The sequence below is a fragment of the Cnephaeus nilssonii genome, assembly GCF_951640355.1.
Source record: "Cnephaeus nilssonii genome assembly, chromosome: 13".
NCBI lineage: Eukaryota > Metazoa > Chordata > Mammalia > Chiroptera > Vespertilionidae > Cnephaeus > Cnephaeus nilssonii.
In genome coordinates, this window is record NC_137084.1 from 19,071,184 (window position 1) to 19,211,284 (window position 140,101).

The 140,101-nt window shown below is 53.7% G+C and overlaps 6 protein-coding genes across 9 annotated transcripts; 1 reads left to right on the forward strand and 5 right to left on the reverse strand.

Moving 5' to 3' along the window:
- Window positions 1-9,083: 9,083 nt before the first annotated feature.
- On the reverse strand, window positions 9,084-32,493 carry TNKS1BP1 (tankyrase 1 binding protein 1; the record flags this gene model as incomplete). Of its 4 annotated transcripts, none has more annotated exons than XM_079789319.1 (12): window positions 9,084-9,530; window positions 9,991-10,063; window positions 10,307-10,464; window positions 11,106-11,242; window positions 11,336-11,495; window positions 11,765-12,140; window positions 17,980-20,126; window positions 22,353-23,780; window positions 26,201-26,270; window positions 27,690-28,323; window positions 29,349-29,457; window positions 32,367-32,493. In XM_079789319.1, 10 exons carry the CDS (start codon window positions 29,440-29,442, stop codon window positions 10,003-10,005), a joined length of 5,265 nt encoding a protein of 1,754 aa, XP_079645445.1. In that variant the 3' UTR covers window positions 9,084-9,530; window positions 9,991-10,002. The 4 variants fall into 4 exon arrangements, with proteins under 4 accessions (XP_079645445.1, XP_079645446.1, XP_079645444.1 ...); XM_079789320.1 differs by lacking the exon at window positions 32,367-32,493 and adding an exon at window positions 29,774-29,928; XM_079789318.1 differs by lacking the exon at window positions 32,367-32,493 and having other exon boundaries at window positions 11,345-11,495; window positions 29,349-29,463.
- A 979-nt stretch (window positions 32,494-33,472) lies between these two features.
- On the reverse strand, window positions 33,473-43,039 carry SSRP1 (structure specific recognition protein 1). The gene is made up of 17 exons (XM_079788882.1): window positions 42,911-43,039; window positions 42,270-42,408; window positions 41,697-41,882; window positions 40,975-41,080; window positions 40,536-40,726; window positions 40,204-40,434; window positions 39,962-40,065; window positions 39,740-39,868; window positions 39,255-39,476; window positions 38,484-38,556; window positions 37,937-38,075; window positions 37,767-37,812; window positions 35,768-35,897; window positions 35,175-35,345; window positions 34,921-35,009; window positions 34,220-34,406; window positions 33,473-33,952 (listed from the first exon to the last, which is right to left on the reverse strand). Exons 2-17 carry the CDS (start codon window positions 42,321-42,323, stop codon window positions 33,881-33,883), a joined length of 2,130 nt encoding a protein of 709 aa, XP_079645008.1. The 5' UTR covers window positions 42,324-42,408; window positions 42,911-43,039; the 3' UTR covers window positions 33,473-33,880.
- Window positions 43,040-45,160: 2,121 nt separating this feature from the next.
- P2RX3 (purinergic receptor P2X 3) lies at window positions 45,161-68,011 on the forward strand (the record flags this gene model as incomplete). The annotated part of the gene is made up of 12 exons (XM_079788807.1): window positions 45,161-45,279; window positions 52,606-52,741; window positions 53,064-53,135; window positions 53,373-53,436; window positions 53,972-54,065; window positions 54,331-54,408; window positions 54,872-55,013; window positions 55,522-55,658; window positions 66,571-66,664; window positions 66,907-66,972; window positions 67,346-67,423; window positions 67,880-68,011. 12 exons carry the CDS (start codon window positions 45,161-45,163, stop codon window positions 67,991-67,993), a joined length of 1,194 nt encoding a protein of 397 aa, XP_079644933.1. The 3' UTR covers window positions 67,994-68,011.
- A 7,370-nt stretch (window positions 68,012-75,381) lies between these two features.
- On the reverse strand, window positions 75,382-94,023 carry LOC307109358 (proteoglycan 3-like; the record flags this gene model as incomplete). Its single annotated transcript, XM_079788044.1, has 9 exons — window positions 75,382-75,440; window positions 76,144-76,240; window positions 77,040-77,171; window positions 77,914-78,230; window positions 78,646-78,717; window positions 79,104-79,175; window positions 84,857-84,992; window positions 85,667-85,980; window positions 93,963-94,023. 9 exons carry the CDS (start codon window positions 94,021-94,023, stop codon window positions 75,382-75,384), a joined length of 1,260 nt encoding a protein of 419 aa, XP_079644170.1.
- Window positions 94,024-98,411: 4,388 nt separating this feature from the next.
- LOC307109359 (proteoglycan 3-like) lies at window positions 98,412-102,196 on the reverse strand (the record flags this gene model as incomplete). The annotated part of the gene is made up of 5 exons (XM_079788045.1): window positions 102,072-102,196; window positions 101,336-101,652; window positions 100,046-100,168; window positions 99,162-99,255; window positions 98,412-98,470 (listed from the first exon to the last, which is right to left on the reverse strand). The coding sequence occupies exons 1-5, from the start codon at window positions 102,130-102,132 to the stop codon at window positions 98,412-98,414; spliced, it is 654 nt and encodes a 217-aa protein (XP_079644171.1). The 5' UTR covers window positions 102,133-102,196.
- Window positions 102,197-112,476: 10,280 nt separating this feature from the next.
- On the reverse strand, window positions 112,477-137,887 carry SLC43A3 (solute carrier family 43 member 3). Its single transcript, XM_079787212.1, has 13 exons — window positions 137,764-137,887; window positions 136,729-137,099; window positions 135,941-136,070; window positions 127,320-127,366; window positions 123,750-123,826; window positions 123,434-123,526; window positions 120,924-121,063; window positions 119,810-119,904; window positions 118,550-118,723; window positions 118,204-118,323; window positions 115,354-115,540; window positions 114,608-114,731; window positions 112,477-114,060 (listed from the first exon to the last, which is right to left on the reverse strand). The coding sequence occupies exons 2-13, from the start codon at window positions 136,910-136,912 to the stop codon at window positions 113,956-113,958; spliced, it is 1,476 nt and encodes a 491-aa protein (XP_079643338.1). The 5' UTR covers window positions 136,913-137,099; window positions 137,764-137,887; the 3' UTR covers window positions 112,477-113,955.
- Window positions 137,888-140,101: the final 2,214 nt, after the last annotated feature.

Genomic DNA, 140,101 nt, shown 5'->3' on the forward strand with positions numbered 1-140,101 from the left:
CCCAGGGCTCCAGGCACCAGTGTCCCAGCAAACAGGGCCGAAGCTGCCCCACCTTTCGTGCCTCAGCCTGGGACGCCCCACAGCGTCACTCCTCAGCTGCCCCATGGTCAAAGCGGTCACAAGCCCACCCAGATTCAAGGACAGGGGCACCTTGACGGGCGGAGGACTGTGTCGGGGAGGAGCAGGCTCAGGGCACATGTGGAAGAGCCTCTCTCGGGGGCGGGGGGGGGGGCTCCCCCTTTCCTGCAGAATCCACTGGGAGGACCTCTCAGGCTTAACAATGAGCCAAGAAGCCAGACACCACGGAGTGCATGTGGCATGATTCCATTTACCTGACGGCCAAGGACACCCAGCTAATGGATGGTCTGTGTGGTGGCTACCTGGGGGTGGGGCGCAGAGGCGAATGAGGGAGGGAACCCCCTCCCCCGCCCGAGCTCTACTCTGTTCTATATCTGGATCCCAGCGGTGGTTACACAAATGCATCATACTCAGAACTCCATCAAGCGCTGCACTTAAAACCCATGGCCTGGACACACTAGGTCAATAAAGACTTTTTGAATCATCCAGCCGAGCCGCCCACCCCCACCCTGCCCCCCCGCCAGCTGGCCATGCCCTGGGAAAGCAAACCCCGGCTCTCCCCATCCTGGCCGGTGGGTGGATGTGGGGGACTCGGTTCCACCGCCTTTTCTGGCCCTTCCGCCCCCCACTTCCTTCTCAGTTTCAGGATCCTGAAGTCAGTGCCCGAAGGGCCAGGCCCTTAGCAACTTTATTCTGACCCCTCACTTTCTGGGGGAGGAAAGCAGGAAGCAGAGCGCTGGAGGGCCCTCCTGACCCCCAGTGCGGGACGTGGGCACCACTGCGGGGCCCGGTTCCTCAGACACGCAGGGGGCAAAAGCCTTCCCGGCAGAGAGCGCTCCTTTGCCTGCGGGCGGCCGAGAGGTGCACGCTTTAGTGAGGTCTTGTCCAGTCAGGCCCGGCCAGACGGGAGTTTCTGCAAAGCAGGAAGGTTTCCTACTTGGTAAGTGTCTGCACCCCCAGCTGGGCAGGGCTCCCACAGGGCAGGGCAGAAGGCGGTGGGCAGGCCTGAGATCACAGCACTCCCAGGAGTCCCGGAGCCTGGGGACAGGAGACACTTTCACTTTCCATTGCCCTCCCCGCCCCCCGCCCCCCCCCCCCCCCGCCCCAGGCCAGAGCAGGTGCCAGAACCTGTGAGTCCTAACAGGTGAAGCCCCAGTCAAGGCCTTTCCTGATTTGTGCGCCCCGCCCCACATCAGACTGTGACTGTATTTGGAGTAGGGTCTTCAAGAGGTGAGTACGTTAAAATGAGGTCATATGGGTGGGCCCTCCAGTACGCCCAGTGTCTTTATAAAGAGGGGGTTGGAGATTGGGCACCGACGTATGCAGAGGAAGGCCCTCTGAGGACCCAGGGGGAAGGCGGCCATAACCAGCCACAGAGAGGCCTCAGAGGAAACCCACCCTGCTGACACCTTGACCTTGAACTGCCGCCTCCCAGAAAGGTGAGAAAATAAAATCTGTTGTTTAAGCCCCAGTCTGTGGTATTCGTTGTGGCAGCTGGAGTAACTCCCATCACCAGAATGTCACCCATTTTCACACCTGGCCTTTGCCCAAGCTGAGCCCTCACCGCACCGGGGTGCCTTTCCCCCACCCTCTGACCAGCTTCGCCTCCGGGCCTTGCTACCGGGTGGACATTTCCCTTGAAGATCCCGAGTTAGCTGGCTGCTGCAACACTCAGACGCTGTGCCTGTGTGCTGATCTCTGTGATGCCCTGTGTTGGTTTATGTCCTGCAGGGGCCTCCCTCCCCAGACCTGGACCCAGAGGCTGCGCCTGACTCATCTCCACGTCCCAGCATGAGTGACAGATGGCCGGATAAACTGTCTGGCCCCTTGAATTGCATCGAGCAGTCTGCTGAGTGCCTCGGCTTAGCCCTGTCGGGGTCCCTGGCCCGCACACCCCTAGCTTCTCCTTCCGTGCCTCTGTCCTGCCCACTCCAGAAAAGCTAAGAAAGGCTTCAAGGTCCAAAAAATTAGCACTGCCTAAGAGACTGTGTATGCCAAACAGAAGCCCGGGGAAGGCAACACGTAAGCCGAAGATGTGGGTAGTGAGCGATGGCTGCCAGGGGCTGAAATGGCTCCTCCTCGGGTTGGTGAAAGCAGCCCTGACCTGTCTGTGAATCTGAGGGTGTGTGTGCGTGTGTGCGTGCACACGTGCATGTGTGTGTGTGTGTGTGTTGGTGTGTGTGTGTATGTGTGTTGGGGTGTGTGTGTGTGTGCGTGCACACGTGCATATGTGTGTGTGTGTGTTGGGGTGTGTGTGTGTGTGTGTTGGGGGTGTGTGTTGTGTGTGTGTGTTGGTGTGTGTGTATGTGTGTGTGTTGGAGTGTGTGTGTGTGCGTGCACACGTTCATATGTGTGTGTGTTGATGTGTGTGTGTGTGTGTGTGTTGGTGTGTGTGTTGGGGGGGTGTGTTGTGTGTGTGTGTTGGGGTGTGTGTGTGGGTGTGTGTGGTGTGCATGTGTGTGTGTGTTGGGGTGTGGGGGGTGTGTTGGGGTGTGTGTGTGTGTGTTGGGGTGTGGGGGGTGTGTGTTGGGGTGTGGGGGTGTGTGTGTGTTGGGGTGTGTGTGTGTGTTGGGGTGTGTGTGTGTGTTGGGGTGTGTGTGTGTTGGGACAGGGACATGAGTGCATCTGGGGCTGGAAAGGACGCCACACTCACCTGTGTAGGGCAGCGGGTGTAGAGGCGCTGGTACCCTGAGGAGAGCACAGCGTGTGAAGCTCGGACAGACTTGGGGCTTGAAGCGCAGCTCCTTTGCTGCCAGCGGATTAACGAGCTGAACACGGAAGCTCCTGGCCTGTGGTGGGTGCCCTGGGCCCACGGACGCTGTCCTTGCCCGCACATCGGCCTTGCCCAGCGCTGAGCCTGGAGCACGGAAGGCATCCTCTTTAGGGCCAGGCTGGCAGGGGTTAATGAGAGAAAGGCTGGTTGTTTCTGAAAATCAGAAGACTGGATCGATAGCTCTCCAGAGCCAGCATTGATCAGCCAGGGCAAAGGCTGTGTGTGGAGCTGCCAGCCGTTTCTCTGAAACACCCGGAACAGAGCAATCCGGGAAGGCCGGGCCGACGGAAAGGCCCTGGGCACGTCCGTCCTGGGGTCAGCCTCCTCGGGGCACAGGGCTCCCTGCCCCACCCCAGGGTGCCCGAGGATCCGACTCCAATCTCGGGTGTGAGAGCTGGAAGGGACCTGGGCTTCCTCCACTCGGCTCTTCGTCTGAGGCCCATGTTAAGCACTCAGCCTTCTGTGAGCTTGGAGGGGGAAATGTTCAGGAATCTGTGACTGGAACGCATCAACCACGGTGGAATGAGGAGTCCCTAAGTCCTTGTCACTAAGAATAATGACCAGTATCTCCTGTCTCATTGCAGAATTCTCAAAACATTAACATGCCTACCTCAAAACGCTGTGGTGGTTAGACCTACCACTGCGCCTTGTTCAATGCGTTAATAAGTGAACACGCCACAGATGTGTGGGGGTTTTTCTACCCATTTTATTTCACCAGCCTGCCCAAAGGGTCCATGATACAAAAAGGGTTAAAAGCTCCTGTTCGGCTTCAGCACCCAGGGCAGGTGGGGACACTGCGGCCCAGAGCAGGCAGTGCTTTCCCTGGGGGTGATGGGAACGTGAAAAAGAGCATAGTAAACCCGGCTGGTGTGGCTCAATGGTTGAGCATCGAGCCATGAACCAGGAGGTCACAGTTCAATTCCCCATCAGGGCACATGCCCAGGTTGTGGGCTCGATACCCAGTGGGGGGCATGCAGCCAATCACGTTTCTCTCTCATTGATGTTTCTATCCCTCTCCCTACCTCTCTCTAAAACCAATAAAACTACATATTTTTAAAAACAGCAGAGTAATAACAATAATGATAACCCTCATTGACTGCCTACCCTGAGCCCAGCATCATTTTAAGTCATTTCATCTTCCAACAGCCCTAAGAAGAAGATCATGTTACTGTCCCCACTGAACAGCTAACAAAGCTAAGGCGCAGAGATGTGAAGTCACTTACCCAAGGCCACACAGCTCATAAATGCAAGAGCGGACTCACACCTCCGAGCCTGCATGCTGAGCCTCCCTTCTCTGTGACGGCTCTTCACCAGCCCGGGGAAGCACGGTGTAGGGCTGAGCTCTGGGATCACAGAGCGAGGTTTGAATTACAGCTCTGCCACTCGCAAGCCGCGTGAGTCAGGGCGACGCTCTCCACGTCCACAAATCAGATTTCTCACCCACATCACGAGGAGAGCAGCCGCATCTCCACCCCTGGTCTGCGTGGATGCGTAACACCTGGGACACGCTCTGCACAGTGCTGGCATGGAGTCGCTGCTTGATGAAACCAATGGCAATAGGCGCCTGTGTGCTAAAACCTCCAGAAACTACGCAAGTAAGAGTGGCGAGGTTAATACCCAGATCCCAGCTCTTGGCAAGATGCATAGGTGCAAGAAGCAAGTGCCCATGGGATTCTGCTTTCGTTTTCAGGGCGAAGGGGAAAGGCTGAGACCAGAAGCAAATCCATGAGAGTGCCAGTCAGCGACTTCCTTCCAAGGAGGACGGTGCGGAAAGGGGAAAGAGGAACACGACAGAGGAGGCACCTGCCAAGGAGGCGGCGTCCTCGGCCAGCTGACCCAGGTTAAATGAACCGTGAGAAGTCGTACTGATAGCGTGTACCTTTGGTAAAAGAATGGCACTTTACTTCTACCTCCTGAAAACCCCTAACCCCTGCCCAATCACAAGAAAAACATCCGACTCACACTGAAGGACATTCTACAAAATACCAGATCAGTCCTCCCCAAAACTGTCCAAGTCACCAAAAACAAGGAAGGCCAGAGAAAATGTCAGTCTGCAGGAGCCTAAGGAGACGTGATGACTAAATGTAACATGGGATCCTGAATGCGATCCTAGAAAAGGGATGTTAGGCGAAAAAAATAAACGAAGAAATGCGTGACTGAAGTATGGACTGTAATGAGTATTAACGTGTTGCCCAGCCGGTGTGGCCCAGCTGTTGAGTGTAGACCTACTATAGTATGAACCAAGAGGCGATGGTTCGATTCCTGGTCAGGGCACATGCCTGGGTTGCAGGCTTGATCCCCAGTAGGGGGTGTGCAGGAGCAGCCAATCAATGCTTCTCTCTCATCATTGGTGTTTCTCTCTCTCCCTCCCCCTTCCCTTTCCTCTCTGAAATAAATAAAAATATATTAAAAATACCTATATTAACATGTCAATATTGCTCCATGAGTTGTGACAATGTAGCATACTAGGTACGATAGTAACGATAGTCACCTTCATGGCTGTGGGCTTAGGGTAATGCCTCCAACTATTTTTACAACTTTTCTGCACAGCTAAATCTCCTCTAAAATAAAATAAAAAAGTATTCTTTTAAAAACTGTTAGAGTATATCTGAATGGTGAGGTTACCGGCAATTTCTTCCTTTCTTTTTTCTCTAAGAGAACGTTTATTGGGTAAGTTGCAGAGGTAGACGTGGTTCCTAGAATGGGCTCAGGAAACAAGTTATGAAGGTGAAGGAAGGGCCTTGGAGCTTGGGAGTGGGGAAGCCAATGGTAACACGGTGGGGGCGTGGGGGGTGGAGGGAGAGGCACAGATCTGCTCCCTGGAGGGAGAACTGGCCATTTCTTTTCTTTATTTTACTTCCCTGTGTTTTCTAAACGGTCTGTGATGAATATGTTTTGCTTTTGTCTCAGAAAAAAATTTCAACAAACTTTGTTTTAAAAAAAGAAATGCATGAATGGGGTGTCTGGCCCCTTGGAGACCGAGTGCTTATAAATAAAAGTGTAATTGGCGTCGTTCCTTGGGCAGCGGTTAAAACCAACGTTATCATTGCGCTCCCAGGAGGCTCCCGCCACCAGGGCCTGGCACGGGCCCAGGAGTGGGTGGTGTGCTCCGAACCTGCCAGCGCTCTTCCCGGTGGTGGTTGGGGCTCTCCTGGCTGGCAGGGCAGGGGCGGGAGCCAGGGCAGCGGCTGCAGGGCCAACGGGCTTGTCCCAGGTGAGGACACACTGCTGACTCAGCGAGGCCCGGAGGCAAATCAGCCCTAGAAAATCCTGTTCCCCAGCTTCCAGGCCACTGCCGGCCTGCTTCGGCCAGGGGCCTCGGAGTCCAGAAAACCCAACATGGTCCTCTGTTCCCACCACACCAACAAGGGAAAGACCAGACCAGACCGGACCGGACAGGGCCACTTGCTGTGTCCCAGGTTAAGGTCGTTCACCATCATTTAGACTCAAAGGGTTTGTAAAGCAGATGGTGGTCCCCCCTCATCTGCAGTTTCCCTTTCCATGGCAACCAGTCTGAAGAGAATAAATGGAAAATTCCGTAAGTAAACAATGGATAAGCTTTCCGTTGCACGCCACTCTGAGCAGCGTGGTGAAATCTCGCACCGACCTGCTGCATCTCAGGTGCCATGTGAACCACCCCTTCGGACGGTGTCTCCTCGCGGTCTGTGCTCCCCGCTCGTTAGTCACTGAGCCGCCATCCCGGTTGTCACGTGGACTGTCCCGGTGTCGCAGGGCTTGTGCTCAAGTCACCCTGATTTTACTGAATAATGGGCCTGGAGTGCAAGAGTGGTCATCTGGCAATTTGGGTTTGCCAGAGAGGCCATACGTGCTTCCTTAAAGCGAAAGCACCCACCACCGGCACACAACTTGTATTTCAGTATATTGTTACACTTGTCTTATTTTGTTATTATTGTTGTTACTCCCTTACTGTGCCTAATTTGTGAATTAAACTTCTTCACAGGTACGTATGTATAGGAAAAAAACAGCACATATACACCGGGTTTGGTACTACCTGTGGTCTCTGGCATTCACTGGGGTCTTGGAACGTATCCCCTGCGGATAAGTGGGGACTACTGTATTCTATTACTACACTCTTGGAAAGCTGGCGCTCAGAGAGGGTCCCTGAGGGCCACTCCTACACCAGAGCCTGTCTCTAACCCTCTCAGGGACGGGCTGTGAACCCGGCAGATGGCTGGGCCACTGTTGGGGAACAGGATGCTGGAGAAAGTGCTAACGGTGGGCAGCAAACCATCAGACTTCCCACAACACCCCACCACTACCACCCAAATACCAAGGGCCATGGGCAAGGGCCAGCTTGCTATCAGGCTCAACCCACCCCAAACACCAATGCCAGCTTGGGATCGCAGGGAACCTGGGACTGTTCCCTGGGCTCCCTTTGTCTGGTACCCAATTCATACCCGGACGGCCTCTTGGTGAGGGCATCAGAGGCAAGGAATAGGGGAGAGACTGTGGAGTCATTTCTAATTGTAATGGGATTGAGCATTCCCAACAGAAACCCTGGGAAGGGACCCCTCAGTTTTCTAACATGTAGGAATAGGAAAGGTCTGATTCCTTTACAAACAAGTTGAGTTGTCTTCCAAGTGGCCTGTGCACATGTTCTAACCCCTCTTCCTGAGCTCTTTAACTCTTCAGAAACGGCTTTCAAAGCACTTTTGACCAAAATTGGTTAGTTTGCCTGACTGCCCCCAGTATTCCCCAATACAGGCATCCAAGGGACTTTCCCATTTCCAAACCCAAATTCAGGTCCAAAAAACCAAAACCTGCCCCTCTGAGGTCACTCCCAAGAACCCAGGCAGTCTGAGAAATGGCTGCATGATAGGAATCATATGACTTCTCCGGTTTGCTGGTATCCACCTGCCTTTATGTTGCTCTCCTCTCTCCCTGCCTCCCATTCCTCAGACAGAAGGAGAGTGGGACACCCCCACCCACTCACCAGATCTGGCTCTGCCTTCCCTGGAAGGGGGCCCGTCTCTTCTCCCTCCCGGCAGAGCCCAGGCACTGGGACCAGCCCAGGCTCCATTTGCCCCACTAATGAGTCTTAAGTGTTTGGCTTGAGTTCCTGCCAGTGCTACGCCTACAGGGGAGGGTGGTGGGAGAGAACAGAACAAAGCTCGTGCCAGCTCGGCTCTGCTGGGCCCTGGGAAGGCTGGCACAGGGGCTGCATGGCAGACCCACCTAGAGGTGCCCCCGTTTGAAGCCCCCTGCCTTTCTTTCTCCTCCACCTCGGGGGTTTCCCCAAAATGCAGGCTCCTGGCTCACCTACTGCATTGGAATTGTGGGGTGGGCCCAAGAATGTGCATTTTCATAAGCACCCCAGTACTGTGATGCACAGTGAAGGGGAAGAACCCAGAATTACAGAGAGCTAGGCTTAGAGACAGTAGGATGCCAAGAGCCAGGCGCTTGGGTGGGGAAGGCCAGTATCGAAGAGACATCCTAGAATGCATGGGCTGAAAGGCTAAAATGATCCTTTAGAGCAGGGGTCCTCAAACTTTTTAAACAGGGGGCCAGTTCACTGTCCCTCAGACCGTTGGAGGGCCGGACTATAGTTTAAAAAAAACTATGAACAAATTCCTATGCACACTGCACATATCTTATTTTGAAGTAAAAAAAACAAAATGGCAAAAACACCCGCATGTGGCCCGCGGGCCGTAGTTTGAGGACGCCTGCTTTAGAGAAACCAACCCGCTGGTGAGAAGGGTGAATTGTCACCAATATCCAGTTTTCTTTCTCTCTCTGGCCACAGAGCTAAACCACATTTTCCAGTCTCCCCTGTAATTAGCAGGGGTCATGAACTGAATTCTGGCCAGTGGAATGTGGGTCTCCTACAGCATGCTCTCTCCATTGGATGCTGTGCAGGGCTCCAAGGCCTCTGCAGGTATCTGGCTGAGCCACAACAGGGAAGGAGCCTGGGCTCTGAATGACTTTAAGGCAGTGTCCCCACCACCAACCTTCCTGGACTGAGCAGTTTATTTATGGAAAATAAAGCTTTGTATGTTAAGCTACTGAGATTTGGGGGTTGTTTGAATCAGCTACCAGCCTTTTAGAACCAATACACCCATCTCGGGTACACCGAGCCCAGGAGTGCAACAGTAGTGACATGTTCAATAGCAGAGTGAGCTCCTGATGGGTCAGGGCTCGAACCAGCATTTCCCACCGACAGCCTTGGATAGGGATACGGGGGCACCATGACCACATACCACAACTGGGCAGCACCAATTCCAAAAAAACTTTATTGTTTCAAGTGGCAAAATGTTATTGGTCTCTATGGGGCACCTGGCAGGGCAGAGGGAGACCTGGGGTGGGGCTGAGTTCCATCCATTACAAAATCAAAGGCTTTTATAAAAAATGTTATAAATTGGTATCAAAACAAAACCCAAGGGAGGCTGGAGGAGGAAGCAGAAAGGGAGGGGGGTACACGGAGGGAGGACCAGAACCTTGGACCACTAATGACGGAATCCAGGCCGAGAGGGAAGGTGTGGAGGGAAGTTGGAAAGGTGATACAAAGTGCATAAATGTGCCTCCCCAGATGCTCCTCAGACAGAGGCAGAGGGGGACAGAGGCTACAGCCTGGGACATGGGGGGAGAAGGGGCTCCAGCCATCTCCTCGCAGGGACCCCACAGGAACGGGCATTGCTTGGGACTGCCAGATGGGAAGGACCTGCACCGGGAGGGAAGAGAAGAGCTCATGGAGCCGGCCGTGGCGGGAAGAGGAGATGCTTCGGCTTCCTTCCCTGCCCATCGCGGCTCTCCCCACACAGCCTAGTTGTAAGCAAGGTCCCTGGTGAGTGCCCTGGGGTCCCAGACCAGAAGCGCTGGGGAGCACACTCAGCCACAGGGCCCGGGGACCATCCTTGGCCCAGGGAGGAAGGCCGGGATAGAAGCCCTCCTCGTCCATCAAAGGCCAGACAACAACACTTTGTTCTATGGGCAAAACTGAGGGGAAGCGAGGGACCCCCCAAGTCTCTGGAACTGGTTCCGTCTGCCTGTTTTCAGCCTGGCAGAGAAAGGGGAATGGAGAGCACAGGGGAACTTCCCGCATCCTCCAGGGCATTCGCTGCTCACCCCTGAACCCCATTCCCTAACCCCAGCCAGGCCCGAGCCCAGGGACCTGCCCTCACCTCAGTGACTTCTCAGACCTTCTTCTTCTTCAGCTTCAGGGCTTGGAGCCAACTGGGCGATGATCCTTCTGACCTAGAAGGCAGAGGGCAAAGGTCACAAAGCAACCCGAGGAAAGCTGAACAGAACGAGGAGAGGCGGGAATAGAAAACCCCCACCCCAATCAGAAGAGGCAGCCCAGGGCCTGGCTGCAGAGACGGGAACTCTGCCACCCACTTAATACAGTTAATTTGGGGCACGGCGACCTCCTCCCCAGGCTTCGGTTTTCCTCTCCATAGAGTGGGGTTTCAGTCAATGCCCCGAGTTCAGGTCACCCACCCTGAGGATTTCTCTGGCTTCGGAGGTAAGGCGAGGGGCTTCCCCAGCCCTGGGACCTTGCAGGACTTGGAGCGCTGGAACGCGGACTCCTTCTGGCTCGACTTGCTGTCCACCAGCTCCCCCTCCTCAGCCGAGCGGTTCCGGGGGCGCAGCTTGGCCTGAGAGACAAATCCAGTGCAGACAGATGTCAGCGGGACAGGCAAGAGCACTGAGAGAAGCCAGGCAGTCCCCACAGCCAGGCTCAAACCACGCTGCCGTCCTTTTACCCAGATGGGTGGGAAGTCACTTAACGACACACTTCTCTGAGCGGAGATACTGTTGAGTTCAGGCTAACTCAGCTGGACAAAGCCAGGGGTGACGTCCAGCTTTTGTTCTTTGTCCCCTCTGCCTGCAAGGCCTCCCACCAACTCCAATGCATGCCTCAAAGCTAAAAGCAAATGTTACAGGAGGCCTTCCCAATCTACCCTCCTACCCGACAGCACCCCACTGTTATGAAATAACTTCCCTCTTTGAACAGGCCCAGCCCTTATCTGCACCTCCCTGTGACTCCTCCCTGTGACCCCTAAATTTCTCCATTCACTAGAACTATGGACATGGCTGTGTCCCCCACTACTCCACGAGGTTCCTCCTTCCATCACACTTAACACACAGTGAGCGCGGGGTCAGGCAGGGCCCTCATGGAGAGCGGAATGAGAGGAGGAATGGGAAAGAGATGGGGGAACAAATAAATGATGGGGAAAAGAAAGGCTGGATTCAAGGGGCCAGCTAGCGGGGTGTCTGCTGAGTCACTGCATGGTACCTTCAGGGCTGACGGGCTCAGGCCAGGAAAGAGGTTGACTTTCAGCCCCTTGGTGCCCAAGGACATCCGTGTCCTGCGGTTCTGAGGCTCCTCCACCACCTCCTCGTCTGAAGACGGCACCCGAGAAGCTCGTGGCTCTGCAAGGGCCCAAGGAGGGCTCAGCAGAGAGCAACCCCAGGCCCCCACCACCCGGCTCACCCCCACATCGACACAGACATCAAAGAACTCACTGGCCCTACCCGTAGAGTCCTGGAACAGGCGTGCATCCGAGTCTGCCGCCTCTGACAGGCCCAGGGTACCGCCGGGCCGGATGGCCGGGGCCCGGTGCCCACGCTTGCGCCCCAGGTTGGCACGGCTTCGATACACGGCACTGTCAAGGATCTCGGTGTCCTGCTTGGGACAACGGCAACACCACTGCCATCGCCGTCCCGTGGTCCTGCCCCATCCCACATGAGCCCTTCGAAAGCAGCCGCTGTGAGCAGATCCCTGTTCATATGACTCACCCCCCCACTCTTCACCCACCCCCCACTCTGCCTCCTGGATTGAGACGGCTCAGGGCTCTGAGCCGCTGGAGGAGCCCCAGGGACCAGGCTCTGGCTCCACCACCCCCAACCCTCCCCAATAGCCCATCCACTGCCCTGGGCTCACCCTCCACTGACCTCGATGAAGGAGAAGTCCTGACTGGGAGAGCTGGGGGGAGGGCCTTGGGAGGATCGCCGAGGGGGGTGCATCGGACCCTGCTCGCCCAGCCCGGCCCCTGCAGGGCCCCAGGTGCCGTCCACCTCTTCTGTCCGGCTGGCTTCGCCATCGGGCTGGGGCCTCCAGGAGGGCAGACGGTCCCTGCCGGGCTCCAGGGGCTCCCCTCGATCGGCACCTGCCGTGGTTCCTTCCTCTTCCAACAGGGTCCGCAGGCCCGAAGCGGAAGCTGCCGACTCCCTCCGGGCCGCTGCCTTGGAGCTGCTGACGGCCAGCATCTCCTCCAGCAGGCCCTGGGAGGCGGAGGGTGGGGAGCGGGCCAGGCAGCCGCTGCCGGGGCTGCGAAGGAGCCGGGCCAGAGAACAAGGTCACCGTGTGGCCACACCTCCCTCCCCCAAAGCCCCTTCACAGGTTCTGTCTCCCCGCTCCCTCCCGAAGGGCACGGTCAAGACCACACACAACACAGCACAGAAGGGATGAGCCGGGCCAGCCTGGCAGGTTCAGACCCTGGGTCCTCCGCTTCCGGGACTTTGGGCGAGTCCCTTCACCTACAAACGCTTCTAACTTGATCGTGTTGTTGGGGGAATGAAATGAGAACCTGGAGCACGAGTCCACGGCCTGGCACTCAGCGTGGGCCCGATGAACAGCGGCTATTGCTACTCCTGCCACCCATGTGGTCGAAGCTGTCCGAGCGGCCCTCCCAGGGGCACCTGCTTGGGCACACGCTCTCCTTGGGATGAGCCGTGCAGCCTCTTCCGTGCCCCTGCCCATGTCACCCCTCCCTGTGCCCGTCTCACAGAGCATGCCAGGCCCTGCTCCCTCGCCCGCCACAGGGAAAGCTTCCCCCACCACCCCTCCACTCACTCTCCCTGCAGCTTCATTCCTCCGCAGAAGCTGGCCTGCTCCCCTCCCCCAGCCTCCACCCTTCCTCGGCTCTGCAGGCCCAGGGCTCCCCCGGGGCCAGCCCCTGCCCCCGAGGCTGAGGCTTTGTCCCCACTGCCAGGCTGTGAGCAATGCAAGGGCAATGATGAGCCCCTTTTGCCTTTGTTCCCTCCGCCCCTGGCCCGGGGCCTGGTCAGGAGCAGAACTAAGCAAATGTTTGCCGAGTGCAGGCGAAGCTTGCATCTCAATGTAGCTTACGTGTCTTCTGCCTGCTGCTCCCTCAAAACACAGCAAACACATATGCACAGCACACGTGCACTCTCACCACCTCACACAGGAGCTCGTGTGTTGTCCAGCTGCCACCCCCCCACACACAGACACCCCGACCCACTCGCAGCACACCTCAGGCAGGACGGTGTGCACGTCGTCTGTCACTCTTGCCAGCAGAGGCACACCAACATGCACACGCACACACTCACACCATGCACACGCACACGCTCGCACCATGCACAGGCGTGGCAAAAACTGGCGGGAGCCAGGCCATGAGTTCCCCATGGACTGGAGGGGTGGAGAGTGAGGCAGGTGATTCAGTTCCAAGACCGAAGCGGGAGGGCTGGAAAGGACGTGTGTCAGTCTGTCCTTCCACAAGCTGCTGACAGATGGAAATTAAAGCGGTCTGGCGGGGAGGGAGGCGGAGGAGGCCGCCGCAGAAGTGCAGCAGCCTGGATGGGGGCCAAAGCCAGCTCACCCTGCTGCTTCAAATCAGGAGGCTGGGGTGGGGTGGGGGGGTGGCAACAGCACCCCTCCCAGCCTGAGGAGGCCCTGCCCCAAGCTCTCCGGGGTAGGGCAGAGAGCAGGCTGAGGAAGAGCTGAGGGGATGTGAAACAGTGATGGGTGGATGGAAAGATCCACAGGCAGCCCTGGCTGGTGTGGCTCAGTTAGTTGGGCGTCGTCCTGTGCACTGAAAGGTTGCTAGTTCAATTCCTGGTCAGGGCATACGCCTGGGTTGTGGGCTCGATCCCCGGAAGGCAGCCAGTAGATGTTCTGCTCTCACATTGAAGGTTCTCTCCCTCTCCCTTCCTCTCTCTAAAAACGAATCATTTTTAAAAAAAGAAAGACCCACATCCAGAGCGAGACCTGGCCCCACACCAGGTGGGCAGAGGGCAGCCCTGGGGGAGGCCATGGGAGGGAAGGGCGGGGGATGCTGGGGGATGCAGTGGGACCATCCCTGCCGGCCTGTCCAAACCCCAGAGAAGGCAGTGTGCCTGGCATCTCCAGAGAAGCTTCCTTCCTCTTGAGCACCCAGGACACCTATAACCTGAGCCCCTTCCTGGCAGGAAATGGAGACAGGCTGTGCCGAGCACTGCCGCTCCAGGGCACACTTGGGTCCCATTCCCTTATGCCTGTGGCCTTGGCAATGTTACCGACCTACTCTGAGCCTCAGTGTCTTCGTCTGTAAAATGGAGATAACAGAAGTACCTAGACTTTGCTGGGTTTGTTGGCAGAATGTGTGCCCAGCACATAGCTAACATTTGATAAATTTTTAGGATAAGCATCATCATCCTCAACACAGGTTCCTGGCCTCAGAACTTGGCTCATCTTATACCCTCTGTACCCTTTGCCCCAGCGGGATTCTGAGTCTCCTGAGGGCTGGACCCACCCGCACTCCAGGTGCAATCCCGGGAATGGTATGTAGAAGATCTGGAAAAAGCAGCTTCCACTGTTTTAGGCTCCAAGACTCTGAGGAGGTCAGGGCTCGAGCTGGAATGATGTGTGTAAAGGGGAAGCAGCTGGTCTTGACCCAGAGACAGGAAGAGCATGCAGAGAGATGACCCCAAGGCTGGGGCCCAAGGAGCCCACGGTCACAGGCTAGGTGTCCTTGTGGCAGCCACACTGCCTCCCTGGGCCTCAGTTTACCCACCCATGGAGTGAGTGATCTCTGAGGGTTCTCTCAGATTCTAAGAAGAGCCCAAAATAACTGCAGGTTTCCACAGGCGCAGGGGGAGGGGCAGGAGATGACCAGGAGGCCAGAGAGGGGAGGGGGCAATGCACCAGCTCTTGAGGGACCCAGGAGCGCCACTCCCCCCAGGACAAGGTGGCCCTGGACACAGAGGGGGGGCCGAGCAGTCCCAACCGTCTGCCCACCCCACCCCCACCTCCACCCCCACTCCCATCCCCCACCCTGACACCGGTCTTTTCATGTCAGTTTGCCAGGCAGCATTCCAGCCAACGACCGCTGTGCGGGAACCTTTGTCCCACACAGGAATGGTGACAAAAAATGTCCCCAACGGCCTCACTTTATGGACACATCCACCCAAATCTGCAAAACAGGTACAACTGCAGGTAGCAAGCACTTCTCCGGGGCTTACCACGTGCCAGACAGATCTATCCCTTCCCACATGTGAACGCCAACACCCGGTGAGTCCTGGGAGTCAATTTCTCCCACTTCACAGCCGCGGAATCGGAGGCGCTGAGAAGGAACTCACCCAGGGTCACGGAGACGCTAACAGAATCCAGGCCCACACCTGGCAGAGGGGCCCAAGGACTACGCTGAACTACCTTCAAGGACTTCTCATTACCATGGGAACCTCCAGTTTCTCCTTTAAAGAGTAACTTTCCAGAGCGTAGAATTTCTCTAAACCAGCTGCTCAGAGCTCAAGAGGACCTTGGATACTAGTGAAGTTTGGGAAACATTGTGTCAGAACAGTGATTTTTCAACCTTTTTCACCTCATGGCACACATAAACTAATTACTAAAATTTGGCAGCACACCGGAAATATATATTTTGCCAAAAAAAAAAGGTGTAGCCCTGGCCAGTGCTGCCCGGTGGTTAGAGAATCAGTCTGAGCACTAAAGGGTTTCGGTTTCAATTCCCGGTCCAGGGTGTGTACCTACCTGGGTTGCAGGGCCAATCCCCAGGGCAGGTGGGGTGCATGCGGAAGGCAATCTCTGTGTCTCTCTCACATAGATGTTTCTCTCTCTCTCTCTCCTTCCCTCCCTCTCTCTCTTCTACTCTCTTAAAAAGGAACAACAACAATGGGAAAAATATCCTTGGGTGAGGATTAAAAAAACACACACACACACAAAATAGGTCTAATGTTGATTCATTCACACTACACTGGACGGCTATTGTTGTGTTGGCTATTGTCACCTTTTATCTGACAATCTAAAGGGAAAGAGGTCAGTGCCCCTAAAAAGTCAGGCATTGCATGTTTTAAAAATTCCTGCGGTGAAAACTGCCGTTAGAGAAAGGTAAACATGGTTCCTTCTTCTTCAGCTTTAAGGTTTTAGCGGGTGGATACTTGCTAATACACATGCACGCGAAGGCTCCGGGAGGGCCACCGAGTACCCAGCATTTCCCAAACCTGTAACAGCCGCACATTGTGATGGAGACCAAAGCTCAGACAGCTGAGGACTCCCTGCTTCTCTGCCACTAACCTCCTGGTCCCCAGCCCAGTCCCCTCACCAGCTCCCACCAGGCCCGCCTCTCCCTCCATCCTAAACAAAGGGGAAGATATTCCCTCTTTCCCTTCTTAAGAGCCACCCCAACTGGAGGGGAAAGGTGGAGGGTGGTGGGCCCCACTGCTGCGTAGTCTGAGTCCCGAACGCAGTGGCTGCACCTGACGGCATTTAGAGACGTAGGAAAGACACACTCTGACTCTGTGACCTTAACACCCCTATTCTCCTGCAAACTGGAGGGGCAATAATCCCTCCTGCTTCACCTGCAGCTGTGAGGATCAATGAGGTCAGGTGTGCAGCAGGGCCCTGGAGGACTGCAGAGTCCTGAGTCCCCCGAAAAGCAATCAGAGCAACCACAGGCGCCCACATGCTGCCGGCACCAGGAATGCTGAGGCTTCCTGAGTCTCACGTCAGAGAGAGGCTCAGAGATGTCCAGGACCCAGGAGCCCCATCCCCGCAGCCTTCACCTCCTCCCCACGCTCCTCCATCTCCCTCTATAGCCTCAGCCCCCTGGGCATCAGCCTGGCCCCATGCTCTGTCCTTTCCTCTCCCCCTCCTCCTCTTCAGTCCCTAATGCCTTCCCAACCCTTCCAACACCTCCCCCATTCCCTCCCTCTAGACCAGGGGTCCTCAAACTTTTTAAACAGGGGACCAGTTCACTGTCCCTCAGACCGTTGGAGGGCCGGACTACAGTTTAAAAAAAAACTATGAACAAATTCCTATGCACACTGCACATACCTTATTTTGAAGTAAAAAAACAAAACGGCATAAACACCCGCATGTGGCCCAGCAAAAACACCCGCATGTAGCCCAGCAAAAACACCCGCATGTAGCCCGCGGGCCATAGTTTGAGAACGCCTGCTCTAGACCCTTCCTGGTCCCTCCTCCCCCCCTCCCACTACCATCAGCCCCACACCTCCCTTCCCTTCCTACCATGGCTGGTGAGAAGCTCCAGGGTTGGGAAAGGTCAAGCATTCTACTCAGTCAAGACAATGAAACCAAATCTCAGTAGATGGAAATGTTAACAAAGAGATGCAATTTGTTGGGGTGGGGAGCTGGGGGGTGGGGGAGACCTGGATAGAGGAAGGTGAGGAGAGTAGCCAAAGAACATATATGCACAGCCCACGGACACAGACAATAGAGTGGTGAAGGCCAAGGGAGAGGTGGCGGAGCTGGGTGGAGCTGGGCAAAGGAGGGGAGAAGGGGGACATCTGTAACAGTGCCAATAAGATAATTAAAAAAGAGATGCAATGCCTTTTTGCACTCTTTCCAGATGGGAAATCACCTCAGTTGGCTTTAGCACATAAAAGTTCCTGAGACAGACTGTGGCTGGCTCACAAAACTACCAAGGTGTTCCTTGACAAAGTTCTTTTTCAGCCAATCTGCAGGGAGGCCGAGTCCGGTCCCAATGTCCTTTGGGTTCTTAAATTATTGCTTCTTCTGGGCCTTAAAATGGGGCAGACAAGAAGCACCACGTTCCTAACCTCCTGAGAGACAATGTGCCACTGTCCACTCCACTCCCAACCTGGAGTGGCCAAGGCCAAGAAGACAGAGTCTTTCCTATGCCCACGAAAGCACTGTGGTCCCTGGCTCAGGAGCACCTGTGGCTTTAGAGCTGAGAGGCCTGGGGAACAGCCACTGTGCTCAGTGGGAGTCTCCAGAGGTGGGACAGGTACCATCTCCTCCAGCAGCCACAATATGATGTCACCGAGGAAGCCTGAAACATGGGCTGCAAAAGTAGTAACACCTCCAACATCACAGTCACCATTCAGACAGGTTGCAGCTTTTCAGGCATCCGGCACACCTCTCCTCGCACACCGGGATGGTGTTCCCTTACCTGGCTCCAAAGCCCGGGGCTTCTCCCATCTCCATCCCGGGGTCTTCAGAGCAGGTCTCCAAGGAAAGCGAGGAGTCATCTTCGCCCTGGGTCTCCGGTCCACTCATCTCGCCAACCCCCAGCTCCCTGGCCTCCATGGGGTCTGGGTCTCTGGCCTCCTGGCCAGGGCACAACATACCAGTGTCCCTGAGGCCTAGCTCTGGGCACTGGCTAACTTCTCCCACCCCATGCTCCCTGGCTTCACTCGGAGTCCCGGAGACCTCCACATTCCGGAGCCCCAAGTCCTGGGTCCAGTCCATCTGCCCCACTCCACATCCTCGTGGCTCCCGAGAACCTCCAGTCTCTAGGTCACATGGCACCTCCAAATTCCTCAGGCCCAGACTGTCACCCCAGTCCACCTGGCCCACCCCAAGCTCCCTGGAGCTGCTATCTGGCCCCACGGCCATGTTCCTGAGCCCCAGGTCCGGTGTCCAGCTTGCCTGTCCCACCCCACGCTCCCTTGATTTAAGGAAGTCTCCGGCCTCCACACCTGACCAGTTGGTCTGCCCCACGCCACTCTCTCTGGCCTGGCTGTGGCCTTCTGCCTCCCCCACCCCAGCCAAATCTCTGCCCCTCACCCCGACATCAGAAGTCCAGTCCTTCTCCCCAACTCCCATCTCCCTGGGCTCCTCAGAACCCCCAGCCTCCAAATGGCTAGCCAGGTCCACATCTCTCAACCGCAGGTTATCCGACCAGCCGGTCTGTCCCACGGCATCCTCCCTGGCCTCACTCAAGACGCCAGAGCCCACACAACTGGACACTTCCAAGTTCCTGAGGCCCAGCTGGTCGGTCCAGTCCACGGACCCAGGCGAGGTCTTCTCCGGAGACACAAAGTGGCCACCTCCCATCTTGCCGGAAGGACTCAGGCCAGCACTGCCCACTCGGTCATGGCCAATGATCCCAAAATGATGGCTCCTCTCGGTAGCCTCCACGCAGAAGTCACCACTCCAGTCTCGCTGCCCTGGGCTGAAGGCCGCCTCTGGCTGGGAGACCACACCTAGGCTGAAGTCGCCAGCCCAGCCTCGCTGCCCCACTTCCCTGTCTTCCGGGTCGGCATCGCCTGGGCTCTGGTCCCCTGCCTGCTGTCTCCTGTGCAGCCCTCCAACCTCCTGGCTGGCACCGCTGTCCTGCCAGCTACTCTGGGCTCTCGGTCCCAGTGCTCCATCCTGGTTCTGGGGGCTGCTGGGGCTGAACAAGCCCCCCAACTCTCTCTCCTCTGGCTGGCCTGCGTCCCCGCTGGCCTCGCCCAGGCCGTCTCCTCCACTCAGAGTCTTCTCAAACTCCTCATCCTGCTGCTGGGCTTCCTCGGGACTGAACGCGGTGCTCAGGGCTCTCACCCCGAAGCCTCGGTCCTGGGGGCCGAGGGCCGTGGTGCTGCCACGGCTGCTGTAGTCCCTCATCCAGGCGCTCTTCCCGAAATCCAGGTCCGGCTGCTCAGCACCCTGGCTGCCAAAGATGCCAAGCGACGAATCTCTCTTCCCAAACTCCTGGTCCTGCTCGTCGGCATCCTGGCTGCTGTACTTGCCCAGGTGGTCCTGCTTCCTCACTTCCTCCACTTCCTGGCTGGCATAGGCCCCCAGAGAATCTCTCTTCCCAAACTCCCAGTCCTGAAGGCTCGCATCCTGACTGCTGTAAGAAGGCAGCAAATCTCTCTTCCCGAATTCCTGGTCCTGGAGTTCCACATCCCGGCTGGAGTACGTGCCCTGGGAATCCCTCTTTCTGAACTCCCAGTCCTGAACATCCGGCTCTTGGCTCTGCTGGGTGCCCAGCGGGGCCGGCTTTCCAATCACCCGGTCCTGGGCCGGGAGCCCCCGGCTCCCATGCGGGCTGCCGACCTCCACCTCCTCACGGACCTCCACCTCCTCGTGGCCAACGATGCCACACCTGCTGGCCCACTCCCTGGCGCTCCCTTCCCCTGCTCCTTGCCCACTCTTGCTGGACCAGCTCCTCTCTCCAAGGCCTGGGTCCCCTCTAGGGCTCGCTCCCCTAAGGCCATAGTCCTGAGAAGTGTCTTGGGACCAGCTGGAAGGGCTAAAACTGCCGGGCTGGGTGTCTGCGGCAATCCCAAATTCACTCTGCAGGTCTTTCTGGGCCCAGCCGAGGAGTCCCTGGGAATCAGAAAAGAGAAACAAAGAAACAATGCTGAGAGTCCATCCAGCATGGGAGTCAGCGCTGTCTGGTGCCCGAGCGAGCGCGTGCGCCACACTTTGGCAACAAAAAGCCTGGGTTTGTATGCCAGCTGTGTGACCTTGAGCAAATCACTTAACCACTCTGGGCCTCATGGTCCTCGTCCTTAAACAGGTATAACTCCTACTGCATGGGAGGTTAGGGAGGATTAAACAAGGCCATTTAAGCCAAGTCCTCAGCATAGCACTGGCTCGCAAAGAGCACTCAGCAATGGGTACTCAATCGATGACCCTAAGGTCATGTTTACAGCCCTTGGGCAACACTTGACGACCAGCCAGGAGAGAGGCAGCCCGGCCTGGTGTGGTCTTCACAAGGCGTGGGGCACACTTTCTTTATGAAAGGACACGACTCAAAGCCCCTTCACAACCTCCTTTCCACTGCGAGATTCCACCACCACCCCAGCCCAGCTAGTCCTAGAAGTTCCCAGCCCTCCCCCCTAAGGAAAGCACCCACGGCCCAGCCCTCCCCCGAAGACCTCCCAGCCCTCCCTCGCCCCTGGCCCCCGGGGGGAGGCAGGAGGGACAGCCTCTGGCACAGGCAAAACACCCAGCCAGGGCTCCACACCCCAACTCCCTGACTCACTCCTGAGGGCGGGGGAGCCCTGGCCTCAGGGCTGTGCAGCCGGCCGGCCTCATCCCGCAGGGCTGCGTTGGCCAACAGCCTCTCCAAGACAGACATGCTGTGCTCCCCATCCCCAAGCCGGGCCATGGCCCCTGGCCCCAGCACCCACCCCGGGGCAGCTGGGAAGGCAGGGCTGGGCCGCTCCCCTTCGCCAGGACCTGCCGGGCAGACGGCTCTGGCTCTGGGCTCACCCGGGCCCTACTCTCCTCTAGAGCAGCTGCAGCTCTGGGGGCCCCGCCCAGAAGCCAGTTGAGTCACCCACATCCCGGGACAGACACACCTACTGCAGGAACGAGCTGGGTCTTAACTCCTTCCTGCTCCTCCTCTTCCACCACCTCCCTCAAAAGGCCCCTGGCTCCCCCTTCCTTGCAGTCCTGCCCCTACCAGGCCAGGCTGGGCTAGAAAAACACATTTCAAAAGCCACCTGGACCCCAGCCTTTAAAATGAGAGGAAGCGTGGAAGGAGAAGGGGCACTGGGCCCAAGCCCAGCCATCAACTCGCTGGGTACTCTAGCTCAAGGCTCGCCAGCTCTGGACCTCGGCTGCCTGTCTACAAGGCAGGTCTTGAGCTCAATGGCAATAATTTTGAGCCCAGCCGAGGAGTCCCTGGGAATCAAAAGAAGAGAGAGAGAGAAACAAACTCATTATGTACTAAGTACTCATGATGAGCCAGGTGCTACTGTCAGTACTTTATAGGTATCATAGCTCATTTAGTCTTTACAATGACCCTATTAGGTAGAGTGCATGACTGTTATCCCCAAACTGAGGGATAACAGTCATGAACTTACTGTCCTGCCTGTGCACAAACTGAGGCACAGGCAGGACAGTAACTTGCTCAAGGTCACACCTGGGCAAATAACAGAGCCGGAGAGGAACCCAGGCCATCAGGTTCCGGCACCCACGCTCTAAGTGGCCACACTCTGTAGCCTTTCACAATACTAGTCCTAATAAAGGCTTGAACGCTCGGTATATGCCAAGCACGGAGCGTGTTGCACATCTCACTTTACCTGCAGTACAACCCTAATGCTATTATGAAAGGACTCTGACATTTAGAGGTTAGGGCACATTCCCAAAACCACTCAGCTAGTGGATGCTGGAACTGGTACAAGCTCTAAACTCTAAGCACCATCCATAGCCCCTGCCAACAGCTTTGCCAGGCTGCACAGCTGTGAGGGGCACCTCCATAGGTGCCTTGCTCATAGCTGTACCCCAGGCTCTAGACCAGTGGTCGGCAAACTCATTAGTCAACAGAGCCAAATATCAACAGTACAACGATTGAAATTTCTTTTGAGAGCCAAATTTTTTAAACTTAAACTTCTTCTAACGCCACTTCTTCAAAATAGACTCGCCCAGGCCGTGGTATTTTGTGGAAGAGCCATACTCAAGGGGCCAAAGAGCCGCATGTGGCTCGCGAGCCGCAGTTTGCCGACCACGGCTCTAGACAAATAAAGTCCACTCAGAAAGAGCAAAGCCCTGAAGCCCTGGCTTCCATCCCGAGGCCCCCGGCTTCCCTGTGCCCATCCTCACCTCAGAGCAGGCACTTGGGGTCTGTGTGTCCTTCAGCTCAGGTCCAGCTCCCCGCCGGGCACTGCCAGCACTGGGGGGTGGCGAAGCCAGGAGGTCATCCAGCCAGCGGGAGCTGCTTGCAGGACCTGCAGGCTCGGGGGACGCCCTACAGGGGTCCTGGGCCTCGGTCCTCGGTTGGGTAGTCTCAGCCCGGACCAGGGTCACAGCCTCCTCCTCAGCAGGCAGTGCCTTCCCAGGGTCAGGGGTGTCAGCAAAGAGGACACAGGGCTGGTCGGGGGGTGCTGGCTGCCGCTGCCCCAGGACCGGCTCCAGGACGGACAGGGCGGCCTCCCTGGTGGCCAGAGGGAGTGGGGACTCTTGTCCGGCCAGGGGCTCCCGCTCCTCACACCTCTCCTCTGCCTGTAGCAAGGCCGGTTCAGGCGGGCCCCCCGTTGTTGGCAGAGGCTTGATGGGATCAGCTGGGGATGGAGGCGGACTCTCCCCATCACCCTTTTGGTTTGGGGAGATGCCCGAATCACCTGTCTGCACCCAAGAACCAGGCCTTCCTGGTCCCTCTGGAGCTGACCAGACCCCTCGCCCCTGCTGGAACACTCCCTCCCCACTGGATGCAGCCAAGTCACCAGCCGCAGTGGCCCCAGCCTCCGCAGCCACAGCCTCCGCCTCCGCAGCCGCAGCCTCCGCCGCTGCAGCCTCAGCCTCTGCGGCCTCACTGGCTTCAGTGATGGGGGAGGGGGGCGGGGAGTCCAGCCGCCACACCCCTAGACCTGAAGGCCGCGTGGGGAAGGTCCATTCAAAGGACTGAGACAAGCTCCAGTTGGACTCTGTCCCACACCCAAAGGGACGGTCCAGGGCTGACTGGCCCCCCTGGGTTTGGAGCAGGTCAGCCAGCGAGCCGCCCAGCTTCTGCTCTTGGTCAGGCAGCCGGAGCACACCTTCAGAAAACCGGCGCTGACCCATGCCGGCGGGGCGGAGCTCTGCGCCACCCCGGGCCACCTCCTCGCCAGATGGCAACGTCCGATCGGGATCAAGCAACTCACCCCCCTCCATCGGGGGGGGCCGGGGTGAGGTGGCTGGAAGCTGCTCTGGGCTGTGGCTCCCCGAGACCTTTTCCACGGGAGGGCTACTGGGTCTGGGGGCATCTGGGGCTCCCAAAGCAGGGAGCCCTGGGCCAGGGGCATGGCAGGCGCCCTCATCTGGCAGGACCACAACTGGGGATGCTGGAGTCGCAGGGAGGCAGGGAGCAGGCCCGGGAGCGGCAGGACTCTGGGCCTCTGGAAGATGAGAGTGGCGGGGAGAGCTCTGGTGGGGTGAGTGAAGTTGGGGAGACCCAGGGGCTGGGCCCGAGGCTTCAGCAGGGAGGCCTGGGCTGGTGAACCCTCCATTCTCTGCGGTGGGGCCTGGACTTGAGGGGACCCAGGGCTTGGAAACCTGCAAGAGAAAGGTTGAGAGCCCTCACTCACCTTCTGGTAGGTGGAGGAGACCCCTGCCAACCCCATAAGGACCACAGGTCAGCTGCTTCTTCACCCCTCACTCCACAGACAGGAGCAGAAAACTGGGGGCTCTCAGCACAGCTGGGAAAGGCCCCAAGTATTAGGACTTCTTAAGGTTCTCAGCCCCCTCCTTTAGACCCTCTCCCCAGAAAACACACAGAGCCCTATTCGCATAGTATGACCCACACTTCCGGTGGTTCAGACACTCCCCCCACCTATCCCAAAGCTCATCGAAGGATCTCCTAAGAGTCCATGGCTCATGGTCAAGAACTCTGGCTTCATAAAGGGAAAAGGAAATTAGGAAATCTGACCATCCGGGCATGTGGGGGTTCTGCTTCAGAGCAGGACTCCGAGCCCAGTGCAGCTCCCAGGAGCAGCTCAGGGGATGTGGAGCTGCCCACCCTGCTCGGTGCACCCCCAGGTCCCAGCGCTGCTGACGGAAGCAGGCAGGCCTCGGGCTTCAGGCACGGAGTCACCCGCCTCTCGTAAGCTGTAGGCCCTTCCATATGGTGGTCACTTGACTTCTCTGAGCCTCAGCCTCCCCTTCTGTCCATTAGGGCTGGTGGCCACAATGTCCCCCTCGCAGACTTAGGAGAGGAGTAAATAAGGTTCGTGCATGTGGCCTCTCGGGACAGGACTTATAAAGAATGGATGCTGTGGGATGATGGGGGGCAATGCTTTCAAACTTCAGACATCTGCTCCCATCCTCTCTCAGCTGCCGACCTTGCTTTCCTGAGAACAGAGGCCACGGCATTGCACGCCCACACCCTGCTACCTGACGGGATCTCAGAGAGTGAACTGTCCTTGCTTGGGGCTAAGGCCAGCCCCTCCCCTCTCCCCTACGTCACTGATTTTCCCCACTCTCCTGGATCATTTCCATCAGCACAAACTGCCCTCATTTCTCCCACCCTAAAAAAAGAAAAACACTCTTGCCCTCACCTCTCTCTCTTGCTACCGCTCACTTTCCTGAACACCTTGTCTCCGTTTACTGTAGCCCCAAACAGGCTGCTTCCTGCACCTGCCACCTAACTGCTCTGGTCGAGGTCACGATGTTTCCTTGTAGCTAAGTCCCATTCTCAGTGCACCTTCCTTGACCTGCGAGCAGCATCTGCCGGCTGACCCACCCTCCTCCCTTCTCCCCCTTCCCTCCTCCCTCCTCCTTCCTCCCTCCTCCTGTCTTCCTCCTCCCATCATGAAAGCTGGCTTCCTACAGCCTCCAGGACTCCACTCTCGCCAGCTTTCCTCCCACCTGTCTGCTGCTCCATCCTCTCCTCGCCTGGGCTGGGCCTCAGTCCTCTTCCCTCCAGAGGCTCACCCACTCCCCTGGTGATCTCAGCCGGTCTTAACTACGAGTCGCTGGAGCTCCAGACTCAAATAGCCCACTGCCCACTCGACATTTCCATGTGGATGTCTAAAAGACATCTCAAACTCAACTAATCCAGAAGCAAACTCCTCCCATCTCCTCCCATCCCGCTTCACCCTTCAAGTCCCCTCTCACGAAATGGTAACCTGGTCCTTCCGGTTGCTAAGGCCAAAAGCCCTGGCGCCATCCTTGACTCTGTGTGCACGCTCCCTCTATCTGCCGTCAATCTACCTGCAAACCCTGTGCCCAAACTGACCTTCAAATTCCACCCAGCGAGACCCCTTCTCACCATCTCACCACTGGCTACCTCCAGGGCCCATCACCTCACCCCCGGATCACTCAAACGGCCCCCAGCTGGTCCTGCTGCTGCTCTTAGCTCCCTGCAACCAAGAGCGCACGGTGACTCTTTACAACTCTCCTCCAAACCCCTCACTCAAGCCACGGTCCTCCCAGTGGCCTGCGAGGTTCATCACCACGCGATCCGTCATCACCTCTCAATCCTCACCACCACCCCGCTGCTCCCCTCTCCCTGCGATCCGGACAGCCTGGCTTCCTTGCCAGGAAGGTAGCGAGTCCTTCTAGGAGAGCACTCGAGTCAGACAATTCAGAGCCTGCCTCAGCCCCTGGGTAAGTTACTTAACCTCGGTGAGCCTCTCTTGTGTGACTAACAGGGCGCACTAGCTACAGTGATCACAAGGATTAAGCTAGTCAGCGTTCCTGGCACATGCCCAGCACACAGTAGGTGCGTGACTGACGGCAGTTGCGATGGATAATTATTCCTTATAACGAGCAGCCTCATGGCCTGAACCACACTTGATCAAGAGCACTGGCCTGGGAGTCAAGAAATCTGAGTCCCGGGGCCAGCCGCTGGGCAAATCCCCTCCTCCATGACCCTCAGTATCCCCATCAGAACCAGAAAGAGAGAGAGCAGATGATCTCAGGTGACCCTTCAGCTTTAAAATACTGAGTCCAAGTCATAACGGAGGATAACTCACGTCGGTAGGTGGCTCAGAGCCGGCCGGCTGAGCCAGGTCCCCATTGAAGGCCCGGTCCAAAGGGGGGCTCCTGGGAGGGAGAAAGACAAAATGCAGGACAGAGTTAGAAGCCCAGGACAGAGCTCTAGCAGCACCCAAAGTTAACCGCCCCAGGCATTCCCTCCTGAGCCCTGCCTGGGACCACTGGGGACAGAGAAGCTACCATTTCCATGGAGAAAATGGCCCAGGAGATAGTGCCTATTCCCTCCCTCTCCACCCAGGGTTAAATTCCCCTAGTCCCTTTAGAAAAGCCATCCTGGAAGCCCACACTCCCCAGTGATTCCCTAGAAGGTAACCTCCTCCCCCCCCCCCCCCCCCCCAGCCCCTACGGGGTTAATGTTCTCCTGCAGCCAGGGAGAGTACAGCTGGCCTGGCTGCCCTGCCAATACTTCTTGAAGGAGCGCAGGGGGAGGGAGTGGGAGCAGAGTGATTTTCCAAGGCTGAAGTTGTTCCTCTGAAGCTCTGCTTGGAGCCAGGGAGGGGAGGATAGAGGGCTGAACCCAGCCTGGGAGCCCTGGCCTGGGACAAAGAAGGGTTAATTCAGAGCCCTGCCCTCCAGGTACTTTCAGGTGAGAAAAGGGCAGGGCTGGAGGGCAGGGCCGGGCAGAGGCCTTCCGCATTGGGCTCAGCCCAGACCACAGCAGCCCTGCCCTTCACGGCAGCAGGAAGGGGAGGGGAGCCTCTGGGCCCAGCAGCGGCACCAAGGGCCCAGGGGGCCAACAGTGCCTCAAGCAGGCTCTCCCTTGTCCTGGGGATGGCACTTGAGATCCCTCGGCCTCTTCCTCCAAGCCCCTGTGCCCACCACCCCAAGAGGCACCTCCTGGCCAGCCTTCTCTACACTGGCAGAACTCTGGAGAAGTGTGTTACAGGCAACAGTCTCCAGCCCGGCCGTAATCTCTGCTCAGTGACACTAGCTGGCCTGGCATCAAGGTGTGTTCCCATCTTATCTCTCCCATCAGGCTCCTGCGGGCAGACCGTGCCCTTCTCATCACACACCAGCACCTGGTACACTGCTCCGCACACAGCAGGAGCCAGCAGTGAAGAGCACGTGCTTTGGAAATAGACATGCATTCAAACCCCAGCTCTGTCTTAGTTGCTGAGGAACCATGTAAGTCCCTTTTGAATCTGTTTCCTCATCTCTAACATTTAATATTCCCTTCACTAAAAGAGAATGGCTATGGATTAAACGAGGCTAAGTTCAGCTCTTGGCATTAAAAAGAAACTTCCATACTGTGCATCTGAACTCTCCATAAATGCCCATCAACTCTGTAAAGAAAATTATAACTGTCAAGAGAATCTAGTCATAACACCGTCTGCTGGCGAAAGCTTTGTAACGTAGACCGGAGCCTGCCTGCACTCACAGCACACAACGGACCTAACGGTGAAGGTCAGGGTCCCAGATGGGGCCGCCTACTTCATCCGCCTAATGCAACAGCTTCCCGCCCCTCACCTCTCCTCGGGGGTCTGGCTGTGCTCTTCAGGGCACTCTGTGGGAGACTTCGCAGGCCCCTCCTGGGACCATTCCCTGGAGAGGGTCCCACCATCCTCATCCACAGGAGCAGTAGCCACACCATAGGTCCTGGGGCCGTATTTGGAGCTACCATCGTGGTTAAAGGTGAGGCGGGAGCCCCAGAGGCGGTCAGAGCTGGTGGGGACCTCCTTCCGTGGCTGCTCCATCTTGGCCAGAATCTCTTCTACGGTGGTGGCTGCAAAGCGCTCAGAGGCTGGACGGAAGGGGGCGGGGGCCTTCCGCACACCCCCTGGGGCAGCACAGCGAGCCGGGGGTGTCAACGGAGGCATCTCTTCTTTCCCAGCCTCCTCTTTCCCAGCCTCTTGGGTGGCTTCTCCTCCAGTAGACGTCTCGGCCGGTGGTCTTGGTGCAAAGGGAAGGGGACGCCTGCTGCCACCATAGGGCTGGGGTCCTGCCAGCATGTTCATCTTCCGGGCAGAAGGCAGCTCAGCCAGAGGACCCCGGGGCGGCCGCGGCCCAACGGACACCAGCAGGCTGGGCTTGGCAGGCAGGGCTGGCTTGGCAGGCAGGGCCCGGGGTTTGGGCTTGACAGGAGGTTTGGCCCGAGGGTCACCTACCAAAAGGAAAAGGTTGGTTGGGGAGGCTGTCAGAAGAACCAGGACGTAGACTTCTTCATCTCCCACCCTACTAAACTCAAAATGTTGACAACCTTCAAGGCACAAGCCAAATGTCACCTCTTCCATGAAGCCTTCCTTGGTTTACCATACATATCCCAGAAGCACCTTTTGTCTCCAAATTCTCAAAATGTTTATTCAATCCCTCCTATAAGCTAAAGCTATTTAAGGGTCCAGCTGACACCTTAATTCTCCCTGTACCCTACTCTGCATCTAACACGTTCTTATTAAACGAATGAATGAATGAGCAAAGGAGCCAATAAATGAATGCTACCTACCCATATCAAGCACTCAGCCCAACCTTTCTCCAATCTAGTCCTGTCCTCTTACATGACACTCTACCACCCTACCATTCACAGCAAACCTTTTATCCCAGCTGAGCCTCCCTGCTCTGCCTCCTGGCTGTCCCTCCCCCAGTACACACCCAGGCCACCTCCCCAGGTGTGTGATGAGGAATGCAAACTTACTATTGACCTAACCCACACAGAAGTAAATCTGCTACCGGGGGAAAAAAAAACAAGATCAGGAACCTACCTTCTATATAAGGCATTCCAAAGCCAAATAAAAGACCTTTGGATTACTCATTGCCATCGCCCTCTATCATCCACTCATTCGGCTCGGCCGAAGAATGGAGTCTAGACAGGAGCCAGGAGGCCTGGGTTCAAATCCCTGTAGGTACACGTCATTTCTCATCTAGACCTCAGCCTCCTCCTCTCAAAACACTCTTTACCAACATCATTTTGAAGGTTAGCGTGTTCTTACCTTCAGTAGATCTAAGGCCTCTAACTGTTCTAAAGGGTCTCGCCAGGAACTGAGAACCTTTCAAGCTCATCCTGCACTCCTCCCTCCCACCTCAACAGAATCATCACTCCCCCACCCCTTCCAAGACAGAATGGGAGTTCAGCCTCCACCCCTCTCTGTCCTCCCAGCCACCCGGCTCCACCCTGTACCCACAGGCACCTACCTGGCTCAGAGCCAGCAGATACCAGCTCCTCCTCCATCTCCCGGGGTGGTGGGGAAGCCATGGCTGTGCCTTCCCTGAGAACAGACACTTTCATCACATTCGGCAGAACCTGCATGAGAATTGAGAAGCGCAGGGTGTGAGCGGGGGCAGCCAAAGCCCCAGGAAACAAGAGCGAGGAGGAGAGGGTTGGGTGTTGGCAGTGGGCTTGGCCAAGGGAAGCCTGCTACTTCTGGCGGAGGCAGAGTGTGGGACAGGAAGAGGGAACCTCAGAGCGGGTGGGAGGTCAAGGGAGGTCCCCAGCAGTGTATCCTCAACTCTTCCCAGATCACTCTCTAACTCTGGTCTCCTAACCCCAAAGTCCTGGAGCTTCAGGGAGCTACCTACTCTTCCCTCCCCTGCTGAGCTCTCCAAGACACCCCACTTACTGTTCCCAGGGCACCCTTGGGTGCAGCAGCCTGCTCGAGGTATCTACCCAGGGGCAGAGCAAGAGGGCAGACCAGAGTCTGAAGCCTCTCCGTGAATCACTTCATGGGAGACGGGAAAAACCCGCTCCTCCCCAACCTGGGGCTCCACCCCACAGCCTGCCTTCCCTTTCCCGCTCACCCTCCTTCCCTCCCTCCCTCCTGCAGCTGGGAGTGGTTCCCTCTCCCCCCTTCCTCCTCCTCCTTCCACATCCCTGCCCCACTCCCGCCTCCCTCAGAGCAGTCTCATCCAAACACGGAAAAATAAGGAATAAGAAGTAAACATCTGGAATACATTTTTTTCTTTAATTTCTCAATTGCTTTGGCTTCAGTACGGAATTTGATGAGGTAAAAGCCAGGGCCTAGTCCTGTTGCCATAGCAATGGCCTCCCACTGGATTTCCAGAGCCGCGCCAAGAGGAAGGAGGAGCCGGCCCAGGCTGGGCTGGGAGAATGGGACAGGGCTTGAGAACATCCGGTGGTGGGGTGGCCTGGGGGGAAAAGACTCCCTGGGGTTTCCCCTTCTAGGACAGTCAGGGTAGGACAGCCACAGCCAAAGCACTGGTGGTTCTTGGGTGGCCCTCACTGGCCTAGGATTGGCCCGAGGGGTTTTGAGGGGCAGAAGAAAATTTTAAACCAAGTGACACAGCCCTACAGAAGTCATTTCATTGGGTGTCCCTCCTCTAAGCCTGTACCAGCAGGGAGATCGGGGTCTGATTCAATGCTGGGTGGGTCTACCACTTTCTAGCTGTGTGCCCTCAGGCACAGTGCTTACTTCTCTAAGCCTCAGTTTCCCTAGTTGAAAAGTGGAGTTAGTGTGACTGTTGGGAGACTTACGGGAAAAGATGCATGCAAACTGCTGAGCATAATGCCTAGCACATAGTAAGTGCCCAATAAATGTTGGCCATTATGAATACAATTCCATTCAGTGTCGCCGATGAGCTACCATCCTTTGGTAACCACCTCCTCCTCTCCCCAGACCATTCCTTCACTCCCACAGGGCCCGATCCTGTCACCTGTTCTTCAGACACTCCACCACCTCCTCAGTTCTCATCCCGGCTCCTGAAGCACCATCCCACCCACAACACCCTCCCCCAACCCCAGGCTCTCGAGCCTGGGGGACAGAGTGCTCCTCCCTCTAGTTCCTAGCACATGGTATGCACAGAGCCCCTGAGGAAAATCTAACCCCCTCCAAACTGCAATGGGCACAGCCTTCCTCAGAGTCACCCACTCCTAGTCAGGGAAGACAGGGCCAAATCCAAAGAAGGGCCCTCTAATGCCCACCCACCCCTCACCTTTGACCCTGCCCCAGCTTGTTTCAAAGATGGGAGGGAGTAGAGAGAAGAGGGTAGAGAGAAACCCAAGACTGTCAATTCCCTTGGTCAGCCAACTTGCACGGTGCACTGCTCACTATGGGTGGGTGAATAACTGTGCAGAGCCAGGCCAAGTGCGCATGAGGGAGGGGCACACGATAGGAAAAATAAAATTAAGACACATGATGGTTTCCTTGTCCTTGAACGTTATTACAAGGAACATGGGGTGGGTGATTAGAAATGGCGACAAACTGGCCCAGAACCGAAAAACTCTTTCACCTGGGGGCCTGACGGACACCTCTGCAGGGTGAGCGCGCAGCAATGAAGTGGGGGCTCGGCTTCCCCAACTGAGGAGATCCCACAGCCGCTCAAAGGCCCCGGGCAGGGAACCCAGGCGCCAGAGCCCTCGCTGCAGAATCACAGCGGCTCTGAGCACTCCCCACCGCAGGCATCAGGGGCTGCCACAAGGGCTGGGGAGAGGCCCGGCAGTCCCAGCCGGGGCAGGGGCCCAAAGAGACTTCGGCGCCAGCGGGGTCGCCCCTGTGGACCCTAGGATCGCTGCCCGGATCCGGACCCAGAGAGGTCGGCAGGGCTAGCACACAAACTGCTGGAGGAGGGAGGGCCAGCGGAAGACGGAACAGCCAGGGTGAGGGGCGGTCTGGAGAGGCCCAGGGGGAAAGCTGGGGACAGAGGGGACGGCAGCAGCCGAAGAGGAGGAGGAGGAGGAGGAGGGGGGCGGCGGGGGCGGGGGCAGCAGAAGCGGAAGACCAGTGCGCGGGACGCGAAGCAGCCGGCGAAAAGACGAGGGGCTGAGGGCACAGACTGGGTGGGGGCGGACTGGGGTGGCTGGGGGCGTGCCGAGGGATCCGGGGGGAGGGGGCTAGCGCGGATCTGGGAGAAGGGGGAGGGAGGGGCCCCCTCTAACAGCTCCGCCCACCCCCCCCCCGGCCCCGCCTCAAGTCCTCGCCCCTTCCCCCCTTTCTTCTGGCTCAGCCAGCACGAGCTACAGGCCGTGCACCCTCCGCCCCCGCGCACACGGGCCCGCTCTCACGTGCCCGTCGCTTCCTCCGCGCCCCTGGCCCCTGCAAACTTTCCTGCTCACCGCCCCCCCCCCCCCCGCCCCCCAACTCCACCTCAACCTAAGATCCGAGCTGGAAAGCGCCCACTCCTTCCATGCCTCTCCCCCGCCCCCAACCCTGGACCCCGCCCCCTCCTTCGCCCTCCCGCCTGCCCCCGCGCACTCACGCGCTCCCCCGGGATCCGGCTCCGCTCGGCTCGGGCTGGGCGCCCCGACGCCACTCTCCGCCACCGCCGCCGCTGCAGCCGCCGTCACCGCCAACCCAGCCAGAACGAGCCGCCGCGGGGCCCCGCCCCCGGCCCCGCCCAGGCCCACGCCCCCGGAGCGCCTCATGAATATCCATGAGCCAATGGAAACCCGGCGCGGAAAGCCCGTGCCGAACTCGCCTGACCGTATGCAAACAGGCGCAGCCCAGGCACTCAATTATTCATGAGTCTCGCAAATGAGGGACCCGCCCCAGGACCCGACCCGGGTGAAACTGACGCAATTCAGCCGCTAATAGCGTTTGGGCAAAATGGCCACCGAGATGACAGCCTAGAGAGGAAACTTAAGGGGACGGCGCAAGGCTCGGGCCCCGCGGCCTGAACTGATTGCGGCACCATAGAGTCACGGCGAGGAAGAAGGTAACCACTGGCCGACGGGAGGCTTCTGTGGTAACACCTGGGCGCCTATGCCACGTGGCCATCCCACGTGGCGTATAAATTCAGATTGAGAGCCACCCTGAGGAAGACTGGAAGCTCTATTTTCCTCACCAATCTCCTGTTACACCCGCTCCCTAGATACAAATTCTTCCGACCTCATAATTTGGTGCACCCCTTTTCCTCCCAAGCTCCACCGGTATTCCACACCTTTCCTGCACCCCATCAGACCGGAACCCCACCCCCACCCCGCTTATCCAACTGTCCAGGCTCAGGTTTCCACTCTCCTGGTGGCAGAGGCCAGTCAATCCTGATTCCATTAACTGAAGCTTGGAAGACCCTCGCCTCCTAGGTGATTAAGGATGGAGCCAGTAGCCGCCTCCCCTCAGCTTGGCTAATGGAGTGGAACTGTGAGAGAGGCTTCCTAATCAGATCAGCTCTCATTTCTAGACTCTCCGGTGGCCCATCCCGGCAGAAGAGGGTGAAAACCAATGCTTGTCCAGCCGGGAACAGAACAGGATGTACCTGAAGACCTGATTCCCGGCTGGCCAGCAGGGCCCTGCCCAGTCAGAGTGGTGTGGTAAACAACAGTGAGAGCAATACAACAGGGCTACAGAGAAGGCATAAGGACATGGTTTCCAAAGTCAGTTCCCTTTATTAAATGATTTTTCTCACAGACCAGAAATACAAAATAAAAGTAGAAATAGGCCCCAGTTAGGAGCTACAGGCCTGACCTCACATGACCCCTGTGGCAGCAACTTGAACAGGACAAGCCGCTATATCCCTAAGGTCGGGAAAGGAGGACAAGGGTTTGAACCCGGCACTGCCCTGCCTCCCACCCAATCTCTCCCCAATAAAGAGCCATCCTTGTGAAGAGCAGGGGAGTAAGACACCCCCCACTGTCCCAGTGAAGTGCATCCCCCCAGGAGAGCTTGTTCCGATGGCAGAGGCTACGTTTTGTATGAGAAACTGGTACAAAAACGTGGGTGGGGAGGCTGGGGCGGTGACAGGACAAGCCCAAGGAGAGAGAATTTTCCTTCTCTCTACTCATCAGATCCGGACGCAGAGTCTTCTGAGCTGGGGGGAGTGCTGGCTAGTTCCTCTTCTTCAGAGTCCTGGAAAACCAAATGTCTCTTAAGGGGAAAGGTAGAATCCCAGTAGCCCTCCTAGCACTTTTCAATGGTGAAGGGCCCCCATTCCCTATCCCCATCCCTAAACTCCAACACCAGCCTTCAGAACGCCAGAATCCCACCTATCCACTCCACCCCATTACTCTGATGGACCAGCCACAAACCTCAGCCCAGAAACATCTGCCACCTCCCACCCCGAACTCAGATGCCCCTGACCCTGCCAGGCCCCCCGCCCCCAAACTCCCGCCGCACCTCACTCCGCCTTCTCTTCTTTTTGCTCTTGTTCTCTCCTGAAGAGCTCTCATCACTGGACACAAACTCTTTGCTCTTGAAGCTCTCACTGAGCTGCCTTGATGAGGACTTGGATGATGAGCCCCTAGAGGGAGTTGACTTCTTTTCCATCTTTACCTTTACTTTCTTCTTCTTCTTTGACTTGTCCCTAAATTAGCAAGAGGGCAAAGGGGCTAGGCCTTCAGGTTCATCAAGGGCAAACCTCCCCCCAGCTTTAACAGGGCCTCTCTAGGTCCCAGCCGTACTGCACTATAATCGTCAACAGCCAGCCATGTCAGCCCCAAGTGCCCCAAGGAAAAGCAGAAGACTTAGGGGTCATAACCTGGATGCAGGCAAAACTTATTTATACCTATTTGACACCTCTTGCTTTATCTTTAAAAACTAATTCACATGAACGATATCTATAACAACATGTATTTAAATATCCCATACCTTCATAGAAAATTGACCCTTTAGGAAAATGGGCCATATTTATCCAGTGATGACGAATTCCCTAGCACATTACCCATACTTGGGCAACTGCCTACCCAGATTTGAGAAGCACTGCCATAATGCAGTCAGAGGCATCTCTATTACCTTTAACACCCTAATTCTCAACTTCGACCTGCAAAAATATTTGCCTAAAAAAGCAGTTACTGGGCCATTCTGTTCCCAACACTCACCTCTTAGAAGACTCACCCCTTCCCCCTTCATATTCTTTCATGGCTTTTTCATAGTCCCTCCTGGCATCCTCAGCTTTGCGATCCCACTCCTGACACACACACACACACACCGTGGGAGGGGGGGTAGAGAGAGAACAGAGAATGAGATTCCTTCCCTGATGCAGGCAAAACCCTTACAGAAAAGTTCTGCCAATGGCCCCTGCCCCCTCTCTCAATTACAAGCTTCACCACCCCTCATCTCTGCGGCTACTCACCTCTTTCTTCTCTTTGGACATTGCCTTCCAGATCTCGCCTGCCTTCTTGGAAAGATCAGTGATACTGATGCCGGGATGGTCGGACTTGATCTTCTCTCGGCTGGCATTGAGCCACAGCATGTAGGCAGACATGGGCCTCTTGGGGGCATTGGGGTCTTTGCCCTTCTTCACCTGCATAACCACCCAATGCCTTCAGCCACCTATATCCCACAGACCCCTACATTCTCCCAAAGAAATTATTTGGGTCACCTCCCTGGGGACAAAATGGAGAAAGGACTAAACAGCATCAAACTACACTGAGAGCTCCCTAAGGACGGGGACCATGTCTTCCTCCCCTCTGCACCCCAGTGCCCAGCTCATTAGGGGCCCTTCCTGTGGTCTCCTGGAACAAGTAAAGCCTGTTTCCTATTCAGATATCCCAAAAGCTAATTATGTTAAGGACCAGAGAGGAACATTTCCAAGATACTCCTCGAGGCCGACATCACGGGCTACAAAAAGCAGCCCCCGGAGAACTCATCGGCAGGCCCCACTGGTGGTGACAGAAGTCAGAGAACGGCCACCCAGCACCCTCCCATTCAGAAGAGAGGCCGCACCTCCATAGGCTTCTTGCGGCTCTTGCGATCCTTGGCCATCTTGGCCTTTTTAAGCTGTTTCCTTTTCTTCTCATCCCGGTCACTGTCACCTTCGTTACTGGAGGAGCTGGCAGAGGCGTTGCTGTCAAACCTGCCAAGGAGAGTGGGGCTGAGACTCAGGGAGGGAGGACGGACCCCCATGGCCCCAGATCAGGAAGAACGTAAGTCCAGAGACACCTGCTGAGAAAGGGGAATGGGAGGAGGACCACGCAGCCTCCACCACCATCTCCAGCTCTGCTTCCTCCTCTTCGCTGAGGTGGCTTCCACCACCACCTCTCCAGGCCCAGCCACAGCAATGGGCTACCTGGTGACTCAATCAAAGGAAAACACATGGGCTTCAGCTGCTCTCGTTGGTCACAGCCTAACCCAAGTCCCACTCCATCCCCAAGCTCCTGAGGACAGGAATTGTCTCATCAACATGCCCCAAGTCCACTTCACCACTTCCTTTGAGTTACTCATTTTAATCGACGCTGTAGTCTTTCCAGTAAAGAGATAATTACTAGAAAAAGTGGGGGAAACCAGCCCCGGCCTAACCCTGTACATACTCATGTAATTAACAGTCCTATCTGATACACACAGAATGCTGCAGAAGAGAGAACCACCTATACTTGCCTGGTGCTGAAGTTTTCAAGGCGTTTTCATGAGCCTTTTCTCAATGACTCACTATGAACAAGCATGTGGCAAGCACGGGTAGTGGGCTCCTGTAGACTTTCTTTTCTATTTCTCCCCAATGTTCATTCCAATTCTTCTGGATTAAGAGTCCCCATTTTCTGTTGGGAACCACTGTGCTGCCATTCAGGACAGGCTCACCCAACCGCAGGCACTAAGGGTGGGTGCATGGCCTAGTTCTGGCCCATCAGAGCACATGCTCAAAACTCAGGTTCAGAAGGGCCACATAACCACCCTGCTCACTGCTGCCTAAGAGCAGAGGTACTCCTGGTGTTAAACCAGGTGGACTAAGCCTGCCCAGAGCTTCTGAGGGTCACTTGGCACTGCCCGGGGCAAACAAACCTATCCAAAATAAGGAAATCAGCCCTAGCTGGTTTGGCTCACTGGATAGAGCATTGGCCTGCAGACTGAAGGGTCACAGGTTCGATTCTGGTCAAGGGCACATGCCTGGGTTGTGGGCTCGATCCCCAGTAAAGGGCATGCAGGAGGCAGCTGATCAATGATTCTTTCTCATTATTGATGTTTCTCTCTCTCCCTCTCCCTTCCTCTCTGAAATCAATAAAAATATGGAAATCAGAAGGAACAGAAACACATTTCCCACAGCTTCTGAGCAACTTGACCCAGGTGCCTGAAGCCAATCTTATCCCTTGGCCTCTCCATTTATAAGAACTCACAAAATTCCCTTTCATGCTATAGTCAGTTTGTAACATTTCTGACACTGGCAATCAAAAGTCTTGATCAATATGGGGGCATTACTGCCACTTCACAGGTGGAAAAGCTGAGATTCAATGACCTAAGGACTCCTGGCTGGTAAGTGGGAGCACTGGCTGAGTCTCAGCACAGCCTCTCCCACTACACTTTTCTGGCTTCACAACGTGCCTTGCATTTCCACTTGACAATGTTCTTTTCTTCTTCTTTTTTTTAAAATATATTTTTATTGATTTCAGAGAGGGAGAGGGAGAGAGAGAAACATCAATGAGAAGAGAGAATCATTGATCAGCTGCCCTCTGCACACCCCCTACTGGGGATCGAGCCCACAACCCGGGCATATGCCCTTGACCGAAACTGAACCCGGGACCTTTCAGTCTGCAGGCTGACACTCTATCCACTGAGCCAAACCAGCTAGGGCTACACTTGACCATTTTCAAAGCATCATCTCCATCTACCACCTCATTGAAGGTCATTTTCTACCCTGGATCAGTAGCTTATGCTGGGGACACAAGAAATGGCCAGAAACCTCTGGTCCCTTTAAGCTCACAAGCCACCCCCATGAGGTGGACCCAAAACTCACTCCTCTGCCACGTCCTCCTCCTCTTCACCTGGGTTGAAAGACTCATCTGAAAAGGAACACAGGGCTCGTCAGCTTTGCCCCATGGAAATCCCCTCCCCTGACCCAGACACCCGGCTCTGGCTGGAAGAGTCTGACAGCCCCACGCCCCGGCACTGCCCAGGCTAGCCCACCGGTTTCTTCTCCCGAGTCATCGCTGCTGTCATTGGCATTCTCTTCCCGGATCTTGCCCTCCTCCTTCATCCGCTCCAAGTAGGCATCGTGCTGATCTTCATCAGAGTCAGCATAGTCATCGTAGCTTGGGTTCATGCCCTAGGCAGGGAAGAGGTGGGAGTAAGGGCCACTCGCCCAGGCGCCAGAAGCCCTGCACACTCAAAAGCACGCCCCCATGCCTGTAAGATCAGAGCAACAGCCCCAGCTGGGGCTGAATTGTCCACACACAGCCAGCGTGCAGGGCCTGTGCCCCGAAAACTTCCTGCCAACTGGGTTAGTCCAAGCTCCTCCCTCTCCCAGCCCCACTGGGGGCTCCTGGGGGCGGCAGAGACTGAACTAAGGTCATGCGAGGAAACCTGCATCAGGAGGGGGAAGGGTCACACGCACCTCTTTCTTCTATAAGGTAAGAAGAGAAGGGAGAGTGAAAAAAAAGCTGGAAGAATCCCTGCCCCTTTCCCCACCAGAGAAAGAACGGGAGAGGCTCAGCCTCTCCACACACAGCGGTACCTCTTTCAGTCCTCGGTTTTTGATGTTGAGTTTTTTTGCATTGACAAAATCAAACAGCTTCCCATACTCCTCCCTGTGGGGGGAGACGCACAGTTACCAGACAGGCAGGGCCAACGAGAAGAGGACTACACGCTGTTCGGACACCATGGGCCGGGACAGACCGTGGGGCCTGGAGCTCTTGACCACGTTATCCAACCCAGCAGCTCAGAGACCCTCGGAAGACAGCAGGAAAGAGTCTGACACTAGTCTTGAAAGAGGAACCTGTACAACTCTCAAGAGTTCTAAGAAAGAAAAGGTGGGGAGGGGTGCACCGAGTAGGGGGGAGGATGCCAGGGGAGGGGATGTCATCTTTTGACTGGTCTGTATTTCATACTTCACTGCTGTTATGAGGATTAAGTGTGAAACAGCAAGCACTCGATAAACATTAGCTGCTGTATTCTCGGGCACCGAGCTCATTCCAGGAAAGGGAAAGATAGCATTTCCATCATGGGGGGAGTGGAGGAGGAGAGGGCTAGTACTGAACAAGAGCTTTAGTAATATGGGAAACAATATTGTTAAGAACAGAAAAAAAAAAACAATGCAGAGGCTTCCAAAGGCTGAGCACTTCAAGGAGAAGAACCAAATCCCAGGGAAGCAAAAGAAAAATTCTGCTCAAGGCATGAAGTCAGGGACAAGTCATAGGCCAAGGGAGGGGGGGGGGGGTCCCAGGCCTCCCAGTCAAGGCTGGGTAAGGACCAGGATACCCAGGAAGTGACTGGCAGTGGCTCTCACCTCTCAATGCTGCTGAAGGTATACTGAGTGCCCTGCTTGGTCTCAATTTCAAAGTCAAAGGAGCGTGTGGTGGTGGTGCCACGGGCGAAGTTGACGAAGGAGATCTCATCAAAGCGGATGTGCACCGGTGGCTTGTGGACATAGATGAAGCCCCGCTCCAGCGGGTACAGCAGCCCTGAGCTCGCCTTGTAGGAGCAGGTGATGCACTGGGCCCCGGAGTGCCTGGTGGAGGGCACAGGGAGCCCCGTCAGTGCCTGAGGCAGCAGGCTGCACAGAGCCACAGAGTTCACCTCTCGGGAGTTCATCTGCTCAGGCCCTCAAGTGAGTGAAGCGCACAAAGCTGCTCTAATGAAGGTGACTGACACCATCAAGATACGACCCAACCAGGCCTCTGAGCAGCTGCGCTCCCATCCCAGGAGGGGCTTACCCAGGAGGCCTGGCACAGCCCATCCCCGCAGCCCAGGACCCGGGGCCTGCATGCTCACCCTTGGAAGTTGCCCGGAACTGTGATCTTGCGGTTCACCAGTGCCTTCATGACCCGGCTGACCATCTCATAGAGGGATCCCGACATGTTCTTGGTGAGCCGCCCCTCAAAGCGCTTCTCTACCTCTTCCCTACAAACAGAGGAAGATGAGATCACGAGCTCAGCTGCCTCCTAATGCGCACCCATCTCCTGCAGTCAGGGGCAGGCATGAAGGAGCACTCACTCGTTCATGTTGAGAGTCAAGGAGATGTCCTCGTCCTTGGAGAAGAGGAGGATCAGGAAGTGGTAACGGGTCTGGCCTTGCTTGATGGGGGGATCCAGGCTGATCTGGTAAGGAAGAGCCAACAAGGCTTAGCACCAGTCGAAGCCCCACGAGAACTTGCTGATTAACTAAACCCCAGTGAAATCCATCTGCCAGACTCGGGCACAAACCAGGCCAATCCACTCCCAGTGATTTCTGCTCACCACAAAGAACATCTGGCGCTGGTCCTTGTGGGGTAGCAAAAAGAGGCGCAGCACCGTGGTGTAGGGGATCTTGTAGTCGAAGGTCTTGCCGTGCAGATGCAGAAACGTGGGGTAGATCCTAATGTCGTACCGTCCTCGGGGAGTCAGACACTGCAGCTCCCGGAAGATACAGATGGCGTCTCCCGTGGCCTGGATCACGTCCGCCTTAGACAGCACGTTCTGGGCAAAGGCCTGCGAAAGCACACACTGGTAATGGAGCAGCAGGTCCTGCTCCCAGGCCAGCCAGGCCTGCTCAGCAGCAACAGCCCCAAGGTGACCAGGGGAGGCCTCACCTCAACAGGGTCCACGCCATCCTCTTGGGTGGGAGGCACGTAGAAGCGCACCTCCATGAGCGAGACCTCTGCATCATCGTTCTGGTGGAACTCCAGTGTCACCTCATTCTTGCCTGTGGTGCACTGGGACACGTTGCTGAGGGGTATCTCGAAGACCGGCTGGTCGCCAATGTCAAAGGAAAGCAGCTGCCCTGTGGGGAAAGGGCTATCAAGCCACAGCTCCTCCCCTCGAGTCTGCATAAACCACATTCCTACTAGACACAAGTTCCCTGAGGACAGGGCTACTCTGTTCACACTGTACCCACAAGACCGGGCACAGTGGTCCTTGATAAATACATGAGAGGAAATCAGAGACAGTGACAGAAAGAGTGAAACAAGTTAAAGGCTCCCACCCTTCATCCTACCATCTCCCCAAACCTCAGCCTGGCCCAGGACTCACCACCAAACTTCACCGTTCCCCAGTTCCAGCCCTTCACACATAGGTCCTTCTCCATTAGCTCAAGGCGATAGTGAGTTTTGAAGAAATCAGAGAGTTTCTCAAACTCCTGTGGGTGGAGCGGAGAGAACAATCCCAGTAACACTGATGGTCTTAACACAAGCTGGAACATTCTGGAATTATCTATTTCTGAGAAATTGCCCCAATATACCTTTTATCAGAAATCCATGCTGATTTAGAATCTCAGCTATAAAACACTGTAAGAGGTTGTTTCTGGGGACTGGATCTCTGGGAGGGGAAGAGTAGCGTAAGGAACTGACAGCTCGTGGTTATGGGCCTCACAGGGCTATCTTTGTGCAGATATCGCTTTAATGAAAGTGAACATTAAAATGAAGTAAAGTCTTCAACTCAGGCAGTTCAAAATGGAAAGACAAAACTTGAACTAACGCATCAAACTAAGACTCTGTAGCTGGATAAAGGCAACAAGCAGAAACCAAAAAAAAAAAGGCAGAAAATCTTCTGGAAGTCAAGGCACAAAGACATTCCAAACTCTGATGCCCAAAGCTGAACACTAATTGCGTGGTGGCCTCAATGGCCCTGCTCTACGGAGCTCAAACCAGCAACTGCGTGGCTACCACAGGAAGGAGACCCGACTCTCTCTAGAAGATTAAAATGAAACAAGATGGCACCATAAAAGGGGGGTTTGTGGCAAGAGGACACCTCACCGATTCTCGGAAGCCGTCATACTTGTAGACATGGCCGTTCTTTGTGAGCAGTTTAAGTCCATGGCCCAGAGCCACACGGCGCCAGATGCCTTCCGTCAGCTCCCCAGCCTGGATGTTGTCCACTTTGCCCGTCTTACTGTTCTTGAAGATGATGCCCTGGCGGCTCAACCTCAGCCGACCATCATTCTGTTGGAAAAAATGGGTCCAAATGCATCATTCTAGGCTGGCCAGTTATCAATCCAGAAGCGACAGCTGAAGTGGTGGGGGGCAGCACAAAAGGGACAAGAAGCCAGGAAGCCCGGATTCTAATCCTGGCTCTGGCATCCAGAACCCTTGCAGGTCCTCAGTTTCAGGATTCTGGATTGAACAGCAGGCATGGTCCCTTCAAACTCTGAGACCCTGTAACTCGTGAACTTTCTCACTGGCACCTTTTGTTGGGGCAACACCAAATACATGACACTCTGACTCCTTTTCCAAAGTAGCAACACGATCCAAGCAAGCTCTTGCGAATGGGCAGAAAGTCTGCTCCGCTCCCGCTTCCCGACCTCTATCAAAAGCGCAAGCCCTTCTTACCATGGAGCCTTTCACCTCCTGATAGATGTCGTTGAACTCCAGTGTTTCCGCCATGCTAACTGCCCCTTTTGGCCTCAACTGGGAGCTGGGCCCCAAATCCTGGGTAGGTGTGCAGATCCTCACTCAGCAGGTTGGAAATCTGAATTCAAGAGGGAGACACCTGAGCATGGAAGGCAACACCTCACTCTGCCCACGGATGGGGCCAGGTGGCAACCCATGGCTGTGCCTGCGATGTCGAGGATCTTCTCTGCCTGGGAGCCTTCCGGTGGGCTCCGCAGACCTCGAGGGGCCAGACCCAGCCCGGACCAGAGAACTGGGCCTGGAGTAGCGCTTACACCCCAACCAGACCCAGGCTCTGGGCGCTCCGCCGGGCGCCATGGCAACGAGCAGCGGTACCCCAGGGCCAGCCGGAACCCGCACTTCGCCCGCGCCCAAACCCAGCTCAGGATGCAGGGTTCCCCTCCCAGCAACTGCTGGCGTGCCCACCGCGCCGCGGCCCCAGACCCGGGTTCCCCCCCCCCCTCCCCACCAAGTGGACTCGCCCGCTGCCCGCGGATTCGAACGCGGAACGGCCCATCTGGAGTGTTCCGCGGGGGAGCAGGACTCGACCCTCCTGGGGCACGGGGACGGCGACCACCCACCTCCTCTAGCAGCAGGCCTCGCGACGGCCCCGGTGCGGGCGGTGGGCGCGCTGAGGGACGCGGGGGGAGGGGGCGGGGACACGGGGTGGTGGGGGGACACGGGGGAAGCTTTTCCCGCGTGCGCCGCCCAGCGTCCCGCCACCGGAAGCTGACTCCAAACCATAGAGAGGACGAGCTGGCTAGAGAGGCGCGGATCACGTAGAGCGCCGGCGGGTCTGGAGGACCCTGAGCGCATCCCGGCGGCGAGGAAGTCCCATCCGCGTGGCGTCGGACGAGGAAATGGGACCGCGTAGGGCTCTTTGAAAATTACAGACATTGCTTCAGTGAAGGACTAGGTTCTAAAGAGAAAATGTGTGGTTTTCCTCTAGCGGACTTTCCACAGAGGCGTGTGTCAGATGGATGTGGGTCCCTCTCTTCTGCACAATAGTGGTTTCTGTGGAGTGGAAGGAAGTCTATGGGACAAGAAGAGAACTACTTTGGGTTGGGGAGAGAAATGACCCCTCCCGCTGTCTGCGAAGGGAATGCGGGTGTTGGTGTCGCCGTGACTGCCCTGCTCTCCCCTGGATCACATGGGACTGGATCCCTTTGGAGATGAGTTCACTGTCTGCGCCCAAACACCTCACATCTCTAACCACAATGTATGGATCGCCTGGAAGAGGCTGGTGTCAAGTTCAAGTGCTGGCGTCAGATTCACCTTGGAGCCAAAACTAATTTGAAACCCCATCAGCCTGAGAGTGCGGAAACCATAGCCCTAGCTAGGATGCATCTTGAAAATCAAAGGGGGCCAGACCTGGAAGACACGTGTGAGTTTGTCTACTCCAACCTCCTTTTGCAAGTGGGAAGACTGAGGCCCAAAGAGGAGTGGGCCAGGGTCTCAGTGAGTTGGGAGTAAAGCCAGAGACTAGACCCCAAACCCAATCCAGTTCTCTCCTGTCATAAGCACATGACTACATCCAGAATGATTGGTAATGTGTCCGCATGAAGACAGGGGACAGAATATTCAAACTCAAGATTTCTCTGACAATCTGTCTTAAAGCAGCAGGACCAGTTTGTTGGCTCAATCCCAGGGTGCGAGACCCAGGGTATGCACCATTGCTCCCTGAACTCGTGGCTTTGCCTTCTGGGTAATGGCCTTTGCAGCACTAGCAACATTGTTCAACTGGATTCAATAAATACATACTGAGCTCTAGCTGGTTTGGCTCAGTGGATAGAGTCCACTGAAAGGTCCCAGATTGGATTCCAGGCAAGGGCACATGCCCAGATTGCAGGCTCCATCCCCAGTAGGGGGCGTGCAGGAGGCTGCCGATCAATGATTCTTTCTTATCATTGATGTTTTTCTCTCTCTCTCCCTCTCCCTTCCCCTCTGAAATCAATAAAAATATATTTATAAATAAATAAATACATATTGAGCGCCAACAGAGTTCTAGGATTTAGGAAACTGGTGAACAAGATGGAAACAGCACCAGCCTTCCGGGAGCATACAATCTAACAAACGGTTCAGATAAGTAAACTGACAGTAAAACAAAAACATAAAAACAATAACAACAACAAAAAACACTCGATAATGCTATTCTACAGGTAGAGCTTCAGCCACTGCCAACTTGAGTTAGAAAGGCGAACTGTGATTTCTTACTCACTCCCTCCTGGGAGAACAAGAGAGCTGTTTGAGACCCCTCCCCTGACCCATTCTATTAGAGGCAACTATGGAAGGGGGCGGGGGGCTGGCTGCAGAACTGAGTGGCTTAGGAAGACTGGAGTGAAGGGGGTACTCATACAGGGAGGCTATTAGGTGGCTGGGGGATGGGGCACTGTGAGGGGCTTTCAGGAGAGCATAAAGCAGCTGGTGAGCTGGGCTGAGGATGCAGCATAGAGAACGGAACAGAAACGGTAGCCAGAGTGCAGATAAAGCATGAGTCCCAGCGGGCCCTCGCCAGCTGGATCGCAGGCAATCAGGAGCCGGGGATTGGAGACCCCACCCCTGCTGTGACATCACAGGGGAGTGGAGTAGAGACGAACAAAAAGGGGTCCCCCGCCCTGGCCTTGGACTCTTGGCAGCCCAGTGTCAAGAGCAGAGAGAGCCTGGGCTCTGGGCTAGGGTTGCCTGACTTAAAGGAGCAGGCTCCCCATTCCTCAAGCCCCTCTAAACTGCCCCCTCCAGGCCTCCTTCATCCCCGTCTCCCGGTCTGAGGACCTCTGCCTCCCGAAGCCACCACTGGGTCCCTCTGAGCAGTCCATGAGCACTCTCTCAGGATGAACTGCATGTCAGATTTCTTCACCTACGAGACCACCAAGTCTGTGGTTGTGAAGAGCTGGACCATTGGGATCATCAACCGGGCAGTCCAGCTTCTCATCATCTCCTACTTTGTGGGGTGAGTCTGAGGCCCTTCAGGTCCCGGGAGGGGAGGGCTGCCCGGTGTCCTGGCCCCCTTCTCCCCTCCGTGGTGCTGCCCAGCTTCCCCAGCGTCTCCTCTCTTGGGGAAACAGCCTGGTGGAGGTGTGTCTCAAGGACCGGACTCTGCCGCCCTCATCGGGGATCTGGTCCCAAGAGGAGTTTCCCCCCCAGTAAGTCCCCACAGGTGTAGAGTGGTCTGTAGGCACACACCCCGAGGGGAGTCCTTGCCCTGGCACCACCCTCCACCAGGAGAGGTCCCAGGGGACCATCTCCTCTCTCCCTTCTCTCATCCCCACCCTCAACCAGAGAACAGGCAGACCAGACCCCCTGACACATCTTCCCACTGACCTCAGTCAACTCTTTGGGGCCTCAAGAAGAATAGGGGGACAGAAGACACTGAAACACGGGAGATGGTGACAGCGTGATTTCGAGGTGGGAAGGAGAGAACTGCATTCGCTTTGGAGTGAGGGCTCCCCTCCTGGCATGGGGGGGGGGAGAGGAGGTAGAAAAGGGGGAAGCCCTTGTGCTTGGAGGGTCAGACAAAGCAGGGGGGTCTTTCCCGTAGGAGAGAGGGAGGAACACAGGCACCAATAACATTCCAGGGAAGAGTTTTTTAGGAGAAAAGTGACTTTTCTGAATATGGTGTAGTGTCCCTCTTCACGAAGCCAGAAATACTCCACTTTGTCAGAAACTGTAAATTCCCTACTTCTACCTGACTTTGTACTGTATAACCCATCCTGGGAGATACTTAAAGAGCCAGGGAGGTCTAAACACCCCGCTCAGCCCCCACTTCTTTGAGGCACCCCCCCCATTCACACACACCCAGACATACACACTCACACAGACACATAGAGTCACACTCACACAGAGACATACACACCCACACACATATGCACACACACACACACACACATGCACAAAAGGCCAAGGAACACAGGATGGCCAGAGGAGAAACATTTCTCATGGTCCTTCACACACACTGGTGGGCCCCAGGACATACAGGTCAAAACTCTGAGGGTTTACTTTCCTGGTGTGCAGGTCTCTAGCTCATGCTGTTCTTTGCGACAATGGGTCTGTGTGTGAGAGACAGCAAGCCACTGACGGCTGCCCTGAGTCCATTCAAGCGAGTGGAAGGAGACATCCTGGGGGCGTGCGGCTGGAGCTGCGGGTGAGGGGCCTCCTTGCTGTAGGTCGCAGCCGTGGGAGGGTGTGCGTGGACAGGTGGGAAGACAGGGATGAAGGGATTTGGGCTCCGTGGGCTTGGTGAGAGCCAGGAAGCTCCGGTCATGCAGATGTTGTAGACAAGGCTGCTCGCAGGGACACTAGAGAAGGGACTCAAGCTCTGGGGTCGGATTGAGTGGCCTTGACGCTCCCTTCCAAGTGTGAGGTTTTGTGAGATGTTTGCAAATGTTTCGCGTCGGCATCTCCGGAGCCTGGCTCAAAGTTGGTTCCTGAAGGTTCGTGTTCACGTGCACGTGTGATGCTGGGACTGTTTACACGGAGCCACACGACGGGTATGTTGGTCCAGGCGGGTGCCCAAAGCTGCCTCAGCACATTCCCGGCCTGGCCCGGCTCTGTTGGCTCCAGGCAGAAGATGGTGGGTAGAGGCAGCCAGCTCCTGGACCAGCCTCCTCAGCACCCCACTGCCCCGTCTGTCCCTCATCAAGGTTCAGTCTGATGCTCCGACCACCCCTTGGTGCTGGAGCCTGGCCTGTTGGTGCCAGCACGAGATGGCGTCTTGGTATCCAACCCCATTCATCTCCCAGCCTGACAGCTCCCCCCAGAGCAGCTCCTTCCATTTGCATCGTCGGGTGTACTCTGCAGCCCAGCTCTCCCCCCACCACTCCCCCCCAATCCCCGCCTGAGCCCCATCTCTGTGCACATGAGCCCATGCACCATTAGGACTTCCTGATTCCATTAATTTAGCACAAAGTGATGGAGTGTCTGTTCAGGCCGGGCACTGTGCACCGAGGCTGGAACAGTGGGCAAACGCAGACACGGTCCTCACCCTCATGGAGCCTACAGTGCAAGAGACGGACATTAATCAAATAATCTCTGCAAACAAATATAAAATTTCAACTGGGGTCCAGGGTTCAAAGAAGAGACACAGAGTGCTAGGTAGAATAGCGGCTTGTATGCAGGCATTGGCCTTGGTCAGGGAGCTAAGGAAGGTTTTCTGCAGATGCGGCATTCAAGCCAGACCTGAAGGACGAGACGGAGCAACCCAGGGAAGGGAGAGAGTTCAAGGCAGAGAAGCCCAGCTCTGGCAAGGGAACGGGCCTGACTAATGGGGAGAAGAAAAGGTCTCTATGGCGGAGCAGGAGGAGCAGGGGGAGGGGGGTGTAAGGTGGGGGCAGGATCCCAGGTGGACCCCAGACCTCAGACACCTCCAGTCTTTCCTTTTTACAAAAGAGGAATGGAAGGGAAGCTATTGAAACATTCTAGAGTGTGTGTGTGTGTGTGTGTGTGTGTGTGTGTGTGTGTGTGTGTGTGTGATTGAGAGAGATTGAGAGAGATTGAGAGCAACAGACAGACATGATGAAATATGAATTGAGAAGACCACTCTGGCGGCTGAAATGCCAAGGGATTGGAGTGGATGCCGGAAAATGTGTTAACAGGTGGGCAATGGAGAGAGATGACTGTGACTTGGGCTCAATAGAATTTGAAAGGATTTGTAATGCTGTGATGTTAATGCTTAATACTCGCTTCTTCCACTGTATGCCCGTCGGGGGTAGACCAGATGCACAACCTTACCTAGGACATGTGTGCCATGAGCCAACCATTTCTCTTAAGCACTCACAGCAGCACACCACCTAATCGTCTCCATACGTGCTCCCACCCCCGCCCCTGGCCTCAGTCTGTGATTGACACCACTTCAATACTGGTTTCTTTACCCACCCCAGGTGCACAGAGAGGGCAGGACCTGCCTGGTGTTTCTCCCACTGTCCTTCCTGGGCCCAGGGGGTAATCCAGTCTCCTCTATGGGGTGGGACTTCCTAAGAGCCAGTCTCTTTTCTGGGTCCCATGAAGACCCGAGGAGGGAATAGGAGATCCCTGGGGCCTGAGTTCCCATAAACACTGGCCAGTGCCCGGCCTGAGCTTGGTTTTCGCAAACTAGCGGTGAGGGGAATCCCAGCCCTTCGGTGCTCCCGCCATGGAAGGACCTGTGGTGGCTGACGGTGCCTCTGGCCCCATCGCAGGCCTGTTCTCCCCCTCCTGTTCCTCTCCCCCCTCACCCCCCACCCCGCACCCCCGCAGGGCCTGATCCACAAGCTCACTATTTGCACAGCCACCCTCTTTGCTTCATTTCAAATGAAGAGTCTGCCTCATTTCAGATCTTATGTAGAAGCACAACACATAAGGCTGTTCAAATGGGGAGGCGCTCTAGTTCAGAAAAGGGCTGGAATTCCACCTCCTTGGCCCCCACCCCATCCTCTTGCCCGAGGAAGCACCCTGAGGCGCCTCGTTGGGCGGGAAGACCTGCTGGAACCCCCTCTTACAGGTTTAGAGAGAGCACTGGTTTCATGTGTCCCCTCCCCCTCACCGCAGCCCTATGATGGGGAGACTGGGGGATGTGGAACACCTGGTTAGAAGCCTCCCTCTGACACCAGAGGTGGGGTCCGGACAGGTCACTTCACGCCTCCAAGCCTCAGTCGCTGTATCTGGAAAATGGGTTTAGGAATGCCTCTCCCGGGGAGTGATGGTGAGGGGAGGTAACATGTGTCCGTTCGTTGCCTGAGTTGGGGGACTCCGTAATAGATGGTAACTGTCATTACTGCATAGACCACCCCCCCCCATCACGCCTCCCCCTTTCCCGCCCAGCTCACGCCTCCCGGAGAGACCCCCGTCCTCCGGCACACACAGCACACCCTCCTCACACCCACTCCCTGGCCTCCTCCCTGCACACCCCACCTGCCAAGGAGCTGCCACCCGCCTTCCGCTCTATAAATAATAAACCAGGAACACAAGAAAAAATAAGTCAGAGCCGCGGAGTCAATGCCAGGAACGAAAGGCTCGGTCCTGCCCCATCGCCTGAGCCCTGGCCTCCAGAGACCCACGCCGCCCTCCGTTCTGGAAATGAAGCATCCCCGCATTCTCGAGCGGCCCTGCTGACGTGCAGGCCCCACAGGGCCACGGAAATTCTCCTGCCTGTTATTTAACTCGCAGGGAGAAATCTGCTGCGGCCGCTCCTCCCCACTGGGCACCAGGAGGAGCTGGAGAAGGAGGGGCTGGGGGGAGGGGAGAGGTTGGTTAATGGCTCCTCCCGGCCTCTGGAGATGCGCCTACGCTGGGAGATGCTTTCCCCGGGCAAGGACCAGGACCCAGTTCCGGGCCAGCTGCGGCCAGGTCCTGACCGGGGACACAGCTGGACACCCTGTGGCGAGGCCATGGCCAGGTCCTGACCCGGGACACAGCTGGACACCCTGTGGCGAGGCCATGGCCAGGTCCTGACCCGGGACACAGCTGGACACCCTGTGGTGAGGCCATGGCCAGGTCCTGACCCGGGACACAGCTGGAGACCCTGTGGCGAGGCCATTGCGAGCAGTCCGCCGGGGTTGGAACCCACATACAGGTTTCCTTCTTTGTGGCGTGATGATAACAACGAAGCCGTGTCGTGGGCTGGTGGTAAGGACTCGGTGAGTCCTTCACCCGACGGCACTTAGCATGCTGGGCTGATTACACCGAGTGGCCAGATTCTTATGATCTCTGAACGCATAATAATCCGGCCACTCAGTGTACTTATGTATAAGGGAAAGCTTGCAAATCTTGATGTGTCAAGGGACCAGGAGATAGTGGCCCCCAGCCTCTGGGATCATTTATCTTTCTATCATTTTCTAACTACCCACAATGCAGTTCTTATACATGGAAAAGCCTTATTTTAAAATCCCAATTCTGTGGGCAGGCAACACTGAGGGGCCAGATTATTATGCGTCCAGAGATCATCATAATCTGGCCGCTCAGTGTATGTGGCATTGACCATCTGAACTCTGCTTCTCGTCGGCAAATGCTCCCAAACTTTAAGAATGGGGATGGAAGGCGGGGTGTGTGTCAGGAAACCATTTCACTAGATCCCTGGTGGGCAAACTGCGGCTCGCGAGCCACATGCGGCTCTTGGGCCCCCTGAGTGTGGCTCTTCCACAAAATACCACGGCCTGGGCGAGTCTATTTTGAAGAAGCGGCGTTAGAAGAAGTTTAAGTTTAAAAAATTTGGCTCTCAAAAGAGATTTCAGTCGTTGTCCTGTGGACATTTGGCTCTGTTGACTAATGAGTTTGCCGACCACTGGGACTAGATCAACGCTCAGCGATGTCTCCATCCCGTGGCCAAGCACTGAGGTGCCGGAGGGTGAGCTGAGCGCCCAGCAGTACAACCGCCGTGGGCTGGGAGCAGAGAGCTGGGCCGCGACCTCCCGCTCGCTCCGCTCCGCAGCGCCCCAGCCCCGAGCAAGGATGCTCGTTTTGGATAGGTTCCTGGAAGGTGCTCCCTCCACTCTGCTGGGGCCTGAGACGGCGGATGAGAGACTTCTCCGTGGGCCACGCTCCCTTGGGAGATCCTGATGAACACCCACTTCCCTTCCAAGAGGAAACAGATAAAAGCGCCGAGGAAGCTCAGCTCCCGGCTCCCCGGACTTCCGCAGGGGCGCGGCGTTCACAGAGCGTCTTACAAGCAAGCGGACGGCTCTGCACGGGCTTCATCCGGATGCGGCCGGCTGTAGGGCCGTGACCGTGAGACAGGTGGCAGGTTGGGAGCCACCTGCCGGCGCTGGCTGGGCCCCCCCGCCTTCCTCTCCCACTCGAGAGAGCGCCCAGGACTCAGGCCCATGACCGAGGCCTGGCAGGGGGGTTCCTCTGAACCCTCTCCCCAAAAACTGACCAAGCAGCCACTGGCAAATGGCAGCCCGTGTTCAAAGAGGCATGACGGGCAGGTGCCCATCCCGCAAGTGACTGACCCCCAGCATGGCCCCGGAGCTGCACCCCCTGGCATCTTCCAGCATCGGGGCATTCCAGAGGCCACCCGAGCCAACCCCTCCCCGGGAGGTGGGCATCCGGCTTCTCCGTGAGACTTCCCAGGCCTGTGGCGCTCACCGCCTCCCACCGCCGCCCCCGGCCCACTCTCGGGGTGAGAAAGCTCCTGGGCTTGGAGGCCTAACCCCCTCGCTACAAAGTCCTCGGGTCATCCCACGCGCTGCCCTGAGCAGCTTCCCAGCCCCCAGATTTGTCTTCTCTGCCCTACACCGCCTCCCACTCCTTCCGCTCATCCTCATCTTGCGCCCCCCTGGTGAGCATGCGGGGGCCGGGGGGGGGTGGATGACCCGAATCCAGCGCCCCCAAATGCACGCCCCTGGGTTCCACAAGACGTCACCACGTTTCTCCAAAACTGGGAGTGTGCGGCGTTTCCCAAGCACATTGGATGAGGTTTTCTCACCTGTGCCTCGGGCCGGTGCCTCGCCCTATGCCCTCTGGGACAGATGGTACTGCGCCTCCTGCTGGAAGCGTGGTTAGTGAGGCCGCGTGGCTTGAGCCTTGAGGGCTGTGGTGGGTGATTTCTAACGGAAAGGCGGGCACCTCACAGAAACGCAGGAGGAAGAAGCCAATGCAGGTAAATGTCCACTAGGTGGCAGCACAATCCAAGGAATGCGATCATCAGAGGCTCCTCCCTCCCAGCCCAACTCCTTCCACCTGCCAGGTAGCGGCTCAGCCGCTGCCCCGCCCTCCTTCTCACCTGAGGCTTGCACAGATGGGGACTCTGCCAGGTGCCCAGTTCCCAAGCATCTTCATCGGCCTGTTCATTCACACCTGCTGTGTGCGGGCGCTTAGGATACGGCCAGGCACCAAGCCTCCATGCAGAGTCGGAGGCCCAGGAGCCTCTGCGCCTTCTGTCTCCCGGATTCCTGCCGGGGAGGAGGCCTCTGTCACCTGCAGGAACAATAATGCGTTCTCAGCGGGGTGATGTCACCCTCAAGGGGTGAGAATTGGTGTCTGAAGAATAAAAAAATGTCTCGTTTTATGTGTAAAGTGCAAATATACATATAGTATGTAAATTGATACGGATCATATTAAAATTTCATGGAGGGAGGACAATTAGGGGGAAAAGTCTAAAAGTGCTCCTTCAGCAGGAAATGGGGGAAGGATGGAGAACAGTGGTCTAAGCCAAGTCAGGGCTCACTGTGAAGCCCACCCCCGCCCCCTCCCACACACACAGACAGGCCCCCCCTGCTAGGCCCCTGTGGTCCGTGTGGGCAGGAAGGTAACCCCTCCGGCCTCTGTCTGATGGGCCCTTCTCTCCATCCCGCCCCCTGCCCAGGTGGGTTTTCTTGCACGAGAAGGCGTACCAGGTGCGGGACACATCCATTGAATCCTCCGTGGTAACCAAGGTGAAGGGCTTTGGACGCTACGCCAACAGAGTCATGGATGTGTCTGATTATGTGACACCACCCCAGGTATGGTCCCCCTACGGCCGGTGGCTGTGTCGACGCCCAGACCTGGGCAGGTTGGCGGGGAGAACCCGTGCATCCGTGGCCCAGAGCAGTGGCTGGGGGGGGGGGGGGGGCGGTTAGCCTCCTGAGTCAGCACTGGGCATCCTCTTGTTCTGCCACAACCTGTCCTGTGATCAGGCTGACACACAGAGGGAGCGTGAGGGGCCAGGGGGTGGTAGGAAGAGCCCGGTTTGGAGCCCACGTCTGCCTTTATTAACCTGTGACCATGGCCAAATCTCTTAGCGAGATGGCACTGTTGCCTTTTCCTCTCCATTCTTCTCCCAAGGGCACCTCTGTCTTTGTCATCATCACCAAGATGATCGTCACTGAAAACCAGATGCAAGGGTTCTGCCCTGAGGTGAGGCGGGGGAGGGAGGCTGGGTGAGGCTGGTCAAGGAAGAAGACGCTGGAAGGGAGAGGTGGCAGGGAGGGGCGTGGGTGTAAGCAGAGGTCCTAGGTCCAGCCTTGGAGCCTAGTCCTGGGACCGACCTCCACCCCCTAGAGGCCCCCGGCTGTGGGGAGGCAGTGGGTGCCAAGGGGCTCACCCAGGCTGGCCCAGGGCCCTCCACCCACCCGTGGACCCGTCTCCCCACAGAGCGAGGACAAGTACCGCTGTGTATCAGACAGCCAGTGCGGGCCTGAGCGCTTCCCGAGTGGGGGTGAGTGGACCCCCTTCCCCACCCCCTCACAACCCCAAGTGGTAGTGGGACCCCGGGGGGGGGGTTCCCAGCCCGGGGATGGGGGTGACAGCCGTGCCATGAGGTGGTGAGTGATGTCCAGGAGGAGCCAGGGGAAGGAGAGAGATGGGTCCCAAATGGCTCCCTAGAGGCGGTGCCATTTGAGCTGGGCCCTGGGGGATGGAAGGACAGAGGGGCTTGAAAGGGGCCATTCTAGGCAGAAGGAACAGTCAGCAAAGCCTCGGAGGCAAGGAGGAGCCTGCTGTGACTGGGGCCTGGGGACCTGTGAGAGGAGGGGTCACCTCCGAGGCTTGCCTGGGGCTGGGGAGGGCCAGGGAGAGCTCTGCGGGCCGACGTGCCACAGGGACCTCCCTTGCCCTGCCTGTCCTCTCTGTCCGCCTGCAGGACCCCTGCATGTGTGTATAACTGGGGGGCGTCTCCGATGAGGAGGGGTGGGGTGAGGGAAGGGCGTGGCAAAGGGCCAGACTAGCACACAGCACTGTGCCCGCCCTCACAGGGATCCTCACCGGCCGCTGCGTGAACTACAGCTCCGAGCTCCGCACCTGTGAGATCCAGGGCTGGTGCCCTGCCGAGGTGGACACGGTGGAAAGGTGAGGGCCTGCGCCGGGCGGGAAGAGGGCCCCCACCCAGGCTCCCCTGTGCCACTGTGGGGGGCCCGGCACCCCTGAGCTGTCAGGGGGTCTTGTGGGCACCCGCCCCCGTGTAGTGTCCAGCTTCCTCCCAGCTCAGCTCACCTGCCACCCTCCCGACCTCTGACCCTCAGACCCGGAGAGGCCCTGGCCACGTGCCCGTTGGGCGATGTCCACCGGGTGAGGGCTCCCTGCTCCCCTGCCCCCTCCTTCTGTGCTCACACAGGCCGGTCATGATGGAAGCCGAGAACTTCACTATTTTCATCAAGAACAGCATCCGCTTCCCCCTCTTCAACTTTGAGAAGTGAGTCCTTGCTCCCCCCTGAAGCCAAGAGGCAGTGCGCCCACCCCTCGTTCTTAGAGGGGAGGAGATGCTGGTCAGCACGGGGTTCTCCCCATTTTCTCCCCGTCTCCCGGGGGCTCCTGATCCCCATCTCCCAGCCAGGTCTCCCCACCAGCCCTGACCACTGAGTATCAGGTGGACTCGGGCCAGTGTCTCTGCCAGCCACCTCCCCCCCACCCCACCCCACCCCACCCCACCCCACCCCACCCCGCCTGGGAGGGGGCCATTAGACATGAGTCCTCACGACCCTGAGATGGGACAGAGGGTGACAGGAGAACGATGCAGGGACAGAGGTGAGGTCCCCTGCCTGGGCGCGCGGAAGGGCCCTGAGGCTCGGGAAGGCTGGAGAGAACCTTGTGGGGGGGAGGCCGGTCTCCACCTTGACCCTGAGCCTGGCCTCTCTCCTTTCCTCCTCCCTTCCCAGGGGGAACCTCCTTCCCAATCTGACCGCCGCCGACATGAAGACCTGCCGCTTCCACCCTGACAAGGCCCCCTTCTGCCCCATCCTGCGGGTGGGGGATGTGGTCAAGTTTGCGGGGCAGGACTTTGCCAAACTGGCCAGCACGGTGAGGACCGGCCCACCCCTGCGCGGACTTGGGGACCCTTTGTGGGGCGGGGATGCTGGAGGAGCGGAGCCGCAGCGAGGCAGCGCCACCTGGTGGAAGCATCCCAGGCCTGCCGCCACCTGTCCTGAGTGGTCCTGCCTCCTCACCCTTCCCCTCCAAGCCCCGTTTCCCATTCCGGTCTTCACGCCTCACCTGCACACAGACACAGAGGGGCCCTGGGGCTCTGAACTTTGGACCTGCGCCACTTTCTCCCGTGTTGTAGGGTGTTGTAGGTGAGGGACTGACGACCCCAAAAGCAGGAGGTAGCGCCTCGGGGGCTCACCCTGAGCTGCACACTTCCCTACAGAGCAACAGGGGGTGGCACCTCCCTTTTCTTCCTCCCCACCTGCGCCCTCCGCCGAAGAATGCAAAGCACTCTCGTGTCTGTTGGGGGTGCTCCCCACCCGCACCCGGAGGAGGCGGGCCCCTGAGGGCTGCGGGAGAGCTCACACCTGCCCCCTTTCTGCAGGGCGGGGTCCTGGGCATTAAGATCGGCTGGGTGTGCGACCTGGACAAGGCCTGGGAGCAGTGCATCCCCAGATACTCCTTCACCCGGCTCGACAGCGTTTCTGAGAAGAGCAGCGTCTCCCCAGGCTACAACTTCAGGTAACCCTGGGGCACCCGGGCAAAGAGGCCAGGGCTTGTGCTAAAAACTGCATCGGAAGAATCAACGCGTATTGGGAAGGAAGGCTCCCATGTGTCAGGCTTCTGTTCAAAATTAGGCAGGACTTCCCCACAGGCAGCTCTCAGAGACAGACAGGCCATCCTGTGAGGTCGTGGCTGCAGGGAGGGACCACGCCAAGGATTCATGCCGCGCTGGTGGGCGGCGGTGAGGCCAGAGGGCCAAGGTCTCCTGGAGTGTTGGGTTCTGTGGTTCTGAGTTCGTTTTTCCGTTTTTTCCGCTCTGGCTCTGAGGCCGGTAGGTGCCTAGGCCATGCCCAGGCAGCCCCATCCCTTCTTCTGCGCCTGCGTTCTCTGAGGGTTCTCGCTCCGCAGAGCTAGGGCAATAGCTGGTATCGTCTTCCCGAGACGGAAATTTTGTATTTCTGTCCAGAACCAGGAAATGTCACTGGAGGCACAAGTGGCAATCACAGTGGTCGTTCGTTCCTCAGCGCCTTTCGAACAAGAACTCAAGCCAGTCCCTAGTAGCATCTAACTGATATTCCCAAAGGCCTTGGGACACCAGAGACCCCCCCTTCCCCCCTCCCACTTTGCACACAGGGAAAGAGGAGAGCCGGGGAGAAGCTACTTGGAACCAGCTGAAAGCCCTTGAGCAAGCCCTTGACCTTCTCCCCTCCACCTACTTTCCCATCCGTGAAAGGGCAATGGTATCGTTATCTCCAGGATCCTATCAGCTAGTGTCTGAAAAGCTTTAGCTCTCTGTTGTTTTTCCCTTAATTTTTGAAGATCCTGACGTTTCTGGCAGGGCCCTCAGGACTCTGTGTTATACACCAAACAGGCTAATTAGCTAAATAGGCAGTGATCAGGGAAAAATCCCTATAAGAACATACCAAATCTATATGTTCAAAGAATTGTTACTCAAGTTTCCTTTGTTGTAGTGGTATTTCTCAATATAATGAGATACATAAGCCAAAAAAAAAAATCATTTCACCTTTTTTTTTTTTTACCTTTATCCTTTGTACCATTCTATTAAGCTTTATCTTTAATCGTTTAACATATGCATGTGTAATCTCTGGAAAGAAGAATTTTAAAAAAAAATTGAAAGTGCTTTCATAATCAACTCCCAACTTTAAAAAAATCATAGGAAACAACACATATTTTAAAGTAGTTTAAAAATACTGTTTGGCTCCCTCGCAGAAATTGGCATATTTATTCAGTCGGGTACATCACACTGAAATCAATACAAAGGATTTCATATGATAGCTTAAAATAGAAACATATTAATAAAATTCTCATGATCTAAACTGCAAGTTTTCATCTTCATAACTTCCCTCTGGCCGTTGGGAATTCTTCAGTCCTCCAAATAACTTACTTGGCAGGAAAGCTTATGAAGAGTATAACTATTAGGAAGACCCCGGCTAGTGGTGTCATACAGTTTTAGAGCAATGTCTTTCATTTAAAGAATTGGTTTGGAGTTCTTTGTAGTGATCTGTGGTGTACACACACACACACACACACACACACACACACACACACGAATGCATGCACACCTCGCCTAGGCACAGCAGGACATGAGGCAGACTGGTCCTAGGTAAGCTTGTCTTCGGAGAGACAGGTCAGAGATCTCTGAGGATCCCGTGAACATAAATCCCGGGGGGCCTAAGGGAACCATCTGAGAGGTGTGGCCTCCACACCAAAGACCTCCAGCCAGAATATGAGGGGGCGAAGCTGCCCAATTTGATCCTGGTGATTTAAAAGACTTCCCAGAGGAATAGCACTGGTGTGGGGAGTATCTGATGGCCTTGGCAAGCAGAGGGCTCTGCCCAAGCTCCCTGAAGTCACTCCCTTGGGTGTCTACCCACTCACCTTCATGCTATCTTCGAGCTGCTGGCACTCCATGGACACCCAAGGCTAAGCTAGGAGCCCACATAGGGCCTCCTTTCTGAATCCTGAGATGGGAGGAAAAGGGCCACAGCCAGGGTCAGCGTGGGCGCGGGGCAGTTCCCGGGATGGGTACAAAGTATGCTGCTCCTGAGAACCCCACCAGCTCCTTGTAGGTAGGCACGATACTGGGCACTGGTTCATTGTTCCCCACCCCACGCCCCACAGGGAGGCGCTACAATCCCCCCACTTCATAGGAGAGAAAAGGGAGGCGTGCAGACTTAAATATGTTTCCCAATGTCGCAGAGCCAGTAAGCGTGGGAGCCTGCATGCAGACATATTTTCTTGAATGATGTCCACCCCAACCAGGAAGGCTAGGGACATGGGCACGTGTTAATCCTCAGAAACGCACGCCTATGTGCGTGTGGGCGAACGACTAGCTTTGGGGGGGGGGGGGGCGGTCACAGGACGTAGCCTGGACTTTTGTCTCCCAAACAAACCCATCTGCCTTTCCGACAGTGGCCAGGTTTTGTTCCACGTCCTACCATCCTGTCCTACAGTTTGTTGCCTTTTGCTCTGGAGGGAATGGAATCCTTCAGCCAAGACTCAGCCTTGTTTAATATGCAAACTCAGACATCCAGAGGCAGCTGGAGACTCGCATTTCCATCACTAATGACTTCTGCAGCTCCTTTCCAAACCCCACCCCCATTTTTGGAGGCTCTTCGCCTGCAGAATCCGAGATTTAGAGAAGCTCTAGCTGTTGAAAACCCCTCGGAGACACCTAGAGGGAGGCGGTCATTGTACAGATGAGGAAGTAGGAACTTCAAAGGGGGAGTGATGTGCCCAAGGTCACGGGTGCATCTTAGAGGTCATTTGCTCCCAATGCCTACATCCGTCTCTCTGCAAAGCAGCCCTAGACAAGGGACCGCTTCGCAAGATGGCCTGTCCGTCATCGGATGGCCTCGCATTGTTGTATTGAGCCAAAATGTGTCTCCCACCCAAAGTACCTGGTGCTGTCCATCTAACCTTATCTTTGTTTATGTGATCTGACGGTTTCCGTCTGTCTCTACCTCCCTATAATTTGCCGGCAAGATTTTATTTTACTCCTAAGTCTATTCTGCATGGCTAAAGATTCCGGGGGCTGCTTTAGCTTGTTTGTGGGTTGTTGTTTTTTAACTTGGTATTTTTAAGACGCCTCTTTCCAAGTACCTTGAGAGTGTGCCGTTGGTGCCTTCGTCTGGCTTGGTAGTGGGCAAAGGGCAGCATTTCTGAGAATAAGAACTGGCGAGAGTCACCAGTTCAACGGTGCGAGGGTGAACGGCACCCCAGTGTTGGTGTTCCTGCAGGGGTAGTTCCTGCAACACAGGGGGCCCTCAGTTCACCAGAGCAGGGTGTTGACCAGAGCACCCCACTCCCCAGAGCTGGGAGCTGACACTGCCGTGTGTGAGTGTGGCGTGTGAGTTTGCGGGTGAGGGTGAGTGTCTGTGGGTGAGTGTGAGTATGAGTGTGGGTATGTGTCTGCGAGTGACTGAATGTGTGCATGCGTGTGTGCGCGCGTGCGTGCGTGTGTCAGTGAATAGATGCGTGTGGGTGTGAGTGTATAGGCAGAGATGGTACAAAGACAAATTAAAAATACTGTATCAGTCAGGGTCCCAGCAGGAAACAGATGGCACATGCAAATTGGGTAATTTGAGGAGAGTATAATGCAGGGAGTGTTGCTGAAGTGTGGGCAGGGTGCAGGGATACCACAAAGGATCCTGCAGTGCTGGGGCCGGGGTCTGAAGGGGCCAGGGCAGGAAGACGTGACTGGAACCCGGAGACAGAGATAGGACACAGCAGCCTGATGAGAACTAGGACCCAGCCACGCCCCCTCAGCAGCCAGCAGCCAGCAGCCAGGCAGCAGGCCGAGGCAGCCCAGGGCAGGGTGGGGAAGGAAGGGAGGAACACTGGTGTCCCCAGTACCAGGCCTACCAACTTTCCTCCGTGAAATCACAGCCCTTTGGTAACTTTTGGAGGTCGCTAACTCTGTTACACCCCCGACCAAAGCACAAAAGCACGCACCATTGACTGCCCAAGAAAAGTGCAGGTATACATAGCCATGAGCAATGTTGCAGGCAATTTCTTTTGTTAAAAGATACTTTATTTCTACAAATAGGATGTAAATGCATCCTCAGGGTGAGAACCCTAAGACAAATGGGTAGATAAAGCAATGGCCTGGAAACTGGCTTCACTCTGGCTGCTCCCTTGCAGGAAATCAACATCCCACACAGTGTAGTCGGTCTGTTTCCTAATATGTATGTGGCATAGAATTCCGAGACTTTGAAGACCTTTGAAAGCCTATCCCGGGGCCTCAGGTTAAGAGCCCCTCTCGCCCTTTTGCGCCTATTTTTGACAGGATTGACAGCGCACCGCCCACCCCACCCGCACCCCTCAGTAGGCAGAGAGAGATTTTGAAACGCCCAAGACTACAGAGCCCAATTAAGAGGTTCATTAGGACTCAGACCCAGGAACCTGACCCATAGCCATTGCTTCTAGCAAACCTCCCACCATCATATTACTAGCACACACACGCACGCACACACACACACACACACACACACACACACACACACACAAAGAGGCAGCTTAAGGGGTAGCTTGAGGACATAAACCCGGTAGTGACTGCTGGGATGAGGAGAGAGAAGCAGAACGGTGCGCGCAGCAATGTCTGACTCCTGGACTCCTGAGGGTCCCTAGGACAGCGTTGCTGCTGAAAGGCGCTGCCGTCTTGGCTCTCCTCCCCTGGTGTCTGCTAGCGCTCAGCTGCTCGCTGCTCCTCCTGCTGGAAGAGTTTGTGGTGAGTGTTCCATGTTGGAAATGTACCCACAGCAGCTTTCACGAAGCTGAGATTTGGCCGCTGAGCTGCTTCCACACGGAAACGTGCAGATCCGCGAGATCTTGGGCCAATCCACAGAGACTGAATCGAAGCATGCCCTCGGCTTTGATCATCCCTTCTGCAATCCGGGTTTTTCTCCTCCCTGGAGCCATGGAGATGTGTTAGAGCAGACTCCTCCCTCAGCACCACAGAAGCACCTGAAGGCCCTCTTGCCTGGGGCACGTTTGCGTCAATTCTCCATGATCTGTTTTCCTCTTCACTTCCTTTAGGGTACAGTGGGGGGTGGGGGGAGGAGTAATTAGCATGAGCTTGAATTTATACAGCCCTTTGTCACTTTGATGGCTATTGAGTCCTCACAAGGACCAACATTATTGGTAGAAAATATTGGCTAACACTCCCTGAGCGCTTACCAGTGAGCCCAGGATTTAGCAAGTGCTCTTGGTGGATTATTAATCGAGTGAAGAGGGAGAATTTAATAGCTGGAAATCGGAAGCTCAGAGGCTTCATGTATGTGCCCAAGGCCACACAGCAAATAATGCTGGAGCCGGAATCCAAATCCGGGAGGCCTGGCTCCAGGGCCTGGGTCACAACCACAAATATCCTGCTAGGACTGGTGTGGTTGCCCCCATTTTGCAGATGAGGAAACTGAGGCCAAAAAGATTACTCACTGGAGTAGACAGCTAGTAAGCTGGCTCTCAGGTACATCTTCCAGCCCTGTTCCCATTGACCTTTCCCTGCCTTGTGAAAGATAAAAGAAGAATAATACGTTTTTTTTTAAAAAGGATCAACAACAAACCATCTTCAGAATGTCTATCTTTGAGGTTGATTAGGTCTTAGAATATGAGTAAATAAATATGGCTTGGGCCCTTCTCTACCAGGAGGAGTCCCAGCTTGCTCAGGGATGCTGCCCAACCCCCATGCAACGCGTCTGCCAGGAGGCATTTTCCCATCAGTGAAAAATCAGCTGTAAAAGTGTATTTCGGCTGGCAGAATGATTCCCCACCAGGCAGAGAGCTTTGCTGAGAACACCACCTCCTTCACGTAGAAACCCAAATTCCAGGCCCACGTTTTCCCTCGCAAGTCCAAGCCGGATCCTCCAAAGCGTGTTGCTGTTTTCCCTGCTGCTGTAACAGTTACGTGTCCCTGCTTGGGGAAGGGATTGCCACCGCTCTATGGGATCGTTTCTAAACAGATGTCTGAGAGTTCCCAAGGGATTTGTACATCGTGATAAAAACCCTTCTCCATTCAGCAAACGTTTAGGGCTGCCGCCTGCTGCAAATGTCAGCTCAGCGTGGGGAAGCGCTTCTAACGGTTGCAACTACCCAAAGCTGAAAGTGGGCTGCTCGTATAGGTGGTGAGTTCCCTGTCGCTGGAGAGAATCAGGCAATGCAGGAAGCAGCAGAGGGTGGGCAGGGGCTTAGGGTTCCAGGAGCCTGAGTTCTGATCCCAGCTGTGCTTCTCACAGGCCTGGAAAGGCTGACTGTTGCCTGCTGACCACTAGATAATGTCCTGAAAGCTCAGTGCCCCGTACTGCGCTCAGCCCTCACCCCAGCCACACTGAAGCCACCCTTCAGCTAGTGCCATCGTCTCCCTTTCACATTTGGGGAAACTGAGACACAGAGGTGACGTGATTTGCCCCAGGTTATGTAAAGGAGTGGCAAGACCTGGATCCAAGGCCAGACTGGCTCATTTCAAAGCCCTAAGCCACCAGCTCCCCCACTGAGTTGTGGGGGCCCAAATGGAATGATGGGTGTGAGAGCCTCTAGCGTAGTGCTTAGCAGGAGTTAGGGCTTCACACAGCACACAGAGCTGTCCCTGCGTTTTCCCCAGCCCCCCTCCATGGGGCTGGCTCCCCATGGTGGGAACCAGTAGCACCTCCTTTTCCAGGCAGCCAGCTGCCAGATCCAGATGTTTTCTATTTGGGAGAGAACAGCCTGTGGTTCACTCCTGTAGACTAGCTGCACCTGAAGAGCAGGGAGAATTTGGGGCAGCCAGAGGCAGGGGGAGGAAACCCGGAGGCCAATCTGAAAGGTGTCAGGAATCTCTGAAAACATTTATTCCTCCGGCAAGCATTCCCTGCACTGGGCCCTTGGGCAAAGAGGGACCGTGGGAGCTGGCTTGCAGTCAAAAGTCCAAATTATCAACTGTAGTCTGGTGTGTGTGTTTGGTGGGGGGGTGTGAGGGGGGGAGGGGGGGGACTGTAGGAGAGACCCAGATCCTCAGATCCTCCCAGAGATAGGAAAGGTAGCCCGGAGGCATTTCACAGCCTCTGGGCTGGGAAACTGGAAACCAGCTCTCTGGAGAAAGGAAGAAAACATTTTGATTTGTAGCGTTTGCCGATTCCTGTGGTGTAAATATTCCACTGTGGACAGTTTCAAGCTGCAAGTGTGAAATCACTGCACATGGAATTGGGAAGAGACACTGCCTCTTCCATGCATCTCCATCCTCCCAGGGCAGTGCACTTCCTGCTTCCTCAGAAACACTGTGCCTTCCCCGGAGAGGGCCTGAGGGCTTTCTTACTTTTAACTCTCCACCCTCCGGCCTCAGCTTTAGAGTTATTTCACATGAAGGCTTCCCTGACCCACCAGCCGAGGTCAAATGTCTTCCTGGGCTGTGCTCTGAGAAAGGTGCTCCTCTCCCTCCCAGCCCTGAAGTCCAATTTGAGCTACTTATGAATGGTGCAATTCATATTTCTCTCCCTCTCGTGAGAGCAGAGCTTGCCGGTGTATCAGCAGTGCCTAGCACAGTGCCTGGCATACAGTGGCTGTGCTCTAAATATCTGTTTAAATCTTGAAAGAATCAGAAGTCACTGAGCAGGGCCCTGACGGACGAATAGGAGTTTGCAGGGTGGAAGAGGGGATGAGGGGAACAGCATGGGCAAAGGCCCAGAAGTCTACGTCTAGGAAGCAGGTGCAGGAGATAGAGGAAGGCAGGTGGTGTGGCTGGCACCTGCGGGGCACAGCAGGGCATTCTGCAGAGGAGGCTAGGGGAGTGGACTGGGCCAGGTGGGGAGGGGCCCAGTACTCCGAGCCAAGGTGCGGAACGGTGGTGTCCTTCTCCCTGACCCCATCTCTCAGCCAAGAAAACCAAAGCCGGAGAGGTAGGAATCAGAGGATTGAGGAGAAATCTGGGCCCGGGCCGGTGTAGCTCAGCCTTTCCCCTTTTCCGATGAGGCATTGGGGGTCCTCCTCATCTGGGGGTCATGGCTCTCCTTCCTTCCTGTTCTATCCCCGCCAGGGATTCTGGGTGGAGAGCCCCACCCTGCAAGTGTAGAAGGGGGCCCTCGGCCAGAGAACGAAAAGAAACGAGCCAGGACTGAAGAGAAATCGGGCATCAAAAAGAACCATCTGAAAGGCAGGCTAAGAGTCTGGGCGGTTGAACAGGACCTCCTGAGTTTGCATCCCAGCGTCGCTCACTTGACCATTGCTGTTGTGACCTTAGACAAGTGGCTTAACCTCTCTGATCCTGATGACTCCTCTGTAAATGGGACTCGAAACGGCACTGAGTTCCTTGGTGTTGCTATGAGTATTAAATGAGTTAGTGACGTGGCATTAAGCACATAGCACAATGCCAGGCACATAGGAAGCATCCAATCCATATACGTTGTCTGTTATTGTTGCTAATACCATTATCGCCGGGAGGCAGGGGGTGTGATAGTTAAGGAAAATGTAGGTGTTAGGAGTCCACTTTGTCTTGATCTTAGGACATGCTTTAAGCACTAACCTGATCTTGCTTTAATTACTCTCTCTGGACACTGTCTCGTCTGGTCTTCCTCACTCTCACTTCTCAGTTGAGAGAAAAAGCTCAGAAGGTTGAGTGACTTGCGTGGGGTCAAAAGCTAGTTAAAGACAAACGTGGGGCCGCACCCAGACCTCCTAGGACTTTCTTAGTCTCATAGGACGGTAGCATCATCGGAATTCTCTCTGGAATTCTATCTTGAATGACTCCCCAGTTTTAACTCATCCTCTAACTCAGGCTTCCTGGCTGTAAAATCACAGGAGTTGGCAAGAGGTTAAATATTGCTAACTGAGGTAACAAACAACCCATCTCAGTGCTAACATGTGCTCCGGCACAGTGCACTAGGGGCCAGTGGGGGCGGGGCGCTCAGGAGCCTTCGGGGTCTGGGCTCCTGCCACCTATTGACTGGGTCGCCCCTACGCCCTGACTTCTCCCTGGCTCTTGAGCAGCTAGCCATGAGGAAAGGGAGGAGGAGGAAGGTTCGCTGTCACCTCTGGGCCCAGAGGTCACAGACCGCACCTCCCTTCACGTTCTTTGGCAAGAACTCTCGTGGGGCCCCCCGCTAGATGCACGGGGGCTAGATAGAACACAGGGTTCGGCCGCCCGCCAAGAGGGAAGGTGACTCAGCCCCGTGATCGCCGAGCCAGTCTCTGCCCCGCGTTTGGGCCACATTCTGTGACCCCCACCGGCCGCTCTGGCGTGCAGAAGTCAGGACTCCTGGCCCTTCTCTCGGCAGCCGGTCCCCGGCCTCGGGCTGGTCCCCTCCCTCCTTCCCGGCTCGAGGTTCCCTCTCCCTCCCGCCCCAGAAGAGAGCCGGGCCCTGCCAAGCCTCCTCCGAGGGTGGGTGGTGGGTGAGATAATGAGATAATGATCTTATCATGCGTACTGCCTCTCGGAAGGCAGGTGCTGGAGAAAAGCCAAGTCCGCTTTGGTTCTCCTCCCTGTTCCCTCCACAATCCTTCCCGAGATAAATTTAGCCAGCCCTCGCTTGGAGAGGCAGGGCCCAGGATGCCGGCTTTCCGCTCTCCGAGGCGATGCCTGAGCCTCTCTCATGGCTGCAGCCTGTGGCCAGGAATGCAGGCCTCAGGACAGGGCGCAGTCCCGGCCTCCACCCTGCCCCAGACCTCAGCGGCTCGCCCTCCTGCCCCTGCCCAGGGCCCATGGGCTTCCGTTGCCACATCTCAGACAGCGGCGACTCTTCCCCACACGTGATCTTCGTCCAGGCCTGGATTCTCCAGCGGTGGGAGGCAGGGCACAGAGAGCAGAAGGACCGTGTGTTCTAGCCCCCTTGCATCTAGCTGGGGCCGCCCCTGGGCGTCAGAGGCAGGACGGTTCAGGTTAAGAGCAGGGCCTCTGCCCAGCCAGTGTGGCTCAATGGTTGCGTGTTGGCCTGTGAACCAGGAGGTCACGGTTTGATTCCTCATCAGGGAACATGCCCAGGTTGCAGGCTGTCATCATTGATGGCTCTTTCTTTCTCTCCCCTCCTCTCTGAAATCAGTAAAAAATAAAAAATAAAAGAGCAGGGCCTTTGGAGTTGTCAGTGTTGCCTCTCACCAGTCTCCTCATCTGTAAATTGGGGCACCGGTGTCTGCTCCCTGACACTGAGGAGATGCTTGTAGGTTTGCATCTTGTTGGTGCTCTGTCCACGGCGGGTGTGGAGGTGGTGATGGTCCATCCTTAGCCTCAGGCCAACCTGAAAGCCAGTGAGGGCTTCCCCCAGTCTTCTGCCCGCCCGGGCCTGACGCTGCTTTTGCAAACTTCCTTAAAATCTCCTGCGAGGCCTTCTTGGACCTCCTCATCTTTCTAGAAACGACTTCCTTTCTGGGGTCCACCCCCTTCTCCTGCTGGTGCAACTTGAATTCAGACCATGTAGCCTTGGTCTGTGACCTCCCTGCCGCCACCACCAGACCCTAATTGATCCTGTTCATGAAGATGGTCTAGCCCCGCTCTTCCAAGCCTTTATGTCTTAGGAGCGGGGAGTTGCTAAGCGGCAGAGCCAGGCTTCGAACCCAGGCAGGCTGAGAAACCTGCGGAGAGGGGAGTAGGCCAGGCCCTGGGCCACCCAAGCAGGTAGAACCGAGAAAGCCTGGAGTCCTGGCTCAAACGTTCGCACACGTCAGAATTATTGAGGGAAATTATTTAAAAGGAAGAGTCCTGAGCCCCACCCACCGGGATGCTGATTCCATGGGTTCAGGGTGGGGCCGGGGAAGCTGTCTTTTTCACCAGCCCCCCAAGATGCTGCCTGTGAAGGGGGTTGGCCAACCACACAGGTTGGACCATGGCAGGTGTCCCACCAAACCATCTGTACGGGCTGCGCAGTAAGTGACGGCCGTAGGCTCCAGAGGACCCCGTAGGTTCAGGCAGGAGCCCACAGTGGGACCCACCTTTGCCTCTGACCTCCAGGTTTGCCAAGTACTACAAGTTGGAGAATGGCAGCGAGTACCGCACGCTCCTAAAGGCTTTTGGCATCCGCTTCGACGTGCTGGTGTACGGGAACGTGAGTCCTTAGGCTGGGCAGGTGGGTGGACGGGGGAGGAAATTCAGACCAACCCTGGGCCCAGAGAAGGCTCCTGGGCAGGGGTGAGGGGCAGGGTTCTGCTGCTGACCAGCTCTGAGACCTTTAACTCCCGTCTCTATACCTGCACCATGAAGGGGTGGGGCCTGCTGCTCCAAGGTCTCTCTGGCCTCACCCCTGCCCTGCTGGACTCCGCCCACTCGCCTTGGTCTTTGTGCATACAGGCAGGCAAGTTCAACATCATCCCCACCATCATCAGCTCCGTGGCAGCCTTCACCTCCGTGGGAGTGGTGAGTTCAGCCCCGCCAGGCTCTGACTGGTGGCCAATCAGGGTGAGGCCCCTGCTGGCAGGTGTGGACAGGGAACTGAACCCAGGTAAAGCCCTGCTTCAGCCTAGAATGGGAAGCCCAGCCTCTTGCCAGGTGCTCCAGTCTCCTGCACCACCTCCCTGCTCAGCGGGGCCCTGCTGTGTCACCTGCAGTCATGGGAGCTCACTGCCTCCTCAGCAGCCTCCCATCTGCAGGAGGCTGGCCTGGTACAAGGTTCCTGGGCCTCCCCATGAAGGTGGGGGTGGAGACTCCGACACAGCCCCGCCCCCAGGCCAGTCCTGCCCAGTGCCTGGCAGCTCAGGGCCTGCCCGCCTCTCCTCCTTTCCTCCCCCAGGGGACTGTCCTCTGTGACATCATCCTGCTCAACTTCCTTAAGGGGGCCGACCAATACAAAGCCAAGAAGTTTGAGGAGGTGAGTGAGGCCCAGGAGAGGCAGCGAGACAGGGCAGGGAGGGCCACTGGGCCCCAGGGACTCTCAGCCTCCCCAGGGGCTCACCTTCCAGGGGCTTCTGAAGGGAAGTTCACTGGGCCTCAGTGCATACTGGGGGTCCCCACCAGAGGGTGTTTGGCCAAAAGCGGGCTCTGTGAGAACCATGAGGGCTCTGTGAGGACCATGGGGGCTCTGTGGGTGGTCGCTGTTGCCACCCCAACCGTTCATCGTCCCATCTCCATTTCTGGGGCAGGACTAATCCTGCTATGGGCTGGCTCTGGGTTCTGTCTGCCCTTGAGATGCCTGGGTGGAGTCCTGGGATCACACAGACGCGCTGTAGCTCCCCAAAGACCAGGCTGTGCGCCCCGACTGCTGAGTCTGTCCAGTGGGGTCCTTGCCCATAGTCAGAGCACCCTCATGCCAGCCTTTTGCCTGCAGGTGAACGAGACGACGCTGAAGGTCGCTGCCTCGGCCAACCCAGTGTTCCCCAGTGACCAGACCCCAGAGGAGAAGCAGTCCACTGATTCGGGGGCCTTCTCCATCGGCCACTAGGGCCTCCACCCAGGGCCCCACACTCACTGCTGGGCTCCAGACCTCCCAACAGAGGACCCCACTGGGCAAGGGGAATGGGAGAGTGAGGGCTCTCCTTTCTGCTGCTCATTGGGGCCACAGCTGGAAGGCGTCTGGGCCTCCCAGTGCCCCCCACTGAGACGTCACTCTCACCTTCACCCCTTGCCTGGCCCCTGCCTGCTTCCCAGGACCCCCGGGGCAGCAGCACCTGAGTCTTCCCCTTTCTAAAGAATAGAGATAATAATAGTAATAATGAGTGCCTGCCAAGTGCTGGGCACTTCACACACACTATCTCATTTAATCCTTAGAATAATCCTATAACATAGATGTTAGGTTCCCCATTTTGAAGATAAACTGAGGCTCAGAGAGACTGAATCATTTGCCCAAGATTACACAGCCAGGCAGTGAGAGAGCTGGGATTTGAACCCAGGTCTCCATTGCCCACACCTCACAAGAGAAAGGGCACTCCCACAGGTGTCCGCTGCTGCTTCAGCCTCCTCCACCCTGACCAAGGTTAGGTTCAGCTTAATAAAGAGTAAGCCCCGCCCTACCCAGTTTGACTCAGTGGATAGAGCATCAGCCTGCGGACTGAAAGGTCCCAGGTTCGATTCCGGTCAAGGGCACATGCCCAGGTTGCCGGCTTGATGCCCAGGTTGCTGGCTCGATCCCCAGTGAGGGGCCTGCAGGAGGCAGCCAATTGATGATTCTCTCTCATCGTTGATGTTTCTATCTCTCTCTCCCTCTCCATTCCTCTCTGAAATCAATAAAAATAAAAAAATAAAGAGTAAACCCCAGGCTGGCCCCGGGAACTTGGGCCCTATTTGAGGGGAGACCAGTGAGACTGATGTGAGTTCTCTTTCTCTGACTCAAGTGGGTCCCCAAATGAGAAGGAAACAGGAGGCCTGTCAGTGAATTTTTCTTACCTCACTCCACAGCTCTGTCCCCACACCAGGGCCATTCTTGTTCTCTCTCCGGGACCCTAGATGTACCCACACACATCTGGGCCCCTCACTTTAGGAGCCGGTTTGGCCACCCCGGTGGGAGGGGATTCCTGGACCTGATGCCCTGCTCCAAGAGGCCAGCACCCTCCTTGAAAATGCTGGTGAAAAGATCCCAGTGAGCCCCAGTGCCCTGCGAGCTGTTGGTCAGCCAGGCCTGTCCCCACAGGGTCCTGCTAAGGTGGTCAGTCTCCTAATGCCAGAAACTAAAGGGTCTTAGAAACCATCTCGCCTGACTCTCCTATTTACCGACAGTGAACTGAGGCGGGAGACGGAAAATGACTGTCTCATGGTTTGACTGTCTCGTGGTTAGTGCCCTGGCACTCGGGGAAGGAGGAAGGACAGGGCGCTGGCAGGGCTGTGAGAGGGCGCCAGGTCCACCCTGCCTCCACTTCCCCTCCCATGCAGAGCTCAAGGGCAGATCTCGGTTTGATGAAGCCTGAAGCATATACCTCTTGGGGCATCTTAAAAAATATAATACACAATTGGGTAATAGAAGGGGCTCGTGCAAGTGAGCAGCCCTGAAGTATGTTCCACCAGCTTCCGGGCAAACCACCTCTGGAGGAGCTGGAGTGTGGGCATGACCTTGAGGGCTGAGCAGAAAGGAGCTGAACTGTAGGCGGAGGGCTGGCCCCTCCTCAGTGGTGCAGGGGACAGGGTGGGCGGGATGGGGGGAGAGGCAGCTTTGGGAGTAGTTTGAGAGGATCAAGCCATGGGCACTTGCAAAGGCCCCACCCCAGTGACCCCCCACCCACCCCAGGGGGCGAAGGGGTAAGATTCTCCCACATGAGGTCCTTTCCCCCTCCCCCCACTCTGCCTCATCCCAGCCCCATCCTCAGGAAGGTGGGATGATACCTCCCCAGGGACGGCCTTGGGAATCGGCAATGTCTGGAGATCTGGCCAGAAGACCTCAGTGGAAGGCAGCATCGTGTTCTCCACCCGGAGGCCCACAGGCACCCCACCTTCCCACCCCCATGCACCCAGCTCTCAGAAGGCTGGGGTCACAGGGATGTTCTCTGAGTAGGAGATCCAGACAGCTATGTCCTGAGGGAATCCTTTCCCCAACTCCTCTCTTTCCTCCAGGCTGGGTGGTCCTGAGCCTGCCAGCAAGTGTGTGAACTCATGAGTGTGAGCCTGACCTTGTCCTCCCCACAGCTGAGCTAAGTGGCCACTTCTGTGTGCTGGACTTAGGGGTGTATCAGCTGTAACAACAATAGCGAGCTCCTCTCTGCTGCCTCATGGTGTCCTCCACACAATCACCAACATAATCACACACCAACCTGGTGAGGCTGCTGTGTTCTGTTATTAATCCTGTGTAATAGAAAAAGAAACGTACAATATATGGAAATTGGAACTGGGACCCATGCTCATTCCTAACTCTACATCGCTTCTTTATTTACTCAGCATAAAAGCTAACAGTTAGTGAGAACTTGCCATGGCCAAGCAATGGGCTACATACATTAGAGGGTTTGTCTAATTCAACCCGCATTTTACAGAAGAAGAAACAAAGGCTTAGTAAGGTTAAGAAACTGAAATGGGGGTGTTATAATGTAAATCAAAGGACGCCTTCACCAATAAGCCAAATTTATTTGGAGTCTTTTTCATTTCACTAGCACTAGCGGGCCCAGAGGAAATATTGCTTCTCAAATTCTAGGGTCAAAATAGAGGAAGTCTTTCCTACTTATATGTTTTTCAGCTCTTTGTCTTCCAAATTTGGAATGAGACTTCTGGACCTTCTGAGAAAGAGGTCCTGTGTGCTGGGAAGGGGCCATGAGACCACATCTCAAGGCCTGGCCTGGAACCAGCAATGACAACTCTGTCTGGGGCATAGTTTATGGCCTCTCCGGAATGGGAGTAGTCTTATTTTTCCCTATTATTTAAGCAAGCAAACATTTACAGAAGCCAGAATAGCAGGGTTAAAATTTTAAACAGCAGTTTTTACCCAAGATGGAGGGGAAGTGGGACTTTAGGACTCCAGAGTCTGGGATCTTGACTTCTGTGCTACATCTGCCTGGGGAAAAGTTAGGAAATTTGTTGGCACCTTCTTCCCTCTAAGTTTCAGTTAGGCTAAACCAAGTTTTGCCACCGTAACAAACTGCAAAATCTCAAGGTTTAACATGACAAAGTCAGTCAGGCAGCCCCCTCCATCGGGTAGTATACCATCGGAGGCACATAGCAAGCAAAGTGAGAATGGGTAGACTGTAGGTGGTCATTAAAGGCCAGTCCTGGAAGTTGCTTGCATCACTTCCAACCACATGGCCCTGGCCAGACTCAGTCGCTTGGTGCAGAGCCCAACACTACAAGGAATCCCAGGAAATAGGGTCTTCCTGGGTCCCCATGAAGGGAAAATAGTGAACGCAGCACTCTCTGCTTCATCATCTCCTTTTCAATGGCTCTTCTTCTCCACAACTAGCCCCACCCCCCACCCCCATGCCCACTGACCGTTCCATGTGTCCCTTCTGTGCTCCTTCTCACAAAACCTTGTTCTCAGCAAATCACCAATCAATCTCCCAGAGGTATCCTATATAATAAAAGGTTAATATGCAAATCGACCAAACGGTGGAACAACCAGTCACTATGATGCACACTGACCACCAGGGGGCAGACACTCAACGCAGGAGCTTCCCCCTGGTGGTCAGTGCGCAGCCAGAAGCCGGGCTCACCAGTGGGCTCATGGCTGGCAAACACAGCTCCCGCCTCCTCTCACGCCTCCACTGCAGGCAAGCGGTAAGAAGCAAGGGGTCCCGGCCTGCAAGAGTCCCAGACTGGGAAAGGGATGTCTGACTGTGGTCAAGAGGTCCCAGACTGCAAGAGGGCGCGGGCCGGGCTGAGGGACCCCCTCTAGTGCACGAATTTCGTGACCAGGCCTCTAGTTAATAAATGGCATTCTCAGGAGTTTTTTCTCCTAAGAGTATTTGCTTTTTATCAAGAGCTATTCAATACCGAAAGGCCGTAAACAGCCAAAGGAATCCTATATAATAAAAGCCTAACATGCAAATTGACCAACCAGCAGAATGAGCGGTTGCTATGATACACACTGACCACCAGGGGGCAGGCGCTCAATGCAGGAGCTGTCCCCAGCCCGCAGGCCCCAAGCCAGCCAAGGCGGGTGCCAGCAAAGCCCCCGCCCCCCCCACTGCCGATCGCCCTGCCAGTTGCCTCCCTCTGCAGGAGGCGATGGGTGGTGGTGGCAGCAGGGGGCAGGGCTGGTGAGTGGGCAGTACCAGGTTGGCCAAGGCGGGTGCCAGCGGGGGCCCCAATCACCCCACTGGTCGCCCCACAGATCAGCTCTGATCGCTGGCCAGGCCTAGGGACCCCACCCGTGCACGAATTTCGTGCAACGGGCCTCTAGTGAATATATAATGGTTGAAGTTGAGGCCCAATAACAAACAATATTAGATATTTGAGGAACATCTTATCTGTGCTGACTTGCCTGGAGCAAGCTTCAGACTGAAGGGCTCTGAGCCACCACCATCACCCTTTCCCCTCCCTCCCTCTACCTCTAGTCTTGACTGGCAGGATACTGAGCAACTGGGGTTGGCTAGAGCCCATTCCCATCAAGGAGAAAAGTGGAGGCTGATAAAAGGGGGTTTGCCATCAGCTGAAATTCCAGTCCCAGAGCTACCTATGCAGAGCTTCCCTTACTGCTTATCCTTCCCTCCCCCTCCCCCACCCCCCACAGCAAGGTTCGACTGTTCTTTTAGAAGCAGAGCATCAAGGATTAGTTTGTAGCAGTACACAATGCAGGGACCTTGGGGGTGGGAGGCTGACCCTCCAGGCTGCTCCCCTTTCATGCTGTTGGGGAGACCAACATGCTGTGATTAGGAGCTTCCTGACCCCATCTTCATCCAAGGAAGATGGACAAACCCCTCTACAGAGGACAGGTCTCCATCTGGAGGCATTCCCTGGGGTGCAGAGCCCAACAACACTACAAGGAATGTAGTGCCATGGCAATGCCAAGGCCCATTATCCTGTCGCCAGAAGCCTGGTCATGTTCAAGGGGCTTGTCCCTGCTGCTTCTTCACCACCCGCGCACCCGGGGGTGCTCTGATCCCATCCTGTTCCATAAACTCCAGCACCTTTAGAAACAAAGCACATCTGGTCCTTTGTTCCTTTTTGTTCTTTTTGTTCCTGAAACTCCACAGCCCCTCCGATGCCTGTAGATAGATACACACACGTACACACACAAACATAGACCTGTACACAGCTGTACTCAGGCACACACTGGCCTGTAAACATACTCCCAAACATACCGACTAAAGACACACAGGTACACGACAGATGCATGAACACAGAGATTCAGGTATGTATGGATGCAAAGCTACACCAGACATACACATTCAGAGATGTACACAGACATATAGGCCTATCCATAAATACCCAGAGATGTATAAAATATTCACATCTCAAACAACACATTGACACATAGAGATTTGACCAATAAAGATTTCCATATACACTGGTATACATACACAGGTATTAAAAAATGACTCATGTGCACACCAAGATACATATACACACATGCACATGTACATCTACAGAAATACTTGTACATTTTCCCTGAGCCTCATGTAGAACTACAACCCAGGGCTCCCTGCCCTCTAAAAACCGAGTCTCAGGTCCAGCTTCCCTCTTCATCAACTCCAGAGACTTCCTGGACCCTAGGACTCCACCTGGAACAAAGAATAGCAACAGTCTTCCCTCTCAGTGTCCCCAGGGTCTGAGAAAGTGGGGGCAGAAGCAGAGGCCTGGAGCTAGAGAGCTGGAATGGGACCCACACTGCCATCAGATGCCCTGATGTTGGCCCCAAGGCTCTCCCGGTGGGAGGTACTCCCTCCTGAGAATGTGGCACCTCCAGGGAAGGAGGGTGGGGTTTGGGGAGAGGGAGAAGGATTGGGACAGGAGCCACCCTCCTGGGAATGGGGAACACATATCAGAAGAAGTTGGGGCCTTTGGACTCACCCACACGTGGCTGGGAGAATGGAAAGTAAGGGGCAGGATCAGGCCAAAAAGGCACAGGGCTAGACAAGGCTACCCTTCCCTCCCTCCCATGTGGTTACAGCAGGTAGGATCTCACAACTGTTAAACAACAGGCCCCAAATGGGGTCACTTGTGCTAAGCCCACCCAAACCAAGACGTAATACCTAACCTAGTGCAGTCTCAGCCTCCCCAAGGAATGTCACCCTTAACCAGTCAATCTGAAATGTCACCCTTAACCAGTCAACCTGAAATTGCCTGGTCAGCACTAGTGAGGTCATTCTTTTTAAAAAAATCCTCACCTGGGGATATTTTTCCATAAATTCTTATTTAATTTAATTTTCTTTCTTTCTTTCTTTCTTTCTTTCTTTCTTTCTTTCTTTCTTTCTTTCTTTCTTTCTTTCTTTCTTTCTTTTAGAGAGACAGAGAGTGTGGAGGGAGGGGGAGAGAAAGAGAGAAAGAAACATCAATGTGAGAGATGTGTTGGTTGCCTCCCACACATGCACTCTCCAACAGGAGTGGGGGGTGGGGGACAGGGATGGAGGCTGCAACTGAGGTACATGCCCTTGACCTAGGGCTGATGCACTATCCACTGAGCCAAACCAACTAGGGCTGGTAATCCTCTTGATAGACCCCTTCCAAAGAAAGGTGACCTCCCCTGAAACAATGCATTATTTGCTAGAACCTTCCTTCTGCTCCCTTTCGCCTATAAACGCCTTGCATTTTTACAGCTTCTCAGAGCTTCTTTCTCTTTGCTGGATGGGATGCTGCCTGATTCATGAATCGATGAATAAAGCCAATTTCATCTTTAAATGTACTCAGATTTTGAACAGTTTTCCAGTTCTTGAATCAGTGATATCACCCGCATTTGGAAAGCCGCCCCACTCCCACCCCACCCCGCACCCTATGCTGAATCCAAACAAAGCAGGAGGGCCAGTTCCCCACCCCACCCCCAGCCCACCCCCAATGAGAACTTCCCCCAGATCGGGAGTGGGTGCGGGGTAGGGGTGGGGGGCAGGGAAGGGGTGGAATCTCCAGCCTGGGCTGAGAAGGGTCTTGGGACAGCCACCCAGCCCTGGCTCCGCCCCTAGGTAGCGCTGGAGCCAAACCCCTCAGCGCCTCACCCCAATTCCCACACCCCTGTGGGCTGCTGGCCATCCTTTACTTTCCTCAAAGCACCCCCCCCTTCCCCCAGAAGTGAGGGCTTCCATGATTTCTGACCCCAGGAGTCCTCCAATGAGCAATGAAGAAACAAGAGTCAGGAAATGCGGTGGGAAACATGGCTTTATGACCAGGAGAGGCGGGGAGTCCAGCCCAGTGCTCAGGGTGGGCCAGGGGCGGCCAGGAGGGGTGTAGGGAGGGGACTCCAGGCAGGATCTCTTCCAAGCCACTGGCTTAGATGGAGCAGATGAAGGGCAGACGTCTTCCGCAACGTGTTCGTCGCCATTGACCCCCTAGCAATTGAGAGCACAGTGATGTCAGCAGCAGTCAGAGTGTGGCCCGTGCCCCCCTTGCCCTCCCATTGTCATGATATGTTTGCCACACACCCACCCAATAGCTTGTGTTTGTTGAGTGTTCACCCCAGCAAGACAGGGTGCTGAGTGCTTTCTGTGGGCTCCTGGCTAATCCTCACAATGACTCCCAGAGGGACATGCTGGCATCATCCCCACTGCACAGATGAGGAACCTGAGGCTCAGCGGGGAAACCACTTGCCTGTATGCCAGTGGGCAGGTGGCAGAGCTGGGATGGGAATTGTGGCAGCCTTCCTCCAGCGTGTATGGCCTTAGCCATAGACCTGAGTCCCTCACATCTGGCATTCAGCCATTCCTAATTCCCACATCTCTCCCTGTCCCTCACCCACACCTTTCATTCACCTCAGCTACTCTCATTTGTCACCTCAGTAGCAGAGGAAGGAAAGGAGCTCCCAGGCCCCCAGCTGAGCTTCGTCTGTGAGGATGGAGAGCCCCCATCCAGCCCTCACACAGGGCACCCCCTCTCCCTACTTCACAGCCCTCCTCACAGACAGGACGTTGGTTCTCCAGTTGTGGGGAGGCTGTGAGTTTGAGGAGGAGATGTGCTCAGGCAGCTCAAAGGGACAGTGTGTAAGAGTCCACCTTGCCATCCCTTCCCTTTGCCCTGGTGCCCAGTCCCCCTCACCTCTGGTGCATAGGCTCACACAGCGGCCGCGCCCAGGATGATGAGCCCAGTTACTAAAATTTACAGCGCTCCCATCGATCCAGTGTAACTTGGAGCACTAGAACAAGAGAGGGGATAGGCTGGTCAGAGGCAGTGGTCCAGGAAGAGACAGTTCCAGAGGTTCCAGACAATGCCCCCTGAGTGTCCCTTTCTGGGCACTGCCCACCCAGCTAGAAGCCAGATATCCAGGAGACCCACCCCTCAGGGTTCCCAGGCGATCACAATGGAAGAGCAGTGGTCCCTCCCCGCCTCACACAGCCGGGCTTCTCAAACTTTCTGTGAATACAAGTCTCCTGCGGATGTTTGTAAAATGCAGATGCTGATTCAGGAGGCTCAGATGGGGCCCAAGACTGTGCATTCCTAACAAGCTACTAGGCGATGTTAATACTGCTTGGCCCATGGACCACACTTGAGTAGCAAATATAATAGCACTTATTCACCCACTATCCCAGAACCACTCTGAGAGAAGGACCCCATTTTACTAGACATGAGAAATCCATTCAGCTGGTAAGTGACCAAGCTGGGCAAGAAAGAGATCTCCTGACTCCAGTGGTGTGCTGGTAACTGTTTATCAACCAGCTCTGGGGGAAGCTGAGAAGGCAGAGTGAGGGAGGAACCCTGATTTGTAACAATAGCCTATTTCCTTGGGGTAAATACACCTGCCATGGCAGATTTCATGCCACAGGCATGAAGTCCCTGGACATGGAGTTGGGAAGAGATGCGCACAAACACCAGTTCTCTTTAGCCAGCACCCACCAGCTCCCCTACTGCCTCCCACAGGAAGGTCACTTGGGTGCTGGAATGAGGCCTGATGCCAGAGAGACCTTCCTGTACCTGGGAGGTGGCCCCTCACTTACCCAGCCCCTGATTTTGCCTCCAATCCAGACCCGGGGTTGGTTGACCTGACTGGCCAAGGACCTGAGTTGATTGTTGACGCAGCGGTTGTGGATAGAGACAAGGTTGCCGTTGTAGCACCTCCTGCAAACTCTCTGCAGAAAGAAGAGGTGGGGTAGATAATTCACTGTGTGTTTTTCCCCCCCTCACGTTCCTGATACTCCAAGAGAGAACTCTCCATCCCTGGTGAGGTCAGAAATCAGGGATGTACTTATTCCTTGAAGCCTATTTCTTGCTCCTTTATCTGTCACTAGGAACTTCATGCAGGAAATAATAATACTAATAATAATCTTAGCCACTGTTTACTGGGAGTTCACAATGACTCAAGGACTGTTCCAAATGCTTTCCATGTATGACCTCATTTAATCCTCACCACAACCTAAGAGATTGGTACTCTATATCTCCATGGTACAAGTACAGATCCTGAAGCTCTGAAAGGTGAATGACTTGCCCAAGTAACATGCCAATGACAGGTGGAGCCAGGGTTTAACACAGGTATATCTCATACCAAAGCTCTTTGTCTAAATCAGTGATTCTCAAAGGACTGTCTCCAGACCAACTACAATGTAGTTACTACATCATCATCATCATCCCCATTGCACATATATGCTCAGAGTCAGGGCCCGTTCCACTACCCTTGGTCCTAAATGCAAACTCTTAGGCCCCACCCCAGACTTGCTCACCCTGAAATCTATGCTTCCACAAGACCTCTAGGAGAGTCTGCTGCACACTAGGGTTTGAGAACCACTAGTCTAAATCAATAGGGAGCAGGAGGTGGAACCCACTCTCTTCTCCTGCCCCTGGACCTCCTTCCACAGTAGCCTCCCTGCCACTTACCCGAGCGCCTCCAAATGTTTTGCACTTCCGCACCAACACGTAGCGGCAGGTCTTGCACTCAGGACTGCCGCTTATTTCCACTGTGTCCTCTGCCCTGGGGCACTGCAAGTTCTCCTCTCGGGCACCTGGGTCTGACTCCATGGCCTTCTCATCATCCTCAAATGCATCTTGGCAGCTGGAAGCCTCCATCTGCTCTCCTTCAGACTGAATCGCCTCCTCAGTCAGGCATGACTCTCCCTCCTGCTCCCCTGAGCCTTCCAGATCCTGGCTCAAGTCTGCCTGTGACTCTTGGCTGTCCAGATAGGGGGCATCATTCCCTGGGAAGAAGAGGTAACCTGCCATCAGGTCAGGGGCTCCCTTCTTCTGGGACCACGGAGAGCTCTGACCACCTCACTCAAGCCTTCCTAGTGCCTCCTTCTGGAGCCTAGGCCAGAAGGATCTGCTCCCTGTTGGGTGAGGAGAGAACTCACACAAAGGGGTGAGCACCTGGTGCTGGCTGACAGGTGTGTATAAGGGGTAGGAAGAAGCTGCTCTGAGAAGGTGGGTGGTTTTTGTTGGAGGAGGAGGCCTGACAGAATGTTCAGGTCACATTTCTGAGCCCAGGAGAGATCTTACCTGAGGGGAGTTGGGGCCACTGAAGAAGGAAAAGCTGTGGCCTGGCCCAGAGAGCCAAAGAGGTTCCAGAAAGAGGAGAAGGGGTCAAGCTGGATGAGAAGGGAACGGAGGACTTACCCACATGAAGAGCAGCAACTGTCCCCAGCAGGAGGAGCAGCAGGAGCAGGGGGAGTTTCATAGTCACTGGTTCTTGTGGCAGGGACACAGCTTCACTTCCCGCCCTGGGGCTGTCCTGTGTGTCTGCACGGCCTGTCTCACAACAGAGATGCAATGTTTGTTTGAGTAGCTGATTAAAGGGCAAACTAGAGAGCTTCCTTCTCCCCCAGTGAACACATGCTGACCTGGAGAAGCAGGAAAAGTCCCTTTTACCTGAGGGCTCCATCACTGGGCCCAGGGACAGCACTTAGCCCAGACCCTGCCCCTGCAGGAACAGGTCTGCTCAGGGTCAGGACAAAGTGTAAGGACAGTGGCCATCAGGGTCCGAAGGACAGGCCTCCAAGGTGTTTGCCATATAAGCTTCTGCTTCCTCCCAAGCCTTGGACCGCTCCTCCCTGGGCAGCTGGGTGAGCACTCACCTCTCAGGAGTACAAGGCCTTCACTCTTGGTGTCTCTGACTGCTAGGTCCCAGAGGAAGTTCTTATATTGGGCTTTTGGGGAAGTGGGAAGAGGCCAGGATGATTGCCCCAGTCTGGGGTGCTGGGTAGGGGGGCTGATAATAAAGCATTTGCTCAATTCTCTCACCTGCTCCCTGCCAGGACTGCAGGGACCTGCCTCCTGGGGTCCACTGACATATATGGGTGTCCAAACACCCAGTGGTGCTGGAGAAGACCCCAGATGTCTACTGCCCAGATGTACTTACTATTAGCACCCCTAAAGTGCCCCAGTCTTAACCCCAGGAGAAGCCTTCTTCTGGTCAATATCCCAGCCAATTAAGTGGAGCATCCTGGGATGCTGGGCACCACCAGGAGAGGAAGGAGAAGGATGAGGGAGTCCCACACACCTGAGTGTTTGTCTAGACCAGGGACTTCATATGCATCCCATCCCAGAATCTTCATGTTCTCCTCAATCCCATGAGACTGTATGATGACCCTAACTTCACAGGTGTGAAAAATGAGATTCAGAGAGGGAAATCCCCTTGCAAGTGTGCACAGGAAGTAGGGAAATGGGATTCCTAGTCTTTTGGCTCCAAAACGTCCTATCTATTGATCATCTATCTATCTACCTATCTACCTCATTCTATCTCTCCCTCCCTACTCCCCTCCTTTCCTCTCTTTCTCGTTCTCACTCTAGTTCTCCCTCTTCCTCTTTTTTTCATCTTTAATGTGTGAAAAACTTATGCTCTTTCTTCTATGCGATAGATCTAGACCAAGGTTCTCAACCTTTGCACTGTTACTATTTGGAGTAAAGTAATTCTTTGTTGTGTGTTGGGGGAGGGGGCTGTAGAGAGTTTAGCAGCATCCCTGGTCTCTACTCACTAGATGTCAGGGGTACCTTCCCCCATCAATCTGGTTGTCCCCCAAGGTTATCAAAAACATCTCCACCTATTTCCAAATGTCCTTTGGGGAGCAAAGTTGCCTCCGTTGAGAATCACTGATCTAGAAAATGCCATTTAGTCCAACCTCAAGGCATATCTTCAGGCCAAGAAGGGACAGCTGCCATGAAAACCTTCATGTAGAATCTTTCAGAAATCCTGGGGGCCACCCTCCCCATCCCCATCCTCATCTCCTACCAGCCCTGTGTCACCACCAGGGTCAGGACTGGGTGGCAGTGAGTGAGGAACTCATCTCAGGGGCAAAGTTTAAGGGGGCACTAAAGAATTCAGTAGTCAAGATAAATGAAAGGCTTTCTTGCAATATTCCCTGGAAATAAAAAAAATGCAAAAACATCTCTGGTGAGTAAAATATAAAAACTTTAATCAATCCAGATCCAGCCACATTCACTGCAGTCGGATGAGAGGCCAACAAGTGCAGAGCCCTGGTGCTGCTGGATATCCCTGCCGGGAGCTAGTGGCCTTGGCAGGGTGGGCGACCCACTCTGTGACATTCCTCTGGGCAGTCATATTTCTTCCTCAGACCCCAGCCCAGCCCTCCAGGCCTCAGGGCACCAGGGACAGGTAGCCCACGGGGTGAAGAGGCCTTCCCTGCCTCTGATGTCCCAGGAGACCTACAAATGGAGAAGTGTCTGAGAAGTCACTCCTGGGCCTCATTGCAGGGTAACGGTCTTGGCTGTTATCTCTCTGACCCAACAGACCAGATCCTCACCTTATCTAACGACATGGGGTGGTGGTAGTGGAGGGATTGACCAATTGTGGGGCCCAAGAACCTGGTCTTGGATTTAAAGTTTGAGTCCACCCTAGGTTGGGTGGGGGAGCAGATGGAAGAGATAGACCCCTCCCCAGCATTCTCCTCCCTCTGGGAGCCCAGGCCAGGGGCATCATATCATTGGCTGGTTGGGATGCTCAGCTGCCTCCAAGAGCCAGACACATGATGAGCTTTACACACACTTTCCCTTGAACAGCCCTGTGTTACAGATGTGGAAACAGCACCTCAGAGAGCTTGAACATGTTGCCCAACATTACACAGCAAGTCAGAGACAGGCCTATGGGCAGGTCTTCCAGCTCCTTGTCCCCCATGGCTGCCTTCCTCTGCCTCCTCTCACTCACCTCCCTTCTCTACATCCTGCCCCTCCCCCTGTCTTCTTAGAACTCAAACCCCAGGCAAAGACATTCCAATGGCTTCAGTGACTAGAGTAATGTTGGATTTAAAACAGGAAATAACATTTTTGAAGGCCCACCACAGACCAAACACTTTGCTACATGAAGGCTGTGACATCTATTACCCCACTTAATCTTTATAATCATCCTACAAAATAGGTATTGCCGTCTCTAGTCTACACACCTACTACAGAAGCTCAGAGAGGTTCAATGACCTGCCCAACTTCCTACAACTAGAAAGGAGTGACACGGCTGACTCCTAGGTCCTTGCTTCTTTGATTCCCCCAGACAGTCTGCATTACTCCCCATCAGTCCATCCAATGCTGCCAACGTTTTCAGCATCCGTGAAACTCTGACTGTCTGGCTTATGTTTGCATTTATGTTCCAAGGGGTTTCACACTCTGCCTTTTGTCTCAAGGGTCAGTCCAGTCCCACATTAGGCATTGGGTGTGTCCTAAGAGTAGTGTGATGCAAATGAACGGCAAGTCCCAGAGTGTCAGTTTTCTCATCTGGGAGCTGAGGTTATGACAGAATCTGCCTCTAATGAGATCAGCTCCAATAAGGCTCTCAGTTCAGGGCTGGGACCTGGGGCTGTCAGGAAGCCAGGACTGGAACTGGTACCTGTGTTCAAAGATAAGCACTGTCTGGATTGCGCTCCCGCTCTGTGCTGGCACAGTGGACAGAACTCCAGGGGTTCCGCCCTAAAGATGGAGCTTAGCTTCACAGGAAGTGTGGGATCTGGGATTTCTAGTCCTTCTGGCTCCCAAATATTCTATCTATCATCTATCTATCTATCTATCTATCTATCTATCTATCTATCTATCTATCTATCTATAGATAGATATCACCTCTTTCTCTCTCTTGTGCACACTTGCAAGGGACTTTCCCTCTCTGAATCTTCACCTTGTTGGGATGGTGAAGCCCATATTTTGGGATGTAAGGTGTGTCCTCTTATTTCATTACTTTTAGTTTTATATTTTTAATCCTCACCCGAGGATAATTTTCCAGGGAGTTTCAGAGGGAGTGGAAGCGAGAGGGAAAGACAGAGAGAAATATTGATGAGACAGGAACAGATCCATTGGTTGACTTCCACATGTGTCCAGGGTCCTGGGACACGGAAGGAGCCTGCCACCAAGGTATCTGCCCTTGACCTGAATCCAACCCGGGACACTTCAGTCCGCAGGCCAGTGCTCTATCCACTGAAACAAACCAGCTAGGGCTGGTAATCCTCTTGATAGACCACTTCCAAAGAAAGGTGACCTCCCCTGAAGCAATGCATTCTTTGGAAGAACCTTCCTTCTGCTCCCTTTTGCCTATAAACGCCTTCCATTTTTACAGCTTCTCAGAGTTTCTTTCTATTTGCTTGATGGAATGCTGCCTGATTCATGAATCAATGTTAAAGCCAATTTCATCTTTAAATGTACTCAGTTAGATTTTTAACAGTCCTCCAGTGCTTGAATCAGTGATATCACCCTGATTTTGGAAAGCCGCCCCACTCCCACCCCACCCTGCACCCTATACTGAATCCAAACAAAGCAGGAGGGCCAGTTCCCCACTCCCCAGTCCCCACCCAATGAGAACTTCCCCCAGAACTGGAGGGGTGGGGGTGGTGGGGAAGGGGTGGAATCCCCCAGCCTGGGCTGAGAAGGGTCTTGGGACAGCCACCCAGCCCTGGATCCGCACCTAGGTGGCGCTGCAGCCCAACCCCTCAGCGCCTCAACCCCATTCCCACACCCCAGTGGGCTGCTGGCCATTCTTTACTTTCCTCAAAGGCACCCCCCCCACACACACACACCCCAGCAGGAGTGAGGGCTTCCAGGATTTCTGACCCCAGGGAGTCCTCCAATGAGCAATGAAGAATCAAGAGTCAGGAAATGCAGTGGGAAACATGGCTTTATGACCAGGAGAGGCGGGGAGTCCAGCCCAGTGCCCAGGGTGGGCCAGGGGCAGCCAGGAGGGGTGTAGGGAGGGGACTCCAGGCAGGATCTCTTCAGCGCCACTGGCTTAGTAGGAGCAGAGGAAGGGCAGACGTCGTTCACAACATGATTGTCGCCAATGACCCCCTTGCAGTAGAGAACACGGTGATGTCAGCAGCAGTCAGACTGTGGCCCATGCCCCCCCTTGCCCTCCAATTGTCATATGTTTGCCACACACCCACCCAATAGCTTGTGTTTATTAAGATTTCACCCCAGGAAGACAGGGTGCTGAGTGCTTTCTGTGAGCTCCTGGCTAATCCTCACAATGACTCCCAGAGTGCCATGCTGGCATCATCCTCACTGCACAGATGAGGAACCTGAGGCTCAGCGGCGAAATTACTTGCCTGTATGCCAGTGGGCAGGTGGCAGAGCTGGGATGGGAATTGTGGCAGCCTTTCTCCAGCGTGTGTGGCCTTAGCCATAGACCTGAGTCCCTCACGTCTGACATTCAGCCATTCCTAATTCGAACATCTCTCTCTTGTCCCTCACCCACACCTTTCATTCTCCTCAGCTACTCTCATTTGTCACCTCAGTAGCAGAGGAAGGAAAGGAGCTCCCAGGCCCCCAGCTGAGCTTCGTCTGTGAGGATGGAGAGCCCCCATCCAGCCCTCACACAGGGCACCCCTCTCCTTACTTCACAACCTTCCTCACAGTCAGGATGTTGGTTCTCCAGTTGTGGGGAGGCTGTGAGTTTGAGGAGGAGATGTGCTCAGGCAGCTCAAAGGGACAGTGTGTAAGAGTCCACCTTGCCATCCCTTGCCTTTGTCCTGGTGCCCAGTCTCCCTCACCTCTGGTGGATAGGGTCACACAGTGGCCATGCCCACGCTGATGAGCCCAGTGATGAAAATCTACAGCAGTCCCATCAATCCACTGTAACTTGGAACACTAGAACGAGAGAGGGGATAGGCTGGGTCAGAGGCTGAGGTCCAGGAACACAGACAGATTCAGAGGTTCCAGAAAATGCCCACTGAGTGTCCCTTTCTGGGCACTGCCCACCCAGTTAAGAGCCAGATATCCAGGAGACCCACCCCTCTGGGTTCCCAGGTGATCACAATGGAAGAGTAGTGGTGCCTCCCCCACCTCACACAGCTGGGCTTCTCAAACTTTCTGTGAATACAAGTCTCTTGAGGATCTTTTTAAAATGCAGATGCTGATTCAGGAGTCTCAGATGGGGCACAAGACTGTGCATTTCTAATAAGCTACTAGGTGATGCTAATACTGCTTGGTTACATATGAGTAGTATATATAATAACACTATTCACCCACTATCCCAGAACCACTCTGATAGAAGGACCCCATTTTAGACATGAGCAAGCCATTCAGCTTGTAAGTGACCAAACTGGGAAAGTAAAGGATCTCCTGACTCCAGTGGTGTGCTGGTAACTATTTATCAACCAGCTCTAGGGGAAGCTTAGAAGGCAGAGGATGGGAGGAACCCTGATTTTTCACAATAGCCAATTTCCTTGGGATAAATACACCTGCTATGGCATCAAATCACTGAACATGGAGTTGGGAAGAGATGCACACTATCACTAGTTCTCTTTAGCCAGCACCAGCCTCCCACAGGAAGGTCACTTGGCTGCTGAAATGAGACCTAATGCCAGAGAAAACTTCCTGTACCTGGGAGCTGGTCCCTCACTTACCGTGGGCCTGATGATTCCTCCAATCCAGACCCAGAACTCATTCAACTGACTGGACAAGCAGTGGAGTTGATTGTTGACACTGAGGTTGTGGATAGAGACGAGGTTGCCACTGTAGCACCTCCTGCAGGTGTCCTGCAGAAAGAAGAGGTGGAATAGAGAATTCACTGGTTTTTTCCCCCTCAAGTTTCTGAGTCTCCAGGGGAGAGTTCTGCATCCCTGTTCAGGTCAGAAATCAGGGATCTACTTGCTCCTTCAATCCTACCTCTTGCTCCTTTATCTGTCATCGGGAACTTCTTGCAGAAAATAATAATAATACTGAGAATAATCTTAGCCACCGTTTACTGGGAGTTTACAATGACTTGAGGACTTTCCATGTATTACCTCATTTAATCCTCACCAAACCTAAGATGTTGGTACTATATAATCTCCATGGTGCAAGTGAGGATCCTGAAGCTCTAAAGGTAAAGTAACTTGCCCAGGTAACATGCCAATGATGGGTGGAGCCAGGGTTTAACACAGGTATATCGAATACCAAAGCCTTTTGTCCAAATCAGTGAGTCTCAAAGTATTGTCCCCCAGACCAACAATATCATAATCACCTAGCACTTGGTCCTAAATGCAAACTCTTGGGCCCCACCCCAGACTTGCTCACCCTGAAATCTATGCTTCAACAAGACTTCTAGGAGAGTCTGCTGCACACTAGGGTTTGAGAACCACTAGTCTAAATGAATAGGGAACAGGAGGTGGAACCCACTCTCTTCTCCTGCTCCTGAGCCTCCTTCCATAGTAGTCTCCCTGCCACTTACCCGAGCGACTGCAAATACACGGGGAGTCTGCACCAACTTGTAGCGGCAGGTCTTGCACCCAGGACTGCCGCTTATTTCCACTGTGTCCTCTGCCCTGGGGCACTGGAAGTTATCATCTAGGGCACCTGGGTGCGACTCCGTGGCCTTCTTGTCCTCAAAGGCATCTTGGCAGCTGGAAGCCTCCACCTGCTCTCCTTCAGACTGAATCCCCTCCTCAGTCAGGACCAACTCTCCCTCCTGTTCCCCTGAGCCTTCCAGATCCTGGCGCAGGTCTGCCTGTGAGTCTTGGCTGTCCAGATAGGGGGCATCATTACCTGGGAAGAAGAGGTAACCTGCCATCAGGTCAGGGGCTCCCCTCTTCCAGGACCACGGACAGCTCCAACAGCCCCACTCAAGCCTTCCTAATGCCTCCTTCTGGAGCCTAGGCCAGAAGGATCTCCTCCCTTTTGGGTGAGGTGAGAACTCGCACAAAGGGGAGAGCACCTGGCGCTGGCTGACAGGTGTGTATAAGGGGTAGAAAGAAACACTTCTGAGAAGGTGGGTAGTGTTTGCTTGAGGAGGAGGACTGACTGACAGAATGTTCAAGTCACATGTCTGAGTCCATGAAAGATCTTACCTGAGGGGAGCTGGGGCCACTGCAGAAGGAAAAGCTGTGGCCTGGCCCAGAGAGCCAAAGGGGTGCCAGGAAAGGAGAAGGGGTCAAGCTGGATGAGAAGGGAACGGAGGACTTACCCACATGAAGAGCAGCAACTGTCCCCAGCAGGAGGAGCAGCAGGAACAGGTGGAGTTTCATAATCACTCGTTCTTGGGTAGGGACACAGATTCACTTCAGGTTGTGAGTCTGCTCACTGTGTCTGCACAGCCCCTGTCACACAACAGAGATGCAATGTTTGTTGGAGCAGCTGATTAAAGGGCAAAACAGAGAGCTTGCTTCTCCCCCAGTGAACAGACGCTGACCTGGAGAAGCAGGAAAAGTCCCTTTTACCTGAGGGCTCCATCACTGGCCCCTACAGGAACAGGTCTGCTCAGAGTCAGGACAAAGTGCAAGAATAGTTGCCATCAAGGTCCGAAGTGTTTGCCATATAGGCTTCTGCTTCCTCTCAAGAATTGGACCCCTCCTCCCTGGGAAGCTGGGGGAGCACTCACCTCTCAAGAGTCTGAAGTCTTCACTCTTGGTGTCTTTGACTACTGGGTCCCAGAGGTAGTTCTTATATTGGGCTTTTGGGGAAGTGGGAAGAGACCAGGATGATTGCCCCAGTCTGGGGTGCTGGGCAGGGGAGCTGATAATAAGGCATTTGCTCAATTCTCTCACCTGCTCCCTGCTGGGACTGCAGGGACCTGCCTCCTGGGGTCCACTGATACATATGGGTGTCCAAACACCCAGTGGTGCTGGAGAAGACCCCACATGTGTACTGCCCAGATGTACTTACTATTAGCACCCCTAAAGTGCCCCAGTCTTAACCCCAAGAGCAGCCTTCTTCTGGTCAATATCCCAGCCAATAAGTGAAGCATCCTAGGATGCTGGGGACCATGATAGTAGGAAGGAAGAGGTGCCCACCTCCTGATTGCTTGTCTAGACCAGGGACTTCATATGCATCCCATCCCAGAATCTTCATCTTCTCCTCATTCCCATGAAAATGTATGATGACCCTAACTTCACAGGTGTGAAAAATGAGATTCAGAGAGGGAAATTCCCTTGCAAGTGTGCACAGGAAGTGGGGGGAATGGGATTTTTAGTCCCATTGGCTCCCAATCTATATATATATATATATATATATATATATATATATATATATATATATATATATATATATCACCTCTTTCTCTCTCTCCCTTTCTCCCTTCTCCCATCCCTCCCTCTTTTTGTCTTTCTCACTCTAGTTGTCCCTCTTCCTCTTTCTTCATCTCTAATGTTTGAAAAACTTATGCTCTTTCTTCTATGCTATAGATCTAGATCAAGGTTCTCAACCTTTGCACTGTTACTATTTGGAGTAAAGTAATTCTTTGTTGTGTGTTGGGGAGGGGGCTGTAGAGCCCTGGTCTCTACTCACTAGATGTCAGGGGTACCTTCCTCCATCAATCTGATTGTCCCCCAAGGTTATCAAAAACATCGCCACCTATTTCCAAATGTCCTCTGGGGAGCAAAGTTGCCTCCATTGAGAATCACTGATCTAGAAAATGCCATTTAGTCCAACTTCAAGGCATATCTTCAAGCAAATAGGAGACAGCTGCCATGAAAAGTTTCATGTAGAATCTTTCAGACACCCTGGGGGTAACCCTCCCCACCCCCATCCTCATCTCCCACCAGCCCTCTGTCACCACCAGGGTCAGGACTAGGGGGCAGTGAGTGAGGCACTCATCTCAGGGGCAAAGTTTAAGGGGGCACTAAAGAATTCAGTAGTCAAGATAAATAATGCTTTCATACAATCTTTCTTGAAAAGAAAAATAAATGCGAAAACATCTCTGGTGAGTAAAATATAAAAACTTTAATCAATCCAGATCCAGCCAAATTCACCGCAGTCCAATGAGAGGCCAACAAGTGTCGAGCCCTGGCACTGCTGGATATCCCTGCCGGGAGCTACTGGCCTTGACAGGGTGGGTGACCCACTCTATGACATTCCTCTGGGCAGTCATATTTCTTCCTCAGACCCCAGCCCAACCCTCCAGGCCTCAGGGCACCAGGGACAGGTAGCCCAGAGGGTGAAAAGGCCTTTCCTGCCTCTGCTGTCCCAAGCGACCTACAAATGGAGAAGTGTCTGAGAGGTCACTCCTGGGCCTCATTGCAGGGTAACGGTCTTGGCTGTTATCTCTCTGACCCAACAGACCAGGTCCTCACCTTATCTAATGACATGGGGTGGTGGTAGTGGGGTGATTGACCAATTGTGGGGCCCAAGAACCTGGTCTTGGATTTAAAGTTTGAGTCCACCCTAGGTTGTGGGGGGAGGGACAGATGGAAGAGGTAGACCCCTCCCCAGCATTTTCCTCCCTCTGGGAGCCCAGGCCAGAAGCATCATATCATTGGCTGGTTGGGATGTTCAGCTGCTCTCAAGAGCCAGACCCATGATGAGCTTTACACACACTTTCCCTTGAACAGCCCTGTGTTACAGATGTGGAAATGGCACCTCAAAGAGTTTGAGCAAGTTGCCCAAGATCACACAGCAAGTCAGAGACAGGCCTAACGGCTGGTCTTCCAGCTCCTTGTCCCCCATGGCTGCCTGCCCTCTGCCTCCTCTCACTCACCTCCCTTCTCTACAGCCTGCCTCATCCCCCTGTCTTCTTAGAACTCAAACCCCAGGCAAAGACATTCCAATGGCTTCAGTGACCAGAGTAATGTTGGATTTAAAACTGGAAATAACATTTTTGAAGGCCCACCACAGACCAAACACTTTGCTACATGAAGGCTGTGACATCTATTACCCCACTTAATCTTTATAATCATCCTACAAAATAGGTATTGCCGTCTCTAGTCTACACACCTACTACAGAAGCTCGGAGAGGTTCAATGACCTGCCCAACCTCATACAACTAGAAAGGAGTTGCATGGCTGACTCCTAGGTCCTTGCTTCTTTTATACCCCCAGACAGTCTGCATTACTCCCAGACAGTCCATCCAATGCTACCAACGTTTTCAGCATCCGTGAAACTCCGATTGTCTGGCTTATGTTTGCATTTATGTTCCAAGGGGTTTCACACTCTGCCTTTTGTCTCAAGAGTCAGCCCAGTCCCACATTAGGCATTGGGTGTGTCCTAAGAGTAGTGTGATGCAAATGAATGGCTAGTCCCAGAGTGCCAGTTTTCTCATCTGGGAGCTGAGGCTATGACAGAATCTGCCTCTAATGAGATCAGCTCCAATAAGGCTCTCTGTTCAAGGCTGGGACCAGGGGCTGTCAGGAAGTCAGGACTGGAACTGGTACCTGTGTCCACAGATAAGCACTGTCTGGATGCGCTCCCGCTCTGTGCTGGCACAGTGGACAGCACTGCAGGGGTTCCGCCCTAAAGATGGAGCTTAGCTTCACAGAGCTTAGCTAGCACCTTGTTGGGATGGGAAAGCTCATATTTTGGGATGTAAGGTGTGTCCTCTTATTTCATTACTTTTAGTTCTATATTTTTAATCCTCACCTGAGGATAATTTTCCAGGGAGTTTTAGAGAGAGTGGAAGCGAGAGGGAAAGACAGAGAGAAATATTGATGTGACAGGAACAGATCCATTGGTTGACTTCCACATGTGTCCAGGGCCCTGGGACTCGGAAGGAGCCTGCCACCAAGGTACCTGCCCTTGACCTGAATCCAACCCGGGACACTTCAGTCCGCAGGCCAGTGCTCTATCCACTGAGACAAACCAGCTAGGGCTGGTAATCCTCTTGATAGACCCCTTCCAAAGAAAGGTGACCTCCCCTAAAGCAATGCATTCTTTGGTAGAACCTTCCTCTGCTCCCTTCTGCCTATAAATGTCTTCCATTTTTACAGCTTCTCAGAGTTTCTTTCTATTTGCTGGATGGGATGCTGTCTGATTCATGAATCGATGTTAAAGCCAATTTCATCTTTAAATGTACTCAGATTTTTAACAGTTTTCCAGTACTTGAATCAGTGATATCACCCTGATTTTGGAAAGCCGCCCCACTCCCACCCCACCCCGCACCCTATGCTGAATCCAAACAAAGCAGGAGGGCCAGTTCCCCACTCCCCAGTCCCCACCCAATGAGAACTTCCCCCAGAACAGCAGGGGTGTTGTGGTGTGTGTGGGAGGGAAGAGGTGGAATACCCCAGGCTGGGCTGATAAAGGTTTTGGGAGAGCCACCCAGCCCTGGATCCGCACCTAGGTGGCGCTGCAGCACAACCCCTCAGCGCCCCAACCCCATTCCCACACCCCAGTGGGCTGCTGGCCATTTTTTACTTTCCTCAAAGCCCTCCACCCCACCCCACCCTTGCAGGAGTGAGGGCTTCCAGGATTTCTGACTCCGGGGAGTCCTCCAATGAGCAATGAAAAATCAAGAGTCAGGAAATGCAGTGGGAAACATGGTTTTATGACCAGGAGAGGCAGGGAGTCCAGCCCAGTGCCCAGGGTGGGCCAGGGGCGGCCAGGAGGGGTGTAGGGAGGGGACTCCAGGCAGGATCTCTTCCAAGCCACTGGCTTACTAGGAGCAGAGGAAGGGCAGACGTCGTTCACAACATGATTGTCGCCAATGACCCCCTAGCCGTAAAGAACACAGTGATGTCAGCTGCCAGCAGAGTGTGGCCCGTGCCCCCCTTGCACTCCAATTGTCATGATATGTTTGCCACACACCCACCCAATAGCTTGTGTTTGTTGGGTTTTCACCCCAGGAAGACAGGGTTATGAGTGCTTTCTGTGAGCTCCTCACAATGACTCCCAGAGGGACGTGCTGGCATCATCCCCACTGCACAGATGAGGAACCTGAGGCTCAGCGGGGAAACCACTTGCCTGTATGCCAGTGGGCAGGTGGCAGAGCTGGGATGGGAATTGTGGCAGCCTTTCTCCAACGTGTATGGCATTAGCTATAGTCCTGAGTCCCTCGCGTCTGGCATTCAGCCATTCCTAATTCGCACATCTCTCCCTTGTCCCTCACCCACACCTTTCATTCACCTCATTTGTCACCTCAGTAGCAGAGGAAGGAAAGGAGCCCCCAGGCACCCCCAGCCAAGCTTCATCTATGAGAATGCAGACCCCCCATGCATCCCTCACACAGGGCACCCCCTCACCCTACTTCACAACCCTCCTCAAAGACTGGACATTGGTTCTCCAGTTGTGGAGAGGCTGTGAGTTTGAGGAGGTGTGCTCAGGCAGCTCAAAGGGACAGTGTGTAAGAGTCCACCTTGCCATCCCTTCCCTTTGCCCTGGTGCCCAGTCCCCCTCACCTCTGGTGCATAGGCTCACACAGCGGCCGCACCCAGGATGATGAACCCAGTTAGTAAAATTTACAGTGGTCCCATCAATCCAGTGTAACCTGGAGCACTAGAACAAGAGAGGGGTAGGCTGGGTCAGAGCATGAGGTCCAGGAAGACAAACAGATCCAGAGGTTCCAGAAAATGCCCATTGAGTGTCCCTTTCTGGGCACTGCCCACCCAGCTAGGAGCCAGATATCCAGGAGACCCATCCCTCAGGATTCCTAGGTGATTACAATGCAAGACCAGTGGTCTCTTCTCCCCTCACACAACGGAGCCTCTCAAACTCTCTGTGAATACAAGTCTCCTGCTGATCTTTTTTAAATGGAGCTGCTGATTCAGGAAGCTCAGATGGCGCCCATGACTCTGCATTCCTAACAAGCTACTGGGCGATGCTAATACTGCTTGGTCCATTGACCACACTTGAGTAGCAAATATAATAGCACTTATTCACCCACTATCCCAGAACCACTCTGAGAGAAGGGCCCCATTGTAGACATGAGTAAGCCATTCACCTTGTAAATGACCAAGCTGGGCAAGGAATGGATCTCCTGACTCCAGTGGTGTGCTGGTAACTGTTTATCAACCAGCTCTGGAGGGAAGGTGAGAAGGCAGAGGGTGAGAGGAACCCTGATTTTAATGATAGCCAATTTCCTTAAGATAAATACACCTGCTGTAGCATGAAATCACTGAACATGGAGTTGGGAAGAGATGTGCACAATCACCAGTTCTCTTTAGCCAGAACCAGCCAGCTCCCCCACTGCCTCCCACAGGAAGGTCATTTGGTTGCTGAAGTGAGGCCTGATGCCAGAGAGAACTTCCTGTACCTGGGAGCTGGCCCCTCACTTACCCAGCACCCAACGGTGGCTCCAATCCAGACTCGGGCTTGTTGATCTTACTGGTCCAGAAGAGGAGTTGATTGTTGACACTGAAGTTGTGGATAGAGACAAGGTTGCCTCTGCGGTACCTCCTGCAGGTGTTTCGCAGAAAGAAGAGGCGGAGTAGGGAATTCACTGGCGGGTTTTCTCCTAAAGTTTCTGACTCTCTAGGGGAGAGTTCTCTATCCCTGATCAGGTCTGAAATCAGGGATCTACTTGCTCCTTCAAACCCATCTCTTGCTCCTTTATCTGTCACCAGGAACTTCTTGCAGGAAATAATAATACTGAGAATAATCTTAGCCACCATTTACTGGGAGTTTACAATGACTTGAGGACTGTTCCAAATGCTTTCCATGTATGACCTCATTTAATCCTCACCACAACCTAAGAGTTTGGTACTGTATATCTCCATTGTACAAGTACAGATACTGAAGCTCTGAAAGGTGAAGTAACTTGCCCAGGTAACATGCCAATGACGGGTGGAGCCAGGGTTTAACACAGGTATATCGAATACCAACGCCTTTTGTCCAAATCAGGATTCTCACAGTACTGTCTTCCAGACCGACAATATCATCATCACCTGGCACTTGGTCCTAAATGCAAACGCTTAGGCCCCACCCCAGACTTGCTCACCCTGAAATCTATGCTTCAACAAGACCTGTAGGAGAGTCTGCTACACACTAGGGTTTGAGAACCACTAGTCTAAATGAATAAGGAACAGGAGGTGGAACCCACTCTATTCTCCTGTCCCTGGTCTTCCTTCCACAGTAGCCTCCCTGCCACTTACCTGAGCGTCTGCAAAAGTTAGGAGAGTCTGCACCAACACGTAGCGGCAGGTCTTGCACCCAGAACTGCCGCTTATTTCCACTGTGTCCTCTGCCCTGGGGCACTGCAAGTTCTCCTCTTGGGCACCTGGGTCTGACTCCATGGCCTTCTCATCGTCCTCAAAGGCATCTTGGCAGCTGGAAGCATCCACCTGCTCTCCTTCAGACTGAATCACCTTCTCACTCAGGACTGACTCTCCCTCCTGCTCCCCTGAGCCTTCCAGATCCTGGCTCAGGTCTGCCTGTGAGTCTTGGCTGTCCAGATAGGGGGCATCATTCCCTGGGAAGAAGAGGTAACCTGCCATCAGGTCAGGGGCTCCCTTCTTCTGGGACCACGGACAGCTCTGACCACCTCACTCAAGCCTTCCAAATGCCTCCTTCTGGAGCCTAGGCCAGAAGGATTTCCTCCCTGTTGGGTGAGGAGAGAACTCACACAAAGGGGTGAGCACCTGGTGCTGGCTGACAGGTGTGTATATGGGGTAGGAAGAAGCTGCTCTGAGAAGGTGGGTGGTTTTTGGTTGAGGAGGAGGCCTGACAGAATGTTCAGGTCACATTTCTGAGCCCAGGAGAGATCTTACCTGAGAGGAGCTGGGGCCACTGAAGAAGGAAAAGCTGTGGCCTGGCCCAGAGAGCCAAAGGGGTGCCAGAAAGAGGAGAAGGGGTCAAGCTGGATGATAAAGGAACGGAGGACTTACCCACATGAAGAGCAGCAACTGTCCCCAGCAGGAGGAGCAGCAGGAACAGGGGGAGTTTCATAGTCACTGGTTCTTGTGGCAGGGACACAGCTTCACTTCAGGCTGTGGGTCTGCTCTCTGTGTCTGCACAGCCCCTGTCACACAACAGAGATGCGATGTTTCTTTAAGTAGCCGATTAAAGGCAAACTAGAGAGCTTCCTTCTCCCCCAGTGAACAGCTGACCTGGAAAAGCAGGAAAAGTCCCGGAGGGCTCCATCACTGGCCCCTGGGACAGTATTTAGCCCAGACTCTGCCCCTGCAGGAGCAGGTCTGCTCAGGGTCAGGGCCTATTTTACTACACTGAGGACAGAGTAGAAGGACAGTGGCCATCAGGGTCCGAAGGACGGGCCTCCTTGGTGTTTGCCATATAGGCTTCTGCTTCCTCTCAAGCCTTGGACCCCTCCTCCCAGGGCAGCTGGGGGAGCACTCACCTCTCAAGAGTCTCAGACCTCCATTCTTGGTGTCTCTGACAACTGGGTCCCAGAGGCAGTCCTTATATTGGGCTTTTGGGGAAGTGGGAAGAGACCAGGATGATTGTCCCAGGCTGGGGTGCTGGGCAGGGGAGCTGATAATAAGACATTTGTTCAATTCTTTCACGTGCTCCCTGCCGGGACTGCAGGGACCTGCCTCATGGGTTCCACTGACACATATGGGTGTCTAAACACCCATGTGTGCTGGAGAAATCTCCAGATTTCTACTGCCCAGATGTACTTACTATTAGCCCCCCTAAAGTGCCCCAGTCCTAACCCCAGGAGCAGCCTTCTTCTGGTCAATATCCCAGCCAATGAAGTGGAGAATCCTAGGATGCTGGGGACCATGAGGCAAGTAGGAAGGAGGTGCTCACCTCCTGATTGCTTGTCTAGACCAGGGACTTCATATGCATCCCATCCCAGAATCCTCACATTCTCCTCATTCCCATGAGAATGTATGATGACCCTAACTTCTCAGGTGTGAAAAATGAGATTCAGAGAAAGAAAGTCCCTTGCAAGTGTGTACAGAAAGTGGGGGATCTGGGATTTCTAGTGCCTCTAGCTCCCACCTCTTCTCTCTCTCTCTCTCTCTCTCTCTCTCTCTCTCTCTCTCACTCTCTCTCTTTCTCTCTCTCTCTCTCTCTCTCTCTCTCTCTCTCTCTCTCTCTCTCTCTCCCCTCCCTCCCTTCTCCCCTGCTTCCCTCTGTTTCTGGTTCTCACTCTAGTTCTCCCTCTTCCCCTTTTTACATCTTTAATGTGTGAAAAACTTATGCTCTTTCTTCTATGCTGTAGATGTAGATCAAAGTTCTCAGTCTTTGCACTGTTACTATTTGGAGTAAAGTAATTCTTTGTTGTGTGTTGGGGAGGGGGGACTACAGAAGTTTAGCAGCATCCCACGTCTCTACTCACTAGATGTCAGGGGTACCTCCCCCATCAATCTGATTGTCCCCCAAGATTATCAAAAACATCTCCACCTATTTCCAAATGTCCTCTGGGGAGCAAAGTTGCGTCCATTGAGAAACACTGATCTAGAAAATGCCATTTAGTCCAACTTCAAGGCATATCTTCAGGCCAAGAGGGGACAGCTGCCATGAAAAGCTTCATGTAGAATCTTTCAGACACCCTGGGGGCCACCCTCCCCACCCCCATCCTCATCTCCCACCAGCCCTGTGTCACCACCCAGGGTCAGGACTAGGGGGCAGTGAGTGAGGCACTCATCTCAGGGGCAAAGTTTAAGGGGGCACTAAAGAATTCAGTAGTCAAGATAAATAATGCTTTTATGCAATCGTTCCAGGAAATAAAAATAAATGCAAAAATATCTATGATGAGTAAAATATAAAAACTTTAATGAACCCAGCTCCAGCCTCATTCACTGCAGTCCAATGAGAGGCCAAAGAGTGCCGAGCCCTGGCGCTGCTGGATATCCCTGCCGGGAGCTAGTGCCCTTGGCAGGGAGGGTGACCCACGCTGTGACATTCCTCTGGGCAGTCATATTTCTTCCTCTGACCCCAGCCCAGCCCTCCAGTCCTCAGGGCACCAGGGACAGGTAGCCCACGGGGTGAAGAGGCCTTCCCTGCCTCTGATGTCCCAGGCGACCTACAAGTGGAGAAATCTCTGAGAGGTCACTTCCGGGCCTAATTGCAGGGTAAGGAGGTAATTTGCTGTTATTTCTCTGACCCAACAGACCAGATCCTCAGCTTATCTACTGACATGGGGTGGTGGTGGTGGTGTGATTGGCCAAATCTGGGGCCCCAAAACCTGGTCTTGGATTTAAAGTTTGAGCCCACCCTAGTTGGGGAGAGGGAAGTGCTAACCCTTCCCCAGCATTCTCCCTCCTTCAGTGGTCCAGGCCAGAGGCATCATAACATTGGCTGGTTGGGATGCTCAGCTGCTCTCATGAGCCAGACTCATGATGAGCTTTACACACACTTTCCCTTGAACAGCCCGGTGTTACAGAGGTGGAAACAGCACCTCAGAGAGCTTGAACAAGTTGCCCAAGATCACACAGCAAGTCAGAGACAGGCCTATGGGCAGGTCTTCCAGCTCCTTGTCCCCCATGGTTGCCTGCCCTCTGCCTCCTCTCACTCACCTCCCTTCTCTACATCCTGCCCCTCCCCCTGTCTTCTTAGAACTCAAACCCCAGGCAAAGACATTCCAATGGCTTCAGTGACCAGAGTAATGTTGGATTTAAAACAGGAAATAACATTTTTGAAGGCCCACCACAGACCAAACACTTTGCTACATGAAGGCTGTGACATCTATTACCCCACCTAATCTTTACAATCACCCTACAAAATAGGTATTGCCGTCTCTAATCTACACACCTACTACAGAAGCTCGGAGAGGTTCGATGACCTGCCCAACCTCATACAACTGGAAAGGAGTGACACGGCTGACTCCTAGGTCCTTGCTTCTTTGATTCCCCCAGACAGTCTGCATTACTCCCCATCAGTCCATCCAATGCTGCCAACGTTTTCAGCATCCGTGAAACTCTGACTGTCTGGCTTATGTTTGCATTTATGTTCCAAGGGGTTTCAAACTCTGTCTTTTGTCTCAAAGGTCAGCCCAGTCCCACATTAGGCATTGGGTGTGTCCTAAGTGTAGTGTGATGCAAATGATTGGCAAGTCCCAGAGTGTCACTTTTCTCATCTGGGAGCTGAGGCTATGACAGAATCTGCCTCTAATGAGATCAGCTCCAATAAGGCTCTCTGTTCAGGGCTTGGACCTGGGGCTGTCAGGAAGTCAGGACTGGAACTGGTACCTGTGTCCACAGATAAGCACTGTCTGGATTGCGCTCCGGCTCTGTGCTGGCTCGGTGGACAGAACGCCAGGAGTTCCACCCTAAAGACGAAGCTTAGCTAGCACCTTGTTGGAATGGGAAAGCCTATATTTTGGGAAGTAAAACCAGTCCTTTTATTTTATTACTTTTACTTTTTTATTTTTCATCCTCATCCAAGGATAACTTTCCAGGGAGTTTTAGAGAGAGTGGAAGTGAGAGGGAAAGACAGAGAGAAATATTGATGTAAGAGAAACACATCAATTGGTTGCCTCATTGCACGTGGCCCAGGTCCTGGGACTCAGGAGGAGCCTGCAACCTAGGTACTTGCCCTTGACCAGAATGGAACCCAGAACACTTCAGTCCGCAGGCCAAAGCTCTATCCACTGAGCCAAACCAGCTAGGGCTGGTAGTCCTCTTGATAGACCCCTTCCAAAGAAAGGTGACCTCCCCTGAAGCAATGCATTCTTTGGTAGAACCTTCCTTCTGCTCCCTTCTGCCTATAAACGCCTTCCATTTTTACAGCTTCTCAGAGCTTCTTTCTATTTGCTGGATGGGATGCTGCCTGATTCATGAATCGATGAATAAAGCCAATTTCATCTTTAAATGTACTCAGTTAAATTTTGAACCGTCCTCCAGTGCTTGAATGAGTGATATCACCCTCATTTTGAAAGCCGCCCCACTCCCACCCCACCCCGCACCCTATACTGAATCCAAACAAAGCAGGAGGGCCAGTTCCCCACTCCCCAGCCCTCACCCAATGAGAACTTCCCCCAGTGCAAGTGGGTGGGGGAAGGGGTGGAATCCCCCAGCCTGGTCTGAGAAGGGTCTTGGGAGAGCTACCCAGCCCTGGCTCTGCCCCTAGGTGGCGCTGCAGCCCAACCCCTCTACACCCCACCCCCATTCCCACACCCCTGTGGGCTGCTAGCCATCCTTTACTTTCCTCAAAGCCCCACCCTGCAGGAGTGAGGGCTTCCAGGATTTCCAACCCCAGTGAGTCCTCCAATGAGCAATGAAGAATCAAGAGTCAGGAAATGCAGTGGGAAACATGGCTTTATGACCAGGAGAGGCGGGGAGTCCAGCCCAGTGCCCAGGGTGGGCCAGGGGCGGCCAGGAGGGGTGTAGGGAGGGGACTCCAGGCAGGATCTCTTCAGCGCCACTGGCTTAGTAGGAGCAGATGAAGGGCAGATGTGTTGCACAACTTGATTGTTGCCAGTAACCCCCTAGCAATAGAGAACACGGTGAGGTCAGCTGCCAGCAGAGTGTGGCCTGTGCCCCCCTTGCCCTCCAATTATCATTATATGTTTGCCACACACCCCTCCCCCCGAGCTTGTGTTTGTTAAGTTTTCACCCCAGGAAAACAGGGTGCTGAGTGCTTTCTGTGGGCTCCTCACAATGACTCCCAGAGGGACGTGCTGGCGTCATCCCCACTGCACAGATGAGGAACCTGAGGCTCAGCGGGGAAATCACTTGCCTGTATGCCAGTGGGCAGGTGGCAGAGCTGGGATGGGAATTGTGGCAGCCTTCCTCCAGCGTGTGTGGCCTTAGCCATAGTCCTGAGTCCCTCACGTCTGGCATTCAGCCATTCCTAATTCGAACATCTCTCTCTTGTCCCTCACCCACACCTTTCATTCTCCTCAGCTAGTCTCATTTGTCACCTCAGTAGCAGAGGAAGGAAAGGAGCTCCCAGGCCCCCAGCTGAGCTTCCTCTGTGAGGATGGAGAGCCCCCATGCAGCCCTCACACAGGGCACCTCCTCTCCCTACTTCACAGCCCTCCTCAGACTGGACGTTGGTTCTCCAGTTGTGGGGAGGCTGTGAGCTTGAGGAGGTGTGCTCAGGCAGCTCAAAGGGACAGTGTGTAAGAGTCCACCTTGCCACCCCTTCCCTTTGCCCTGGTGCCCAGTCCCCCTCACCTCTCCATAGGGACACACAGTGGCCATGCCCATGATGATGTGCCCAGTAATTAAAATTTACACTGCTCCCATCAATCCAGTGAAACCCGGAGCACTAGAACGAGAGAGGGGTTAGGCTGGGTCAGAGGCTGATGTCCAGGAACACGGACAGATCTAGACATTCCAGAAAATGCCCACTGAGTGTCCCTTTCTGGGCACTGCCCACCCAGCTAGGAGCCAGATATCCAGGAGACCCACCCCTCTGGGTTCCCAGGTGATCACAATGGAAGAGTAGTGGTGCCTCCCCCACCTCACACAGCCGGGCTTCTCAAACTTTCTGTGAATACAAGTCTCTTGAGGATCTTTTTTAAATGCAGATGCTGATTCAGGAGTCTCAGATGGGGCACAAGACTGTGCATCTCTAACAAGCTACCAGGTGATGCTAATACTGCTTGGTTACATATGAGTAGTATATATAATAACACTATTCACCCACTATCCCAGAACCACTCTGATAGAAGGACCCCATTTTAGACATGAGCAAGCCATTCAGCTTGTAAGTGACCAAACTGGGAAAGTAAAGGATCTCCTGACTCCAGTGGTGTGCTGGTAACTATTTATCAACCAGCTCTAGGGGAAGCTGAGAAGACAGAGCGAGGGAGGAACCCTGATTTGTAACAATAGCCTATTTCCTTGGGGTAAATACACCTGCCATGGCAGATTTCATACCACAGGCATGAAGTCACTGAACATGGACTTGGGAAGAGAGCTGCACAATCACCAGTTCTCCTTAGCCAGCACCAACCAGCTCCCCCACTGCCTCCCACATGAAGGTCACTTGGCTGCTGGAAGAAGCCTGATGCCAGAGAGAGCTTCCTGTACCTGGGAGCTGGCCCCTCACTTACCCAGCCCCCGATGGCACCTCCAATCCAGACCTGAAGTAGCCTGGCCAAGGCCTGGATTTGATAGTTGATGCTGAGGTTATGGACAGAGACGAGGTTTCCTCTGTAGCACCTCCTGCAGGTGTCCTGCAGAAAGAAGAGGTGGAATAGAGAATTCACTGGGTTTTTCCCCTCAAGTTTCTGAGTCTTCAGGGGAGAGTTCTCCATCCCTGGTCAGGTCAGAAATCAGGGATATCCTTGCTGCTTCAATCCTACCTCTTGCTCTGTCACTGGGAACTTCTTGCAGGAAATAATAATACTGAGAATAATCTTAGCCACCATTTACTGTGCATTTACAATGACACGAGGACTGTTTCAAATGCTTTCCATGTATTATCTCATTTAATCCTCACCACAACATAAGAGGTTGGTACTATACACTGAGTGGCCAGATTATTATGATCTCTGAACGCATAATAATCTGGCCACTCAGTGTACATCCTATATAATAAAAGGCTAACATGCAAATTTTCCCCTCGACCAAGAGTTCGACCAGCAGGCAGGCCAGTCAACTGCCCATGTCTCCTTCCCCTGGCCAGGCTGGCCGGACCCCACCCATGCACGAATTCATGCACTGGGCCTCTAATATACACTGAGTGGCCAGATTATTATGATCTCTGAATGCATAATAATCTGGCCACTCAGTGTACTTCTCTTGAGTACCTCATTTATTTGATATCAAAGATACTATAAACCATGCACTTGATTAGTTTTCCCCTTTGCACTGGCTGATAGAAAGCTCAGGGCAAAGAGGTGGTTGATCTCCAGCAAAAGTCTAGAATAATTTTGGTACCCATTTGAGATACAAATACACTGAGTGGCCAGATTATTATGCATTCAGAGATCATAATAATCAGGCCACTCAGTATATATTTCCATTGTACAAGTGAGGATCCTGAAGCTCGAAAAGGTGAGGAGACTTGCCCAGGTAACATGCCAATGATGGATGGAGCCAGGGTTTAACACAAGTATACCTAATACCAAACCCTTTTGTCCAAATCAGTGATTCTCAAAGTAGTGTCTCCAGACCGACAATATCATCATCACCTGGCACTTGGTCCTAAATGCAAACGCTTAGGCCCCACCCCAGACTTGCTCACCCTGAAATCTATGCTTCAACAAGACCTGTAGGAGAGTCTGCTGCACACTAGGGTTTGAGAACCACTAGTCTAAATGAATAGGGAGCAGGAGGTGGAACCCACTCTCTTCTCCTGCCCCAGGACCTCCTTCCACAGTAGCCTCCCTGCCACTTACCTGAGCGTCTGCAAAAGTTAGGAGAGTCTGCACCAACACGTACTGGCAGGTCTTGCACCCAGGACTTCCGCTTATTTCCACTGTGTCCTCTGCCCTGGGGCACTGCAAGTTCTTGTCTAGGGCACCTGGGTGCGACTCCATGGCCTTCTTGTCGTCCTCAAAGGCATCTTGGTAGCTGGAAGCCTCCACCTGCTCTTTTTCAGACTGAATCGCCTCCTCAGTCAGGACTGACTCTCCCTTCTGCTCCCCTGAGCCTTCCAGATCCTGGCTCAGGTCTGCCTGTGACTCTTGGCTGTCCAGATAGGGGGCATTATTCCCTGGGAAGAAGAGGTAACCTGCCATCAGGTCAGGGGCTCCCTTCTTCTGGGACCACGGACAGCTCTGACCGCCCCACTCAAGCCTTCCTAGTTCTTCCTTCTGGAGCCTAGGCCAGAAGGATTTCCTCCCTGTTGGGTGAGGTGAGAACTCAGACAAAGGGGTGAGCACCTGGTGCTGGCTGACAGGTGTGACTTTTGGGAGTAGGAAGAAGCTGCTCTGAGAAGGTGGGTGGTTTTTGTTTGAGGAGGAGGCGTGACAGAATGTTCAGGTCACATTTCTGAGTCCATGAAAGATCTTACCTGAGGGGAGTTGGGGCCACTGAAGAAGGAAAAGCTGTGGCCTGGCCCAGAGAGAGCCAAAGAGGTTCCAGAAAGAGGAGAAGGGGTCAAGCTGGATGAGAAGGGAAGGGAGGACTTACTCAGATGAAAAGCAGCAACTGTCCCCAGCAGGAGGAGCAGCAGGAACAGCGGGAGTTTCATGGTCACTGGTTCTTGTGGCAGGAACACAGCTTCACTTCCCGCCCTGGGGCTGTCCTGTGTGTCTGCACGGCCTGTCACACAACAGAGATGCAATGTTAGTTTGAGTAGCTGATTAAAGGCAAACTAGAGAGCTTCCGTCTCCCCCAGAGAACACATGCTGACCTGGAGAAGCAGAAAAAGTCCCTTTTACCTGAAGGCTCCATCACTGGCCCCTGGGACGGCACTTAGCCCAGACCCTGCCCCTGCAGGAGCAGGTCTGCTCAGGGTCAGGGCCCATTTTACTACACTGAGGACGGAGTGGAAGGATAGTAGCCATCAGAGTCCTAAGGACGGGCCTCCTTGGTGTTTGCCATATAGGCTTCTGCTTCCTCTCAAGCCTTGGACCCCTCCTCCCTGGGCAGCTGGGGGAGCACTCACCTCTCAAGTGTCAGAGACCTCCACTCTTGGTGTCTTTGCTGGGTCCCAGAGGCAGTCCTTATATTGGGCTTTTGGGGAAGTAGGAAGAGGCCAGAACGATTGCCCCAGGCTGGGGTGCTGGGCAGGGGAGCTGATATTAAGGCATTTGCTCAATTCTCTTACCTGCTCCCTGCTGGGACTGCAGGGACCTGCCTCCTGGGGTCCACTGATACATATGGGTGTCCAAACACCCAGATGTGCTGGAGAAGACCCTAAATGTCTACTGCCCAGGTGTACTTACTATTAGCACCCCTAAAGTGTCCCAGTCCTAACCCCAGGAGCAGCCTTCTTCTGGTCAATATCCCAGCCAATAAGTGGAGCATCCTAGGATGCTGGGGGACCAGGAGGCAAGGAGGGAGGAGATGCCTACCTCCTGATTGCTTGTCTAGACCAGGGACTTCATATGCATCCCATCCCAGAATCCTCACATTCTCCTCATTCCCATGAGAATGTATGATGACCCTACTTCTCAAGTGTGAAAAATGAGATTCAGAGACAGAAAGTCCCTTGCAAGTGTGTGCAGAAAGTGGGGGATCTGGGATTTCTAGTGCCTCTAGCTCCCACCTCTTCTCTCTCTCTCTCTCTCTCTCTCTCTCTCTCTCTCTCTCTCTCTTTCTCTCTCTCTCTCTCTCTCTCTCTCTCCCCTCCCTCCCTTCTCCCCTGCTTCCCTCTGTTTCTGGTTCTCACTCTAGTTCTCCCTCTTCCCTTTTTTTCATCTTTAATGTGTGAAAAACTTATGCTCTTTCTTCTATGCTGTAGATGTAGATCAAGGTTCTCAACAATTGCACTGTTACTATTTGGAGTAAAGTAATTCTTTGTTGTGTGTTGGGGGAGGGGACTACAGAAGTTTAGCAGCATCCCTGGTCTCTACTCACTAGATGTCAGGGGTACCTCCCCCATCAATCTGATTGTCCCCCAAGATTATAAAAAACATCTCCACCTATTTCCAAATGTCCTCTGGGGAGAAAAGTTGCCTCAATTGAGAATCACTGATCTAGAAAACGCCATTTAGTCCAACTTCAAGGCATATTCTTCAGGCCAAGAGGGGACAGCTGCCATGAAAAGCTTCATGTAGAATCTTTCAGACACCCTGGGGGCCACCCTCCCCACCCCCATCCTCATCTCCCACCAGCCCTGTGTCACCACCAGGGTCAGGACTAGGGGGCAGTGAATGAGGCACTCATCTCAGGGGCAAAGTTTAAGGGGGCACTAAAGAATTCAGTAGTCAAGATAAATAATGCTTTCATGCAATCTTTCCAGGAAATAAAAATAAATGCAAAAATATCTCTGATGAGTAAAATATAAAAACTTTAATGAACCCAGCTCCAGCCACATTCACTGCAGTCCAAAGAGAAGCCAACGAGTGCCGAGCCCTGGCGCTGCTGGATATCCCTGCCGGGAGCTAGTGCCCTTGGCAGGGTGGGTGACCCACTCTGTGACATTCCTCTGGGCTGTCATATTTCTTCCTCAGACCCCAGCCCAGCCCTCCAGGCCTCAGGGCACCAGGGACAGGTAGCCCACGGGGTGAAGAGGCCTTCCCTGCCTCTGATGTCCCAGGAGACCTACAAATGGAGAAGTGTCTAAGAGGTCACTCCTGGGCCTGATTGCAGTGTAACAGTCTTGGCTGTTATCTCTCTGACCCAACAGACCAGATCCTCACTTTATCTAACAACATGGGGTGGTGGTAGTGGAGGGATTGACCAATTGTGGGGCCCAAGAACCTGGTCTTGGATTTAAAGTTTGAGTCCACCCTAGTTTGGGGGGGGGGCAGATGGAAGAGGTAGACCCCTCCCCAGCATTTTCCTCCCTCTGGGAGCTCAGGCCAGGAGCATCATATCATTGGCTGGTTGGGATGCTCAGCTGCCTCCAAAAGCCAGACTCATGATGAGCTTTACATACACTTTTCCTTGAACAGCCCTGTGTTACAGATGTGGAAACGGCACCTCAAAGAGTTTGAGCAAGTTCCCCAAGATCACACAGCAAGTCAGAGACAGGCCTAACGGCAGGTCTTCCAGCTCCTTGTCCCCCATGGCTGCCTTCCTCTGCCTCCTCTCACTCACCTCTTTTCTCCACAGCCTGCTCCCCACCCCGGTCTTGTTTGCACTCCAATGCCAAACAAAGACATTCCAATGGCTTCAGCGACCACAGTAATGTCTGATTTAAAACTGGAAATATCATTTTTGAAGGCCCACCACAGACCAAACACTTTGCTATGAAGACTCTGACATCCATTGTTCCACTTAATTTTTATAATCATCCTATGAAATAAGTATTGCCGTCTCTAGTCTACACACCTACTACAGAAGCTCAGAGAGGTTCAATAACCTGCCCAAGTTCATACAACTAGAAAGGAGTGGCATGTCTGACTCTTAGGTCCTGGCTTCTTTGATACCCCCAGACAGTCTGCATTACTCCCAGACAGTCCATCCAATGCTGCCAACGTTTTCAGCATCCGTGAAACTCTGACTGTCTGACTTATGTTTGCATTTATGTTCCAAGGGGTTTCACACTCTGCCTTTTGTCTCAAGGGTCAGCCCAGTCCCACATTAGGCATTGGGTGGGTCTTAAGTGTAGTGTGATGCAAATGATTGGCAAGTCCCAGAATGTCACTTTTCTCATCTGGGATCTGAGGCTATGACAGAATCTGTCTCTAATGAGATCAGCTCCAGTAAAGCTCTCAGGAGAGTGCCTGGCACCTGGGGCTGTCAGGGAACTAGGACTGGAACTGGGACCCGAATTCACAGATGAGCACTGGCTGGATTGTGCTCCTGCTCTGTGTTGGTGCCATGGATGGAACTCCAGGGGTTCCTTAGCTTCACAGAGCTTAGCTAGCACCTTGTTGGAAATGGGAAAGCCCATATTTTGGATGAAGGACAGTCCTCTTATTTCATTTTACTTTTCTTTTTTTAATCCTCACCTGAGGATATTTTTCCTTGATTTTTGGAAAGAGTGGAAGAGAGAGGGGGAAAGACAAGAGAAATATTGATGTGAGAGAAACACATCCTTTGGTTGACTCCCGCATGTGGCCTGAGCCCTGGTCAGGGCCGGGAGGAGCCTGCAACCAAGGTAGGTGCCTTAACTGGAATTGAACCCGGGACTCTTCAGTCCGCAGGCGTACACTGTATCCACTGAGCCAAACTGGCTAGGGCTAATTTTACAGTTTTAAAACTTTACTTGTGGACATATAATAGGCATCTGGTAAAGTAGATGAGCTGCTTGGGGAATTTTTACAGAATGAGTGCACCCACATAACCGTGCCCAGATCAAGGTACTGAGTGTTACCAGGAGCCCAGATGCCTCCTTCTTCCCCCCCTTTTGACATTAATACCCCAAGGGGTCCTTACAGACTGGACACCACACTTCTGTCACAACCCCCCCACTCCGGCCCCCCCAACAGAAGGTTTATGAGGGACAAGGCAACATTCACCCACCACTTAGTACGGAGCCTGGTACCTGTTAAATGCTTAATAAAAGGGAGTTTTTCTTGCTTTTTATTAGGAATATTTGAATAAAGGGAAGCAATGCCTTACCACACCAGGATGTGAAGTCCTTGAGTTCAAGATGGCAGCAGAACTTCAGCGCTCCGCCCCCCACCCCCCTCCCCGGCACAGGTTTCAGAATGCCAGCTTCAGTTTGATTTCTATCTCTTTCCCAACTTACCGTGAAACGTTGAGCAAGTAGCTTCTCCGATATGGGCCACACTAAAAAAAAGTAAAGTTCTTCATTTGCCTCTCTAAGACCCTGGTCCCATCTCTAATCCTCTGAATTTGAGGAGTCTCGGAGGAAAAGGGCTTCGGGCATTGACTTACTGTTCACCTCCCCAGTGCAGAGAGGGTCCAGGATGCCTGCCTTCCTCCCTGCGATTGGGAATCCCTCATCTCCAACTGAGCTGGAGTCCTGTGCCCCAAGATGTACCCAAGGGTAAGGGAGTTTGTCTGCCTCCCCGTGGTGCTCCATCCCCACGCGATCATGTCCTGGAGGCAGCCAAGGCTTCCACCACGGACCTAACAGTTAAAAGAGCATGCTCCGGAATCCCACAGGTGAGGGAATGATGGAAGAAAGCAATCCTTGTTTAAGATTGCCACGGAGAGCTGTATAGCCGAGCAGATGCGCCCCGAAACGAGATCTCAGGAAGGAATGTCTGACAATCACAGCAGCAGCCAGTGTTCAGGAAGCACTTTCTGCGTGCTAAGTGTTTCTGGGGCTCCATATCATTTAATCTTCTCAGCAATGCTAAGGCACATATCACTGTCACCCGTGAATTACAAAAAGAATGGGGCTCAGACCGGTTAAGGTACTTGCCAGGTAAAGGTCAAAGGCAGGATGAGTGGAGAGCCTGCCCTCTTACCCTCCACACCACACTCCCCAGGGGGGTGAATAAATGGCACAAGCACCCACGGGGACCCTGGAAGTGACTGGGACAGGTGATGACACGGGAAGCTCGGAGAACGTGCTTCTTGGAATTAAAAGGACCCTGGCTAAGCGGGCACCTCACCTCCCAGGCTCTACTTGCCCGTCTGTGAGTTTAGTTAAGGATGACAACCTCAGGGGGTTTGAGAAGGATGCACTGGGAAGCTGGTAGTGCAGTGATCTACGACACGTGGTGGGTCCTCAACAGACTCTCCTGAATATTATCCCCGTTGTAGAAAGCGAGGCCCAGAAAGGTTAAGTGATGCTCCAGATTTCACGTGCTAGTAAATGGTGGAGCTTGAAAAGGCATCCATCATCCACGAGAAGAGATTTCTGAGCATGTTCTACGTAGGCATCACTGCATGGGGCAATTCACAGCCCCCACAAGAGGAGCCGAGTCATGAGCACCTGGAATTATGTCTGCCCCTCCCCCCACCACCCCCCTGGAAGCTCAGCAACGAGATTGGAGGTTGGATCCATGGGAAGGGCCCAGGTATAGGGCTCGCACAGACACAGCAGGGAGGTTTGTGTCTGCTCAGTGAGGGCCCGTGGATTTCAGCTGACTCGCTGGTTCCCATTTGGCAGAGGCAGGAGGAAGTGAATGGGAAAGGCGGGAGGCCATGGTTATTAGTGGACTGGACTTTCAGGCTTGTTGGTCTCAGCACCATGCTGGGCACACACACCATCTCTAGGCAGCTCCGCCAGACCACCAGAAGACTCCCCGAGATGACTGAGGGGGCCCAGGGGAGGGGCGGGGTGGCTTGGGGTCTTCCTCCTCAATAGGCCATTCTCTCTTGGCCAGGTGTAGGGGGACAGCATTCTGACTCAAACCGTCCATCCTTCCATCTCTTCCCCAACATGACACCCCAGAAATACCCAACCTTCTGCAAGGCCTCCTGGCTCAAGTCTCCCTGCAGTCTCTGCAAGCCAGTCCCTGGGAGGGAGGGACCAGAGATCTCAGGGTGGTGGGGGAGTTAAAGAGGCTCCTTCTCTTCCTTCCTTTATTTTGTTTTCCTTTCTTTCTCTCTCTCTTTCTTTCTTCCTCTCTTTCTTCCTCCTTTGAAGATTTCCCATTATAAACAATACAAGAGAATCTGTGTCGCTTTGTTAGGCAGAAACAAGCTGGAGCAAATGCTCACAGGTTGGTTTCATCCTGAACCAAGGCAGTGACATTCCTCAGGGGGTGAAATGTGGGCACACCTCCATCTGCTCTCCCCCACCCCCCCTGCAGTCACAGCTGTTACAGTCCTGACAACATCTGTAGCATGCACACCTGCTGCGGGCCCGGTGGGGTGTGTGCCAGGTTTGAAGTGCCTCATGTTCATGAACTCACCCAATTCTTGCAGCTCCATGATGTGTTCCTATTGCTATTCCCATTTTACAGGTGAAGAAGCGGAGGCACCTAGACCCCAGAGCCTGCGTGGGGAAGAGCTGGGCGCTGGTCTTGGACAGTCCAATGGCAGAGCCCAAGATCCTCTAGCTTTTGTTCTCAAAGGTTCTCTCTAGTCTCCCCCACAAGCCCCGTTACAGGCAAGGAAACCGAGGCTGCTCGGAATTAAGGTTTTCTTCAAGGTCACTCAACTGGTCAGCACCTGCGAAGCCCAGAGCCTTTCCCAGGTACCTGCCTCGTTCAGGCCTGGGAGGTAACACTGCTCGCAGAAAACTCCCCGCGGAGGGGCCTTGGAGCAGACATCTGTAGTTAGAAAATAAATAATCCAACTCCCTGGTGTCAGGGCCCACGGGACCACCCTGCCTGCCAGTGACTCAACTCCTTTGTGGGCAGTGACCTCCCGTGAGCCCAGGAGCCACAGACATGTCTCACCTGGGGACACGCCATGGCCGAGCCAAGGACCATAGCCTGTCCCTAGAGCTGGAGGGAAGGGTCCTTCGCAGAGATTATTAGAGCATGCAGTCCCTGCTATGCCCGGGTCACACCCAACACCCAACACATTTAGAGGCTGAGGGCTGGCAGAAGGAGCTCCAGAATAATCACTGGAGTCCTTGCCCCAAGCTTTGAATTTGGGGACAAGGGTCCAGAGCCCCCGGGAAGCCAGCAGCCAACACCTTTGGCTAAAGAGTAGATTCACAATCAATGATTAATGGCTACGCTGTCATTCCCTAGAAACTTCTAAAGTGCCTCTTTGGCAACAGCGGGCCCCCTGGATTCTATTATCACTTATATTCTCCCATCTGCTGACCTGAGCTGCTCCCACAGCTTCTGTCATCTGGGACCCCTGCTCAGGCAGCAGCGGGGGAACAGCAAGGGAGTGGGGTCACAGTGTCCCAAGATGTATGTGAAGGGGACCTCAGAGCGGGTGGGTCGGGGATAAACGAGGTGTGATGTGGCCATGGGGTGGGGTTGTAATCAGTCGTTTACCATCACAGGTTTGAGGACTCTTTGACGACATAGAAAAGCCTATGGGATCCTCTCCATTGGCACACGCACATTGGCATGACTCTGCAGGACACATGCCAGCACGTGCACCACCCTCGTTTCTGAGCCTCGGGACTTGTTTTTCATGCAGTTCTTTGTGTCCTGCTCTGTTTTACAACCACCATGTGTATCTTACATAAGAATGAACGTAAAGAAAGGGAATGGCAAAAACGAATGTGACCTTAGGAGTCAGACAAATCCGAGTTTAAATAGCAGCTGCACAACGCGATGGTCGGATGATCTTGGACAAAATGTGCCATCCAGAGCCAGACTTTCCTCATCCGCAAACTGGCGATGATGACAGAGATGGTCACACAAAGTCCCTCACTCATGTTGTCAGCTGTCCTTTTATTTTTTAACTAGTAGCCCTGCGCACAAATCTGTGTGTGCCAGTAGCTCACCAGTAGCTTGCTGCTGACCTCCAGTAGCTCTCCACCCTCTGCCCCGCCCTCCTGTAGCTCCCTCGCCCCCTCTCCCCCTCTTCTTCCTCGTGGCTTGCTGCCCTGCCCCCTCCTGTAGCTCTCCACCGCCCGCCGCCCCGGCTTGTAGTTCACTGCCCCACCCTCCTGCTGATCCGTGATCCGGTTGATCGTTATGTGGTCTGTTGTTATGTTTCACAGCGTAACGATCATTTGCATATTACGTCTTTATTATATAGGATATTTTTAATTGATTTTGGAGAGAGAGGGAGAGAGAAACATGGATGTGAGGAATATTAATCGACTGCCTCCTGCATGCACCCCAACCTGAGATGAAGCCTGCCACCTGGGCATGTGCCCTGATCAGGGATCAAACCAATGACCTTTCAGTGCAAGGGATGATATTCTATCAACTGAGCCACACCAGCCTGGACTCAGCTGTCCTTTAAATGGCAGGTGCTCTCCAACTCATGAAGAATCCTCTGCTCCCAGAGAAGGCCCGCTCCACTGGACAGGCGGCCTCTGGAGGGGACAGATTTGCCCCATTCTCTCTGCTGAGGCTGGTAGGGGAGAGGAGGGTTGGGCTGGGACCCTGCTGCTGAGTGAAATGAAAACTTGTGAAATTCATGGGTTGCCTCCTTCCTCCTTTGAAAGAGCGGTTGGTCCCATTTGAGGAAGAGGTTACAGGAGGTAGGCTCTCAGGACAGAAATAGGATGCTGTGCACGTGGCTGCTTCCCTCGCTTACTCATATGGCCCAGAAATCATCTCTGACTCTCTCTGGATATGTGTTCTTGGTGCTTCCTGAGGAATCCAGGCTCTCTCTCTCTCTCTCTCTCTCTCTCTCTCTCTCTCTCTCTCTCTCATATATATATCATCTCTATTGAGATATAATGCACATATCACACAATTCACCCACTTAAAGTGTTTAATTCAATAGTTTTTAGTATATTTCAGACTTGTTACAATCACTATCAATTTTTAAAAATTTTCGTCACCCTACAAGGGAGCCCCTTCCCCATTAGCCATCATCACCTTCTCCCCCAGCCCTGGGCAATGCCTACTCTACTTTCTGCCTCTAGAGATGTGCCTATTCTGGACATTTCACAGCCAAATGAACCATAGACTAGGCACCTCTCTTGACTGGCTTCTTCCACTTGGCATAGGGTTTTCAAGGCTGATCCGTGTCTTAGCTTGTATCAGTTCCCCATTCCCGTGTGTTGCTGCATAATGTTCCATTGAACGGCTCTATCACATTTTATTTCTCCACTCACCCCTTGGTGGACGTTCGGCATTTTTTTTGAATTTAATATATTAACTGTAATGATAGCTGTGATCTGTTGAATACCTACCATTGTGTAGGCACTTGACCAAATTCTAATCCTTAACAGTCCAGGGAGGCAGGAGTACTTCGCCCATCATGCTGATAAACAAGCTGAGATGTAGAGGTGAAATGGCCCATCCAAGGTCACACTAGTGACAGAGCTGGGATGACAAAAGGGTTGGCCTGGCCCCTCCACGTCTTTCCACTGCACCTCGCTGCCCCGCCACCACGGATGCTCTGCTCTCTCCTTCCAGCTGGCTCTGAGGCCAGAATAAGAAAGAGTCCACTCACCTAGAGATTATTATTCAACAAGCTCCAACTGGCACCACACAGGTGGCAAGCACACATTAGTCACTGAGCAGGTGAGACCCGGATACCGCCTCCAGGTGAGGTGAGGTTGTCGTTCGAGGAGCCAGATGCTTGTCACCAGGAAGGGTGTGACCAAGTGCCAGGAACTCAGGGCTGCTGAGAGCCCAAGGTAAGATTTTAGAGGAGATGGCATTTTGAACAGGCAGGTTTCCCTGGCAGAGACGGGCGAGCCCCGAGTGCAGAGGAAGTGGGCGTTCACAGACCCAGAGACCAGGAACCTGGGTCCATGGGGATGAGTTCTGTGTCCCTGGAGGCGGAAGGTGAAGAGGGCAAGGGAGAGGAAGAGGTTGGCATCACATTGCTAGGAGCCTTGAATGCAAGGCAGGAATCTAGACTTTTTGTGTGGGCAGCAGGGAGCCTTCTTGAAGACAAAAACAGGAACTTTCTGAGCAAGATTAGGTGAAAGATATCCGTTAGGGCTCTGGTGTCAGTCTCCAGACCCAGGCTCCTGGACCCCTGGAAATTACCCTTCAGCAGTTCAAAGAAGACCTGGCTTCAGACCCTGTGCATCTCATATTCCCAGCAGCTAGGGGCTCAGTAAACATTTGTTGAATGAATGAATGAATGAATGAATGAATGCCAGCCCCCTCTCCTTCACTGTCCTCCCCCAGTCCCTCTCCTGGCTAAGTGGAACGTAACATCTAACATATTGCAGATTCTCCCATCTCCCTCATCTGCCATCTCTCTCCCTTCTGGCCCCTCTCCTCCCTCCTTGCTACCCTCTCCTCTCTGGCCATGGGCAAATAAGAGAACAAACACTCATGTGTTCCAGCCATGTGCTAAGCAGTAGCAATTACTTTAAATTCTCACCAACGCCCTCAGGATAGAAATGACTAACTGCACTTCCCAGGTGAGGAAATTGTGATTCAGAATGGTGCAGGGACTTGCCCGGCAGCTGAGTGGCAGGCGTGAGACCCACATGGGGACCTTCTGACTCACCTAGTGTTCCCAGCAAGGGGGGGCGGGGTGCAGTGTAGAGGTGAAGGTGGGGTGGGGAAGAAGAGGAGACAAAGGAAGAGATTCCTTGGGGCAGGGGGTCTCAAGCCCTCATCCCAGGACCAGGTGGGTGGATCCCAGTCTCAGGGCCTCTGTTCCACCTGTGGGTCCAGCAGCCACACCAGGATGCGGCAGTCAGATTCCTCCACCTCCACTTGGGTGCTCACTGCCCCAGGCTGGGGACCAGGCAGGAATACACACCCATGCCCACATGCACGCACGCGCGCGCGCACACACACACACACACACACACACACATACACACACACACACACACACACACACACACACACAGCCCCAAAGCCTGGAGAGGCGGAGCAATAGTTGCCTTAGGCAGAGATGCTTTATTTATCTCAAAATTATCCCCCAGAGAAATCTTTTGTTTAACACTCTAAGTTTAAGTAATCATGCCCCTTCTTGAAGATGAAAACTCCCCAAAAGGCTTCGTCGGAAATCCATCGGTCAAGCAGGCCAGCTGGTTCCCAAGGCTCCTTGGGTGGCCTGACTCCGTCACTGTTCTTAAAGCCTTCCAGAACATCAGGAAGAGCCTCCAACTCCAGAACCCTCTTGTTTTACAGATGGGAAGATGGATGCTTAGACCAGACAAGGGTCTGCCTCAGGTCCTCCAGCATCAGTAGCAGAGCTGGGACTTAGGTCCAGGGACCCCACCCCCACCCCATCTGCTCCTCTTTCTCCCCACAGCTCACTGCCATCCTACCACCAAGGCTGTGCCTGTGAGGGCGAGCTGGGTGCCACCTCTAGATGCCAGACAGTGTAGCTGAGGCATGACGACCTGACCTGGCACTTCACCTGGAAAACCACCTGACAGCACAGAGCCCAGGCACATCCGGGCTTCAGGGCCAATCATCACAGCACCTTCCCTGGGCCAAGTCTGCTGAGACCCTGGGCCAAGTCTGCCGAGGCTCTGGGCCTCCTGCCCGGGACCGAAAGAAAATCTCCACGTGCCTTTGCCTCGGGTCTACATGATGTCAATCAGCCTGGCAACTGAGATTCCTTTCCTGCTGATCAACAGTCTCGCTGGCAGTTAAATACATGTTATTTAAAAAAAAAAAAAAAAAGATAAAATAATGGCTACTTGCCCAGCCGGCATGGCTCATTGGTTGAGCATTGACCTATGAACCAGGAGGTCACGGTTTGATTCCCGGTCAGGGCACATGCCTGGGTTGCGGGCTTGATCCCCAGTGTGGGGCGTGCAGGACGCAGCCAATCAATGAATCTCTGTCATCGTTGATGTTTCTATCTCTCTCTCCCTCTTTCTTCCTCTCTCTGAAGTCAATAAAAATATATTTAACAAATAATAATAATAATAATGGCTACTTAATACAAGTAGCCAGGGTAGGCAAAGTCTTTCTGGACACGGGTTCTCCAAGAAAGATAAGCAAAAGCCTCCGGAGGGTTAAAAGGTGGTTGCAGGGGCGGTTGCTTTCTGCCGGCACTCGCGGTACACCAGGACTGGGTGGACGAAGGTCAGGAGAGTGACCAGCACCAGCATCACATTCACCTGGAGGGGGAGGGGCGGAGTGAGGTGGAACCCAGGACTCTCAGCAGCATCTACCACCAGCAAAGGGACCAGAATTCTGCCTGGTTCCTCTTCCACTGTCCACTCAGACACCATAGTGTCTCAAGAAAAGACTAGCGGGTACTTTTCATTCTGCTCTGCGGAGCAGGCTGGGGAAAGGATCTTATGCCCATGTCACAGGCGAAGAAACAGGCTTCCAGAGCAGCCAGTGACCTGCGCAAGGTCATGTGGGAAGTTGGGTGGAGGCCCCAGCTAAACACACCCCTCCTGACTATTAAGTGAGGGTCGTCCAATGTCAATCTAGCAATTCTCCTCAGTTGTAGGTTCAGTCCTTTCTTTTCCTCCCAACAACTGATTGGAACTCTGGTTCTACACTTTGCTGACCTTTTAAATGCGGCTGACAGCTGTGCGGTGGTCAGGGCACTTTCAGGTTTGGGGGTGCCCCCTGCTGGGGTACCATAGAATTACCCCAGGCTGCATGTCCTGGCTGGTCAAAGGCCAGGACCCCTGCTGTCCCCAGGGTACTCACATAGAACGGGTCGTTCTGGAGGGGACCTTTGATGAGTATGAAGATGGGGAACTGCAGCAGAGACACAATGGCTGACAGGGCCATCACCAGCCCAAAGAGCTTCCCAAAGTGCTCGGAAGGGAAGCTGGGGAGAGACAAGGGGGTTCCAGTGAGCTTCAGGGTCCCTCCCCCCAGTAGGGGCCTAGCCTCGGTGGGCCTTTGTCAGCCACTTGCTCCCGACTCCCCTGTCCTAGGCTTGCCTTCACCCACCCACCCCCACGAAGCCTTCCCCCCCTGCCGTGGCTCAGCCTTTCAAACTACAGAGCACAGAGAAGGCATTGTGCCGGGCCCTGGGAAACCAGCAGGGACCCAGACACAGGCTGTGCCCCAGGGAGGCCTCAAGGAAAGGACAGACACATCAACAGATCACTCTATGCCGGACGATGCAAGCGCTGAGGAAGCAAGACTAGGTTGGGTGCCAAAGGCACAAAGAAAGAAACTTTCTATCCTGGGAGAGTTGGAACAGAGGGCCCTGCAGGGTGAATAGGAGTTCACTGGACAGATAACAGAGGCAGAGGGAAGAGCTGATGTGAAGGCTCCCACCAGCTCCCACCTCCAGGCATCACCCCCTCCACATGCTCCCAGACCCTGTCTCCCTCACCTGACCACCGCCAGGTCCATCCTCACCTCCTGATTTCTTACCGCCAACACACTTCTTCTTGCCCCAGTGTGTCCCCCATTATGTAACGCACCCCAACCCCACTTACGCGAGGGTGAGGAAGGCAGCGTTGCCCCCGTAGAGGAAAGAGCGGCTGATCACTTGCAGGACGAAGGTGCCGTACTGGAGAGGGAGGACGGGGACCGAGGCACAGATGGCAAAGCCCAGGCACAGCAAAGACGTCAGGGCCAGCGAAGGCACCGCTGCGGAAAGGGCCGCGACTGAGGCCGAAGAACCTGGTTCAAGGCGGGAGAGGAGAGGCTGCCTGGAGGGGGCACCATGGAGGGCAGGGAGGAGGCGAGAAGATGGGGGGAAAAGGAGGAGCCACCATGCGCCCAACCATCCAGGCCAAAGCCTGGGGTCATTCTTGAATCCTCCTTCTCCCACAGGCCCCTTCTCCAATCCATCGTCAATGTTGATAATCACCACTTAAATATCATTCAGATGTATCCACTACTCTCCATCCCCACTGGCGCTTTCTGGTCGTAGGCCACCATCAACTCACTCATAGATTCTTACAATGACCTCTGACTTGGGCCCGTATCAGCTCTGGCCCCCTCCAACCCAAAGCCAGTTTTTCTCAGTAGCACTACAGGTGATGGCCAAAGACTGGAAACCATCCAAATAGCCACCAAGAGGGGAATGCCACATCAACTCCATTGCAGCCACACACCGGAGAACCAGTCAGCAGCCCAAGGGATGAGGGCAGATCCCTGTGGAACGGGACAGGGGTGAGGAAAGAGTGAAGAAACCAAATGGAGTCACTGTAGTCAAGCTGACAAAACCACCCCCTAAACCCGAGAGGATTACGCCTAGAGGTCACAGGTACTGGATTGGTAAAATTCCCATTGGCCAAAGATGGGACAATTCGGGCATCCAGAAGAATGTTGATAGAAATACATTCAAATATATTTAAAATGAAACTCTCAAAGACAAACAACGGGTAGTCACCCTAGAGGTTGCTAAGGCAACGTCATTATTATGAAATGCAAACAGGAACCACCAAGCATTTCTTTCAGGATAACAAACAGATCATAAGGGAAAGTTCCTCTTTCCAGGGGAATTCTAGCTATTAAAAATGAGAGGGAAGCTAGGAATAGAAAATCGCCATTTTGTAACCCTAATACAATAATGGGTCCAGGCATTGATCCTCAATGGTGGCTAAAATCATTAGGCAGGCAGCTGATGGGAAACGTTATAATGGGCCATCGGACGGACGATGTCTGAACCCACTGATCAATCCTAACATCATAAAGCAGGGACAACGGTACCAGGGGCCCACTGAGCTCCAGCGCTGAATCATTCTCACCAAAAAATATTACACCAAGACTTCTCAGCCTCCAATCTGCCTGTTTACAAGAAATACCCAATAGAACAGACATTTTTTCAGTGACAGGAAAAGGATGCCAAATCCAAAATTGGGAGATTTGACAGGCCAAATGACCCGGTTTCTTCAACAAATAAACAACAGGGTGAGGAAAAGTGAGAGCAGGATACAGATTTTAAAAGACAGAAAAGGAACACCAAACAAAAATACAGTGTGGGTAATATTATTATACTTAAAATCCTTTTATTCTTGAAGTATTAATGTTTATTGCATGTAATATTGTTATATGTAAGATTATTTTTCTTGAATAAAAAAAATACACTATGTGGACCCTAATTTGAACAAAGCAACTGTAAAAAGACCTATTTGAAACAACTGGAGAAATCTGAACAGAACTGCTTAGTAGATGATAGTAAGAAACTACTGGGGGTGTTTTAGGGGTGATAATGACATTATAGGGATGTGTGAGTAAGAGAGGCCTCATTTGTTAGAGATACTAACTGAAGTGTTTACAGATGAAATGATTTGATGTCTGAAACTTGCTTTCACAGACTCCATCCAGCTGGGGTAGGAGAGAAGCAGTGCCAGAAAGTGGGGGAGGGGTATGGATGAAACTGCAGAACAGTTACTCTACTTTATTTATTTTATTTTTTAAAAATATATTTTATTGATTTTTTACAGAGAGGAAGGGAGAGGGATAGAGAGCTAGAAACATCGATGAGAGAGAAACATCGATCAGCTGCCTCCTGCACACCCCCCACTGGGGATATGCCCACAACCAAGGTACATCCCCTTGACCGGAATCGAACCTGGGACCCTTCAGTCCGCAGGCCGATGCTCTATCCACTGAGCCAAACCGGTTAGGGCCAGTTACTCTACTTTAGTCTCTCCCCACCCCCGACCTCCACAGGTTAATATACCTCGGTGCTCCTCTCTTCCTTCAACACCTCCAAGGAGCTTGGCCTGGTGTGCCACCTGCCCCTTCTTCCTTCTCTTTCTCCACCCCTTTCCCACCACTCCCCAGCACTCTGTGCCCTGGCAAGTCTGAAGCACTTTCTGGAATTCCCCAGATTCCTCAATGTTTCGCTCTCTCCTTCACCATCTTAACCCCACTATATTCTTGGGCCACTCCCAGGACCCTCCTCTTCACTCCTCACATCTTACTCATCCTTCAGGTCCCGGCTCAGATGCCACTTCCTCTAGGAAGCCTTCCCTGACACCAATCCCATCCTCTCTTGGACCAGGTTTTGTGCCCTTCTTCGTGTCCCCATAGCCCCCTGCAGGTTTACTTCATGGACTGCAATGACTGATAATTGCCTTTCTCCAACCTATAGACTGAGAACAGCTTGACAACAAGGTCATATCTGCCTCATCCATTGTTGCATGTGGAACTGTGGATGGCACATAATTGGCACTCAATGACTAGTGGGTGAGTGGATGGATGGATGGATGGATGGATGGATGGATGGATTCAAGTACAAAAAAAAATTAAGAACAAAGAGAAGATGGGCATGGAGGTCAATGAAGACCTCTCCCCTCCTGCTCCTTGATCCTGAGGAGCCCAGTTCTCACCTGTCTTTCTCGCTTCCTTTTGGTACTTCTGCTTAAGCTGGTCCATGAGCAGGCCGTTCCAGGGGGCACACAGCATTCCAAAGAACTGAGTGATGGCAAAGGCATTTGTGTAGCTGCTGACTGCAGAGGACAGAGGGGAGTTGGGTGGTAAGAAATTTCCAGAACTTTCTTACAGGAGAGGACTCTACCCCTCCTGCCCTTACCCAGCCTGATCCTCCTGCCCATATCCCTGCTCAGATCTCTCTCTGGAGCACATAGCCCTGCTGAGCTTAGCACCCCCACACCCGCGAGGTTCCAAGTCCCCAGTGGGATATGCAGTGGGCTGCCTCCCAGCCCTGCCACATACCCAGTGCCCTGTCCCTACTGGCCAAGTTGGTCAGCAGAGAGTTGAGGGTGCCAATGAAGAGGTAGTGCCACAACTGTATCACAGACAGCCACACCAGGTGCCAGGCAAAGCGCCGGGAGAGAACAGAGCTCTTGAAAGAACGGGGCTCCTCCAGCTGCCCTGGTCCTGGGATCTCTGTCGGGAAAGGAGGGTCTGGCATGAATTACAAGGCAAGTGGAAGGCTGGGATGGGCAAGAATGTAGAGGCCATCGTGGGACAGCCTGAGGTCCAAGTTCGCCTTCTCTTCTGGCCTTCTAGAACTCATCCAGCGAGCAGTCTGAGCTGTCTGCAACTCACACATCCCCACCTCTAAGCCTTTGTCATCGGCTCTACCACCTTGAATGACCCTCCCTGTGTTCTCTGTCTGTTGAAATCTCTCTCATCTGTCTTTCATAGCTTGAATTCAACACCACTTTTTGCACTAACACTTTATATCAATCTTTCTCAGCCAGGGTGGTGAACAGAAAGACAAGGAGAGGAGAATGGTAGAGATGAGCGGAGGGTTAGTGGTAGCCAGCTGCTGTTTTGCCTGCTCCCCATCCCCCCCAGTTTTGTTTGGTCCCAGGATCCAGGTTTCTTCTGGAAATGTCCCCTGCCCTGTTCTTCGTGGTCTGATGGGACCATGAGTCCTATGTTCTGTGCCTCACCCAAGGTGAACCAATCGATCGTTCTTCCTGGAGAAGCAGACGGGCTGTGAGTTTGGACTAGGACCCCTGATTCTGCTCTTCCTGGAGCCTGGCAAGTTAATTTTCCCTTGATTTTGTGAGCTTCCCGGAATCCTATTCTTGTTTCTACCTTAGCCAGCAGTGGTTGGTGATGTTTATACCAAAGACCCGAAACAGACAGAGGAGGGAAAGGAGGAGGCAATGGAGATGGGACAGTGAGAGAAGGCAGACCCAGGAGACCTGCAGAAATGGGGACAAATAAGCCAGACTTGGGACTAAGAAGTTAGGGGGAAGGAAGACAATGATCAAAGAATGAGTTCAGTGGGGAAGGGGAGATGAGGAGATGAGAAAGAGGAACAGAAAACGGAGAAGAAACAAAAGTCTTGCCTCTCTCTGGACCCTCTATCAAATGAGGGGGTTGAGAAGATCCTACAGGTCCTTTTCCACCTGCCTTTCCTGACTCTGAGCCCTGGGGGAGCTCTGGAGGTGTGGAGCCAGGTCAGCCGCAGGGAAAGGCAGGCTCTGAAGGGGAAATGGCTTACCCAGCAGGGCTCACCTTCCTTTGGTGGCAGGAACTCCTTGGCCTGTAGATCCAGCTCTTTGGACTCGGCTGTCTCCTTCTTCTCTCTGGTGCCAGTCCCAGAGCACAGGCTGTGGAAACAGAAGCCCCACCCGCCCGAGGACTGTGAGCGGAGCCTGGGGTTCAGGCTGGAGGACACAGTGGAGTGGCCCTCCAATGTCACTGCACATTGGAATCACCTTTCACCAACCCCGATGCCCAGGTCGCAGCCCAGGCCAGTGAAATCAGAATGCCTGGGCGTGGGATCCAAGTTTCCGTATTTTTCAAAGACCTCCAAGTGATCCCAGTGATTCTCATATGCAGCAAAGTTTGGGAAGTGTGGGACGAGTAGAACACACCTGGGTTCAAATCCCAGCTGTGCCTCTTCCTAGCTGGCAACATGCTCATACTTAACCCTTCTGAGCTTCCACTTTCCCATTTGGAAAATGAAGAAGAGGATATGTAACCGATAGGATGTTCAAGAGACGAAACAAGAGAGCACAAGGTCTGCAAACAGTAAGTGAGCGGCAAACGCGTGCCCTCCCTCTGCTGTTGGTGGTGATGGACTACAAACAGTCGCATTTTCCTTCACCTCCTCTGTTCCCCACCCTATGCAAAGGGACTGCAGCTCCAACTGTGCCCCACCCCCTGAGTTTGGGCCAGCCTTGTCAGCAGCGTCAGCTAAGAGGATGAAGCAGACACAAAGTTGTACCAATTCCAACTCTCAACTTTAGGAAACCTCTCTCGAACCCTGGAACCACCATGTGAATAAGCCCAAGCTAGCCTGCTGGAGGATGACAGCCAGGTGACCCAGACCTCCCTGTCACCGTAAATGACCACCATCCAGCCCCCAGCTAGTCTAGTGATCAGATGAACTAGCCAGCTACCCACAGACTTATGAAAAAGAATAAATGCTTAATGTTTTAGACCACTGAGTTTTGGGGTTGTTTGTTATGCAGCAATAGCTAACCGATACACCCCTGTTCTATTCTTCCTCTTCTGTAACAGGTTTCCTCTGCCCTACTATCACCATGTCTGTCATGCCCACTGCTTCCTACCTCAGGTCACCTGAGGGGCTCTGGCCAGCAATCACCAGATCAACAGTCCTTACCCATAGCTGTAGTTGGGGGGCAGTGGGTAGGGGATGTGCCCCCGGGGCATCAGGAGGAAAGTACGCCCAACATGCCACACACTGCAGACAGAGAGGAAGATGAAGGAGGCCCTGAGGCTGATGCCCTTTTCATAAAGGAGCTGCAGAAAAAGGAGGAAAAACTTAGTGTAACACCCATGTTCAAAGCAAGAGTTTTCACAACATCCGGAAGGTGGAAGCACCCAAGTGTCCATCCACAAATGAATGGATAAATAAACTGTGGTTATACATGCAATGAAATATTATTCAGCTTAAAAAAGAAAGAAAATTCTGCCACATGCTACAACATGGATGAACCCTAAGGACACTCTGCTAAGTGAAATAAGCCAGTCACAAAAGGACAAATACTATGTGATTCCACTTCTATAAGGTACTTGGAGTAGCCAAATTCACAGGAACAGAAAATAGAATGGTGGTTTCCAGGAGCTGGTAGAGGGGGAGCAGGAAGTTATTGTTTAATGGGCACAGAGTTTCAGTTTTACAAGGTCGAAAAGAGTTCTGGGGATGGATGGTGGTGATGGTTGTACAACAATATGAAATAACTTAATGCCACTGAACCTTACACTTAAAAATGGCTAGGATAGTAAATTTTATGTTATACATATTTTGTCACACAAAAAAATGTCAGTGTAAGAAGCAAGGGCAGCCCTGCTGGTGTGGGTCAGCGGTTGAGCATTGACCTATGAACCAGGAGGTCACAGTTCGATTCCCGGTCAGGGCACATGCCTGGGTTGCAGGCTTGATCCACAGTAGGAGACATGCAGGAGGCAGCCAAACAATGATGCTCTCTCATCATTGATGTTTCTATCTTCCTATCCTTCTTCCTTCCTCTCTGAAATCAATAAAAATATTTTTTAAAAAGAAGCAATGGCAGGACCCCCCATTTCCAAGAATAAGTCTTCTTGCCCTCCATCCTGGAAGCTGACCAAGGGGACCTGGTACACACAGAGCCTCACCCTCACCCTGAGGCTTAACCAGCAGCAGGGGAAGCAACATGCCATCATTCCCACAGCCTTGTAGAGCCTCCAAGTATGGCTTCTTGGGGGCCTCCTAACCTTTCCCCCCCCCCCCCCCAATAGCAACAAAGTCTTTTTTGGTCCAAACAAAAATTATACACAAAAATTCAACTCATGAAACACATCAGTAGAGAGCGTCCCAGTCATTCTTCCCTCATTCTCCTTGGTGAAGGGCATAACATCAAAGGGAATCCTTCAATGTTCCTCAACACTTAGTTTAAAGACCATTAATCTAGCCCAACTCCCTCATTTTACGGAGGGTAAAAGTGACATCCAGAGAGGAGCAACGAGTTGCTCAAGGTCAGAGTAGGCAGTAACAAGGTCAGAGTGCACTAAGAACTCCAGCTCTTGCTCTGGCCCTTTCTCTTCTTCCAACTCTAAGGAGGGAGGAGGGGAAGGGAGACACATCCAGGGGAAGGAGGGTCAACCCAGAAAGTGGCTCTTACACCAGAGGTAGGAAGGCTTGAGTAAGTACCCCAGAGGCTCGGTCTTTAGGTGACCTTTCAAGCCAAGGTGCTCATGGGACTAAGCTAGTCTCATGTCTGGACGGTGACTCCCAGAGACCCTCCTAATCTTCCCCCATGGCCCACAAGCTTTGCCTCTGGCCTAACACAAAGCCCAAAGGGAAGTTCCAGGTTTGTCAGGTTGGGGTGTCCAAGACTCACACTCTCATTCTTTTCGCTCATTCTTAGTGTACTAACTTTTGTCCTGCAGCTAGTTGCCTCATAATCACAGTATGGCTGCCACATTTCCAGCTATCACATCCACATACAAAGAGGAAGGGTGGGAAGGGGACCAAGGAGAAAGGCTTTCTTTTCGCTCTGCTCTCACCTTCCATCAGAAAGGGAAATATCCCCTTCCAATATCTACCCCCTTCATCTCATTAACTAAAACCACCTCTTCCCCCACTAACAAGGAGGAAAGGGATTGTCAGTGATTTAGATAAGTCAAGATTCATCCCCTGGGCTTAGCACTTCACTGCCCAGATGAAATCATCAGCGCAGTGAAGAAGGTGGAATGGCTATTGGATGGGCCACAAATAGCCTGGCAACAACCCATCCTCCTGAACCCCAGCAGTAGCCTTTAGGAGAGCTGGAGAGGCCTCAGGATCTGCTCCTGCAGTCCCTTCTAGCCACCTCCCACCTCCTTGTCCAAACAAGAGGCTCACAGGTGCAAACATCCCATGGCAAAGGGATGCCACCCTATGCCCAACACTGACCCAAGCACATCATAGCCATGCCTTCCCTTAGCTTCTGCCCAAAATCCTATTAAGTTTAAAAAGGGGGCTAAAGGCTTACAAGCTCAGGCTCTAGAACCAGACAGGCCTGTTGTCAAGCTCAAATGTCACATCTCAAGCTGCAGAAGGGATGATGGAGAGAAATCATGCAAAGTTTACTAGATAGGTGTCTGGCATACGTAAGTGTTCAATAAAGCTTGGCTGGTGCTAATTTTTACCTTAATGATGAGAAAGACAGCTGAAGAAGAGTCAAATGCTCCATTGTAGAGGGTGATGATGGTCGAGCGGTGTTTGCCAAATAGGTTCCCAACCTGGAGAACATATAACCAGCCTGAGTCACCTACATATTCATGGAAGCAATGTGCACCCAGCCTGTGCCAGGCCATCATTATACCCAGACCACCTTCCACCCAGCAGCCACCACCCTGGCTTGGGCCAGCCCCCTGTTGAGGCAGCTGATGTGGAAAAGTGTTTCGCTGCCCTTATCCCTCCCCAGCCTCCCGCCAGGTGCCTGGGATGTGGGCAGGCTTCCACCTGCAGGTTGGTCATCAGAAACAGGATTCCCCCGACGGTGAGCATGGGCATGGCCAGGAAGAGCAGCATCGCTGAGCCTAGAACAAAGACAGAGGTGGGTGGGTTCACAGTGTGGCCCAAACACGGAGCCTCAAACTCTGGCTCCCACCTGCTTCAAATTCCCGGCAGCCCTGGAGGCAAGGCCCCAATTCTACCCAGCCTTCTAGACATTAGGGTCTTAGGATACTGGTCTGGGCTCCCCCAAAAGGAGGGACCCTGAAGAGGTCTCCTGAATCACCTTAGTCCTCACCAAAGCGGGTCCTTGTTCTGTGGCAGGATCCCTAAAAATATAGGAAGACTCATAGTGAAGCCATTGCTCCCTGCCCTCACCGAACCAGAGCGACCCTCCACTCATCCCCGATACTGTGGGGAGAAGCCTGGACTCCCCGAGCTCAGCCCCTCATTCACGGCATGACTTTGAGCGGGATTCTAAATCTATGGCTCAGTCACCTGCTCCTCCTGCCTCATGGGGTGCTGTGAGATCTCAGTGAGAAAATGGCCATGAGCTATCCTTCCTTTGTTCATTCAACTTTGAGCACTTCCTTCAAGCCAGGCCTTGTGCTCGGCATTGGAAATGCAAGCTGAGTAAAGAATACTTCTTGCCCTTGAAAAGACTGACACGCCAAAAAAAAAAAAATCATTACAATAGGTCTGGAAAGTGTTAGATAACAGCAAAACAACTAACATGCCAAGAGGGAAGGGTGGCTTAATAATTAGTCTTTCCCAAACCACGAACTTCTGCCCACCTTCATGATTTTGGCCATAACCCATGCCTGTCCTAGAGTGGCAGGATAGTAAGAAGCTAGGAAAATTCCTGGACAAGTGGAATGGGGAAACTGAGAAAAGAAAATTAAACAAGGCCAACCAGTTTGGGCAGCTTGCAGCCAGCTAGTGAATTGCAAGACTTGATCTACCCTCATCAAGGACACTTGAGAACAAATGGTTTCTACCTCTCCTCCCCGACAGAGAATAAATAGCTTAAATCACCCTGGTCAGGGAGATAGAGAACAGAGTCCCAATTACTGCCAGCCAAACCCAAGGACAGATGAAGTCAGGGGAACAAATAACAAAAACCCGACTAGAACCAGACAGGCTCAAGATAAAAGCAAAACAGTAAAGCTGACCAAAGAATAATCCCGCACTCCCCTACGTGCTCATTCTGATGCATCAGCATATTTAAAATGCACACGGAAAGCTGATGAATATTCTGCTGAAACCCTCCCCTAAGATTCTTGCCCGCGGAGATAAAAACCCTCAAGACAAAGGATGCCCAGCGCGGGCTCTCCCAGCCGCATGCCCTTGCCTTATCCCAGGCATGAGCTTTTTTAGTTTCTTTCTCCTAAACTCTAAGGGTCCCCACAAGACGGCAACTAGGGGTGCAGTGGGCAACAGCAGCTCATCCCAGGCTCACCCCCTGAACCCATCTCCAAGGCCCCCCTTTCTCTGACTTTTCAGGGAGCTGACAGCCGCTGGCCTTGATTCGCTTCTTTCCAATAACGCTTCTAGGGAGCAAAGCAGAGTCCCACCTAGGCTCTCTCCTGCTGCTGCTTCTACCTTAACCCCTATCCTGGCTTCACTGTCCCCAGCTTTAATAAAAGTCAAGTCACCTGGACTCAAGTTGTGAAAGCTTTCCGGCATGAAGTCAAGAACCCACATACTACCAGCTGGCCTGAGGCAGACCCTAACCCTAACCCCGTCAGTTAGTATTTGCTAACATGTTTTCCTTAAGTTCACTCACTTTTTAAAAAAAATATGTTTTTTTATTGATTTCAGAGAGAGGGAGGAAGAGGGAGAGAGAGAGGGGAACATTGATCAGCTGCCTCCGGCACACCCCCTACTGGGGATCGAGCCGGCAATTTCCCTGGCCTCTCGGTACATGGGACCACATTCAGCCAACTGAGCCACACCAGTCAGGCTTGATTCACTTTTATCCAAAAGAAATCTGTTATTTTTTTAAGGGAAGTTTCATATCACTGCTGTAAATGAAAAGCAACCTGGGTTGCTTGTCATGAATAGCAAGTAACTTCGAAAACAAATACAATGAAAGGAAAACAATATTATTAAATTGTAACCGGATGCATTTGCCCTCGAAACGCTCACAGCCTGGAACCTGCTCCTGCCGTCGTGTTCAAGTCCCACCAGCCCCACCTCAACACCTCCACTCATGAACTCAGAGGACTGAGAGGGAAAGAAAAGAGAACAACTTCTCCACCAGGTGGGTGACTCCGTGTTTGTTAATGCAGCATGTGTGTGTTTCCTAATATCCGCTGAAGCAATTAACGATTGTTCTACACCTTAAGGAGCAGGTAAAACGCCCAGGGCTGTGTTCGCACCATTTCTGTCTTTATAACAGGTATGGGTCTCCTAAGGCATAAAAGGTTGGTTGCATTTCGTCTCACAATAGGGTGGGTGTGGTCCCGACATTTCCCCAAAAACAAAAAGCTCTATGTTAATGGAGGAAGGAGGAATTGTTCCTCCAATGATTCACAAATGAGTCACACATCCCAGCCACTTGAAAATCCTTTACGAGCTTTTAGGAAAGAAGAAGGTGGTGTGATGAGGAGAGTGGTTTTAAATAACTGGCTACAGGTGCCAGGCTATGAGGTCTGTTTGGACAAAGATACCCAGCCTGTCCGAACTGGACACAGATGGAGATGATCCCGTGTCACCCTCCAGCTTCAGCACAGGTGCTTACATACGCACGCGTTAGGTGCTGTCACTAACCCCAAAACTGAGCCACGTGATCTGACACTGGGGAGTAATGTTGGAAGGCATCTCTTAGCCAGTCAGAGAGAGGTCTCTCTCTCTGGCTTCCGTTTTCTCCGCTACATAATGGGGAAGGGGTTAATGAACCAGCTTGGAATTCCCAGACTTGGCACATTTTCTATGTTTGTAAACCAGTCAAATTTAAGACAACTTTTGACTACCAAAGGGTGGTCCACTTTTACCCTGCTAAGTAAGGCTATTTTCTTTTTTTTTTTTTTCTAATATATATTTTATTGATTTTCTACAGAGAAGAAGGGAGAGGATAGAGAGTTAGAAACATCAATGAAAGAGAAACATCAATCAGCTGCCTCCTGCACACCCCCTACTGGGGATGTGCCCGCAACCAAGGTTCATGCCCTTGACCGGAATCAAATCTGGGACACTTCAGTTCGCAGGCCGATACTCTATCCACTGAGCCAAACTGATTAGGGCAGTAAGGCTATTTTCAAAAGCAACTACCATTCGTGTTATTATTTCATTTTTAAAAGAGACAGAGCATTTTAACACATACCAGAGGCAGGATGTATCTCTTGAATAAATGCTACTCTCTGAAGCAATGCCTCCGTTGTCCTTACTTTTCAAATTTCTCAGTAGACTCAACTGTTTCCATGGACCAGCAATAATTGTTTCAAGGATTCTTTCAAGCTCAACGTCTGTATTGTTTGCATAACCGCAGGGGTCAGTGTGTCCTGCCATTACCTTCTGCACCTGCCCCATCCACCAGGTGCCCCTGAGGGGTCCCTCCCTCCACCTGACAACACTCACCTGCAGAGATGAAGGCTATGATGAGCGTGGCACTAGTGTAGAGAAATCTGAAATAGACAATGGCAGATGGGGAGTGTCGTCAAGAAAAGAGAAAGCTGGAGGGGCAGGGCAGATGACGACCCTCCAGGCCAGTCCCTTGGAGAAATTTGCCTGGTCTCCAAATCAAAACCTTGAGTCCTGATTCCTCTCGGCTGTGTAACCATGGGACAGGCACTGCCCTTCTCTGAGCCTCAGGAGCCTTTTCTATAAAAGGAAATGTCTGGACCGACCTAGACCCCAAGATGAAAGTTCTAGGGTACTATAATTCAAGTCCACAATCCCAAGGTCATGGGGATCTCTTAGCAGTTTGGGGGTCTTGAAAGCATGGGGGAATAAAAGTAGTGCCTAAGTGTGACATTGTGATTTATCATGAGAAATGTAAATTGGGTCTTTGTCCTCGGCCCCTGACACAGGGCTCCTAACACCCTTTTAAATTCCTAAGTGATAAGAGCTCTAGGAGTATCTTTCTCGTTCTGGGTGGGCTCCTGGATGGGGCTGCTCACCAGAAAGACTAAGCCATGAAGTGAAGCTTGGAATTTTCAGCCCCTGCCCCTTCCCCAACTTCTCTAGAGAGGGGGGAGCGGTTGGAAACGGAGTTAATGACTGACCATGCCTACTTGAGGAGCCTCCATAGAATCCCAATAGCAAGGGGTTCGGAGAGCTTCCAGGTTGGTGAACACATCCAACATACCAGGAGGGTGACGTACCCCAACTCCACAGGGACAGAAGCTCCTGTGCTCGGGACCCTCCCAGACCTCACCCAATGTGTCTCTTCATCTGTCTGTCTGTCTGTATCCTTGATCCTCCCCTTTAATAAACCAGTAAAGCCCAGCTGGTGTCGCTCAGTGGTTGAGCGTCGACCTAAGAACCAGGAGGTCATGGTTTGATTCCTAGTCAGGGCACATGCCCAGGTTGTGGGCTTGATCCCCAGTGTGGAGTGTGCAGGAGGCAGCCGATCCATGGTTCTCTCTCATCATTGATGTTTCTATCTCTCTCTCCCTCTCCCTTCCTTTCTGAAATCAATAAAAATATATATTTTTAAATGAACCGGTAAATATAAGCCAGTGCTTTCTTGAGTTCTGTGAGATGTTCCAACAAATAATTAAGTCCAGGGGGTGGGGATGGGAGTCATGGAACCTCTAATTTGTAGCCAAGTCTGACCGAAGTTGTGGGTAACCTGGGGAACCTACCATTGTGGTTGGCATCTAATGTGGGGGGCAGTCTCGTGGGATCGGATGCTATCTCCAGGTAGAGGATGTCAGAATCGAGTTACACTGAAGGACACCCAGCTGGTGTCCAGAATTGCTCGGTGTGGGAAAACTCCACACACACGTGGTAACCAGAATGTCAGAAGGGAAGTGTTCTGAGAGGAAGTAAGGAGAAAGGAGAGTGGTAGGTTTCTCCGATACAGTTGGTGTTGCTGAGGTGGGATTGGCCAGAGTGACCCTGGCTCACAGAAACAAGTGGTTTGTGAAAAGAAAGGATGAAAGGGAGTGGGGTGAAGCACCTTTGATTCCTGGGTGAACACAGGGTCCCCCATGGTGTGGACCAGCAGCGGTGCAACAATAAGTTACCAAAGGTAAAATTATCAACAGAATTTAGAGATGAATCCAGCTGTCTGGGAACTGGTTCACTGTGTGCATAAGAAAATGCAAACTAATAAGGAAAAGGTGAAACACATAATCTCTCGGTCACTGTTAGCTGTAATAGCTCAAGTGAAATTAAAAGAGAGTGCTGGGTCAGACCTTGAGGCTGGGCCAAGTTCAGAGCTGGGTCAGTCTGAGCCGCAGCCGCTAGCCTCAAAGCCACCCGCCAAGGGAAAAATTATGCAGGGACGACAGAAAGTACCTCTAAGATCTCCGGGCACCACGAAGGCTGAAGGCCATCAGTGCGAGAGGAGAGCAAAACCAAGATACCATTGAAACCAGGGGCACAGCGTGAAGGAGGCGTTTCAGTTCGTGGATCGGTGTCATCAGCTTCCCGGGGAAGCTTTACTGAAATGGATTGTGAGGGTAACTAACTTGGGGCTGTGTCTTTGGTTCTGAATGCTGCGGTGGAAGAGCATGTCGGGGTGGAGACAGGACCCACAGCTCACCATGGAACAATCGCAGATGGCTGTATGTGATCCAGACACAAGGAGGCTGTTCCCGAGGGAGGGGCCAGCCTGGTGCACTTGATAAAAAGCCACTGCATGGTCTGGCCGTGTCCCCCTATCTGTGCCCAGTGGACACCCCAGATGAGGCAGCTGCTACGCTTTGTATGCAAACCACCTGGGAGTGACTCTAATGAGGACCAGGACAGGGACCCACTGAATATGCCCGTTACCCAGGTCATGGTGAATGCTGTGGTTAAGGGGGCCCTTTCTCGTGGGCACGCCACATAACCCTAATACTGCAAAACCGAAAAACAGTTCAGGAAGCCTTATTGTGTTTGGTGTCTCTGCTTCCCCTCCAGGCTCTTACAGATGTTAATAACTGCATTAGTTTCATTAACAAGAGAATGGGGGAAGGCAGAGGAGAGAATCTAGGGACTGGTTTTAGCAGGGTAGAAATTTTGGTTTTTTTGGTTTTTGTTTTTAATCCTCACCTCAGGATATTTTTTAATTGATTTTAGAGAGAGAAGGGAAAGAGAGAGAAACATTGATGTGAGAGAGAAACATCGATCAATTGCCTCCTCTATGTGCCCCAATGGGGGATTGAACCTGCAACCTAGGTATGTGCCCTGATCGGAAATCAAGTCACAATCTTTAGGTGCATGGGACCATGTTCCAACCAACTGAGCCACCGGCCAGAGCAGCACGGTAGAAATTCTAAATGGTTAAGGAATAGGTGATTAAAGCAAAGAGTACTGTGTTTTCACCATCAAATTTAGGATTGTGGCCTTTCCTTCCTGCCTTTGTATGAGACCAAAGAGATACTGGCTCCTTTGACAACCTTAAAAGTGGACTCCAGGAATGTCACGAACACACTGACCTTTGCGACCAAACCCAATGTCACACTGGGCACAAAGGCTGCGGCTTTTGGCCATCCTCCACCAGCCAGGGCCTGACACACTTCAGGGTGATAGAATGGAGCTTCTGCCCCTACTTTTCCCAAAACAACCCCTTTAGCATGTTAAGTGGCTCCAGAAGAGCCGGCCTTCTGGCTGGGCCCAAATGGGTTTTCTGGTTCTGTTCATCACGCCGCCGCCCCGCTGACCTCAGCCTCCTGGCCCAAAGAAACCTACACTTGCCCATCCTGCCAGCACCGTGGGCCTTAAACCAGAGGTTTTGATACAGCACTACCAAAGGCTGGCTGGTAATGCTATATCAAAACCCCTCACGGGGGACCCAAGTCCAGTAAGAGCTGTTCTGCCTGCCAGCAAAAGAGACAGAGACTGCAGATGGCCTTGTGGCAGATCCCCTGGGGGGAAGGCCCTGAACAGAGCTGGCAAGAGAAACTGGCGCTGCAAGCCCTGGGCAGCTACAAATGGTCCCGACAGGAATAGACTCTGACTCTGGACCGGGCTTTGCTGGTCAGTGGTAGCTGCAAATACTCAGCGTGCTATAAAAGAACCAAGGTTGTACCAATCTGGATGGCTGACCATCATTTCTTCAGGCAAAGGGGACCCCCTGCAGGTCCCCCAGCCATTAAGTGCCCCCAAACAAGTCCCATCTATTTATCCCAGGTGAGAAAATGTTGGAAGCCAGAGACAGAGATGACGATGAGAAACCTGAGCACCAGTTGCTTGTGGCAGATTCGTCAAGTTAAAGATTGACAACAGGGCCAGAGTCCCTTGACCCCCTCACGGGGGACCCAAAGCCTCCTACACAAGAGTGGGTAAATACCGGGGTGAAAAGAGAGAAGTACCAAAACCCATTGGTGAAGCTCTGACGAGGGGGACAACTTTTGCAAGAGAACACGAAAATGTACGAGTTGATAAGATTGTGAAAGCGGGACTGTTTAAACAGGTTTTATGAGAAGCGGTGTGTTCCCTTTGCGTAATGTTTTATGAGAGTGGCTAATACGTCATCCTGGGGATCACAGCCATGTGGAGCTAGACCAGGGAGATGGCAAAGGCCTGTGGGCACCTTCCAGCGACAATTACTGGGCTTTGAACTAGAGAACTTCCACCTGAGGGGCATTTATTATCTTGTGATCAGACATGAATTGAAGCTACACGGATGACTAAAGAATACAACATGCCCGGCCGGCATGGCTCAGTGGTTGAGCATTGACTTATGAACCAAAAGGTCATTGATTCGATTCCTGGTCAGGGCACATGCCCAGGTTGCGACTTGATCCCCAGTGGGGGCATGCAGGAGGCAGCCAATCAATGATTCTCTCTCATCATGGATGTTTCTATCTCTCTCTCCCTCTCCCTTCCTATCTGAAATCAATATATATATAAAGAATACAACATGATCTTAAAACCTGCAATACCACAATGTCTAGGACGATGTTGTAGAAACGCCCCAAAGCGGTGGCAGGGCCCAGGAGAGTTCCCTAATGGAATGGTTTATACGGGATCACACTGCCTGGGAGTCAAGGAGGAGATACTGCCAAGCAGGAGCCGCTCTCCCCCTAGGTCTGACCCCAGTCCTGTGTGAGGGGCTGCCAGAGGCTCCTGTCACTTGGACACTGCCTTACAGAGGACGCTTAACTGCCCACCAGGGAGCTGCCTGGCTTGTGGATGGCAGTTCCATGGTGAGTGGACAACATCCTGTTTGTGAGGCCACCACTCGGAGCAAAGAAGGTAGAAACAGATCAGCTCCGTGGCTGAGCTGCAGGCTGTTCTCCTAGCAAAGACGGAAGAACCGAACAATGGAAAGGGGCCCTGAGTTTGGGTTTTTACTGACTCATGGGCAGTGGCAACGACCTGGCCACATGGACGGGCAGAGGGCAGAGGGCAGAGGGCAGAGGGCAGCGGAAGCTTAGCCTATTAAAGGGATGCCTGTATGGGGTATAGCCCTGGGGAAATCACTATGTCCATCCAAAGAGCCCCTTGCCAGGCTCAGAGAATGACTGAAATCAACAAGCCTATGTCCCTATGTGCTCCCTCAAGGTGGCCACCTGGGTCCATAAAATGAGGGGACCTGGGGCTGCTGCAGCAATGCACAGATGGGCTGGACCTAGACGTTGCCCTCTTGCAACCTCTAAGGCACAAAAGTCCAGTAAGAGCTGTTCTGCCTGCCAGCAAAAGAGACAGAGACTGCAGATGGCCTCGTGGCAGATCCCCTGGGGGGAAGGCCCTGAACAGAGCTGGCAAGAGAAACTGGCGCTGCAAGCCCTGGGCAGCTACAAATGGTCCCGACAGGAATAGACTCTGACTCTGGACCGGGCTTTGCTGGTCAGTGGGGGCTGCAAATACTCAGCGTGCTATAAAAGAACCAACGTTGTACCAATCTGGATGGCTGACCATCATTTCTTCAGGCCAAGGAGCACCCTTTACAGCCCATTAATGTCTGACAATGGACAGAGATATCCTCAGAGTACTGGTATGATAGAGGATTGGGACAAGCTATTGAAACACTGGTTGTGGAAAATGGGGGGAAATGAGGGCATGAGGGCTGGCTGACGCGCACTCACAAGTGTGTGCTCAGACTCAGCATCAGGGGGACTTAAAGGAATGTCCCCACTGGACAGATGTCCCTGTTTTTCTAGTGGATCCGGAGAAGAGGACATAAGGAAGGAAAGTTGCTGGTATTCTTTCTGCCTCACATCGACTCAACTGTGCTCCCCACTGGGCACAGGACCACTACAAGGAATGGGAGCGGGCGGATTCCTACCCGAGAAACTATAACTGTGTTTGACCTTTATGTCACAATTCCTAAGGGCTCCACGGGGCAGGTCGTGCCTTCAGTCCATCTGGCAAAACTCGGGGCCAACAGTGAATGCTGCTAGATTGCCCACGGGGTGGTGGTAGAGACAGCCCGCTAGTTCTGCACCTGTGTAACCTGACCCCATCTGAACAGAAGTGGACAGAGGCGGGGGAGGGCACTTGCTAGACTAGTATTGCCTCCTGCAACCCAGACCAGCGGGGTAGAAACGTTTGGGTATCAGTGGAGGAATAGTAGCTGGAGGTAAGGGAATGTGTAAAAAGTGCATTATGTAGTGAGGGAGGTCCAATATTACATTAACACCTCAAAAGAGGCTCTGAGAAAGAGATGATACTGTCTCTTAGCTCAATGACACCAGCTGCCTAGAAGGGTGAAGCCAACAAACTGCTGACACCACTCCTGCCTATGGAACTGGGCAAGATCGAAAAGAAGCCTGCAGACCCGAGTGGCCCTGGAAGACATTCTCAGACGATACGATGATGGACTGGATAGTTATTAAGACTGAATGGGGTTAATAATGTGCTATATCTTTTGAACTTTATGATTGCTTTGCTATAAGGAATTCGTGCTCCCACACCAGGGGGTGATCTGTGATACTATGATATTATAGTAAGAAATATATATTTGCTCTTTGTCCCCAGCCCCTGACACAGAGCTCCTAAAACCCTTGGAAATTCCTAAGTGATGAGAGCACTAGAGGATCTTTTGTTCTGATGAGGCAACTCTGAGTGGGTTCCTGGATGGGGCTGCTCACCAGAAAGACTAAGCCATGAGGTGAAGCTGGGAACTTTCAGCCCGGTCTCCCCCATGCACTTGTCTGGAGAGGGGGGGAGGGGCTAGATGATTGCTCATGCCTCCTTGAGGAAGCCTCCATAGAATCCCAATAGTATGGGGTTCAGAGAGCTTCCAGGAGGGTAAAGCACCTCAACTCCACGTGGACAGACGCTCCTGTGCTCGGGGCCCTCCCAGCTTTAGGTAAAGAAGCTGCATTCCCTTTACCTGAATGTTTTATGAAAATGACTAATATGGATCTATCTCTTCATCTGGCTGTTTATCTGTGTCCTTTATCCTGTCTTTTAATCAACTGCTGAGCATAAGTGTTTCTCTGAGTTCTGTAAGCCGCTCTATCAAATAATCAAACCCACAGGGGACGAGGTCATGGGAACCTCTGGTCAGTAGCCGAGTTGAACAGAAGTTGGGGGTAAACCTGGTGAATGGAAGCAGAGTTTGCCACCCCAAGATATGCCTCTTTGGGACCCTGATTATTTTAAGCTAATTCTTTGGAAGAAACAACAAACTCAGAAAGAAACTTTGACCTTCCCCCTAACTGCTTAAAAAAACTCAGAGGACCTGCTCCAGGATGGGAGGCATCATCACAGATAAAATCAGTTTAATCTGAACCTAGCAAGGTTGCTGGATCAGAGTCCCCTCTGTGTCCCATTGTTAAAGATGGTCCAGCTAACGTTTGTTTACCCAACGTTTGCTTTTCCACCTCCATGTGAATTGCCTTCCTCCCCTTTGAAGTCCCAAACCACTACCCCCACCCCTTTCTCCTTAGCACAAGATGACAGATTTTGAGCCCCTTATTCTTATGGAACCCCTGTATGTACATATGTAATTAAATTTGGTTATTTTCTCCTATTAATCTTCTTCATGTCAATTTAACTATCAGATCAGCCAGAAGAACTAAGAGTGGAAAGAGGGGAAATTTCCTCCTCCCCCACACGGGAGATCTACCCCCTGGGACATCTGAAGTGGGGGGCAGTCTCCTGGGACTGAACCCTTAACCCATGAGATCTGACACCGTCTCCAGGCAGAGGATGTCAGAAATGAGTTACACGGTGGAACACTCAGCTGGGGTTGCAGAATTGCTAGGTGTGGGAAAACCCACCCATTTGGTGACCAGAGGTGTCAGAAGGGAAGTGTTCTGTGGGAAAGGAAAGAAGAAACACAGAAAGGGAAACTGGGATTTCCTTAACATGCTAAGGCTGGGGAAAGAGTTAGGGGCCAAGGAAGGGGAGGGAAGAGGGGAGATAAGGACCAAGAAACTGAGATACAGTCATTCTGCACCCAAACACTTAAGGAGCAAGGGACTAACTTGACTCTCTGGGTATTTCCTGCCCTCCAGGCCCCGTGTCTGACAACTCATCTCTCACACACCTGCCAGGAGGTGCCTGCTTTGGGTCCTATCAGCCCCCAGTAAGCCGCTGCTTATCACTGAACCTGCCAGCACCAGTGGTACCTGTGTGAACAAGATAAAGCTCCTGACCTTCCCTGACTCATGTGCCTGGGAAACCCCACTGTCTCCCTTTCAGTCAGAAGAGACGGGAAGTTCCACCACTGGAAACCCCATAAGACATAACCAGCTAAGCCTTTAGGGGGACGATGGAGGGAGGAGGAGGATGACTAAGCCTGGGCCCCCTGGGTGTGAGGCCTTGCAGGAGATGTGGACCAGGATCTCCAGGAAGAAGGCAGAGTGGCAATTTCAGGTATTGCCAATTCGGTAACCCTGGCCCCAGGGAGTAGGCCTGAGCTCTTGCTCAGTTCAGCATCAAGCTGAACACACATTCACGTGGAGCCGAAGGGGAAGCGAGGAGAGGGAAGTAAGGGTGCAGGGAGAAGGTGAGTCCACCCGCTGCAGAGCTCCTGGGGCAGGGCCTGGCCGGGCTGCCCAGTTGCCTGGCTTGGGTTTCCCTCAAGTGAGGCTGCTGCCAGAGGAACTCCTCTTGCCCACCTGTGCCCAGGCTGGGCCTCCGGGACTTACATGGCTATGAGGCGGGCCACGGTGGTCTTGAAACGGTCAAAGATGAAGCCGGTGGGGAAGGTCATGAAGTTGTTCATGAAGGACGCCAAGGTGAAGATGAGTGAGAACCTCTCATCCTGGGCTTTGCAGTCTGGAGGAGAGACAGGAAGAGCTCAGGAGCCCGGGGTGGAGGGGGCCAACCTCTGCTCCACCCTGGACTTCCTGCCAGATGGGCATCCAGCCTGGCTCCCGTCTGGGGCAGCCCCTGATGCCTCGGACAGCTTGCCTCTGGAAAGTTCTCCCCTAGGTGAGCCGAAATGTGACTGCCCCTAATTACCCCTCAGAAGCTGGTACGTCCCTCCCCAGGCAATCCTGGGACTAAGGTTGGGGCACAGAGGAAGGCTGGCTGACAATCCCTCCCTTTCTCCACAGAGAGGATGGCAGGACCCTAGCCAGTTTGGCTCAGTGGATAGAGCATCAGCCTGCGGACTGAAGAGTCCCGGGTTTGAGTCTGGTCAAGGGCTCATGCCTGGGTTGTGGGATCAGTCCTTGGTGGGGGGTGCGGCGTGCAGGAGGCAGCTCATCAATGATTCTCTCTCATCATTGATGTTCCTTTCTCTCTCTCTCTCTCTCTCTCTCTCTCTCTCTCTCTCTCTCTCTCTCTCCCCCTTCCTCTCTGAAATCAATAAAAATATATTAAAGAAAAAAAAAGAAAGGATGGCAGGGTGGCCAGGAGGTGGAGTCCTTCCTACCCTTCCCACCACCTGGAAACCAGACTCGGCGTCCCAGAGAAGTCATCGCTCCCTTACCTTCCATGCCCGTGGCATTGCCCGTCAGCCCGGCGTCGGGTTCACACAGCTCCTCAAAGTAATGCTCTTTTTTGAAGACAAACACCAGGGATGCCCAGCCGAAAAGGACGCCCGCGAAGCCCAGGCATTCCAGCAGCCCCGTGAGCAGGGTGGCCACGCGCAGGGGCAGTCCCTGGCCCGGCATGGCCTGGGCTGCAGCCGCTCCTCAGATCCCGCTGGCTCCGGTGGCCTCCCCAGCTGACCGCAGGAGCTGCAAGGCCTGGGGCTGGAGCACTTGGAAAATGCCTCTGGCAGGCCCTTCTGTGCTCGTAGCACGGGTCCTGGCGGTGCGGGCTTGGGCAGAAACCATCGGTCGGGGGTGTGTCCAGATCCTGTGAAAGAAGGCAGAGGCTGCTTGGTGAGGGCGAGGGGGAGGGGAGAGGCAGGGGTGGGCAAAATCTTTCCTGTGGACTGGAGAGCCAGGCCAGCTGTTGGAAACAGCTGCAAAAGGCCTCGCCATTCCACCACCGCTGGCAGCAGGTGGCGAAGCGGAAACTGAACCCAAATTCTGGACACTGTCCATGGACATAATGACAGCAGCAACTCTGCACCAGTCGCAGGAGGTGAGGGCACTGTATACAGGTTCCCACAAATCCTCAGGGCAATCTGGCAGACGTGGTGTTTGGTTAGTTAGCTTCCCTTTACTGCCAGGAAAGCAAACGCTTCGGGGTATTCTGTCAACCTATCCCAGGTCACATGGGTTAGTTAGTCACAACTTGGGCCCGTCTAATGCCCAAAATATCCCAACTCCAACAGGAGCCTCCAGCCCTGACACTCAGCCAGGACTCCCATGTCCCCGCCCCCTCCCCTCTGCTCATCAGCATCTGGACAGAAAGCATGCCCGGAGGCCCAGCCCTCACCCCAACCCCACACCCACCCCGCAGAGGGGCCCCCAGGAGTCAGCAGCCTCACAGTCTATCGCCCCCACCCCCACCCCACCCGGTCCCCTACTCCCTGTCCTGTGGCCAAGGGGCCAGCCCCTCCCCGGCGCCCTACCCGCCTCCTCCTCGTGGGCTCCGGGCTGTGGACTGTCTGTACTCTCCGCGGTTCGGATTCGCGCCTCTTTGTCGCCGCCCCTCCCAGTCCTGTCGCTGCCCCCGAGCGGAGCCGGAAGGACCCGGACAGGCGGGGCCACATCCACGGAGGTTACACCTCCCACTCTCCATCACTTCCTTCTCCTGCTCGCTCGCAGCCACTCCTGCTCGCAGCCTCTCCCACCTTTGGGATCCTGCCCTTGGATCTTCTCTCCTTTCTCTCCCTCCAGCCCCAGCGGGGCGCTCTCTCTCTCTCTCTCTCTCTCTCTCTCTCTCTCTCTCTCTCTCTCTCTCTCTCCCACTTTCTTCTTTTGTTAATCCTCACCCGAGGATATTTTTCCATTGATTTTTTTTAGAGAGCGTGGAACCCAGTTCCCTGGCCTCTCCTCCCTCCCAACCAAGTTAGCTCTAATAACACAGCAAGCACCGCAGACCCACAGAACCAACCCGACCAAACTCACAGCACACACACAGAGGACACAGCCGCCTGCAGACACACGGACACACACCCTATGCCTTGTGCTTTGCTTTGACCACGTGGGAGGGCACAGAACACACTTTTCCCCATTTGCCCACCAGCTTAACTCTCTCCTAAGCTCATGCTCCCAGGGTGGCCAGCAAATCCCAAGCACAGCAGATCTGCCAGCACAGAATCCTTCAGAGGCCCAAGGACCAGGACCGGACAGCTTCCTAGAACACCCCCCGGAGGTGCCCTACCTCTTCACCTCCCAGGACCCCTTTGATTACCTCCTGCCTCACCCCCAGCCCAGGTTCTGAAAGAGCCTCCCGGCCAGACTGCGTTGATTAAGTATTCATTATCGCCCCATTTTTTATTAATCAAAGACATGTATAATTGCCCATCGGAGCCTGTGATCAGCATGAGATAGCCAGCCGAACCAGCTGCGCTGCTATCATTCTGGCCCAGAGCAAGTGAGCTGCCAGCTTCCTGGCCATTTCCTCCTCCTCAAAGCTGAATGGGGGGCGGGGAGGGGGGAGCTTCTTGCTCATTCAGTGCAGTAGGTAGACCCTCATGCCGGGCCTCCTGGATCCCTGCCTCCGGGGTCCCAGGGACTCAAGCTATTCCAAGCCCACCCTTCTTTTTAAGGAGGAAGAAATGAGAGGTTAGGACAGCGGAAGGCTAGAAGAACCAGGGGGTACTTTCCAGATCACTACCAGAACACAAAGGATAAAGAAAATGCAACCACCCAAGCCACTGACCGCATGGAGTGGGGGCAGCCGTGGTCCTGTTCCCCAGGGTGCCATAGTTGCACAGCCCTGAGCAAGCTCATAGCCTGCCTCACTGGGAGATGAGAGCTGTCGTGCTTAATTACAGTCATTGTCACAAGAGAAATAGTTTTTGCTGCAGTTTGTTGCTGCAGGGACTTAACCTAGAATATTTGGACGCTAGAGAAAACAATGATGCTCTATCAATCTTTTCCTTCAGAATTAACTGATGGAATATATTTTTTAAACAAAACAATTAACTGATGCGGGGGGGAAATACATAAGAAAATATAGCTGCCTAGACAAATAGGACTTAAGATTTTCTATTACTGCAAGACACAAAGACACTGGAATTAATTCAAGCCCTATCTCCTGCTCTGGCTTACAATTTGGTCTCCTGAGGACCTGGGGGATCAGTGAGTGTGGAAGTAGCAAGGAAGGAACAGAAGGAGTCAAAGCAAACAGATTTTAGAATGTCGATTGGCAGGAGCCTGTCAGAAAGGCCCAGCTCACCGGCTGTCTGGGCCTCCAGGACTGGAGCTCAGGACTCAGGACAGGCCGTCAGGGCTCTGTCCACCTCATCTTGTTACCTCTCTTGGTTCTCAGTGTCCCGGTTCACACCCTCATCAATGTCTGCAGAAGGCACTGCCCCTATTGCTGTGACAGTCTCATGGAAACTGTCAGGACAGAATGACAGGATGAACCATTCCTGTTCGTTCCGGTTCGAGTTCCAGCAGCTAGCAGAGGCACCTGCTCATGCCTCACTCGATGAGGATTAACATGTAACATCAGAGAGAGGAGTGATTATAATAAGATCTGATGGCACCCCAGATGTCTTCATTCTTTCGCCCTTTGCTTCCTTTCCCCTTCACCCTGCATCCTTTTTTAATGTATTGATCCGCTCAACAAACATGCGTGGTGCCTGAGGCTTCGTGCCAGAGGCTTTGTGCCAGAGGCTGGGATTCCGAGAGAAGAGATTCAGCACCTTCCTTCTAGGAGCTCGTTCTCTAGCTGGGGAGACAGACAAAGAACCCCAAGATTTCTGGAGTGATGGAATGCTCGTCCAGGCAGAAGCC

Bases quoted from the DNA above. Each gene is read 5' to 3' on its own strand.
- SSRP1 (XM_079788882.1), bottom strand. From the start codon at position 42,323: ATGGCGGAAACACTGGAGTTCAACGACATCTATCAGGAGGTGAAAGGC. The intron at 38,557-39,254 runs GTGAGAGCCACT...CTCCCCCCACAG, and splicing joins ACCTTCAGCAGCATTGAGAG to GGAGGAGTATGGGAAGCTGT. The intron at 38,076-38,483 runs GTACCGCTGTGT...TTCCCTGCCTAG, and splicing joins AAAACCGAGGACTGAAAGAG to GGCATGAACCCAAGCTACGA.
- SLC43A3 (XM_079787212.1), bottom strand. From the start codon at position 136,912: ATGCCGGGCCAGGGACTGCCCCTGCGCGTGGCCACCCTGCTCACGGGG. The intron at 118,724-119,809 runs GTGAGCCCTGCT...CTTTCCCGACAG, and splicing joins GTTCCTGCCACCAAAGGAAG to AGATCCCAGGACCAGGGCAG. The intron at 118,324-118,549 runs GTATGTGGCAGG...TGTCCTCTGCAG, and splicing joins CAGTAGGGACAGGGCACTGG to TCAGCAGCTACACAAATGCC.